This window comes from Talpa europaea, assembly GCF_964194135.1.
Source record: "Talpa europaea genome assembly, chromosome: 2".
Classification (NCBI taxonomy): domain Eukaryota; kingdom Metazoa; phylum Chordata; class Mammalia; order Eulipotyphla; family Talpidae; genus Talpa; species Talpa europaea.
The window spans coordinates 138,626,615-138,748,510 of record NC_140068.1 but is presented as its reverse complement, the minus strand read 5'-3'; the positions used below and the strand labels follow the sequence as shown (position 1 = coordinate 138,748,510).

The 121,896-nt window shown below is 48.3% G+C and overlaps 4 protein-coding genes across 9 annotated transcripts; 1 reads left to right on the top strand and 3 right to left on the bottom strand.

Moving 5' to 3' along the window:
- Positions 1–4,017: 4,017 nt before the first annotated feature.
- Positions 4,018–7,632, top strand: TUBB2A (tubulin beta 2A class IIa; the record flags this gene model as incomplete). Of its 6 annotated transcripts, none has more annotated exons than XM_084228264.1 (4): positions 4,018–4,074; positions 5,336–5,381; positions 5,763–5,873; positions 6,521–7,632. In XM_084228264.1, 4 exons carry the CDS (start codon positions 4,018–4,020, stop codon positions 7,579–7,581), a joined length of 1,275 nt encoding a protein of 424 aa, XP_084084390.1. In that variant the 3' UTR covers positions 7,582–7,632. The 6 variants fall into 6 exon arrangements, with proteins under 6 accessions (XP_084084390.1, XP_084084389.1, XP_084084388.1 ...); XM_084228263.1 differs by having other exon boundaries at positions 5,336–5,444; XM_084228262.1 differs by having other exon boundaries at positions 5,336–5,448; positions 5,710–5,873.
- Positions 7,633–8,718: 1,086 nt separating this feature from the next.
- Positions 8,719–41,295, bottom strand: BPHL (biphenyl hydrolase like; the record flags this gene model as incomplete). The annotated part of the gene is made up of 7 exons (XM_084259463.1): positions 8,719–8,806; positions 15,443–15,566; positions 19,984–20,115; positions 30,100–30,253; positions 32,772–32,938; positions 34,599–34,702; positions 41,189–41,295. The coding sequence occupies 7 exons, from the start codon at positions 41,293–41,295 to the stop codon at positions 8,719–8,721; spliced, it is 876 nt and encodes a 291-aa protein (XP_084115589.1).
- A 7,834-nt stretch (positions 41,296–49,129) lies between these two features.
- Positions 49,130–78,809, bottom strand: RIPK1 (receptor interacting serine/threonine kinase 1; the record flags this gene model as incomplete). Its single annotated transcript, XM_084259462.1, has 10 exons — positions 49,130–49,416; positions 53,308–53,460; positions 59,327–59,875; positions 61,243–61,333; positions 67,312–67,388; positions 70,044–70,193; positions 73,429–73,660; positions 75,161–75,298; positions 77,768–77,921; positions 78,658–78,809. The coding sequence occupies 10 exons, from the start codon at positions 78,807–78,809 to the stop codon at positions 49,130–49,132; spliced, it is 1,983 nt and encodes a 660-aa protein (XP_084115588.1).
- A 24,774-nt stretch (positions 78,810–103,583) lies between these two features.
- NQO2 (N-ribosyldihydronicotinamide:quinone dehydrogenase 2) lies at positions 103,584–119,296 on the bottom strand (the record flags this gene model as incomplete). The annotated part of the gene is made up of 7 exons (XM_084229120.1): positions 118,907–119,296; positions 116,274–116,390; positions 110,296–110,460; positions 108,650–108,780; positions 106,852–106,968; positions 105,714–105,815; positions 103,584–103,760 (listed from the first exon to the last, which is right to left on the bottom strand). The coding sequence occupies exons 2-7, from the start codon at positions 116,278–116,280 to the stop codon at positions 103,584–103,586; spliced, it is 699 nt and encodes a 232-aa protein (XP_084085246.1). The 5' UTR covers positions 116,281–116,390; positions 118,907–119,296.
- Positions 119,297–121,896: the final 2,600 nt, after the last annotated feature.

The following is a 121,896-nucleotide window of genomic DNA, read 5'->3' as shown; positions in this document are numbered from 1 at the left end:
GGTGAATTGGGGGGGTTCTGAGTTCATTCCATCTTGTGAAGAAGAGTTTGCTCAGAGAACGTGGGATGACCCAGATAACCTAGATTACAGGGAGAATGGGTTCCTAACCATATATGGGCAAGGTTTCCATATATTTGAGAATTTGTGAGGCTGTCTGCTTTAAGTCATGACCTAAGAAAATACGGTACTTCTTCACTCTTAACACCAAAGATAAAAGTTGTTAAAAAGGAGCAAAGAACAAAAATGTGTCAACAACCCACAAAAGAAAAAAAAGGATAACACATCGCACACAAACACTGACAGTAGAAAGACATACTCGTATTCTTTAGTGCTTTCGAACTTTTCGAATTTTGTAATCAGAATATATATAGTGTGTGTTCCTATCATAATAAAAATATTTAGGTATATATAACATATCATACACACAGATTTCAATTTGGAAAAGTCTAGATTGACAATCTTGTCAAGATGACACATCTTGGGACCATGAAGTGTCCCAGAAGGTGGCTGAAAACATCACCATCAGAATGGATGAAACTGGGGCTCAGACTGTGCATATTTCAGGGACTCTTGTGAAAAAGGGAGCACCATAAATGTTGCTGTAAGCAAAGTCCTCTGTTTTCATAAAGAGACTCTTTCAGCGAAAGCTGAGTTTGCAGTTAAGAGGCAGGCGGGGTTGTTGGGTGAGCTTCCCGGGAAGTAGCAAATGGCTGCCAGGTGCCCTGGGCTCCTCTGGGCGCAAGCAAGTAGGATACTGTTCCAGGATCATTGAGACAATTTACTGTTAATGTGGGTCTTCGGTTTTCCTTATTCAACAGAGGACACTGATGTTCTCGATATTTCAGGACCCGGATGAAGTGCATTTCAGCTAAATCACAGCTCTCGCTGTGGGGAGGCCTCAGCTAACGGTGGTTATGGGCATCATCCCAGGCACACCAGGGGCACTTTCTCCAGACCCCACCTGCTGCAGGCAGAGGAAAGGAAGACCCCATCTTAGGCACAGCCAGGCACAGCTCAGCCTTGACCTGTTCCCTTTCCACTCCAGCCAGAATCTGGTTGTCCTCACCCAAAGTGCCTTCAGGGCAGGGGGGTGGCTGAGCCCAAAGACCATGGGTGACATCAGGTCCAAGGCAGGAAATGACATGGGGCAAGAGGCTGTCTGCTCCCCTCCCCCAACCACCGCCCAGCAGCAGCCAGAAGAGCAGCTCCTCTTTTAGACTCAAAAAAAAAAAAAAAAAAATAGAGAAAGGGGTGCAGGGGATGGGGGCGGGGTGGGGGCAAAACCCACCTTCTCCGAGGCTCACTTGTCAAGAGTCTGTTCCTGGGGCTAGGAGGCTGCTGGAAGCTATAGGGGGCTGGTGACAGGCTGGGTGGAGAGCAGGAACTCACAGCCCCATGAGTCACCAGAGGCTGGGCAGGCATTACTTAAAAATCCGCCTGTGTGCTTCTCTGATTATACACTACCCGACATCCGGGAGGGGCAGGCGGGCCAGAATGCAGGCTGGTGGGTGCTGCTGGCAGGAGGCGGCGGCCTTGGGAAGAACATTTGCTGCTGTCATCCACAGAGCAGGTGGCCCCGGCGCCAGGGCCCATGGCAACAAATGCTGTCACTTATCATCAACGGTCACTAAACATTGTGCTTCCCCTTCCAAGTGCCCCAGCCCCATTTCCAGGGCCAGACATGGTAAAAGGCACACAGGAGGCGGGTGACTTGCTGAGTTGCCCAGCCAGGACATAGCCAGGCGGGCACACTCTGCAAGGGTGAGCTAGTCACCACAGGTAGGGGAATGCCCACCTGTTAGGGTCCCCAGGCCCTCAAACACTCCCTTCCAGACTCATCCTCTGAGTCTACCAGCTGCAAATTCCCACCTTGAATGGAACAGAGGCCAGGAGGCAAGTCTCCCCAGAAGGACATTGTGGCTGTGTCACCAGAGAAATTACTGGGTGCAGGGCCATTCTCTGGAGAGGTTCTAGAAGGTTCCAGCTGGTTGTGAAGAGTCAAAGATGTAAACATATGGCGCGGAGGTAGGAAAAAGGGGTTCCAGGGGTAGAGGGAGGAGGAAAAGCTTGGGAAAGACCTCACACCCTGGGAGGAGGCAGCAGAGGCCTGCATTCTGGGAGACCCCCAAGGGACCAGCTTCCAGCCTGGGGGGGGGGGGGGCTGACCATGACCTTGTCCATCTCTGACACAGGCCCATGATGAACATGGCCTTCATCCTTGTAACCACAGCATCGTCAGGCTTTATGGGGGCTTTTCTGCTCCATAGGAACAGACACAGCCACAATGTCCTTCTGGGGAGACTTGCCTCCTGGCCTCTGTTCCATTCAAGGTGGGAATTTGCAGCTGATAGACTCAGAGGATGAGTCTGGAAGGGAGGGTTTGAGGGCCTGGGGACCCTAACAGGTGGGCATTCCCCTACCTGTGGTGGCTAGCTCACCCTTGCAGAGTGTGCCCGCCTGGCTGTGTCCTGGCTGGGCAACTCAGCAAGTCACCCGCCTCCTAAAGCACTTTCATAGATGGCTTCTCATTTCCTACTCACAAAACTGGTGCTGGGGCACCTGTAATTATCATTTTGAGGCCGGAGGAACAGGTCCCAGACAGGAAAGGGAGGCCCGGGGTCCCTGCTGGTCCACACCATTCAGAACCATCTTCAAAAATAATTAAGGCTGGGTCTTGCCGCACAACGAACAAGCCTTTGAAACTCTGGGTTTTCTCTTTGTAGAAAGAATGTAGATGCCTTAGTTACTAGCTTCGTGGCTTGTTAACTCTTTGAGCTGTGTTTTGCCAGCTGTGAAGTCAGGGTCCTTCCCCGCCAATTACGCAGGGCAGCCGGATCCAAGCCAGAGGTGACCCATCTAGGGCATTTAGATTTTTCTGCAAGTCAAGACTAGTGGAGTAGTCGTTTTTAAAAAGTTAAAAGACCAGTGACATGAATTAAAAATACACATCCAAATTATTACATGTAATCAAATACACAAAATTCTATTTTTGTATATAGTTGCCTTCTGTTCATTCCCTGAATTCATGAAATCCGATGGATATTCTACTCCGGCGGCCCATCTCAGTTCAGCGTGCCCACCTGCCACGTGCTGCAGTCCCCGGGGCTGGTGGCCGAGGGGGCTTCGCCCTCCCTGGGGGCTTAGGGACACCTGCTCGCCGCTCGCTCATGCACATGCCCACGCCCGGGCGCGCGCGGGGTTCTCCACCCTGGGCCTCCGCGAGGACCGACCCGGAGCGCAGACCTCTGACACACCCGGCTCCGAGTCGCTTTTCCACCCTCCCAGCGGGAACCTCCTCCCAGCTCACCCCACCCGCCCGGCCAGCGCTCCCTCCTTGGGGACAGGTGCTCAGAGTTCCCCCGGGACCCCCACCCGCCCCTCGACCCTTCAAGGCGTTCATTCTCGCTGCGAATTCCTACCCCGAGCGAGGCCCGGGGTCCCCGGCCCTGCCCAGACTCTGGGAAACCTCAGCCAACAGCTGCAGACCCCACCGAAAATCGTGGGTCCCCCCCACAAGGCTGCGCGCCTCCTCTGCCCCGGCCCCCCAAGACGCAAGGACTGGCCGGCAGGGCGCCCTCGCCCGGCGCTGGCCTGGGCGCCGTCCCCGCCCCGGGACCCCGCGTGGTGTTGGGGTGCGGGGCCACCGCGGGACCCGGCGCCGGTGGGCGGCGCGCACGGGGCGGGGAGGGCGGCCGGGGGGGGCCGGGCCCGGGCTGGGCAGCTCCGCACGGGGCCGACGCCCACCCCAGGCTTCGGGGCCACTCTCGCAGCCCCCGGCCCGGGCGCCCCGCACCTCGCACCGCGCCCCGGCTCCCCCTCGCGGTGCCGCAGTCCCCGCGGCGCCGCCCTCGGGCCCCGCCCCATTACGTCACCGCGGGCGGGCGGGAGGGGCGGCCCCGGTATAAGAGGGGCAGCTGGGGGTGCGCGGCGCCAGGTCCCAGCGCTCGCCAGTCGCCCGGTCCGAGCCGCGCGCACTTCCCCGAGCGCCAGCGCCTCTCCCGCTCCGCAGCCGGCACCATGCGCGAGATCGTGCACATCCAGGCGGGCCAGTGCGGCAACCAGATCGGCGCCAAGGTGGGCGCGCGGCCGGGGGGGGCGGGGGGCGGCGGGTCCCCAGGCTGCGGCCGCCGGATCCCCAGGGCGCGGCCGGAGAGCGGCGGCGGGTGCCCAAGGGGCGCACCGCAGAGCGGGTGGCGGACCCCGACGGTGCCACCCGGTCGGGCCGGGGTTTGGGGAGGTGGCGGCGGCTCGTCCAGGTGGCACTCTCGGTGCGGCCGCCGGGCGGGGCGCGGGCGGCTCCACCACCTGCCGCGATGCGCGTGGCGACGCAGCGCAGGGTGCCTTTCATCAGCGCCCCCCGAATGCCTCCCTCGTGGCCCTTCTGGAGACCGTAGGTGGCGTTTCCCTGGGTGTCTTAGTCTCTGTAAATTGGATTGAGGCCACGGGCGTACGGATTCAGTGGCCTCGTGTGGAATTTGCATATTTTTGTAGTTTGAATGGAAAAATGCAGTGTCATGACGGTGACAGATGTTATGGAGGCTTCTCGCTTGGTTACAGACGAGGATGTGAGATAATTTCCCTAACATGAGCCCCTCCAGACGTGATCTGTAAATGTCTGGCTTCCAGTCTGCGCCGCGGCGGTGACCGCGTGGGGGGCTGTGATTGCCGCCTGCAGAGGCGAGGCTGAGCCGCGCGGTGCAGGGGTGTGGGCGGGCGCGCCGGCAAGGACATGGTCTCTGGCAGAACCGCCATATTGCCCACCCCCAACTCCCCGCCCCTTTCCTGCTGCTAATCCACAATGGAGCCTGCTCCCTCACCCTGGCCAGCTCCATCCAGTGCCCCCAGTCTGCTGCCAAGCTCCTGCCTGCCCTTCCCACCCACCCCTGCTGTGGGCAGTGCCCGGAGGCCAACATGGGCATTGGGGATAGAAAGCTGCGCAACTGCACGCTGATTCCTGGAAGCAGCCTCAGGATGGGGCACCTGAGCCCCAGTCCTGCCAGGATCCACCATGGGCTGCTGACCAGCTGGCACTGCCCAGTGTGACAGCCCCCACAGCAGCCAGGGCTGCTGCCCCTCCATGGGCTCTGCTGTGCCCACCTTCTCCTCGGGGACCCCTCAGCCTCTCAGGGTAGCGCCATAACATGGCGATGCTCTGCGCATGGCCCAGCCCCCCAGCTGCGGCTGCTGCTGCAGGGGTGGGGGCCCAGCCAGGGTGGCCAGGGCATCTGGACTGTCCATTGCAGTGGCTGCTGGGCCAGCACGCGTGAGGAAGGAAGGGCCACCCCTCCTGGCGTTTAGGGTGCCAGCCTTTCACGGACGCCTTTTGCATTTCCAGTTTTGGGAGGTCATCAGCGACGAGCATGGCATCGACCCCACAGGCAGTTACCATGGAGACAGCGACCTGCAGCTGGAGAGGATCAATGTGTACTACAACGAGGCTGCCGGTAAGTCTGAGGACTGGCCGACCAACTGCTCTCCACACGGCCACGCGCGCACCTGGAGCAGAGGGCAGAGAAACTGCCTGCCTACCAGGTGCTCCCCAGCTGGCAGAGCCAGACGCGTCTCTGCAGCCAAAGCGCCTCCAGACTCCGGGCGCCTGCCCTGACCCAGTACGCGCACTGTCTTTTTAAGCAGAAAACGTCCTGTAGGCCTGGGTGCTAGCGTTTCCTCTGTTGCACCCTAATGAGCTCTGCTGTGAGGCACCTAGAGCGGCCCAGGGGGCTCCTCTGGCTGCCTCGGGTCTAACCCTGCTGTGTCCACAGGTAACAAGTACGTCCCTCGGGCCATCCTGGTGGATCTGGAGCCGGGCACCATGGACTCGGTTCGGTCTGGGCCATTCGGCCAGATCTTCAGGCCCGACAACTTCGTGTTCGGTATGTAGCCCAGCTGGGGGGGCCCAAAGAGAGGGGGTCCAAAGGGAGGAGACCCTGAGGGACGGGACCCTGCCTCAGCAAGTCTCCTTGTTAAACACCAGGGTTCCCCTGTTCTTCCTATGGAATGTGGGGTGCAGACTGTGCCCACAGACAGCCTGAGTCCTAGCCTAATTCCACCCAGTCCCGAGCAGCCTCTGAAGGGGAAAGAACAAAGAGCAGTGAAGATGCTTCAAACAGGAGTTAATGGGCGGCTGAGGTTTCAAAGGGAGCCACCTCCAGACGCCACGGCCCAGATTATGACTGGGAGGTTGTGCAGTGCCCAGAGCCCGACTTACCAACTCCCCGCACTACACCACTGCCCGGCCTGTTTCTCTGCACCAAATTTAAATGCTTATAGGATGTTTTCTGATCTTAATTTAAAACCAGTTGGGTACTGGTATGTTCTCGCTCAGTTAACAACCTTCTATGAACTTGCTTTGTACTTTATTATGATCCTCAGTGTTTTTGAGGGTGACCAATACATGGAAAATCCTCTTTGTAGGCAAAAAGGGGTGTCTGAAAGAGCTAACCTGCAAAGCTCAGTTAAAATGGCAGGATTTGGAATTCCTTATGTCTTAGTGTCAAACATTCTTCTTTCCCTCCGGCAGGCCAGAGCGGCGCCGGCAACAACTGGGCCAAGGGCCACTACACAGAGGGCGCCGAGCTGGTGGACTCGGTCCTGGACGTGGTGCGCAAGGAGTCCGAGAGCTGTGACTGCCTGCAGGGCTTCCAGCTGACCCACTCGCTGGGCGGCGGCACGGGCTCCGGCATGGGCACGCTGCTCATCAGCAAGATCCGCGAGGAGTACCCCGACCGCATCATGAACACCTTCAGCGTCATGCCCTCGCCCAAGGTGTCCGACACGGTGGTGGAGCCCTACAACGCCACCCTGTCCGTGCACCAGCTGGTGGAGAACACCGACGAGACCTACTCCATCGACAACGAGGCCCTGTATGACATCTGCTTCCGCACCCTGAAACTCACCACCCCCACCTACGGGGACCTCAACCACCTGGTGTCGGCCACCATGAGCGGGGTGACCACCTGCCTGCGCTTCCCGGGCCAGCTGAACGCGGACCTGCGCAAGCTGGCCGTGAACATGGTGCCCTTCCCGCGCCTGCACTTCTTCATGCCCGGCTTCGCGCCCCTCACCAGCCGGGGCAGCCAGCAGTACCGCGCGCTGACCGTGCCCGAGCTCACGCAGCAGATGTTTGACTCCAAGAACATGATGGCCGCCTGCGACCCGCGCCACGGCCGCTACCTGACCGTGGCCGCCATCTTCCGCGGCCGCATGTCCATGAAGGAGGTGGACGAGCAGATGCTCAACGTGCAGAACAAGAATAGCAGCTACTTCGTGGAGTGGATCCCCAACAACGTCAAGACGGCCGTGTGCGACATCCCGCCGCGCGGCCTCAAGATGTCGGCCACCTTCATCGGCAACAGCACGGCCATCCAGGAGCTGTTCAAGCGCATCTCCGAGCAGTTCACGGCCATGTTCCGGCGCAAGGCCTTCCTGCACTGGTACACGGGCGAGGGCATGGACGAGATGGAGTTCACCGAGGCCGAGAGCAACATGAACGACCTGGTGTCCGAGTACCAGCAGTACCAGGACGCCACGGCCGACGAACAGGGCGAGTTCGAGGAGGAGGAGGGCGAGGACGAGGCGTAGGAACTTCTCAGACAAATCCTGCATCCTTAGTGAACTGTTGTCCTCAATCAAGCATGGTCTTTCTACTTGTACACTATGGTGCTGCGTTTTGCCTCTGTCAGAAATTCACACTGTTCTAACGTGGAAGTCCTCTCAAAGTTACAGTGTTGTCTGTTAGGTATAAAATATCTACACTAATAAAAAAAAAAGCATGTGTCCTAAAGCTCGTGTCCTCTTTATTCCCCCTTCAAATAATTTTGTTCTTTTATGCTTAAATGCTTTGTGAATATGCTTATGGATTTTGTGATTTTAATAGAGCAGAAATCCTGATTTCACAGCCCTTCTGCTCTCTTCATGGATGAAAATTGTTTTCATATTCACTCAGTTATATTAAAGGGATCTAGTCATGTCTGGAAGTGAATAGATTTGGAGATACAGCAGAACTTCCTGGAGCTCCAACAACTTCGTGAAAATGTAAAATCGAGGCCCCTAGGCAAGGACTTTCTCCTCCTTTTCTGCCTTTCTGTGAGCAATATTGTAAGTACAAATTATAAGACTGAATGCTTGTTCTTTTCACACAAAAGGTAGCATCAATTCAAAATCTCCTAGAGTTATAGTCAGGAACAAATGAATCTCCTGAGCTTTATTTGAAAATACAATCTTTTTTTTTTTTAAGATTTATTTTATTTATACAAGCACTGGGGACAGTCAGAAGCGTGGGAGGGTGAGAGAATTCACCAGAGCCAGAGCGGGGAGCAGAGCAGGCAGAAGGACCGAAGTACACTGCTGAGGGGAGCAGCGGGCGGCAGGAGAGGTCTGCGCGCCACGTGGGACCCTCCTCTGGTGGCCGGGGAGCAGCCCGGGATCAAATCAGCGCTGCAGAGGCTGCAGGCAGCTTCGCAACCCAGCGCTCAACCGCTGCGCTACCAGGGAGGCCCTGAAAATATAATCTTAATAGGAATTTATTTTTTAAGGCAATGGTAGACATTAACTTAATGGTAAAAATCAGATCTAGTTTCGCAGCTACTGAAGCTAGTACGCCATCATGAATGTGGATTGGGATAGGCTTGTGAGAGGAGCAGCAGTCTGGGGGGGCAGCTGAAGTGAGGTGGGTGTGACGGCTAAGGGGTCCCCAGTGGCATTTGTCCCAGAACATTTTCACTTTAAGAAATCTTCCACTAGTTTGTTGAATTCATCTGCAAAACGTAAATGCAGGTTGTGCTTGCCTTCTGGTATCAGATGCAACCTAAAAAAAGAAAGCATTTGATCAAGTGGCATACCATTGAGGAATCTCTTAGCTGCCCTAATATTTCGTGATATCTAGAGTGAGAAGCTGCCAGTTTTTCCATGACTCCTATTGAGGAGAAAATGAAGTTTCTTCCTGAGTATACTATAAACGTTCCCCGAAAACAGCCCTCAGGAGCACAAGTCTCCCGGAGTCTGTGACAGCCTGGAGGGGGATCAGCAGCGCAGCCCACCCACGGGGACGGTGACGTGCCCTCGAAGGCCAAGCCCCACCGCAGGTGTATGGGGTGTGATTTGGTGGTTAGCTGAAAAAAGTTTTAAGTTGATTTTCAGAGAGAAGGTTGAAAAGATGATAAAAATATGAATTGTCCCAAATCCACTGGCTTGGAGGTGAGCTTCTGGGGGTGTCTATGCCGCAGGCAAGTCGAAATCTAAATCCACAGCCCTCCCCACCACCAGCCTGTGGCTCAAGCTCTTCCAGTGGCCCTGTCCTTTTGGGTGGTCTGACACTGAAGGCAATGAGTGTCCTCGGGGCTCTGAGGGTTGCAGCAGCAGTGGCAGCGTGGGGACCTCTTTGTTCTGCAGCTGACACAAGTGTCTTAGCGCCATCCCCTCCTACCGTCCTCAGAAGGCCTCTTCCTTTCATTAGGGTTTTGGTCAAACATGGCTGGTCCGCATTTCCTGTAGTAAAGCCAGCCTATTTACCAGCTGTGAAAGCAGAGACGTAATGCAAGTGTTGCAGCAACAACACAAGTGCAACTCGAAGCTGTCCTGTCTGCGATGACAACTGGACATGAGAGGACTGCAATGAGGTCAGTGCCAGTTACCACAGCGCCTGCCTCTACAATTTTTTGAAAGGGGGAGTCTAAGAACTCAGCACTCGGGAGGACTTATGGACAGAGGTGTCCTTGCATGATGGTCTGCAACGCAACCTTGTGTGGGGAGGGAAGTCCCGAGACACTGATGATAACCGACTTGAAAGGAGGAGACAGTGCTGGCGTCTTTCCGGGGCTCTCAGGAAAGCTAACAATGCCATGAATAAGACATCGGACCTCGGCTGTCCTGCTCAGAGCAGGCCTCGCCAGGATGCATAGGCATCCGCTAGCCGAGAGAAGAGAACCACCACTAAGAGTGCTGAAGGGCCACAGACGTGTCTAGGCCAAACTGCACCCCCTAACATGCTAAAATGGATTCTGTAGTAGGGACCCGACCTGCCAGCCTGGAAGCTGAGCTGGCTCTCACGTGCCGTGCCCTATCACCCAACTTCCTCAGACACCCAGGAAGGAAGGACCCTAGCCCAGCCTTCTCAGCCTCAGCGCTACCTGCACCCACCTACAGTGATCTCTAGGTCTCAGGGAAGTGAACACTAGGTTCCGTTTATTAGAAAATATGGGTGACTGCTCCCAGGGCCTCTGCTCAGAACCACACGGGACTCTGGATGGGCAGACAGATGGAAGGAATGAGAGTATAAAGAAAATTGCTCTTTGATGCAATTGGTGCTTTTGGTGCTCTGTGCTCCTCCTCCTCAGCATTCTCACGCTCAAACCCACTCCTGCTCCTTTTTGGGGCAGACCCCATCAGACAGCTTGGGCAGAGCCGTCCACACCACACCGCTGCGCAGCCGCCACCCGGGACCTCAGCTGAGCATGCAGGCGCTAAAGAACAGGCTCTGCAGAGAGCGGTCTGCAGCGCCGTGTCCTCCAGCACACGAGTGGGAGCCCCCACTAGCAAATACCCGCTCGGCAGGAAACCACCAGCCGCAGGTGGCAAATCAAGTTCCTATGGTATTTGGCACCTTTAGAAATAAAAAGATGTGATTCTACATCTTGGGGGAAACAAGGCCTGTCCTGGTCACCCGGGATAAATTCAATCTCTTCACTCTGCGTGACTCGGTGCTCCCAGGACGTTCTGTCTGGACGAGGTGGTGAAGGAGACGCCCCTGTGGGCCGCTCCTTCTCAGGCTGACCTTCCACAGCTTTCAGGTTCAGCTCTGAGAGCTACAGCTAAGCCAAGGCCATAAGTAACATGCTATAGTGTTTTTTAAAACTCTAAATTATTTATGAACCCTTAAAATTGAATTGAAAGCCTGGTTCTCTGTACCAGGATCTCGTCCACTATGAAAACCAAGAGGGATGGGCTCACTGGGAGGCCTTGCCTCTGGCCTCCTGTGAAGCGATACCTGCTGGTCTCCTGACCCGGTGCAGGCACCCCCCGCCCCGGCACTCCATTCCCCATGGGATCAGCTAGCATGTGGGGCTCTCCTAAGCCTTCCGTGCACGATTGTTCCCACACTCAGGCCTCAAAAGAACATTCTGAGATCAGAGGCATTATCACCCCATTTCATAACAAGGAAGCACTCATATACTGTGTGGGGCCCACAGTCAGTGTCAGAGCCAGCAGGGGACCCCAGTCCGGTGCGTGCCTGCCAGCACCCCTCACCACCTCCACCATGAACGCTCAGGTCCCAGGGAGTCTCCAGTCCCACCTCGCCCCTTCCGCTGACTCTGAGCCCAGCTCCGAGGGCATGTGCGCTCAGCTCCTGCCCTCTCTGCTCTTCCCCCGCCCCCACCCCAGAACGAGCAGGCCTGAGTCGCCTAGGCCCTGCCCAGCACCATTGGGCTCCCGGCCTCTCATATTCTTCCTTTCCACATGTACCGAGCTCTTGGAGATGCAGTAGGCTGCATCCTGCTTAAGTGGACGAAAATCACACTCGTGCTCGCGGCTGTCAGAGGCATAAACAAGCAGCTGCTGGCTCACAAACAAGAGTGGCTGAGGAGGAGGAGAAGGAAGCAGACATCTGAGTCGAAACCCAATGCCACAGTCGCAGCCCACCCGGCCAGGCAAAGGAAGGGGCCCCGGATCAGGAGTCTAGGCAGGCCCTGTCTAGGTACAGCTGGGTCTGCAAGGTGGCCCTGCTCCTGCTCCCATTCCTGAGATCCCAGCTCCTTGTCAGTGACCTAGTCACACCTCTCAAATTCACACTCTGAGATCCCAACCCCAGCATAGCAGCATGTCCCTGTATCAGGAGGCAGGTCTGCAGGCTGAGGGCAAGGAGCGGGCCCTCCACCAGAACTGGTGTCCTTATATGGGGATCGGGACACAGGACTGGGGCGTGGGAGAACCCAACCTGCCAACACCTTGTTCTCAGACTTCCAGGCCCCAGGACTGTGAGGCAGCCATCCCTGCAGGAAGCTGCCCAGCCGTGGCCTACAGCAGGCACAGCTCCAGCAGACTCGCACACCACTAGTACCCTGCTGAGCAGGGTGTACTTCAGGCGGGCCGCAGACATCACAGGGCTTTTCTTTTCAATAACAATCTGAGCATATACAGCGACCCTGCAAGTCTGTCAGCACCAGCTCTGACGCAGGTGCCTGTGCCCGTCTCGGCGGCGCGTGTAGCTGAGGTGCGTGCGTTGTTGCTGGAGACAGCAGGCCGCCACACCCCTGCAGACTACAGTCACTCCAAACTAAAAGGCTTTTCTACAGCAAGAGAAACCACCACCAAAACCAAAAGGCAGCCAACAGACCAGGAGGAGATATCTGCCCTCCACATGTCAACAAAGGGCTCATTTCCAAAACATAGAGAACTCACACGACTCAACCAACAACCACCACCCAATTAAATAATGAGTCAAAGATCTAAACGGACACTTCTCCCGAGAAGACAGACAGATGGTTCACAGGCACATGAAAAAATGCTCCACATCACTTGTTATCACAGAGAATCTCACCTCACCCCGTGTGAATGGGCCACATCCACAGGCGGGACCAGGCCGGTGGAGACCAGGGCATGGGGAGGAAAGAGACTCCACTGCAGGGGATGGAAGCTGGTGGAGCCTCTATGGAGAACTGGATGGCAATTGCTTCAACACTAAAGATGGGCATACTCTGTGACTCGGCAACAGTGCTTCTAGATATTTACCTAAAGAATGTGAAAACACGAGTATGAAAAGGCTTAGGCATGCCCGTGTTCACAGCAGCACAGTGACAGCCAGGCCTGGGCCCGAGTGCCCATCAAGGGGCGGCTGAACAAAGAAACTGCGAATTCACACTTGAGGAGATATTACTCAGATACTAAAAAGATGAAACCGTGGCTTTTGGGACCATATGGGTGGGTCTTGAGGTGACAATGCTCAGAGATGTAAGTCAGAAAGGGAACAGAGGTTATGATGGTTTCTCTCACTTATGGACTATGAATAACCAAAGAAAGCAAAATGGAAATCGCAAGGGCAGTAGCACAGAAAACAAAGTAAAAGTAACTCCTAGACTGAAAACCACCACAGTGATGGGAGAGGGGTGGTCCACTGGTGCTGCCTGGAGGTGGGGGACAAAGCACGTGCATGCGTCAAGGCGTGAAGCTGCGACCACAAAATATGTACATTTGTAAACGAATAGTCAATCAACAAACATGATCTTACTACAGCGGTTCTAAATCCGGCACTTGAATGATCTCTCGGGCCCCGTGGCATCCAGAGACTCTATTGTTCTTCCACAAAGAAAGAAAAGAGACAATGAAAGTAAGCAGGAAGCAGGCCTGCTCTGAGAAGAGGAAGGACTTGTGTCACCCGTGATGTCTATTTGCTGGTACAGTATTTGAAGGGAGAGACTGTCTTTAATGTCTAATCAGAAGTGGACCTGGGGAGGAAACGGAACACAGCCTTCACTGGCAGTGGCTATGGTCTGGCTGCGGTCCTGCCGTCAGATGGCCAGGCAGACTCAGGACCACTTTGGCACCTCCCACCCCACCCTATGGGCCCAAAAGAAACCAACCCTGTTCAGAGGACGCTGGTGCCCAGCGTGGAGGGCTGCTGGAGCAGAGCGGGCAGCAGGTGTGATGCGTGAGCCAGCTAGTCAATCACGGCTGGTAACACTTTACCTTCAACTCATCTGTGCCAAAGAATATGCTCTAAGGAAACTATCTTCCACATGATAGTCTACTGAAACAATTAACATCTGAATGTTAAGGGATTATTTATCTCCGGTGTTGATGTATTTTGTTGCTAGGAGATGGGTCTGGAGCAGAATCCCTAAATTAAACTTTCTCTAAAGTGGGTGTTCTCAGGATACTGAGGGTCAGCATGCAAAGCCCGCCATTTCTAAAGCCACAAGACAATGACCCAGTCAGCAAATGGTTGATCCAGGCATCTTACCACCATGTTAAAATGATAGTGTGCTTATGGGAGGCAGCGGTGCTGTAGGGAAAAGTACTATATTATAACAGAAAAAAAAAATCAAGGGTTTGTCAGGTACTAGTTCTGTTAGCTTGTAAGGCTATTCAATGTCGCTCAGCCTCGATTTTCTCATCTGTAAAATGGAAACGATATTTTTTAATAAGTTTGTTGTGAAGTATAATTAGTTTGTGATTACCAAAATCGCAGTAATCACAGTCTACTGCAGAATATGCAGCATGTCCCCACATTTAAAATTCCCCTGAGAAATCCATCTAGGAAACTGTCATGCCCTCTTCGGATGGGGCAGCAGCAGCACTGCTCTCAGCCTGCTTTCCTCTGGACTGCGGGAGCTCACAGGACCCGTCCCTGCCAACCGTGCCAGGCAGTGCTGACCAAAAGCCGGCAGCAGAAATTGGCTCATGGAGGGAAAAGGGAAGGACAGAGAGGAAGGAATTTCTTAGGTCACTAATAAAGTCATTCCAAAAGAATTCCACTGAATGCCAAAGGCATCCTGCGTAAGTGACAGCAATTCTGGAATTAACATGTAGCTTCTGTGGAGGGGGCCAAGCCTCACTTGACCTTCTAGTATGTAAGTTGAAAAAAGGAAAAAAAGTCCACTACCTCCCAGGCACTTATTTTCTGCTTCAGGGTATGTATCCGTTGCCTATGAAGGGAATACTGAACCTATTCAGCTTTGAATTTTCATCTTGGCATAAGTACCAGCAAAAGCTGGCTCCTGTGCCATCCAAAGTATTTAAATATAAATTTCTATCCCACACAAAAGTGTATGGGATTGAAGAGCAGACGCTCTGTCGACACGTCTTGTGGGGCACAGAACAAGTAACACGTGGCTGCTACTGATCATGAGCGCTGCCCACACAGGCAGACGTGTGTGGGTACCGTGTGGTTCTGAGTGACAGGCTTCTCATCCACATGCACCTACTTAGGCTGAAATAACCTGAAAATCTACAACATAAAGTGTAAAAAAAAAAAAAAAAAAGCAGGATTCAGGGTTGAATAAAGAATAAGCTTATATCTATATTAAAAAATACTTGCCAGGAGAAGCACAGAAAATGCTAGCAAGTATTTAACTGAGTGCCAAGAAGCTTCTCCTCAGGTTGCGTTTTCTTTGGCCTACAGAGACTGTCCCCAATGGGCAGACAGTGCTTCCATGATGATGGGCCCCATGGAAAACGCCCAGTTACGTGATACTGCCGGCCATCCCAGCAGCCACCCGTGTTACGGGACGCAGCATCCACTCACACATTCGCCTCCACGGCAGTCAGAGGAGCTCATCTGGGAACGCCTTGCTGTGGGGTTACAGGCCACGCACACATCAGAGCCTCTGTGCTCCCTATTTCTCTGTACCCGAAACACAGTGGTGCTATTTATTGACATGGCAACCCTCCTCCCTGTTCCTCTTCCTCCTGAGGCCCAGAGGCTGAAGCGAGGAGGAGGTGGACTCACCGGGACCCACGCACATGCTTGTGAATGAAGTCCGCGTGGAAACGGGGGACCAGTGGGTCTTTTTCTCCATGTACAATCAAGGTGGGGCACTGGACCAGGGGCAGCAAGTGCCGGCATATGTTCCCTGAAAGACAAACAGCAAGAGATTCAGCTTTACTGGGCCCATCCACAGAAGGGGGATGCAGAGGGCCCTGTCTGTAGGAGGAGCGGCTGGATGATGGGGTGTGGGTACCTTCCAGCTCTGACATTCTTCTGCTTCTCTGCTTTGTATTTTGTAAGGCTCTACTTGTAATCAAGCAGTTTTGTCTGATTTATACTCCAACTCACAAACTAGTAGGAAAAACAAACGAAAACCCCACAACTCCTAATACTACAGAGGGACCGTTCCCAGCTTGCAAAATTATGGAAGAGGCTTGGCGCCGGAGACGTCTTTACCGTGAAATAATGTCTCTTGGTAAAGCTTACATGCCTCATCAGGTAAATAAGTTGTTCTTGGTCCCTCCTGTCTCCACCACACTCACCTTTTTTTTTTAAATTTATAATATTTTACATCATTGTTCATTTTTGTCTAATGTATGCTTGTATGCTTTCTCCTCTCAGGTGTAGTCCCCGTAAAATTCCCACCACCAATTCACCACAAACCATCACCATAGTCCCTTGTGCTCTTTCCTCCCCAGCTTTTATCCCTCTCCCTCTCTTGCAGAATGTCTGTGATTTACAGTTGCCTATAGTTTTGTTTTTATATGTTTTTTTCTTGATCCCTTATTTGGCTCCCTATATTCCTCTTATAAGTGAAACCATCTGATACTTTTCTTTTTCCTTCTGACTTATTTCACTGAGCATGACCCCTTCTAGCTTCATCCATGTTGCTGCGAATGGCATGAGTTTATCTTCTTTGATCGCTGAATAGTATTCCATTGTGTAAACAGACCACATCATCTTGATCCTGTCATCTATTTTTGGGAGTCTTGGTTGTTTCCATAGCTTACCTATTGCGGGTATCTTTTCGAATTAATGCTTTTGTGTCCTTTGGGTAGACTCCTAGTTGAATTGCTGGGTCATATGGAAGCTCCATTTTTAGTAGTTTGAGGAACCTTCACACAGCTTTCCATAGTGGTTGGACCAGGCTGCACTCCCACCAGCAGTGCAGGAGAGTTCCTTTTACTCCACATCCTCGCCAATATTTGCTGCTGCCTGTTTTTTTTTTTAATATGTGCCATTCTCACTGGTGTCTCATTGTGCTTTTGATTTGCATTTCCCTGACTGTATGTGATGTTGAGCACTTTTTCATATACCTGTTGACCATTTGCATCTACTCTTTAGAGAAGTGTCTTTTTAGCACTTCTGCCCCCCCCCTTTTTTTTTTTGAGGATTTATTTATTTATTTATTTATACAAGAACCAGGGTCCAGGTCAGACGTGCGGGAGGGTGAGAGGATTCACCAGAGACAGAGCGGGGAGCAGAACAGGCAGACTTATGAAATACACTGCGGAGGGGAGCAGCAGGCGCGACAGGAGAGGTCTGCTATGCCATGTGGGACCCTGACCGGCCGGCTGGGATCAAACCGGCACTGCAGAGGCTGCAGACAGCTTCACAGTGTGGCACTCAGCCGCCTGCACCACCAGGGGAGGCCCGCTACTGCCCATTTTTTGACTGTTTACTTTGTTATTGTTTGGATTGTTTACTTTGTTATTGGATTGTTTACTTTGTTATTGTTGAGTCCTGTGAGCTCTTTTAAAACACTATATGACATACATCTCAGTAACATCTTTAAAGACTCATCAACCAAAGCAAAGAAAGTTAAGGAAAAGATAAACACTTGGGATTACATCAAACTAAAAGCTTCTGTAGAGCAAAAGAGACATTAACCAAAACAAAGAGACACCCCACTGATTGGGAGAAAATTTCTGCACATAATACAACCACTAAGGGACTAATCAATCACAAAGATCTACAGACTGACTCACTTTTTCGAGGCTCCAAGGCCCTCACCCACTTACAGCAACACTTGTAAGGCAAATATGGCGCAACCTGGGACCCGGCTCCTGCCCTCCCCTGCCTGTGAACCTGGTGGCATCTGGGGCGCTCTCAGCTTTTGCCTCCGCCTCAGCCAAAGGGGTAAGCAGAGTCCCTGTGGAGGGCGCCAGGCTGAGAAGAGACACCATAGCTGTGGACCTGGTGTCCAAAAGGCCAGCAGTTGCAGCTACAGCCATGGCAGTTCCCCCACCCCCACAGCCTTCTGCCTGTGTTAGGAAGAAACCTTGGCAGCTCTGGAAAGCTGGGAGGCAGCCACGGGTGCTGTCCAGGCAATGGTTTCTCCCTTCCTCTTCAGGTGGGGCTGCTGCCTGCTGAAGAGGAGGCCAAGCCGGGACACACACCTGCCAACTGGGTCATCGGGAGGTAACGCTAGGACTCCCAGGCGCCCACTCTGGGTCAAGAGCTGTTCAAAGGACTGGAGCCCTGTGGAGTCTTAGAGTGGGAACATGGTTTGACCCACTCAGAATGGGCACTGACCTGTGAATCAAGGACTTTTATAACAGTAACAACAGCCTAATAATGCTACTAATTGGTACTAATACTACTAATCAAGAACCACATTTTATCAGTGACTATTGCTTGCTCTGTACCTGGTACCGGGCTGGGGCTGAACACACGTAACCTTGCTTACTCCACACAACTGTGGGAGGCAGTTTGAGCACCTCCAGTGCATAGACAGGAAGCGGCAGCTCTGAGAAGCCAAGCACCCGCCATAGGGCTGGGCCAAGACTCATCCAGGCCCACCTGACACCAAAGAGGTACCACAAGCCCCAGGGCTGCACTAAGCACTGGAGCCGAGTGTGTGGCCAGGAAAGAAAGGGCCCCGGTGCGTGTGGCAGTCCCAGCAGGAGGACACCAACTCACCAGCAGGCCTGCTGCGCCGCACCGGGTCACTCCGGCCCCTTCACTGTCTCTTTCTAAAATACATTTTTAAACGAGTTTTGGGTTTACAGAAAAACTGAGAGGAAAGAGTGATTTCCCACGTACCCCCCTGCACCCACAAACACAGCCTCAATGTTCCCCCAAAGGTGGTACATTTTTACAACTGGTGAACCCACAAGGACACCGGAGCCCACAGCTACCACTGGGCTCACCCTCAGGGTAGGCGTCCTCACTCCTTTGACTGGGTAGGCAGAGGTGTAATGAGGCACGTCCACCATTCGAGGATCACAGCTTCCCTGCTTGGGATTCCTGTTTCGGCCATTGGAAGGGTGCAGAGTGGGGTGTTGTTATCTGGCCCATTTTAATTAGTTTGCTTTCTCATTGTCCAGTTTTGAGAGTTCTTCCTGTATTTGGACCACGATCCTTTATCAGATATGGTTTTGCAGTATTTCCTCCAGGTCTGTGACTTTCTATTTTCCTGACAGTATCTCACAATGCAGAAGTTTTGAATTTTAATAAACACAGGACATATTTATGAACTGCTGGGTTAATTCTGCTTCTACCTTTGAATCTTTCTACCTTTTTAACTCTGCAAAAAAGATGAAGGGTTACAGGCTACACATTTGCCTTATTCAGTGGAGAACCATCTCAGATCTGGTTTTATAGCATGTTTGTTTGTTGTTTTTTTTTTTTTTTTTGGGTATTAAGAGCTGAGGGAAACACACTTCAAGAACCTGTTTCTTTGGGTGGGTGCTGCATTTGAACAGGATATATTTTCGGTTTTGAACTTAAACCAAAATAGTAACATTTCCAAATGTCCTTTCCATTGTGAAAGTTTTGACAGATGACTCACTCCAGAAACGATCACTGAATAGATCAAGCCGGTCCTTCAATCACAACCATTTCATAATTGAAGGTGCTATAAGATTAGATCGTAAATATTATCCATGCTTTTGGAAATTAAAAAAAAAAAAACTATTGTAAATATAAAATTGCAATAAAAGTAGACTTTAACTCAGAATTTCTCTTCAAGATGCCAATTCTTCTTGTTATTGGAAATTGGATTAATGTTTCAGGTAAATATAAGGAGGTTATCTGCTATGGCTGAGGCCACAGGACACAGCCCTGAGGGCGGGAAGGCACCTCACAGGAGCAACACCCCTTCCATGAGTTATCCTACTGGGCCTGGAGGTCCCAACAAAGAGCCCCTTCTTTCTGTCCTAATAACAGGAGGTGCCAGAGTAACACCACTGCATTGGAAAAGGGAAGTATGTGGTATTATGTTGCAGGTCGTTTTCTCCTAATTTCCATTTTCTCCCTGATTTCCCATTCTGGCAGCCTCTTTGAGGCTTCAGGAGAATTATTTTGTCATGACATACACAAAGGGTTAGACAAAAAGGAAACAGTCAGCTGTGATAGACACGACGACGAAGCCTCCACACGTCAGTCTGCAGGTTAAGGCATATCCATTCCACAACTCCGCGTGACATGAGCACCCGGGCCCACACCGCAGCGTGAGGGCAGTGGGTGAGCGCACTAACACCAAGGGCTCTGCAGCATCAGGGGAACTCAAGCACCCCCTCTAACAGCCAAGGACGCATCTGACTGTTCCTGAGACCTACCATCTGGGAGGTGCTTAAACTGTCCTATGCCATCCACCCACTTCTCACAGGTTTTGGCCAAGTAGTCAAACCCATATAGGGCTTCCAGCGGCTTTCTTGTTTTCTCACTCCACTTGGAAACATCTCGGATACCTGAAAGATAGAAGTGGGCAGGAGTAAGTTTTATCTCATAAGGTTTATCTTTACATAGCTTCCGAGCGCAGTGCGGCAGAGGCATCATGGCCACGGCCTCTGTCCTGTCAGGCTCCTGGGTCTCCACTAGGTGTGCTCCTCCCTTCATCCAGGCCCAAAAGCCTTCCCTCACCAACCCCGTTTCCTCTACATAGCACTCACCTCTACTTCTCAATGACTTCGGTGTCCATGGCTAAGCAGCTGTGTCCCCACTAGGACGTAAACCCCCATATAAGGGACTTTGCTCTATTTGGTTTTCCACTATATCCCCAAGATCCAGAACATGCCTGGCATGTAATAAATTCTTACCAAGGGGATAAAACTAGTTCTGTAGCTAATCATTCTGCTAAAGGGATCAAAGACAAGACGATATTCCTCTAGCTAGGACCAGCTGAGTGAGAGTGACATTTTTTTTTTTAAAGATTTATTTATTTATACATGCACTGGGTACAGTCAGAAGCGTGGGAGGGTGAGAGAATTCACCAGAGCCAGAGCGGGGAGCAGAGCAGGCAGAAGGACCGAAGTACACTGCTGAGGGGAGCAGCGGGCGGCAGGAGAGGTCTGTCGCGCCATGTAGGACCCTCACCTGGTGGCCGGGAATTGAACCGGCGCTGCAGAGGCTGTGGGCAGCTTCGCAACCCAGCGTTCAACTGCTGCGCCACTGGGGAGGCCCGAGTGACATTATTTATAAAAGTGGAGTCTTTTCTGAATGGCATCTCCATTGAGAGATGCACACAAATTATTCATTCTAATATCTGCTAATGAAGAAATATGTGTGTTAAAGACTAACTACTAACTTCAAACTATATTATAGATGCTTCAGGATTAGGAAAGGAAATCACTGCAAAATATCACCTTTAAAATGCATAAACAAGGGCCTCACTAATGGTGCAGGGGTTAAAGTCTCAGCACTATCAAGCTATTGCCAGCCACTGCAGCATGAGTTTGCTCCCTGGCCAGGGAGTTGACCCACATGGCACAGGAGACATCTCCTGTCTCCCTGCTGCTCCCCTCAGCAGTGTATTTCAGTCAATCTGCCTATTCTGCTCCCCACTCTGTCTCTGGTGAATCCTCTCACCCCCAGCTCTGGCCTACACCCCAGTTCTTGTATGCAAAAAATGCATAAACAAACGTAACTGCTTGACCCAATGTTTTCCATATTTCTTTAAGCACTTGGATCATTTAAAGACTCCAGGGCTCCTGTGCACATTAAGTATGGCTTGTGGAGAGCTTCTACTGCTGAGTCACTTTATAGGAAAGGGGACACAGGAGATAGGAACTCACATCAAACAACAACCTATACATACGGCGCTGGGATGGCACAAGGCACTGGCGGGCACCCAACACAGGCTTAGTGAGTGGAAGCGACTAAATGGAGAAAAAATGCTATTCACAGCGGCAACTGCCTTCCAGGGAGGCAGATCCCATTCTGACTGTGCCTGCCTTTCCTCCTGCGGGTTGGCCCAGGCCTGCAGAGGAAGCCCAGCCCCGAGGTAAACACTGAGGCTGAGGAGGGCAGAGCCTCTCTGCACAGGAATGAGAGAAGCCGGCCAAGTGATTTGGGAAGAAGTAAAGCGGTGGGGGAGGGAGGGAGAAGTCAGCAAGATGGCACGAAGATGACCAGTAGAAAATCCTCTGGAGATATTTCTACCTGGTGGATAGTAGACCCCACCCACTAAAAGGTCCTCTTGCAGCAGAAGAACTAGAGCTTTCTTAATTGTGTGTGTGTGTGTGTGTGTGTGTGTGTAAGAGAAAGAGAATCCTGAAAATAGAGCAGAGTGGTAAGACTACTCAAAAGGAAGGGCTGTGCTGGGAGGGAAATGAAGCTACCAGTTGGTGGGGTAGGGTTGAACCTGAGATTGATGGGTCAAGTAGAAATAAAAATGGCTCCAACCTCAGGTGAGTCTGCAGTTCCCAAGAGAAGCCAATGTAAACCCGCTGTGAAGGCGAACATTCTCAGTTTATGCTCACTGTCCTGTTTGTTTTCAGATTTAGAGTAAGCAAGTAATCACTCCTGATCAAAGGTCACAAAACAGTCAGAATCTTAATACAGCTAGTAAAAAAAAACAAACAGAAAATTAGTAGAGAAAGCTTAAGAAATTACGCAGCATGCCACACAGATACACAAGATGAACGAACAGTGGGAACAGCGGAAAGACAAGCCTCTAAACTCAATCAGCACCACAAGAAGGAGCGTGGCGCAGGCGTCAGTAGTGTTTGAAGAAATCAACAGGCAAGGATGCTCCCCAGGACTGAGAAAAGATCCTCAGACAAAATCAAGAGGAATCCAAACAGGATTAAGTAAAAAGAAAACTGCACTTAGACACAGAATAAGAAGATAGCAATCGATTAGAAGGAGAAACTCTGAAAGACAGGAAGAGGTAAATGTATCACCCCAAAGAAAGAACGTGAGGCTGACGGACCTTGTCAGGGCAATCGTGGAGGGCAGAAGACAGTGGCTACTCAAGAAAATAATTTTCCACTTATATTTCTGTTCTTAGCTGATAATCTTTCAAGAGTGAGGGTGAAACAAAGTCATTTTTAAGTAAAAACTGAGTTGACCACTGACAGAGCTGCCCTGAAAGAATCTGTCAGGAATGACTTCAGGAAAAAGATGTGATCTCAGAAGGAGCATCTGAGATGAAAGAAAAAGGTGAGTAAGGAAACTGACAAACTTGCTGGTAAATGTAAAACCGAACAAAATTCACCAGGCTAATGAGGGGGGGAAAAAAAAACCACTGCAACCTTTCCTTAAACAAAAATCAAAAGTTCTGTCCTTAGAAAAAGATAACCAGGGCCTCCCTGGTGGCGCAGGCGGTTGAGCGCAGCACTGTGAAGCTGTCCGCAGCCTCTGCCATGCGGGTTCAATCCCTGCCAGCCGCAGAGCAACCCACACTGTGAGCAGACCTCTCCTGTCTCTCCCGCTGCTCCCCTCAGCAGTGTGTTTCAGTCAGTCTGCCTGTTCTGTTCTCCACTCTCTCTGGTGAGTCCTCTCACCCTCCCGCACATCCGGCCTGTACCCTGGTTCTTGTATAAATGAATAGATCTTAAAAAATAACTAACTAAATAAATAAATTTTAAAATTTTAAAAAAGCCCTGCACCTCACTAACGCTGCAATAACACTGATGTGTTCTAGTCTGGAGTTGGGTGCAGAGACCCTGGCTGTGCGTTCTGTGGTGACACTTTATAAGGCGCTGTTAAACACCCTGTATAACACGCATCAAATATTAGATAATAAAAATTTTAAATGAATAAACAGAAACGAAAAGACATAAAATGAGGATAATACAGAAGAAATGCCAGTGGCGCATAGACACATATAAAGACTCTCAACACTGTAGTAGAAAAATGTAAACTAAGACACCCCCCCAATAAGATCTCAACTCACACCCATCTGACTGACTAGGATTAAGAAGTCCGACGCTGGCAGTTTGGACCCAGGGAGCTCTCAGCCGCTCCAGGACGTGCACATCTGTCCTGCGGGCAGCGGCGTTCACCGTGGGGCCCGGAAAGCACTTGCTCACCCGCCCCAGAGGGAGGACCCGCACTGCACAAGAACGTTCACAGCTGCACTGGAAACACAGCTACTGCCTACTGGTAAAAGAAAGGGAAGAGAAAACCTGATGGATTTGCCCGAGGGAATGTGACTTGGCGGGGTCACAGCGGAAGCCAGAGACGCACCGCTCGGGGAGAATAGCACGTTGGAAAGGCTGACCTGCAGAGTGAAGTCTCCTCATAGCCCAAAGCCAAAGCCACATTGTCCATCGTTTAGGACCATGACCTTGTGAGACTGAAGTGTTCTCCAAGAGGCACAGGGAAAACCTAGGACACAGACTGGAGGGAGGAAGCCCTAGGCAGGAAGCAGGACAAAGCCAGGGTGTTCACAGTGATCGCCCTGTTCTGGATGGTTCCTGGCATTGCGATTTGTACCGGTCCCATGAGTCACATCATAGGTCTCAAATACTATATAATTTAATAAAAGTTTAAGTATAACATAATAAATTGAAAAAAAAATGAATTATAAACAAGTCAAAACTATAACGTCATAAACTATATAACATATAATATAAATACAACATACTTAAAGTCAACTTGTATATTTATGACATATTTATGTTTGTATTTAATATAGACATGTTTAGCTAATAGATTTAACATATATAATGTAAATATTTGAATTTATGTATTTATAAAATTATATACATTTGTATGAAATTTTAAGAGTCTCTGACAGGAAGATGAACTTTCAAAAAATAAGTTGGCTGATGTTAGTGATATTTTTCTTGCTAAAATATAAATGCCTCCTCTCGGGACAGCATGAGAACTACGGCACAAATTAACACAGTAGAAGCAGCCATGTGGAGAGATGTGCATGGGGATGGGAGTGTAAATTCTGGAGTGAAACCGTAGGATCCCGCAGGCAGTCTTAGCTGAGCCTCAAGGGGCAGCCACACTCCACACCTAGCACTGTGACTGAGGACGACGGGGGCAGCCAGGGGGTCTGACCCCAATGAGCCTGCTCACTCTGTGACCCTGAGCGGGCTCCTTAGTCGCTCTGTATCCACACTGAGAATTGAGTTATAATAACACTCTGAGAGAAGTAGAGAGTAACCTGAGAGGTGCTAACACAAATCGCAATGCCAGGAACCATCCAGAACAGGGCGATCACTGTGAACACTCCGGCTTTGTCCTCCTGCTTCCTGCCCAGGGCTCCCTCCCTCCAGTCTGGGTCCTAGGTCTTCCCTGAAAACATTTACGTATTTATGTACTTCCTTCTGTTAATTATTATCAAAAGGAAGCCAGTTTTACCCCAAAGCATAATTTCCACTAAAAAATAAGTAGTAATCAGGTTCCATAGTTAAGTTCTTCAAATAAGCATTTGAACCAAACTGCTGATCCAAAACGGAATGAATTTCTATGCGACAAGAAACTGACACATTTGTTTTTTTGAGTATATAACTTTTGCTAAGCACTGGAACCAGAGTGAAGAAAATTCATTCACTCATCATTAATGAATGAATGAATGACTAATTTGAAGAGCCCATGAGTTAGTCACAGCATGCACAAACTGGAATGAGCTGTCTTGGTCCTCGGGGCCTCATCAATGACCGCAGCGGCCGAGGGCAGCAGTGCCCTGGGAGAGGCTGAGGGAGGGCTGAGGAGCGGCCGTGAGCTCCAGGGATGCAGGGGTGCGGGGCTTCCTAGAGGACATGCCCCTGGCCCATGGTGGGGAGGACAGACGCCAGCAGGCCAACACGAGCAGGAACAGGAGGCGAGGAGGGGCCCAAAGGCAGTGAACAGCCACTGTGTGCCAGAACTGCGGGGTTCTCAGGTGGCTGAAGTACGGGATGGTCTGTGGGGGTAGGCCAAAGTGCTGGGGGGTGTCCTGGGAAGGCAGATGGCCCTGGTCACTCAGACTCTGTGCAGAATGGAGGAGTTTGAGCTTTTCTTATCTGGAAAACTATGGGAGACCTGAAGGATTTTTAAATAAGATCTAAGGTGACTTGCATCTACCAGAGCAGAGGGAAGCTGACTGGCAGAAGGGCGAGACAGGGAGCCGGCTAGGAGGTGCCAAGCCCTCTGAGTGGCTCTAGCAGGAGTGGCAAGGAAGCTGGGGGCCGGCTCACTGCAGAGTGGAGTCACACGGGGCACGCCCCCTCCCTGCTGTGCCACTGTGACAGGCTCTTTGAGCCCTAGTTTCATCATCTGAAAAACAGGCTGAGTAATGGTGACCTTACAGGGACGTGTTATAGGTAAAAACATTAGCCACTGCAGGCACTCGATGAATAGTTGTTAGAAATATTACTTTGTGGGAAAAGTAGTCTCTTCACCATGGTAAAAAACTGATCTAGAGGGAAGAACATGAGTTCGTGTAGATATACTAGACGTAAGGTGGTGGGGGGACAGTCTGTAAGAAAGCCAAATAGGGCCTCCCTGGTGGCGCAGGGGGTTGAACTCAGTGCTGTGAAGCTGTCCGCAGCCTCCACAGCACGGGTTCTATGCCGGCCGGCCAGGAGATACCCACTTGGCACAGCAGACCTCTCCTGTCTCGCCCGCTGCTCCCCTCAGCAGTGTATTTCAGCAAGTCTGCCTGTTCTGGTCCCTGCTCTGTCTCTGGCAAATCCTTTCACCCTCCCACACATCTGCCCTGTACCTGGTTATGGTATGCATAAATAAATCTTAAAAAAAAAAAAAAAAGAAAGCCAAATAAAAAGTGGGATATCTGGGACTTGGGAGTTAGGGAAGCCAAGGCATGACTACAGGCAAGAGGGAGCAGAATGCCGGCGGCATCTGGGAGCTCACATCTCAGAGCCCGGCAGGGACCAGTGGGTACACCCCAGACAAGACCAAAATAAGAGAGGAAAATTGAAAGATGGTGCCGAGAACTTCATGACAGGGGCTGTCTTCAAGGAGAGGGTAGGAGTGATGTCACCGCTCCTGCACCCTCAAAGACACAGCATGACCCCGAGCAAACAGGCAGCAGGGGTACGATGGCCTGGGTAACAGACAGGAACCATCTCCACGGGACGGGCGGTGGGAAGCTACGTCGGCTTGCAGGGATAGTGACTGGGGCATGAGGAGGCAGGAATGGAGGGGCTGGCAGGAAAGCAGAGCGTGCCCAGTCAGTAAACGGTGAGGGTATGAAGCTAAGAGCTGTTGGCATAGAGGAGGAAGTGAGTCCCAGCCTCTGGCAAGCTCACAAGGCAGGACTGGGGAAAGGACGCATCTCCAGTACGAAGGTGACAGTGACCCATGGCGCAGAAAGCAGAAGAGAAAGACACTGACACAGAAAAAACACCGGATGGAATAACGGCTACAAACCCCCACTGGGGCTCCAAACACCACAAAGCACACACTGACAGGACAGAGACAAATCGAGGATCTGTTCAGAAACTTTAATATTTTCTATCTCAGTTACTAAAAAAAACTAGTTGACAGGGCCTTCCTGGGGGCTCAAGGGGTTAAGTCTCAGCATTATGAAACTATCCGCAGCCACTGCAGCACGAGTTCAATCCCCAGCCAGGGAGCTACCTGCATGGCGCAGCAGACCTCTCCTGTCTTGCCCGCTGCTCCCCTCAGCAGTGTGTTTCAGTAGATCTGCCTGTTCTGTTCCCCACTCTGTCTCTGGTGGGTCTTCTCACTCCCTACACCTCTGGCCTGTACCCCAGCTCTTGTATGCATAAATAAATCTTCAAAAAAATAATAAAAAACAAGTTGGCAAAAACCAGAAGGTACACCAAAGGCCTGAGGAGTCCACTGCACCTAGCACATTCCCAAACAGCCGACAGCAGCATTCTACTCAGTATTCACACGCACCGACAGCAGCATCCTACACAGCGTGCACACGCACATGAGACATTTTCCAGGGAGACTGTTCCGGAGCACAGAGCAAACTGGAAAGAACTGAAGTCACACAAAGTGTGTTTCCTGAACATTACGAATTAAATTAGAAACCACTTAACAGAAAGGTATTTGGGAAATCTCAAATATTTGGCAATTAAGTAATATACTTCTAAATAACCATGGGCAAAAGAAGAAGGGACATTAGAAAATATCTGAAAGAAAATACAACATCAAAATTTGCAAGACACAGCCAAAGCGTGCTTAGGGGTATTTACAACACTGAATGCTTGTATTAGAAAAGAAGACATGTGTAAATCAAAAATCTAAGCTTCTATTTAATAGATTAAGGGCTTAATAAAGCAACCAAAACCCAGAGAGAGCAGAAGGAAAAAAACATTAAAGAAGAGAAACAATGAAATTAAAAATAAAAAAAAAAAAAATTCAATGAAACCAAAAGCTAGTTCTTTGAAAAGATCACTGAATTGCCCCTCCTCTGGCTAGGCAGGCCAGGAGAAAGAGCAGACACCAAGGACACACTCCAGGGGAGGAGTGTGTCAGTCTCTACAAACTTACAGTCTTCTAGAATAACAAGGGGACACCACCAGCGCTGAAGGAATCACTGGCCGTGCCCACAGGAGCTTACGGTTATCTCAGCGAGAGCAGCGTCTCAGAGCAGATGGAGGCCCCAGCGAGAAGTGATGGGAATGGATGCAGGAGCACAAAAGGTACAGCACAGAGCAGAAGCTCAGGAAGCATGAGGAAGGACAGAGACAGGTGAGGCAGTCATGACAGATGAGAGGCGCAGCTGTTCAGAGGAGGAAGCACAGAAGCCCTCGCAGGCTGAGGCAATGAAGCCAGGGAGGGAGGGCAGGCCACAGGGAGGGCGGGCGGGCATCAGGTCCCGGAGGCCACAGGAGGGAGGGCTCACGCCGCATGGGACAGACACGTCCTCTGAGCCAGGGAGGCGTGTGAAAGGACAGGCAGGAGCAGCAACCGGGACTGGTAACTGTATCAGACATATTTAAACTTTCATAGCTCTTTACCAATCAGAAAGGCTGCAAAAACTAAGATTCTACAACAAAATTTCCATTCCATACTTCAGTCATGCAAATGGCAAAAGTGCTAGATATATGGTATCAGGCCTCGTATGTAGATTTGCGAACGAATTTCCTGTAAAAGGCCAGAGTGTAAACAGTTTAGGCCAAGAAGGAAAATCAAAGACACTATACTGTCTCGCCCACTGCTCCCTTCAGTCCCCTCAGTGTTTCAGTCAATCTGCCTGTTCTGTTCCCTACTGTCTCTGGTGAATCCTCTCACCCCCGACACCTCTGACCTGAACCATATTTTATGCATACATAAATAAATAAATCTTTAAAAAAAAAAAAAGACACTATGTAGATTAGACAGCGATGTCCCTCCTACCTGGTCCTAGCTGCCTTGGGAGGGTCATCTGGGCTCCAATAGAAAAACACTCATAACAAAAAGCCACCAGCCTGAGGGCATCCCTGGTGGCGTAAGGGCCTAAGACGCAGTACTCTGAAGCTATCCGCAGCCACTCCAGCATGAGTTTGATCCCTGGCCAGGGAGCTACCCACATGGTGCAGCAGACCTCTCCTGACTAGCCCGCTGCTCCCCTCAGCAGTGTATTTCAGTCAGTCTGCCTGTTCTGTTCCCCAGTCTCTCTCTGGTGAATCTTCTCACTCCCACCACCCCTGCGTCCCTGGCCTGCACCTCAGCTCTTGTATGCATAAATAAATAAATCTTTAAAAAAAAAACAAAACAAAAAGCCACCAGCTTGATGGGGTACGGGAACTGTCCTGGTGGGCAAGGGTCGGGGGAACAGCCAGGGTCAGAGACCCAGATCTGAGGCACCCTTTTCCCCTGCCAAGAGCCCCGCAGTCTCAGTGTGGACAGCCTGCTGGAAGCTAAAGAAACTCTCCAGTTGCCAACTGAGATTCCGTGCCTGGTAATTGCTAATAGTCCCCACTGTGCAGGGGCCACCGGTACCGGCCGTGGCGGCCCTGGGCAGCAACAGCGGAGAAGGTGGGGACGGGATGGGCACTCTCAGAGCTAGTCTCAACTTGGGCCAGTTCTTAAAGCACGGATGGCAGGTTTGATTTTGTCCACAGCTGCGGTCTGGGCTCCAGTTCTTACCTCTCTAAAAACCTCAAAGATGAGCTTAAAGGACAACCTTCAAAAATGTGACAAGCACAACAGTCCTCTGAATAGAAATTCAAGGTTTCCTACTTGAATGCAATGTTCCCTCAGACACACCCGATGCTTTAAAGGAGGGTATGAGTAACACCTCACAGCTACCCCCTCCTTACTTGAAGTTCACTATCAGTCGTAGGAAACGTAAACACTGATTTTACTTAGGCTTTTCCTGAGTCATGAAAGTGTCACTTCTGGAAATAGAAAGCTTCAAAACAGCCTGCTGAGCTGCGCAGCTCCTCTAAGCACTCATTACTCTCCCCAACTGGGGGCTGGGCCCAGAAGCGGGTGCGCTCCGGCTTGTCAGAGCACATCACAACAGCACACGCCAGCCAGGGAAGGAAGCGGGTGGCACTCGCGGCAGCACTGCCGGGGGCAGAGGGGCCTACCCTGGTAGATCCTATGGTCTTCATCCGTCACGTAGGCGTTGGCGCCCCAGATCACCATCTTGCTGATGTGGGCCGGGAACCGGGCTGCTGCAATGAGCGCAGTGATGCCGCCGTCGCTCCAGCCCAACAGGGAGATCTTGTCAAACTTCAGCGTCTGTGATGAGCACACGCTGGTGTCAGGGCCCCTCCAGACAAGACCCAGACAACTAGTAACCACCTCAATCAACACAGCTGTGGGGTTGGGAGGAGGGACTGACTTAAAAAATTTTTAAAGCCCAGAGTCTATCATTTGATGACATCAATGCTTTCTCCCAATGAATGTTGGTGTAAATATAACTGTTATTGAAACCTGAGTATGTGTGCTCTTGTGAATTAACAGGGAACAACACCTGGTTGGATAAAATCTCAAGAAACTGGAAACAACGGAGAGGAGCTGAATCTGGACACAGGCCTTCCTAATTTGCACAACACAACATCCTGCAGATTAGAACAGGAAACCTGAGACTGCTGGGAGAATTAAGTCACTGTATCTGTAAAGCCAGGGCTGCGGGAAGAACTGGGAAGAGGCAGCAAGAGAGTAGTGTCTCGGGCTGGGGTGGGTGGGTAGTATTAGCCCCAGGGGAAAGCACCTAGGCTTTGATGGGAAAAATGAACAGATTACCTGTGAGACAAAGAAGACAGTGACTGGGGGAAGCAAAGTAAAAGAAAGAGTGGGTGTCTAGGTGACCTACTGACTGAGCACGGTGGGCACAGTCTTGTAAATGAACATCTGTGTGTTCTGCAGCCCAGCCCTGCCCTCCACATGGATGTACTCTCACTATTGGACACCAAGAGACACACCTGGGACATCCACAGCAGCATTGTTTATAATGGCAAGAAGGGGAGAACTAAAATAAAATGCTCTGGTCTCCCTGGTGGCACAGGGGTTAAAGTCTCAGCACTATCAAGCTATCGCCAACCACTGCAGCTTGAGTTCATTCCCCAGCCAGAGAGCTGACCCACATGGCGCAGCAGACCTCTCTTGTCTCCCTGCTGCTCCCCTCAGCAGTGTATTTCAGTCAGTCTGCCTTTTCTGCTCCCCACTCTGTCTCTGGTGAATCCTCTCACTCCCCAAACCTCTTGCCTGTATCCCAGTTCTTGTGTGCATAAATAAAAATAAATCTTTAAAAATAAAATGCAGACAACAGAAGGCTCACTGTAGTGCTATTTATAATCACACACACAGAAGTCGACTTAAAAATTGAGTTTTTCTGCCATTAGATGACAGGTGATTAAACAGTGCATCTATAGAATGGAATCCTCTGTATGAGGGTGGGCCCCAGGAAAATGGGAGGTTCCAGGTTCCCTGCCCCACCCAAGGTAGGGGGGAGCTGAGCAGGGAGAAGAAGCTGCAGAGGAGACTAGGGAGGAAGGAAGCAGGATGGAGAGCCAGTAGGAGACCTGGAGGAGGCGCATGGAGCAGAGACACACGAAGAAACTGCGCTTGCCTTTTGGTTGTGGACTGGGTGACACAAACGTGGGTGAGAGACCTATGGGGAGGTTAACAACGGCAGCTTTTATCTTGATTTTCATTTTGCTCTTTTCCTCCCAAACTTGCCTGGCTGCTTCTGACTTCTTTCTGTGGGTCCCCGCCGGAAGGTGTTTAGACTTGTGGCAGGCTTTCGGGCCTTGCTTTAGGCCAATCCTGTTTGGCTGGACTTTCACCCAAAAGGGGATGGGTAACTGGATGCTTGATTTGAAAACTTATTCTTTGTCTTTTCTGTATTACATACTAATTGTATTAAAGTTCCTTTCCATTAAAGGTCTTATATGTTTTATCTTGATGAGGTAGATGGCAGAACCTATTTAAAGTGGGCAGGTTTGAGGGTTCTGGGATGCCCCACTCTCTGCCCTGCAACACTACATGCCCATTAAAGACCGATAAACACAAATTTACTGACTTGGAAGCATCCCCTTGGCAAACTGCTCGTGAAACAGTAAGTTGGAAAAAAATTTACATTATAAACAATATTACATACTTCTGAGTATCTTTACTCCTTTTAAAAAATACTTGTTATAAATAAAAGAGTTCTAATATCTTTAGACAAATTTATGACATTTGGTCCAAGTTAGTCAAAGTAGAATTCTAAAATCCCAGATGCCATCAATACACAACTATATACTTATATATGTAATGAAACTGGCCAGAAAAGGCAGCCTCAAAGGCCTGGTAGCAGTATCTCGAAATCATTTGGGGGTTATTTCTACTTTCTTCTTTATGACTATCTGAACTCTGAATTTTGCATACGAATCTCATGGCATTACTATTGTAGAAATAAAAAACAAAATAAGGGCCTCCCCGGTGGCGCAAGGGGTTAAGACACAACCTATGAAGCAATCCGTAGCCTCTGCAGCATGAGTTTGATCCCTGGCCAGGGCGCAACCCACATGGCGCAGCAGACCTCTCCTGTCTCGCCAGCTGCTCCCCTCAGCAGTGTGTTTCAGTAGATCTGCCTGTTCTGCTCCCCACTCTGTCTCTGGTGCATCCTCTCACCGCCCCCCCCCCATCTCTGGCCTGTAGCCCAGTTCTTGTATGCATAAATAAATAAATCATTTAAAATAAATAAATAAATAAATTCAGTCAGGGCCAGCCTCCACCCTCCCGGGGTTCTTTCCCTGGGAGACCCACCCACCTTCATCAAGTCAACAGCATCTTTTGCATCCCTTTCAAAAAAGTCCAGTGGGAAGTTCCGGTCGGGGGGTCTGGAGTGGCCATATCCTCGAGGATCCCAGGCCACCACTGTGAAGAGCTTCTTATTTAGGTTCTTAATCTGAGGCCCAAAGTCAGTCTCTCCACAACCTAAAAACAGTCATTTGGTTATCCTCAAGTGAATGCTTCCACTGTTTCAAACACATTTTATGGTAAAAATAGAAACAGTTACCATTTCAAAACAAAATAACTTTCTATCCAGTGCCTGGACCTCAGACTGTAACCCCAGTTACAGGGCTGGAATCCTTGCCCACTGGAGGGGAGACCTGTCTCTTGGCTCCCTCTAGTGGCTATTTTGAGAAGGACAGAGGGCTGATTCTTCACTGGGTCTGGGATTATTTCAGTACTTTTGGTACTTCCTCAGTTTAATCTTCGTTTTGTAAATACAAGAATTTTTGGAACTGAGTAGAAGTACACTTACTAGTACTACACACTTTTCGGTTATTATTTTTGTATTTTATAAATGACTGTTACAAATGACAGTGACCCCAATACCTGTAGACAAATTTATGAGATTTGGTCTGAGTTATTCAAGTAGAATTCTAAAATCCCAGATGTTTTCTTATTAAGCTAATGTGCATAGCTCTGATGACTTCATTTTCTGATTATAATCAGACAACAGAAAATTAAACTAAAAACCAAAACGAGGGGGGGGGTGTAGAGGGAAAAAATCAAACTAGTCTGTTTCAACAAACAGTAAAACACAGGGTATGTTAACAAACCCAACTATGCTCTCGGGCCGGTGGACATGAGTGGCGGAGCCCAGCCCACCCACGAGGTCACGGCCACTGCTTGCACGTTTGAAGACTGGTGCCAAGAACATGGGAACCTTTAACAAAATTATTTTAGGTAACAGTCACCAGTATGCGATCCCTAAGAGTGGAAGTGGGTGCGGGGGTGGGGCGCAGGAAGTTGGGAGCAGGAGCACTTCAATAATTCAATACAGAAATAATGGAAATCTAAGCTGGTAAACTGTTCACTGCTTCTTAGGGTGACGTTAGCTCCACATCAGCCTTTAGAGTGAATGTCGTGCTTCATTACAATAGCTTAAGAAGATGCTCCACGCTCTCTAACAAAGATGCCTCCGCAGCTACAGGGGTGCGACCAGCGAGCACAGGCTCACTCCCGTGGAACCAGGACGTGATCACAGATCTTAGCTTTTTACTTTTAAAACAAACCAACAAAAAAAATCGCAAGCCAACATGTACACATTGGGATTACTGAAATTAAAAACAGAGCCAAATTGGGAATGTGCTGTGATCACGGGCAACTCCCCCCTGAACTTCCTACACATAACCTCGCTGTCGGACGGAGGGGCTGCAGACCCTGCTGCTTCCAAGCCAGTCGTGCCACTCTGCTTCTGATTTTCAAGAAGTCTTTAAATTAAGTCTTGTTCCTGGCTCTTATTTTAATTGGACATATAATCCATTACAACAGGGCCACCAGTCCAGCCTCTACCTCTGAAAGACCCCTCCATTCCAAGTAAGTGGGGTGGCTCCATCACCGACCCCTTCCTACCTGCCATCCTCCCAAACTGTGGCAACTCCCAGGTGTATTTGCGTGGGCAAAACTGGGTATTTGAAGGAACAAAGAATACACACTGAGGGTGATCTAAATCATCAAAATTTGATGGTAGCAAATATTAGAGCATTTCAGCGAAGCACCAAGGTGATCCTCCACATTGGCATCTACTACTGTGTCCGCACCAAGTCATACACAAGCATGAGTGTTTCATCAAAAACCTGCAGACCCAGCATCCCAGGAAGCAACAGGACCGCATGCTCGCCCTCTCCAGTCCGCTGATAGTGCAGGTGGACGCCATTCACGGCCACTTTGGCGGAGGTTACTGAGGTGCTGGAAGAGAAAAACCCATCCCCCAGGGAATCGTTAGCAGTAAGGGGAGGCGACCAAACCGCCTTCTTCATGCGAGTCCATACGGGCCCTCCTCGGGCGTCTTGGATTATCCTCACTTGTACTTCACTTTTCTAAATCTAAAAGGGACGTGGGTTTGTCATTTCCTTCCTAGACGGCAGATTGGCCTCGTTCTGTTTGGAGGTGCTGCAGCTCTAGCTCAAGGCTCACCCTGCAAAAGTGCCAGGGGACTTGCTAAAATCAAGGGCCACACACCCTGCACTTTGGCACCCTGGGCCTGAGCCTGTGGCTTGTGTGGCCATTGCTTTTAGCAAGTCCCCTGGCCCCTTTGCAGGATAGGCCCTGAGCCGTGCAGCAGCACCTCCAAACAGAAGGAGGCCAGATCTGCGGTCTAGGAAGGAAGTGACAAATTTACAGGCCCTGGAGCTGCTGGATGATGCTCGGCAGGTCCAGAGGGGCAGACCTGGCAACATTCCCAAAGATGAGGATAGTGCCGAGGTCCCCGGGGAGGCCTGGACCCCAGGGCTGACCATCAGTCGTATGGCTTCTTATGTTCTCCAGTCAGCTGCACCGGGCTCCAGACAGGAATGCCTTGCTGGTTTTTACAATGCTGACATACCTCTGCTGGCTGTTAGAGTCAGCTCCCTAACTGAAGTGCCCCGCCCCTCTGTGCCCCACAGCCTCCTACAATGCAGCATCTAAGTGGTCAGCTGGGATCGAGAGGGTCTCAGCGGAGCTCCTGCTGGGGTCTGTCCTGACTGAAAGGTGTGGGTGTCCTGCTCTGAGTAACTTCTGCTCTGCGACTCTTCCAGAAGTTCCACCACAACCGTGCGGGCTACACAGCAATAGAGCACATGTAAGGGCCCCACTTCAAGCTCCGACAGCCTCCCCAGCAGTTCCCGGATGGCTGGGAGCCATGCACAAAGAACACTGTGGCCTGCCAAGGCACAAGCAAAATGGCAATGAATTCCAAACAAATACTGTTTGTTTTTGTCCTCTTTTCTTTTGTCCTCCCTACCCTTATTCTCTGTACTTAGTCAATTTTGGGGAAAAAATGAGGTCATTTCCTCTTTTGGTTTTATCTTACCCACCAATTTTGAGGAAAGTAGAATGCAGAAAGAAAGGGTAAGGAGAGGAAATCAAACCTTTCTGGGAAAAAAGTGACTCCGGTGGGGAGCAGTGGGAGAGACAACCCAAAGCTTGTTATGTACAAAACACGAGGAGCAGGGCAGCCACCCAGCACTGGAGTAGTGTGACACAGCCAGGGTCACACTATTAGTGTCTCAGTCCTTGGAATTTCATGCTTACTGTTAAGATGGCTCCAGGAGCAAGATAAGACCAAAAATATGAATCAAGATACCTCTCAGCAAATGTTTGTTTTCTAACATCTCTGCTTTGCTCACAATCTAGCAGAAGATGAAGCCACAGGTTCGCACTGTAGCCCCGGGACAGAGTACACAACTGGAACAAAGTTAGGGAGACTTCCTGTGTTGGCTGCATGAGAATGAGGCAGCTCCCTGGAAGAGATGACTCACACTTGCTGGGCTCACATTATCAAGTTTTTGAGGGACTCCCTTGCAGCACCCTGGACATGCTTGGAGAAGTTATTCTGTGCAGTGAGGATGTCTGTCCCATGAGGATCCTCCCCCTCAATCTCTTCAGTGCCCGAGTCCATAGGCATTCCAGGGAGTGCGCAATGCTGCTGTCTGCATCTCTCCAGAGCCCCAAGCTCCCACGACTTCCTGTTATAATCATTCCAAAATGTGTCCTGTACAAAAACTCCACGTTCCCTCTGCACTTTGCTGCATCTGGGTTTTGGTTCCCCACTCCAAATATCTTTTTAATTTGGTGCAATGGGAGCACAATGTCAGGGAGAGCTGCTAAGACCAAAGATTATCAAGACTGGGCAGAGAAATCTGGGAGCAGTGAAAAAGTTTGAGATGAATTCCAAAATGGAGAAAGTTCTGACAGAAGACTGTAGTAGAGAAGGTGTGTCTAGCATGATCAAAGGCCTGGGAGCCAGGGACGTATGTGCGAACAAAGCAGCAAGGCAGCATTCAGTATAGTTGGAGCCTGGGGCAGAAAGGGAGAAGGTTGAGGCGGATGGTGCCGGAGTCTGCAGCGAGGCTAAGGAGAAAGATGTCCCTGGTGCTTTACCATCAATGTCCTATGTCATTACACCACATCCTCACATCAGCCTACCCATTGGGGTTATTAATAAAGGCTGCCAAACGCCTTTCCTCAACCTCCAGATTGGGGAAACAGGACAGAGGACTATTGAGGAGCACTACTCATGCAGAAATAACAAACAATATAGATTCAGTCAGGCTTAGCCTAGCTGATTTTTGAAGTAAATCAAAAGCAAATCAATTTCAAAGATGAAAAAGTTTTATTAAAAAAAAAATCAAGTTATGGAAACAACCTAAATGCCCAAGGACAAAGCAGGGATTAAGAACATGTGGTATGTATATCCCATGGAATACTACTCAGCTACAAAAAAGATAAACACTTGCCATTTGTGACAACATGTCTGGAGCTGGAGGGGGATAGGCTCAGTGATGTTTGAGCAGGACGAAGATAAAACTGGATGGCTGTGCTCAGATGTGGAATAAACGAACATACAATAAGGGAACTTACAAAACTAAACCAAAATAAAGCCTAGAAATACAACTGCAGAACTGAGGTTACTAGATGGGGAGGCAGGGCTGGACAGGAGTGGCACTGGTAAAGGGCTGTGAATGCACGGGGAATGAGGTGACACACATCAGAACAGGTGTGACCCGATTTCCCTGTATCATACAAAGCCTTGTAAACCAGTACCACCTCGATAAATTAAAAATAATTGTTGTTGAGCGATTTATCAGCACATAAATATAAGGTCATTGAGATGAACAAAGCGGTTTTGCTCCAACTTATTAAGGAGTTTTGAGAGGAAAGTCAGACCTCAGCATATATGACAGAAAATCAGGTGCAGAGGCCTGACCCAAGCCTCGCCAGCAGCCACAGGCTCCAATGCCCCTTTCCCTGAGGGCGTTTCCTGACTTCCGCTTTATCAGAGGGCCTCAAACTTAGATATAGGTCATCTGGTAAACTTCCAAGTCTTTAGATGCCCAGACTCCATTAAATCAAAATGTCTGGGGTGGAATCCAGACATCTGGGTTTTTGTTGTTGGTTTTTAATTCCCCAAGAGATTCTAATAGATAACCAAGGTGGAAAACAACTACAATGAGAAAGTTTCTTGGAGGGAAAGGGGAAATATCTCATTCCTCTTTTAAAAATAGTCTGTAAGAAGAAGGCTTGTGCAGCTGAAGAGTCTCCGCCTCACCTCAGATGTGGCCCTGCCACCTTTGTTCTGGGAGGCTACACAGGCAAGTCTGTGGAAGGGAAGGTGGTCAGGACACTGCAATGGCAATCAGTTCGTGACTGAGGGGGCTGAGCTACTCCCCTCAAAAAAGGAGGATTTTACTGTGGAGGAAGGTAAAAATTTAACAGCTCAGGGCAAATAACTAAACCACAAAACGGAAGTTAATTATTAAACTATGCACAATTATTAAACTATTAAATAATGTGCTCTGTTGAGCGCTCAATTCTCACCTTGCCACATGACACCCTCCACACTTGACCTCCCTGTGCCCCCAAGAAACCGCCCCCAAGGAACCGGAGGAGGTCGGGAGGTCGAGGGTTCTGGTAATTGACTCCAGTCACATTGCCAGTATTTGCAAGGTCAGGATGAGCACCCAGTGTCCTAGCCAGTGCCTTGGGCGCTTTGGCCCTTTGCCAAGAAATACAATGGGGGTCGCTTCAGGAGATACATGTTCACTTTCAAAGTCCAACATAATTTCTGTATCTTGTGTGCTCAGGTCTTTCTTTTGTACAGTCCTTCCAAAGAAACCATTAGCTACTGTAAAGTATTAGCTGCCCCCAGGCTTGGAGCTGCATGAATGCTGGTGACTTTTTATGTCCTTTATGCATTGTTATTTAGTGGATATTCATGTTTGTATCATTACTAATTATATCTACTAGTTACGTGCCAAACCTTTTACACTTACTGTTCCAAATCCTCAGGACAATTCTGTAGGACATGAGTCCCAGAAAGACCATTTGAATGCCAGAGGCCATGCTTTTTTCTGTAAATTCAAGGCTGAACAGAGGCCCTAACAGGTTCCTGGTGCTATGGCCACAGTCACCCTGACGGCCAGACAGAAGCTGTGGCAGGCAGGGGGGGTCTCTTGATTCTCTGCAGAGCATGCCAAGGTTGACCTCGGAAAACTGTTTTCTCCAGGGGTTATTAGGGTCTGCAAATTAATAACTATATACAACAAACAACTGCAGGTAGGAAAGGCTTTTTTGATATGGTTTTGGGGCAAACCACTCAATAGATTATGGAGCAAGATGAGGCAAGAGATCCTCCTTGGTGGTGCAAGGGATTAAGTCTCAGCACTATGAAGTTATTGCCAGCCAAAGAGTTCGATCCTTGTCTGGCCAGGGAGCTGACCCCACATGGCACAGTAAACATCTCCTGTCTCTCCTACTGCTCCCCTCAGCAGTGTATTTCAGTAGATCTGCCTGTTCTGCTCCCCACTCTGTCTCTAGTGCATACTCTCACCCCCGCACATCTCTGGCCTGTACCCCAGTTCTTGCATGCATAAATAAATAAATCTTTAAAAAAATAAAAGGCAAGTTCCAAGCAAACTTACAAACAAGTTTTTAGAAGTCGGACACTGGGTAATCTAAAGCACTGAGTCTGCAGGAGTGCTTGTGTGTGTTCAGGCTGGGCTGCAGCCTGGCTAACCAAAGCCACTACTTGGTTACAGTCCTATCAAATTACAACTAAACAACAGCTCAAAATCCCTGGAGAAACCTGTTTTTCAGAGGTATTAGGAAGCACCATATGCACTGCTAAGTGGATGGTGCCCACCATCATTACATAATCTATCATATCGTTGTTTTGACATTGGTACAGTCACAGTAACCTTATTTCTCATCTTTCTCCAGATAGGAAACTGGATAAATGCTTTTTTCGAATGCTGAACTAAATAGTTGTGGACAGACTCATTTTTCTATCTGTACAAGGTAGTGCTGAAAATCTCCAACAATTTCTAAAATAATAAAGAACATCAATCAAATATGAAACTCAAGAACTAGCCAACTACACTATATACAGCTGGTTATTTTTTTCCTTTGTCCTTCCGAATTAAGTTTTTTTTTTTTTTTTAATTTTCTAGAGGCATGTCTTATTTATTTATTTATTTGTTTGGTTGGTTGGTTTATACATGCACTGGGTACAGTCAGAAGCACGGGAGGGTGAGAGAATTCACCAGAGCCAGAGCGGGGAGCAGAGCAGGCAGAAGGACCGAAGTACACTGCTGAGGGGAGCAGCGGGCGGCAGGAGAGGTCTGCGCGCCATGTGGGACCCTCCTGCGGTGGCCGGGGAGCAGCCGGGGAGCAGCCGGGGATCGAACCGGCACCGCAGTGGCCGCGGGCAGCTTCGCAACCCAGCGCTCAACCGCTGCGCCACCGGGGAGGCCCTCGAATTAAGTTTTCAAATGAGAAGTTTCACTTTAAATGAAGTGCAGGGGGCCTCCCTGGTGGCACAAGGGATTAGATCTCAGCACTATGAAGCTATAGGAGTTCTATCCCCCTCGAAGGAGCTTACCCACATGGCGCAGCAGACCTCTACTGTGGTGCCCCCTGCTCCTCTCAGAGTGTATTTCAGTCAGTCTGCCTGTTCTGCTCCCCATTCTGTCTCTGGTGAATCCTCTCACCCCCACATCTCTGGCCTGTACCCCAATTCTTGTACGCATGAATAAACCTTTTGTAAAAAATTAAGCGCAATTCCAAATGTAGGTGTCTATGTAGCACTGGACTCCTCTCCCTGATCACGAATGAAGTGACCTGGCAACAGGTCTCTGTGCACAAGCTCGCAGCGTTTGTGTATTATGTCAGCGCTTGGAAGCACAAAGCAAATAGTGTCAGGCAAGCTCCCTGCTGCTCTGTCCACATTTACTGCAGGCCCCGGGCACCCAACCATTTTCAAGTAAGTGGGTGAGAGATCTATGCCGGGTTTGTTGTTGTTCCATGTCTAAGTGCGTGCGATACCGTGAGAAAGGAAAAAAGGTTCTTGGGCTTCTTCACAGACTTAAAAACATCTGAATCTCTGGGCGTTCTGGTTTGGGGTTTTCCTAGGTTCCCCAGGAGACTCTTCAGCACCTTAAACCACCGAACAAACAGAAGGCTCGGGGGCTCGGGACCCATGACTATAAGGGGTAACGGGCCACAGCCATTCTCGGGTAGGTCTGAGGCACGAGGAACGCGCGCCCGCGACTGCTCCCCCGAGGGCGCGGAGAGACCGGACGGGGCGCCCCCCACCCGCTGCCGTCAGGCCCGCGGCCGGCGCTCGCCCTCCCGCCGCCCCCCAAGCGCGCGGACTTGGACGCGGGGCTCCCAAAGGGGAGTGGGCGCCATTACCCGAACGCGGCCCAGGGCTCGGGCCGGGGGACGTGAATCCCCGGCTTCAGCGCCGAAAGGAGAAGCCGCAGCCGAACACCTGGCCGACAGCCCAGCATCGCCGCCATGTTCCCGAGTCGCGCCACAGCTCGCAGGGCGCATGCGCAGAGCCCTACCTGCGCCCTGGGCGCTCTCGCCCGCGAGCGCGCATGCGCCGAGCCCTAGCTGCCGCCCCGGGCCCCCAAGCCCCGCCTCGCGAGCGCACTTGCGCGGCTCCTAATCTGCGCCCCTGTACCCGCCCACCGCGCTCCCCCGGAGCCAGGCTCCCCAGGGACTGGGGCAGGATTCTCTCCCCTTTCTAGGTGCCCTGTCGCCTCGGCCTTGTGGAGACCTGGGCGGCACCGGCCCGCCCGCCCCTGGCCCGGGCCTGGACGACCCTCCCGCCCTCACCCGGTCGGCTGCCAGGGTGGGGGGGGTGGTCCCACTCCCAAGGGTGGGATGAAATGCGTGTGCACGAAGGGGTTTTATTGTTCTGATCCTCATACCGTCGCGTATGCATTAGGATGTGTGTTTTCAAAAAAACTAGAAATGAATGTGTCCACAGGCATGGGGAGGAATTGGAAGGCTGTACACTGTTGTGGGGGTGGGAAATAGTATGATGGTTCTGTAACAGGGTGGTCCCCAGGAAAGGGGGAGGTTCCCTGCCCCACCCAAGGGAGGGTGGAGCTGAGCAGGAAGAAGAGAAGCTGCAGAGGAGACGGAGGAAGGAAGGAAGCAGGATGGAGCCAGGAGACTTGGAGGAGGCGCATGGAGCCTAGAGACACGTGAAGAAACTGCTCTTGTCTTTTGGTCGTGGACTGGGTGACACAGATGTGGGTGAGACCCGTGGGGAGGTGACCATGGCAGCTTTTATCTTGATGTTGATTTTGTTTTTTTGCCTTCCGGGCTTGTCCGGTTGTTTGTGACCCTTTTCTATGGGTCCCCACTGGAAAATGCTTTAGACTTGTGGCAGGCTTTGGGGCCTTGCTCTGGGCCAATCCCATTTGGATGGACTTTTACCCACGAGGGGATGGGTAACTTTGGGTGCTTGATTTAGAAACTAGATTCTTTGCCTTACCTGTATTGTTTCCTAGTTTTATTAAAGTTCCTTTCCATTAAAGTGTCATGTGTTTTGTGTTGATGCGGCGGATGGCAGAACCCATTTAGAATAGGCAGGTTTGCGGGGTTTGGGCTGCCCCTCTCCCTGTCCTATAACAGTTCCCCAAAAAATTAAATGTGGAGGGACCGTAAGAGCCAGCAATTCCCCTCCTGGGCATATGCCCCAAAGAACTGAAACCAGGGTCTTAGAGGTACTTGCACACCCACATGCATAGCTGCATTCTTCTCAATAGCCAAAAGGGGGGAGTAACCCCCAAATGTCCATAAGAGGAGGACTGTATAAATAAACATATACACATACAAAGTATAAATGTATGTATGTAACCATACCGTGGAATAGTATTCAGCCTTTAAAAAGAGAAATTTTGATACAGGCTACAACATGGAGGATCCTTGAGGATATTATGCTCAGTGATATACACCAGACACAAAAGGTCAAATACTGCATGATCCTGCTTCTATCCAGTTCCTAAAGGAGTCAAAATCATGAAATAGTGGTTGACAAGGTCTGGAGGGAAAGGGGATGAGAAATGAGTGTTGAATGGGTGTTGCGAGCCAGCCACAGCATTCTGGGTGTCAGGGGTTCCTGAAGAATGGGAAGGCGTCAGCGCAATTGTAGGGGACGGGGGAATGAGGAGACGCAGACACTTGATCAGGGTGCTGACCTCATCCTACTGAGGGTCTCAGCAGTCCTTTATTTATACTAAGCAAATCGTGAGTGCACAAGCATAAGGTAGAAAGGTAATAATCATCACATGTTCTTTTTCAGGAGCAGCCAAGGGTCTGTTTGCCTTCTGGCAGAGGTGTAACATTTATTATTCTTTGTCTTAAAGAAGGCACTGTTGATAAACAAATGTTTTCAAAGTAGTTATTTACAATCCAACAGTTATTGTATTACTAGCAAAAAAGCCTATGTGTCTGCAACTAACATTTCTAAGTTTGTGATGGTGAACAATTAACTAAGGGCTGAGGGAAACAAAGGGCAGGAGGTTACCTGGGGGAAGGGAGACAAAGAGATTATTTCTAATTAACCTATAAAGTTTAGACTAACATATAACTAATTGATTAAAGTGAAAAACAGAAGGCTTTTATATAGAAATCATCATCTATAGTATATTGTTTTAATATTGATTCGAATAACCAAGGGCCTGGAGGGCGTTAATGCCAGGCAAGCCACACTGACTCTTCCCTAGCCCCCAACTCTCAATCAAGGGAGGAAGTCTCCTAATCTAAACAAAGAGTTTTCTACCTATCACTCCTCTACTATCTAGCCAGCCTAGTTTCCGTATTTAACTTTAAGATCAAGGGGCAATTTCCTCTTCCATAAGGTTGCTGGTGGTTGTTTTAAGAAACTACAAATATTTCATCAGGGGTAGGGGCGGAGATGGTTATAGCCTTTGATTCTCAAAAAATGGTCAATATGTGACATATCAGTAGTTGTAACATTGACCATTTCGAGTGCGTTGTGCTGCCGAGATTACTAGCTCAACCATTCACAAATTGTTGACTTATTCTTGAATGTATACTCTAACAGCTATCATACCAAATGTCACATCCAAGGGAATTAGCCCTAAACAAACAGGAAGAATTTAGCAGGAGTCAACTATGGCATCTCCTGGTTTATCAGGAATCTTATACTTGGAGCATGGCTCGCCTCTGCCACCCAACTGTTATCTTATCTTTAACTTTAAAGTAAAGTAATTTCTTTCTCCAGTTAGCTCTTGCCTCAAGAGACCACATCTCTATATCAAAGACTTGGCCGATAGATGTTTACAACCTTTTGTTTCCAGAAGTTTTTTCACTGGTTAATGTAAAGCTAAATGTTGAATTGCTGCCTTTTTGGCAGAGGACTACCAATTTTATGAAAAATGTAATACTTGTATCATGCAGTGCCATTTGTCATCAACTTGGTTATTCAGTGATTGATCAGTATTTGCAGTTTTACTTTTAAATGCGTATTTTAGCAATGGTAGAAACTAGCCATAAGCAAATGAGGAGAATCTTGGAGTCAGCTAACAAGATTCCTGATTTTTCAGAAATCTGCCCCATGCCCGGACTTTTGTCAGACGACATGAGTAGCATGGCTCCCCATAAATGGGGACAGAGTTTCAGTTTTACAAGATGAAAGGAGTTCTGGAGACAGATGATGGCGATGGATGCCCAGACCTGTGAATGTACTGCCTCGGCTGAACTGTACTCGTAGTGATGATTGAGATGGTAAATTTTACATGTTTTACCTCTATTATTATTTTCTTTCTTTAGACCACATAAGTTTTATAAAGTTTATCAGCTGCAGCTCTTCATCTGCAGTTGAAGATATGGAGAAAAAGCCCTTTTAAGTCTGGCTACCATTCTGCCTCATCTTAACTGCATATAAGCAGTAGGTTCATGGCTGCTGTTTTGCCTTGGCTTGAATTATTGGAGATAACAGCTTCCTTGTGTATTGTACTATTTCTCCTCTAAGAGACCCTTCCAGTATTAATATCCCCCAAAACACAGTGCTTTTAAGTGTTAGGGCCATGGGGCCTCCCTGGTGGCACAGGGGTTAAAGACAGCGCTATCAAGCTATTAGCAGCCAATGCAGCATGAGTTCCATCCCTGGCCGGCCACGGAGGTGACCCACATGGTGTAGCAGACCTCTCCTGACTTGCCCTCTGCTCCCTTCAGCAGTGTATTTCAGTCAGTCTGCCTGTTCTGTTCCCCACTCTCTCTGGTGAATCCTCACACACACACCCCCTCCACGCCTCTGGCTTACACCCCAGTTCTTGTAAGCATAAATACATAAATCTTTTTTTAAAAAAAGTGTTAGGGGGCCTCCCCGGTGGCGCAGAGGTTGAGCGCTGGGTTGCAAAGCTGCCCGCAGCCTCTGCAGCACCGGTTCGATCCCCGGCTGCTCCCCGGCCACCGGAGGAAGGTCCCACATGGTGCTCAGACCTCTCCTGCCGCCCGCTGCTCCCCTCAGCAGTGTCCTTCGGTCCTTCTGCCTGCTCTGCTCCCCGCTCTGGCTCTGGTGAATTCTCTCACCCTCCCGTGCTTCTGACTGTATCCAGTGCTTGTATAAATAAAATAAATAAATCTTTAAAAAAAGTGTTAGGGACATGGAAAGTCCTTGTACTGCACTGTTCTCATTGGGGATTGGGATTTCCTGTCAGAGAGGATGAGGGTTAAAGTTCCTGGTCTGTATCATTTCAGCTCTAGCTGGTAAGCAAAAACGGCAGCGCTGGGAGATTTTCGGTTCTTACTGTCATAATTTAAGTACACACTTGACAACTAGTTCTTCATGCCTGACAGTGCTGTGTAATTAAAAACAATAATTACTATTTTTGCACCAGGCACATAATACCTTATTTTAATCCAAACATCAACGTTATGTACTACTGCCCCCTATCGGTAGGTGAGGAAACTGAGGCTGAGAGGTGTTAGCAAGCAGGCCAGGAAAGACCCCAAAAGTTAGATTGGAGGGCTGAAGTTAAACCTGCTCAATTTCAGATTTCTACATTTGGATTAGTACCTACTACAGAATTCACTTTAGTGGCATCAGCCCTTCAGCAATCCCCTTGTAGTCAGATGCTGCTAAAACCTTAACCCTATAAACGCCTACTTTCATTAACATTAGTATAATTAGAGAAACTTTTCAATAGCACACAAAATACTATTTCAGACATTTTGTGGGGCCTCCCTGGTGGTGCAGGCATTAAAGACAGCGCTATCAAGCTATCGCCAGCCACTGCAGCACGGGTTTGATCCCTGGCCGGCCAGGGAGCTGCCCCACATGGTGCTGCAGACCTCTCCTGTCTCACCTCAGCTGTGCATTTCAGTCAATCTGCCTGTTCTGCTCCCTACTCTGTCTCTGGTGAATCCTCTCACCCACCACACTTCTGGCTTACATCCCAGCTCTTGTATGCATAAATAAATCTTTTCTTTAAAAAAGACATTTTATGAGGAACACTTCCTTTTTTTGGCTCCTGAGGACCTAACTTCACTCTAGGGACCCAAAGCAGGATATGTGACCATAGCAAGAAGCAGGGCATCTGCCAAGCAAGGCTGGGAGCCCTGTGTGGGCCTCACTTACCTGGGAAGTGACCCTGGCATCTGGGTATCTTCTTTGGAACCAAGTGTGATCACTTTCCTGTGTATGTAGTCTGTGTCATCTTATTAATTGGTTTCAGTTTAAGACTAGGGTTTTTATGGTGCTTGGCCTTTTATTGAAATGCCTCAGTTTCAATGTGCCTACTTTTTAGCCTATTTTTTTTTGGGGGGGATCGGGGTGGGAGGGAATCAAGGGATGAAGGAAAAGCATCTGACCTGTTTGAAGGACCCCAGCACTGCGGGTTCTCAGGACAGTGAGTTCTTATCCCAAGAGCCAAAAGGCACTGTCCAAAAGCTCCTTTTCTTTCCATCAGCTTCTCTTCTGCCAACAGCAAGATGGCGAGAAGGGAGTAGGAACAGCAAATGCTCACCCACGCGATAAAGACACAGTGGAGAATGGGGCCTCCCCAGTGGTGCAACAGGTTGAGCACAGTGCTGTAATGCTGTCTAAAGCTTCTGCAGCACGGGTTCAATTCCCGGCGGGCCAGGGAAATACCCACATGGCGCAGCAGACCTCTCCTGTCTCACCTGCTGCTCCCCTCAGCAGTGTTTCGGTTGTCTGCCTGTTCTCCCTGCTCTGTCTCTGGTGAATCCTCTCACCCTCCCGTGCCTCTGGCCTGTACCCAAGTTCTTGTATAAATAAATCAATCTTAAAAAAAAAAAAGACAAAGTGGAGAAGCCCAAACTGATTGGTTTCTACAAACACACCATTTCCATGGCTTATTTTTGAAGTACAAAATTTTATTTTCAAAGGTCCTTTGGTAACATGTTTCATTTTTATCTTTTAGCAGCACACAATCTCTGGAATTTAGAACAACTGTTAGAACAGAGGGGCAAATTATACATCTAGAAACCATCCCACTCCTTCTGGCAAAGTCTTGGGGGCCCTCAGCCCCTCCAATTTTCCCTTTAGTCTAAGTGGTCTCGGGCTGCCTGGCACCTGAGCGGTGAGCCCAGGTCAGTGTGGATATGAGAACTTGGGTTCACTACTTTAAAGCAGTGTTCTTCTCCATTCTGACCTTCCAGGGAACACCCGGCAAGATCTGCAGTTTTGTCACAGCTGGACAGGAGTCGAGAGGAGTAACAGTGCTATTGGTATCGACTGATGTAGCACCAGGGCTGTGTCCAAACATCCTACGATACCTGGGACAGCTTCCCACGAGAGAAAATTACCCAGTCCAATACTCCAATAGGGCCACGGTTGAGAAATTCTGCTTTACAGCCCTGTTTTGCGTGTGTGTGTGTGTGTGTGTGTGTGTGTGTGTGTGTGTCTGCTGGAGGAGATTTAGAATCAGAAACAACTGTTGCCAGCCACAAGATTGTTCCTACATCCAGGTTGAACCTGAGGTCCCCTGCCTCCCACTCTGGGGGACTGAGCGGACCGCTGCACTCTCTGGCCAGCAAAGATCTGGCTGCCTGCCAACAGCCCCGCCGACTCCATGTTCCAGCCTTCTTAGTCCTTCCTTCACTCCTGGGTCACAGATGGGCTTTGAAAGGTCGGGTGCTAAGCACCATTACTAGCTTCTGAAGCTGTCTTTTTTTCCTTTTTTCACACCATAGCACCCAGAAGAAAGAAAGTTTCTACAGTGCCCTGGTGTAAACTGAGGAAGCAACCCACGGTGATCAGCACCCAGGCTCCCATCACAGTGCGGGGTTGGGGGGAAAGACATCAATCTTCCCCTGCATCCCTGCTCCCTCTTCAAAGTGCACGGGTTGGAAAGTGCATAAAGTACACTAGGGAAAATCCCAAACATCACCAGGAATTTTGGGAGTTGTCATAACTAGTAGCAATTCTTTGTGTCGGTTCCTTCCAACATTTTTGCTCTCCCGTTTTTCCCCCTTCTTAGTGCTCCTTAAAGTCCCTTCAATTTATTTATGGAGCTGAGACTGCATGCAATTCCTGAAGCCTGTAGCAACTGACAGAGCATTTGATACTGAAGTCACCCTTTTGGGGTGACCGGGGGCTGTGACTCCAAAAATACCACTTGAAGAGAACAGAGAATTTGACTCTTCTATGTTCCGAACATACTTTCTTACTGCAATGTAAGAAAGTAGACTTGAAATTCTCAGAATTTTTTTTTCCCCCTCACTCAGACAAAAAGTCTGAGAAACAGTGAATAATACAAGTGAGGTTATGGAATGAATGGAAAGAAACTGGTCTTCTTCAAATCTCTCTGCTTTCCCTTTCCAAATCCAATTGGGTTTCTTTTTTGACTGGGTCTCAGGCCTTCAAGAACAGGTTGTCCTCGGCCTCCCTGGTGGCGCAAGGGGTTAAGATGCAACCTGTGAAGCTATCTGCAGTCACTGCAGCATGAGTTTGATGCCTGGCCAAGGAACAACCCACATGGCGCAGCAGACCTCTCCTGGCTCTCCCGCAGCTCCCCTCAGCAGTGTGTTTCAGTCAGTCCACCTGTTCTGCTCCCCAATGTGTCTCTGGTGGATCCTCTCACCCACCATGCATATGGCCTGTGCACCAGTTCTTGTATGCATGGGTAAGAAAATCTTTAAAAAAAAAAGAAAGAATAGGTTGTCCTGTTTTGTAGGTGGTTTCCTATAGATTTCTTTCCCCATTCTCCATTGAGGAATGCAAGAAATGATGTTTATGCAGACAGAAAACCCGTATTAGTGTAGAAAGAATTCCTGATGATTGAGGCATGGTCTCAGTGGGCTGTTGAGTGAGGACACTGTCTCACACAGCTGAAGCCCGTCCTGGAGTTAGCGCTGGCTGATGCTTATCAACTGGTCCAGAAGGTCCATTCTGGAAGACTGGAAGAGCGCAAAGGCCAGCTTTCCCACGGTGGCGCCCTTATTACCTTCCCTCATGAGCCACCTTTGGAGCATCTGGTAAACCTTTTCCCTCAGTCCGTCTCGCTCATAGTCGTGGTCGATTTCATCGATCTGAGATTCAGTGAAGCCCAGCTTACGAGCACACTTTTTCCATTGCCTTCCCAGCTTGTCCCTGACGGGGTCCAGGTGTTTATCAGTCACACTAGTGGTATTATCTGTCAAAGAGAAAAGAGAAGATAGCATCCAGCTATAACCCAATGGAACATTCTAGCATCAAAGACCCCCTGGAAAGCGAAGAGCACCAAGAGGCAGTGAAAACGTTAACTTCTTAATTCTATAGTTGTTGACTAGACTATATATTTTGTAGGTCTTCTCACCCATGAAGAGTCTGTGTGCACAAACAATAAATCTGAAGAAGAAGAAATCAAAAAAACCATCCCTTTTATTATCGAAACAAAAAAAATCAAATTACTTGGGAATAAATCTAACAAAAGAGGTAAAGGACCTATACAAATATAACTATAAAACACTGTTAAAAGAAATAGAAGAAGACACAAAGAAATGGAAAGACATCCCCTGCTCATGGATTGGAAGAATAAACATTATTAAAATGGCCATCCTACCAAAAGCAATATACAGATTCAATGCTATTCCAATCAAAATTTCAATGTCATTCTTCAAAGAAATAGAACAATTATTGATGAAATTCATATGGAATCACCGAAAACCCCGAATAGCCAAAGCTCTCCTGAAAAAAAAAAGAAGGGAATGGAGGCATCACACTCCCAGACTTCAAACTATACTACAAAGCCATAATCATCAAAACTGCATGGTATTGGAACAAGAACAGACATACAGACCAATAGAATCGAATAGAAAATCCAGAAATAAACCCACAGATTTATGGTCAACTAATCTTTGACAAAGGAGCAAAGACTATGCATTGGAGCAAAGAAAGTTTGTTCAATAAATGGTGCTGGGAAAATTGGGTCGCTACATGCAAAAGAATGAAGCTTGACCACTACCTCACACCATACACAAAAATCAACTCAAAATGGATTAAAGAACTAGACATAAGACCTGAAACCATAAAATACATAGAAGGAAATATAGGCGAAACACTACAGGATATGCACATCAAAGACCTCTTTATAGACACATCACCCAAAGCAGTGATAGTGAAGGCAAAGATAAACAGCTGGGACTACATCAAATTAAAGAGCTTCTGCACAGCAAAGGAGACAATAACCAAAACAAAGAGAAACCCCACCAACTGGGAGAACATTTTTACACACAACACTAATGATAAAGGACTGATCACAAAAATCTGCAAAGAGCTGATGAGACTCAACAACAACAAAGAAAATAATTCAGTCAAAAAATGGGCAGAAGAGCTAAAAAGAAACTTCTCTGAAGAGGAAATGCAAATGGCCAACAGGCATATGAAAAAATGTTCAACATCACTTGTAATCAGGGAAATGCAAATCAAAACTACCACGAGATACCATCTTACACCAGTGAGAATGGCACATATTAAAAAAACTAGCAACAACAAATGTTGGCGAGGGTGTGGAGAAAAAGGAACTCTTCTGCACTGTTGGTGGGAGTGCAAACTGGTCCCACCACTATGGAGAGCTGTGTGGAGATTTCTGGACCTACTAAACATAGAGCTTCCATATGATCCAGCAATTGCACTCCTAGGTATTTACCCAAAGGACACAGAAACATCAATTCCAAAGAGCACCTGCACCCCTATGTTTATAGCAGCACTATTTACAATAGCTAAGCTTTGGAAACAACCCAAATGCCCAAAAATAGATGACTGGATCAAGAAGATGTGGTACATATATACCATGGAATATTACTCAGCATTCAAAAAAGATAAACACATGCAATTTGCAGCAACATGGATGGCGCTGGAAGGGATCATGCTCAGCGAAATAAGCCAGAAAGAAAAATAAAAATACCAGATGGTCTCACTCATAGCAGGAATCTAGAAAACTTAAATAAGGGACCAGGAAAATGAATAACTATAAGAAAGTGAAAATCAAAATCAACTATGAACTATGGACTATGAACCAGAGACACTCTGGGGGTAGGGAACAGGAGGGGAGGGATTGGGGTCAAAATAAGGGGGTTGCAATTGTATGGGGAATATAAAAATAAAATTTATTATTAAAAAAAAAAGAGTCTGTCTGTAAATTATAACAGGAACTCTCTTCCCCCAACAGATGTGTGTCTGAGCTATAGGTGGTCGTTTTGGGAACGAATCCCCGGCTTATGTGCGAGGCAGTTCGACACAACTTCAGCCTGTGGCCCTATTTATAGCATGTTTATAATACCAGTTTTTGCCCTTTGTGGGGCAAATGTGCCCTTAAATAAGTGGCACATTTTCCACTTATTTAAACATCACCAGAATTAAACTTGTACCACTCATGATCCCCTTCAACCAACTGTTCATGTTCCACTTACTTATTCAAGGAAACAGGCCATCCAGTCTGTGTATGCATTCAGGTACAGCGAAAGCTCAGTGTTCCTGATCAATGAGTGCTTAAGAAGCATTTTTTTTTAAAGATTTTTTTATTTATGCATACAAGAACTGGGGTATGGCCAGTGAGAATGGCACATATTAAAAAAACTAGCAACAACAAATGTTGGCGAGGATGTGGAGAAAAAGGAACTCTCCTGCACTGCTGGTGAGAGTGCAAACTGGTCCAACCACTATGGAAAGCTGTGTGGAGGTTCCTCAGTCTGCTAAAAATGTAGCTTCCATATGACCCAGCAATTCCACTCCTAGGGATCCACCCAAAGGACACAAAGACATTAATTCAAAAGGGCACCTGCACCCCATGCTTTTTGCAGCACTATTTACAATAGGTAAGCTATCAAAACAACCCAAATGCCCAAAAACAGATGTCTGGATGAAGAAGATGTGGTATATATACACAATGGACTATTACTCAGCAATTAAAAAAAATAAACTCATGCCATTCGCAGCAACAAGGATGGAGCGGGAAGGGATCATGCTCAGTGAAATAAGCCAGAAAGAAAAAGAAAAATACTGGAATATCTTACTTATAGCAGGATAGAGGATCTAAATAAGGGATCAGGGAAAAAAAAAAAACAAATTATAATAAGTAAAAATCAAAATCAACAGGCAGCTGTAAATCAGAGACACACTATGGGGGGGAGAAGGGAGTAGAACCAAAACAATGGCGGGAAGAGCATAAGGGACCATAGTGAGAGTTCATGGGTGAATGGGTGGTGGGAATCTTACGGGGACTATAACCAAGATGAAAATGCATACATTGTACAAAAATGAAAAATGATGTAAAAAATACATAAAATAATTAAAAAAAATAAATTAAAAAAAAAAAAAAACTGGGGTATGGTTCTGCTAAACTTAAGTGGCCTGTTTGGCCACCATTATTGTTACCTGCATTCCTATACAAGGTCAGAACTGCCCTTCAGAACCAGTCAATCAGTCATAGGAGCCAAACTTTATAAGATGCCTTTCAAATCAATCAAGAGCAGAAAGCTTGATCACCCTGGGAAGGGTATGCATCATGAGGTATGATCGGGAACGCCCAGGGGATCAAGGACCGATGGATGACAAGGGATCCCAGAAGCTGATCAATGGAATGCCTTGTTGATAAGATTAGGGCCATGGCCAGGGGTCTGGGGTCTGGTTTCAATTACAACACTTGGTCATCAAGCAGATAAAGAGTTGTCTGGTCAACAGACTCATGTCCCTCCCAAAGCCCTTGATGACATTGCCTAGTTTCGCCCATCCTTTTCTCCTTGTCCTCCTAACCCATGTAACTGATGCTGTATGATTATTCTATCAGTAAAAACAGCCAGGATCTTGCTCTTCAGCAGTATCTTACATTATGTAGCCTGCTCCATGACTCCTGGTTCTTTATCAGTGTGTTGCCCAAAGTAACACTGGGGTGTAGGCAGGAGGTGTAGGGGGTGAGAGGATTCACCAGAGACAGAATGGGGAACAGAACAGGCAGACTAACTGAAACACACTGCTGAGAGGAGCAGCGGGTGAGACAGGAGAGGTCTGCTGCACCATGTGGGTCAGCTTCCAAGAGGCATCTTACCAAAGATATCTTGGTACATGGAAGCTGACTCAGTGTTCAAGTTCATGCACATGTTGTCCGGGAATGAAGTGCTCACGCCAGAAACCTCCATGTAATTATGGTCTCCGATCTGAATGCCACTGCTGTTGTAGATGGAACATTTGGGAGTCTCATCTGCATGGAAAGAAACACGCAGCTGTAAGCAGGTCTAATGTGAAAGCTAGAGGATAAAAAATACTGTGGTAAGGGGGTAGGGACTTCAAATGTTTCAGTTATATTATTTATCCTGTGCTATGCTTTGATAATTTCCTTAAAATATGACTGACTGAACCACCTCATATCCATTAGGATGACTACTATAAAAACAAAACAGAAAATGACAAGTGTCAGCAAGGATGTGGAGATACTGTACCCCAGTTCTTGTATGCATAAATAAATAAATCTTTAAGTGAAATAAGTCAGAAGGAAAAAGAAAAATATCGTATGGTTTCACTTATAGGAGGAATATAGGGGAATCAAATAAGACATCAGTGTAAAAAAATAATAACAATACAAAACACAACAAAGCAAAAACAGACAATTATAAACAAGAGACATCCTGTGGGGAGGGGAGGAGGGGAGGAGGGACAAGAATAAGAGGGAGGGAGTCCCAGCAGAGGGGACTGAGGTGATGGTGCATGGGGGCACTGGTGAAGGAAATTCTATGGGGACTACACCTGAGGGGTGAAGCAAATATTGATTTTTTTTTAAAGATTTATTTATTTTTATATAAGAGCTGGGGTACAGGCCAGAGGTGAGGGAGGGTGAGAGGATTCACCAGAGACAGAGTGGGGAGCAAAACCGGCAGACGACCAAAATACATGGCTGAGGGGAGCAGTGGGTGAGACAGGAGAGGTCTGCCGCACCATGTGGGATTCTCACCAGCTGGCCGGGATCAAACCCGCACTGCAGAGGTTGCAGACAGCTTCACAGCACTGCACTCAACCTGCTGTGCCACCAGGAGGCCCTGATTTGTTTTTCTTGAGATTTATTTATTCATTCATACAAGAACCGGGCACAGGCCAGAGGTGCGGGAGGGTGAGAGGATTCACCAGAGACAGAGTGGGGAACAGAACAGGCAGTCTGACTGAAAGGCTGAGGGGAGCAGCAGGCGAGACAGGAGAGGTCTGCCACGCCATGTGGGTATCTCCCCAGCTGGCTGGGATTGAACTTGTGCTGCAGAGGCTGCGGACAGCTTCACAGCACTATGCTCAACTGCCTGAGCCACCAGGGAGGTCCAAAAACATTGTTTAAAAATGAACAATGGAGGGCCTCCCCTGGTGGTGCAGGCGGTTGAGCGCCGCACTGTGAAGCTGTCCGCAGCCTCTGCAGTACCAGTTTGATGCCGGCTGGCCAGTGAGGGTCCCAAATGGCGCGGCAGACCTTTCCTGTCGCGCCAGACCTCTCCTGAATGACCTGCTGCTCCCCTCAGCAGTGTATTTCGTCAGTCTGCCTGTTCTGTTCCCCGCTTTGTCTCTGGTGAATCCTCTCACCCTCCCGTGATTCTGGCCTGCACCCAGTTCTTGTGTAAATAAATAATCTTAAAAAAAAAAAAAAAACAACGGAAGCTTCGCTGGTGGCGCAAGGGGTTAAGACGCAACCTATGAAGCTATTCACAACCACTGCAGCGCGAGTTCAATCCCCAAGCAGCCAGGGAGGTGACCCACATAGCACAGCTGACCTCTCCTGAATGGCCCGCTACTCCCCTCAGCAGTGTATTTTAGTAGAACCACTTGTTTTGCTCCCCACTCTGTCTCTGGTGAATCCTCTTACCACGATCACCCTTGACACCGCTAGCCTGTACCCCAGTTCTTGTATGCATAAATAAATCAATCTTACAATGATGTAAAAAATAAAAAATAATAAATAAATATTAAAAAAAAAGCCTCTTAAGGACTCATTGATCAGAAATGCTGAGCTTTCACTTGAGCTTTACACAGCTGGTAGGAAAGTAAAATGGTACCACCATTGTGGTGAACAGTACAGGGATTCCTCAAAAAATTAAAAACAGAATTATGGTATGATCCAGTAATTCCACCTCTCTCGCTTTATACTCCACCCTGAAAGTAGCATCTCGAAGATATCCATACGCATCTGTGCACAGCTGCATTATTCACAATAGCCAAAAAATGAAAGCGACCCAAGTGTCCACCAACAAATGAATAGATAAGCTAGATGTGGTCTATATACATCAGAGTATTATTCAGCCATTAAAAACAAAATCCTGACACACACTACTATTGAGGCCATTGTTCTAAGTGAAATAAGTGGTCACAAATGGACAAATACTGTATGGCTCCATTTGTATGGGGTACCCAGATGAACCAAATACACAGTCACAGAACACAGGAGGTTGGTGACAGAGGCTGAAAGGTGGGGGGACAGTGGAGAGGTAGCATCTGATGAATTTCAGGTAGAGAGATGACCAAGTTCTGGAGATGGACGGTGGGGATAGTCACCCAGCAACTTAATGCTGCTGAATGGTTAAGAAGGTAAATTTTGGTATTTTCTCACCATTGAGAAAAAACAACAAACACATGGTCACCATCAAATCAGAGAATGGAGGTAGATGAAGAAAACAACAAGGCTTGGTCACATTTCCCAGTGGCATCTTGACAGCCAAGCACCTGATAAGGATCTTTCCCTAAATATGGTCAAACCGGACCTCTCAGCTCAGTGCCTGAGGCCAGCCAGAGCTTCAGCCTAACTAACCTCTCCCTCATCTTTCTTTCACCACCTGTTCCTTCTCTCCAATCTAGACTCCAGTCACACCAGGCTTCCCACTGACTCATGAATATAACCTTTGTGTCTTTTGCAAGCTATTCCTGTCTCTTCATGGGTTATTAACACAGCCCAGGTTGAAATCTGTCTTCTTCCATGACCCTCCACTGTAGCCTTCTTAGCCACAGCGGCTCTGTCCTAGGCTGCTTTGTACCCAGGAAGGTTAGTGTGACTTGTCTCTATCGGACGAGTCCTTAGAGAGCAGGGATTGCATTCGTTCCTTCCTGTATTCTGCATGATCCTAACCCCAGGACACTGTCTGTGGTACAAGTTTGGTTATATTCATGCTGAATTGAATTTGTTGAGTCCTACTGCAGTCACTAAAGGACACAGAGTGCACATCTGTAGGGGAGAGTGAGCTGAAGATAAGACAGGGCTGTGGAGGGAGGTGATGGGTGTGGTTCTCAGCACCTCCACAGTCTCCTGGGCCCCACACCACACACACTTCCCGGCATGTTCTTCAAGCAGGACAAGGAAAACAGGGGCCTTCTCTACCAGAAGGTGTAAGAAATGTACATGTGCACACACAGAAATAATGTGTATTTTAGGTGGTTCATGAGGCTACCCCAACTGAGGTTCCCGAATCCCAGTGAAGAACCCCTGGGTAAGGATGGGCTCTAAGGCTTAGCTTTTGCTTCTAAAGGCTTTTCTTGCCTACATGTTCTTTGTCAATAATGACTGTCATGGTAACCAGCACAGCAGCCGCCGCTGACTGTGCATTTATTCCCTGAGTATCAGACCAGAGCTGAGCCTATGCAGTCTTCCCAGCCCCCACCTCTCTGCCTGATGCTCCATCACCCAATAGTCTTTGCGCAGACAGAGGGGAAGTCAACCAGCATGTGACCCAGCTAGGGTTCCACCCGGCAGCTCTGCACCCCGCCTGTGTTTCTCACTCAGTGCTTTTTGGCTGGCTGCCTGCTCAAATCTGGCCACTAGGAAAAACCGTAATAGTTGTGAAATGGAGAAATGGGGGCAGTACTAGGAGCACCAGGGACCTGGCAATGCGCCGCCTTCCAGCTCTAGCATTTTCCTTCCTCAGCTGAGGACAATGGACGCCAGAGAGGAGACGTGACCTGCACAGAGTCGGGCAGTGGGTGGCACCATGGGGACCAGCGCAGGAGTCAGCCAACTTGCTCCCAGGAGCTTTCCGTTTCTGGCCTCACTTAAAATCATCGCTCTGAATGCAAAGGAAGGGGCCTGGGAGCTGTTTCATCAGGAAGAAATGCTTCTTCTCTTGGGCCTCCCTGGTGGTGCAAGGGGTTAAGATGCAACCTATGAAGCTGTCCGCAACCTCTGCAGTGTAAGTTCGATACTTAGCCACCCAGGGAGCTACCCACATGGCGCAGCAGACCTCTCCTGTCTCGCCCGCTGCTCCCCTCAGCAGCGTATTTCAGTCATTCCTCCTGTTCTGCTCCCCACTCTGTCTCTGGTGAATCCTCTCACCCCCTCCCCCCTCCCTGCACCTTGGGTCTGTACCACAGCTCTTGTATGCATAAATAAATAAATCTTTTTTTTTTTTTTTTAAAGAAATGCTTCTTCTCTCTATGCCATTTCTGGTAGAGACACACACTCCTCCACAGCTTGGCAAATTAGAAAACCACATTAGATGCAGAGTTAGGATAAAGCGATAACAGAAGGGGAAGAATCAGTTAAATGTGCAAAATCAGTTAAATTTGCAAATTGAGAAACTCTACTTGTTTATTTACCGTGTGGCTATGGCCATTTGGTGCTCTGTAGGCTTGTCTTTAGGGGTAGAAACACAGATAATTCCATTATTTATCAGAGATTCAAGTCTCTTCCTCCCCTGAAGTGGACACCTTCACTTACAACTCGGAGTAATTCACAGATCCCAGTATTATTTGTCACTGGCGAAAGCAGCTACTGGAAGGGGACACAGGGAGATTTCTAGTGTGGTTGGGTTTTGCATATAGTGACAGTATAAAAAATGACCAATCTCTTCACGCTTTATGGTCTGCCTTCCATGCCCTAGGATTTATTTAAAAATGCTCCACAAGGGCAGGGACTCAGGGTGTTTGTCCTTTGTTGTCTTCCCAGTGCCTGGAAAACTTTGTGGCATCATGCAGTATATTTGCCTCAGATTTTTTTTTTAGTAATCATGAACAAATAAAATGATGTGATGGCAACACTAAAAAAAATTTCATTCCTAGACACAAAGGAAATAAAAGAGCCTTTCACCCGTATGATTCTATATGACTTAAATTCTGTTTAATGCTTGACCCAATATATCTTACGATAATACCTCTTAGTGGGGGAGCGGGGAGGGATCCAGAATGTTCCCATTGAAGTTTTTGGAAACTTTGGCCTTTTGAAAGACATTATGATTGAGTACTATGTTCTCAAAGCTTCCTCTACCTGAGCTGATCTCAAGATTCTCAGGGCACACAGGGGAGACCATTAATAGACGCCACTCATGTGGATAAAGTGGTATTATAAGAAGTATTCGACTAGGTTTCAGGATGCTAAATCAAATCCCTTCTACTGTTGACTACCAGTAACCACTATTAACTATTTTTCACTTGAACCTGAAAGAGATGAGAATTGAAAGAAAACTTTTCATTGCAAATGGTAGCCTTTGGCCTATGTAAGAAACAAAAATAACCAAAACTTGGGGCCTCGCTGGTGGCGCAAGGGGTTAAAACACAACCTATGAAGCTGTCCGCAGCCACTGCAGCATAAGTTCAATCTCCGGCCAGGAAGCTACCCACATGGCGCAGCAGACCTCTCCTGTCTCGCCCGCTGCTCCCCTCAGCAGTGTATTTCAGTCAGTCTGTTCTGTTCTCCACTCTGTCTCTGGCGAGTCCTCTCACCCCCTGCACCTCTGCCTGTACCCCAGTTCTTGTATGCATAAATAAATAAATCATTAAAAAAACAACCAAGACTTACTTCTTACCTTCTGAAAACAGGAAGGAATTGCAAGAATGTAAGGGGACACCTTCATTGACATCAGAGCTCAGGTCTAATGGGACCACTGTGACTCAGGTTAGAGAGGAAGATCCTGCCGTTGGCAAGGACTGTGGTGAACCCTCCCCAGCCTGAGACGGGCCCAGGCCACAGAAGCCAGTGTTGCGGGCAGCTGCGGAATCCAAACAACTGGCCTGTTGTCCCCACCACACCTTATCATCAACCACAAAGCTAGCGGCTGCTCTACTTGCAGAAGAATTTTGAAAAGGTAAGAAGGAGACTGGTAAAGATCCATTACCTCTCCATGGCAGGGAGCTGAAGGGCATGGTGGGCGTGTTCCCAAATGTGCTGGTCTCAGGTACTGCGGGTTTATGCTGGCTTAACATGTAGTTAAAATTTGGCCCTTGCCAAACTCCTGAACTCGCTGCAAACGGATCCAGTGGTCTTGCTCCAAAACCAGGCTGGGTGGACAGTCCATTGCTCCAGTAACATGATGGGAGCTGGCTGGTCAGCCCTGCCCGGCCGGCTGCACTGGGGTAGGTAGGCCCCATCATCCCTGGGCTCTGAGCGTTCTCATGAGGTTTCTGCTGTGCAAAAGGGTCATGGGAAACCCTTCGTCTTCTTTCCTCCTCTCTATTATAAGCCACATTCTGTCTGGGCTGCTGTTTTGTCTGCCTGTCCATGCGGCTGCCGTAAAGGTGGTAGTTGGCTTCTTCCTGGAGTTTACTCTGCAGGCTGAGCTCATTCTCCTCCGGCTGCTGGTCTGGGTAGGGTGCAAACCAGGACTCCTCCACGGGGCCCGTCCCAAGCCCTTGTGAGCTGTGCAGCGAATTGGGCTGTTCTGTGGCTGGGAACAAATGGTCAACATTGAGTTTCACAAAATAAGAAAAAGGAAAATAAAAACTGACCCCTACTATAAGTCTCCACCTCAGAGTGACATACTGGAAACCTGAAGAACAAAGGGAACATTGTTGAGGAGAACCCTCTTCCCATGGCAACACAGGTAGAGTGGGAGCCAGGCCTCCCTGGTGGTACAAAGGGTTAAGACACAGCACTATGAAGCAATCCACTGCCACTGCAGCACAAGTTCGATCCCCGGCCAGGGAGCTGAACCACATGGTGCAGCAGACCTCTCCTGACTCACCGCTACTCCCCTCAGCAGTGTATTTCATTACATCTGCCTGCTCTGTTCCCTACTCTGTCTCTGGTGAATCCTCTCACCCCCACACCTCTGGCCTATACCCCAATTGTTGTATGCATAAATAAATAAATCTCTTAAAAAAAAGAGTTGGGGGTCGCTGCCAAGCAGTGAGTGCACTAGGGGGTGCTAACAAGCAGCAGGAAAGGTCACCTGCAGAATTACCAAGAACAGAAGGGTCTTGTGCTGGAACAGAGAAGGTGGTTGTCTCCTAGATGTGAGTCACGGTTGGAAAATGGGATTCTCATGGGTTCTTTTCTTTATTTATTTTTAATTTTTGCATAGAACTGAAGTGTAGGCCAGAGGTGCGATGGGTGAGAGGATTCACTAGAGACAGAGGAGGGAGCAGAACAGGTAGATGTACTGAAATATACTGCTGAAGGGAGCAGCAGGCGAGACAGGAGAGGTCTGCTGCACCACGTGGGTCAGCTCCCTGGCCGGGGATTGAACTCAGGCCTTAGAGATCATAGCATTGAAACTTAACCCCTACACTACCACGAGGCCCAGTTCTTTTATTCTTTAAAAGTGCTGTCAAAGTGGGAGCAGTTATTAGGTTTACAAGTGGTTAAGTTACTTACTCCAGAACAGACAGCTAACATTGGTGTCAGTATTCTATATCCTTACCTCTGCTCATGATGTAATGAAAAAAGTGTCCTTGCTTGGTCCAGGACCCCTCTTTGCTTAAACTCTGGATCTAGCTACCCTCACATCCTCAAAGACTTTGTTTTCATATACTTCCCCTTCCTTTTCCTGACCTGTTCACTTTCTCCCCATCAGATATATACGGCCTCTTAAATTCAGGATACTTTATGATTTTGTTGAATATCTGGTTACTTAATATTTCGAATATTGTTTCTTGACTCCTGAATAGGTAACAAATTCCATTAAGGCAAGTGTTAACTTTTATAGTGTCTTCTATTTCTCATATGGTCGTGAAAAGTGTTTTAGAGAGAAGAGTGAATGGATGAGCAAATAAATAAATGAAGAAATAAATTTTTGATCAGAGTGTAAGTTACCTGAATTTGACCTGCTGGGAGGTATGGCTACACTGTCCAGCTGGAGAGACTGCATTCTCTTCACAATGGTATTTTCACATGGATACTTCTTCTATAATTAAGAGCATAAATACACAATTGTCAGTTTCATAAAATTATTACAAGATAAATGAATCATTTCATAAAGTAGAAATTATACATAGCTCTACAAGCAGTAAATCTCTAAAAATAAATAAATGTGTTTCCCAAATAGCTTGAACAATCTGTAAAATTAAGAGCAAAGGTAAAGGGCTCACACTTTGATTTCAAAACTCACCACAAAGTGACAGTAATTAAAACAGTATGGTATTGCCCTAAGGTCAGACATACAGACCAATGAAGAACCCAGAAATAATTCCGTGTATATATGGCTGATTAATTTTGACAAGAGTGAGAAGACTGTAAAAGAATGTCAGATCCTTCCTTTACAACATAAAGTTAACCCAAAATGAATCAAACACCTAAGCTTAAGAGATAAAACCATATAACTATTACAAGAAAACAGGGGGAAAAACCTTCATGGCATAGGCAACAAAGTGGAGATAAAATAGACAACATCAAAATTAAAATCTGCACAACAAAGGACACCATCAAGAGAGTGAAAAGATAACCCACACAGAATAGATTTTTTTTTGCAAATCTTATATACCTAATATGGGCTAAATGTCCAGAGTATATAAAGAATCCCTATAACTCAATATCAACAAACGAACACCCTAATTCCAAAATGATGGAAAGATAGACATTCCTCCAAAGATACACAAATGGCCAATAAGCACACGGAAAGAAACAATGTCAATCATTAGGGAAATGCAAACCCAAACCACTAACGGGATGCATCATGATCATTAGAATGGGTATTCTTTAAAAAAACAAAAACCAGGAAATGAAAGGTTGGTGAGAACACTGAGAATTTAGAGCCCTTTTGTGTTTCTGGTAGGATTGTAAATTGTTGCAGCTATGTGGAAATAGTTTGATGGTTCCTCAAAATGTCAGACATAAAATGACCACATACTCCAGCAATTCCACTCCAATTCCACACTCCAAAGAACTGACAGCAGGGACTCAAAAAGATAATGTTGCTGACAGCATTGTTCATTACAGATAAAAGGAGGAGACAATCTTGGGATCCATCAACAATGAATGAACAAATAAAATGTTGTAATACTCCCTTCAAGCAAGTGTTGCATTTTATGGCTTCCTTTTCTCATAAGGTTGGAATATTATCCAGCCCTAAAGGGGAAGTGAAATTCTGGCACAAGCTACCAAATGATAAACCTTGAAACCATTAAGTTAAGTGAAGCACGTGAGACACAGAAGGACACCAATCGTCCCATGCCTATCGGTACTGAGGATAGGCAAATTCATCAAACAGTTTGGGGGTGGGCAGGGGGAGGACAGGGGAATGGCCATTCCCGGGTACAGAGTTTCCATCTGGGAAGATAAAAATATCTTGGAGATAGTGGTGCCGGTGGTGGTTGCACAACATCATGAATGTCCTTAATTGGACCCTTAAAAATGGGTAAGATGGAGAATTTTGTGTTATGTATATTTTACCCCAATAAAAGGTAATCATTTTTTTCCCTGTGAACGTAATAACACTTATGATGGAAATGTGGAGAATTGTATCTAAAAAGAGAAACCTATGCAGAGTGCTTTTACTCAAAGGCAAAACTTAACATTCTGGCATTTCCTTCCATTTGTTCATCCTAGTCCTACATGCATTTTACTCTTAAGAGTGCCAACTACATGAGTAGGTGGTCAAAAATATTCACTGTGGCCTCCCTGGAGGCACAAGGGGTTAAGTCTCAGCACTATGGAGCTATCGGCAGCCACGGCAGCACAAGTTCAATACCCGGCCAGGGAGCTACCCACATGGTGCAGCAGACCTCTCCTGTCTCTCCCGCTGCTCCCCTCAGCAGTGTATTTCAGTGGATCTGCCTGATTTGCTCCCTGCTCTGTCTCTGGTGAGTCTGCTCACACCTGCACCTCTGGCCTGTACCCCAGCTCCTGTATGTATAAATAAATAAATCATTAGATAAATTAAAAAAGCCTGCAATTTAATTTAAAAAAATTCACTGGATGAACATATGCCTGACTGTGGGAGAATAGCGGGGGTCATGATACTTCCATTCTTTGCAATCTGCTAGATACTGCTTTTTATTTCCCGTAACAGACATCTTTGTGTCATTTTTTATGAAAGCAACTCTTTTGACGCTTAGTTTTTACTGTATAAAATACATAAGTACAAATTCCTTATCAAAGACTCAAATTATGCAGAATCACACAATCACACTTTATTTACATCAAAATTGGGTGTATTCTTAGGAGTCAGCATTCATACTGTTATGACATAAAAACATTGTTCACATTTGGGTCATTCATTTATCATTCATTTATCATCATTTATCTCTTTACTGTATAGCCTTTTGCTTTCCTATTGCTTAGATTTTTTATGAATCTATGACAAATTCCTCCCGAAACTTCTCACAGATTGGGCATGACTCCTAGCAGGATATTTGCATCTGCTGTAGTAGTGGATTTCAGTTTAAGGAAACATTAAGACCTAGAAGTGTTCCTAGAGTTTTCAGGGAGTATACAGGCTTGTGATAAACAAAAGCAAAAAAACCACCACCCTTCTATTATGGTAATTTGTAACCACATACACAAGCAGGATGTACTCATCACGGGACATTAAGAGCTATTAATATATGGCCAATCTTGTTTCAGGTATACTTATTTTAAAGCAAATACCAGATACTTATTCTATCATTTCATTTACAACTGAAATAGGCAACACTTCCCAAATTTGCGTGTCCTCCTTGGGGGGGTGCAGGGCAACCCCACACCTAGTCCAGCTCTTCAAGACCATGGGTTATTCCTACTCCCTTCTTTACCTTTTCACAGGAATTTCAGAGTCACTGTGTCAGGCTCCATTCTCCCCATGTACCTGCTCCCCAGAATTCATAGCTACAAGTTAGGATTTGGTTGGGAATGAATTACTGGCAAAGAACTGACATCTTTTTTTTAAAGATTTATTTTTCTACAAGAATCGGGGTACAGGCCAAATGTGTGGGAGAATTCACCAGAGACAGCGGGGAACAGAACAGGCAGACTGACGAAATACACTGTTGAGGGCGAGACAGGAGAGGTCTGCCATGTGGGATTCTCACTGGCCGGCTGGGATCAAACCCGCACTGCAGAGGCTGTAGCCAACTTCACAGTGCGGCGCTCAACCACCTGTGCCATCAGGGAGGCCCCAGAACTGACATCTTTATGATACTGTGTCTCCCAAAACATCAAGTAAGTGTTGTAGCCCCTCATTTATTAAGATCTTATTTAATGTCTCTCCATAAAAGGGTCTGCTTCTCCCCATGGGGTACTCCTTTGATAGATGTATTCCTAGTAATAGATTATTTTATACTATTGTAAATGGCATCTTTAAAAAAGTATATTTTCCACTCAGAGATAGAACTGATTTTCTGTATAGTAATTTTATAATCAGATAAGTTCCATTATGGGTTCTCTGGCATTTTCTTTTTTTTTTTTTCTTTTAAGATTTTTGTATTTATTTATGCATACAAGAACTAGGGTACAAGCCAGAGATGCAGGGGTTGAGAGGGTTCACCAGAGACAGAATGGGGAGCAGAATAGGCGGAATGACTGAAATACACTGCTGAGGGGAGTAGCGGGGAGACAGCAGAGGTCTGCTGCACCACGTGGGCAGCTCCCTGGCCAGGGATCAAACTAGTGCTGCAGGGGCTGCAGATAGCTTCACAGGCTGCATCTTAACCCCATGCACCACCAGGGAGGCCTCTCTCACATTTTCTATGTATATATATATCCTATCACCTGTGGAGAATGAGTTTTGTTCCTTCCTTTCTAAGTCTTCTTCCTTTCTCTTGCTCTGCTGCAGCAGCTCAGGCCCCCTCCTTTATGCAGACCAGCAGTGGGGAATGGGGCGTCCTTGCTTTTCACATGATCTCAAGGAAAATTTATAACATTTCATTGATAACTCTGACACATGCTCTGTTGCTGTTTCAAGAAACTTTTATCAAGTAAGAACTCTTCATCTTGTCCAAACTTGATAGCATTTTTTTATCTAGAATAAATATTGTATTTAATCTGCTGTTTTTTCTGCATCTGCTAAAAAAATATAATTTAACAAGATAATGAATTACAGTGGCCCACTTTCTCCAAGCTAAGCTACCTCTGTATTTTTGGAATAAACCCAACTTGGTTATGATGTAGTAGCCTCTGTCCTTCACCGAAGGATTCCGGTGGTCTATAATTTATTCAGAGTTTTCGCATCTTTACTGTTCAATGAGAATGGTTTGATATTTTCCTTTTATCTTCCTTTTCTGGCTGGTTATAAGGGTTTCATAAAATGAGTTTGGGAGCGTGTCCTAGTCTGTTACCAGATAAATGTGTCTAAGATTGGAATAATTGCTTCACTGAGTATTTAGCAGAAATTGCTGATGAAGCTATAAGGTCATGAAATATTTTGTTGGAAGGTTTTTAATCACTGATTTAAACTATATTAATGTTGACTACCAAGTTCTTCAAATTTACTATGAATTTACTGATAATCTTTTGTCTATGGTTAATTAAAGAGAAATCTGTGTTAAAATCTCCAACTATAACTGTGGATTTGGTCCTTTCTCATTGAAGTCTTGTCAGTTTTTGTTAGGTGTATTTTTTTTAAAGATTTATTTATTTATGCATACAAGAACTGAGGTACAGGTCAGAGGTGCTGGGGTGGGGCGGGGGGTTGAGAGGATTCACCAGAGTGGGGAACAGAACAGGCAAATGAACTGAAAAACACTGCTGAGGGGAAAAGGGGCTCCACAGGAGAGGTCTACTATGCCATGTGGGTCAGCTCCCTGGCTGACTGGGGATTGAACTTATGCTGCAGAGGCTGGGGATAGGTTCATAGTGCTGTGCTTAACCCCTGTGCCACCGGGGAGGCCCTTGAGGTCAGGTTATTAAGGGCATGAACATATTGAAAGTTATCATTATCTCCTGCTGACTGAACCTTTCAGCTTACGAAACATTCCTGATTGCTGTCATGGTTTTTTTTTGTATCAGTGACTATCTTTCCCCACACCCTGTTACTACTTCCGTGGTTTGCATTAAAGACCACTTTTACAGTATAGGTACCCCTCAAAAGCCTGGTAATTCTCGATTGCATGTATCTTTTTTGATTTTAAAATCTTCATTTGCTACCTGTTTTATCTACTGTGGCCTCCCAGCCAGTTGCTGTAATACTGACGTCAGCAGCCTGTTTCCTGAGTGCCTATTTAGGGGAAGTCTTGGTTCCTCCTATTCCGCTGGTTGATAATTGGTCTTTGACAGGCTGCTCTGAGCTCACCCACCAAACTCACTGCTTCAGGCCAGGCAGATGCTGCTCCCATCTGTTGCTTAGCATAGGGAAGGAGGGGAAGGATCCAGCTTTTATAACTGGCACAAACGTGGTTCCCAAATGACAGTCCATATCAGTGTCCATGTGACTGAGCTGTTTCTTTGACACACTGCCCGAAGATTAGATCCTCTAGCACTTCCTCCATAGTAGGAGGCTGGTATTTTCTTTCCTTTTTTTTAAAGATTTATTTTATTTATTTATGCATACAAAAACTGGGGTCCAGGCCAGAGGTGCAAGGGGTGAGAGGATTCACCTGAGACAGAGTGGGGAACAGAACAGGTGGATCTACTGAAATACACTGCTGAGGGGAGCAGCAGGTGAGACAGGAGAGGTCTACTATGCCATATGGGCAGCTCCTTGGCCGGGGATCGAACTCATGCTGCAGTGGCTGACAATAGCTTGATAGCACTGAAAAAACTAGGGAGGTCCAGTATTTTCTTTATGAAAAGTAGAATGGGTCCAGCTGGCCAACTTGATGATGTCTGTATAAAACTGCTAACTTTGTTTCATGTGACTACCAAACTAGCTTATCTCAAGTCTCAGCCACAAATAAACAGCTTCGATTTTCATGACTGATGATACCCTGCTTTGGTATGTTCAGATTTTGAGCATCTGTTTTAATCACCTACCTTTAAACTCTTCACATCCTCTTCTACCAATCCTTCTAATTGCTCTAGGTAAAAAGGTTTAAATACTTCTTCAATGCCTAGATGAAGAAAACAGTACTTCAGATTTCTTAAATATTTTCTTAAATGAAAGCAAGATATAAATTTATTATGTCTGATAATATATTTACCTTACTCTGTAGACAAAACAGTAACAGGAAAATTTAAATATTAAGTCACTGGCATTCAAGAAGACACTAACAAGAGGCCTGCAGCCCGGGACAGGGAAACACTGGAAGCCCTGGGCCTGAGCGTGCACGTTCAGCCGCAGCATGGAGCACACTTGCTCTCAGGGAAGAAGCTGGGTAAACTGCTTGTTGAGGTCCCCCCAGCATCAGATTTACTACAGGACAGGCTACTCACAGTAAGTGTGAAGAGTTAGAATTGCCCGGCAGAAAAGAAAAAGGCAACTTCCACTTTTCAAGATGGATCATGGTATTTTCCCAATAGGATAGAAACTAAATTGACTGCAAGAAAGATAACCAAATATGTAGTTCTATGTTATCATTCTTCTGTTTGAATGTCTATCAACTTCATAGGAGGGAAAAGAAAGGAACTTAACAGACTAATACAGATCTAAATGTAAAACTAAGAATTCTAGAGCAAAACATTGAAGACGATTTTTAGTGTCTTAACACTGACAGTGTCCTTAGAGCTGATGTGAACAAGATAATCCATAAAAGGAAAAATTAATAAGCTAGATTTCATCAAAATAAAACTTTGACTCTATGAAATATCCTGCTAAGAGGATGAAAAACCAAGCTACAGGTTGGGAGAAAATATTTACAAACCACAATTGCAACAAAGGAGTAGTTGATAGAGTATCTAAAGAACACGCAAAATTTGACAGTCAAAAAAGAAGCGATCTGATTAGAAAATGGGCAAAATACATAAAGAGACACAGAAAGATAGTCAACATCATTAGTCATTACAGAATGCAAATTAAAACCACAATGAGATATCACTACCTACGTATCAGAATGGCTAAAATAAAAAATAGCAACACCAAATGGTGACAAGGATGCAGAGAAATAGGATTACTCATATACTGGTGGTGGGCACATAAAATAGTACAGTCATACTGGAAGTAAATGAACTACAATATGACCTACCTATTCTACTACTGGGTATTTACTCCAGAGAAATAAGGACTTATTTCTGTATATGAATATGTACAGTGGCTTTATTAGCCAAAAAAACTAGGAACCTACCAGATGTCCTTTGAGAAGTGAATAAACCAACTGTGGTTCCACCATACCATGGAATACTACTCAGCGATGAAAAAGAATAACTATTGATATACCCAATCTGGATGAATACCAGGGTTATGCTGAGTGACAAAGAGTCAATCCCAAAAGTTATTTTATGATTCCACTTATGTAACATTCTTGGTGTGACATTATAGAGAACAGATTAGTGGTTGCCAGAGATGGAGGAGGTGGGGTTAGGCAAGGAGTGGATGTGGCTATTAAAGGGCAAGAGGAGGTCTTCTTCAGGGGGAAAGAGGTATCTGTACCAGTCAGGATCCCGGCTATGAAGCTGTACTGTAGTTGAGCCGGATATCATCACTGAGGGAAATAAAGAGCACCTGGAATATGTCTGCGTTACTTCTTACAACTGCAGGTGACTCTCCTATCATCTCATAATCAGGACTTTCATTAAAGAAAGTGAAAAGGGTATCAGAGACCCAGTGGAGAGAAGATTCTGGGTGACGAGCAAGTGAGAAGATAGGCAGCTAAAGGAGCTACGCCTTTGGCAGCAGCAGTGGGCCTTCTGTTCTGTTTTCCCATGATGGAAATATGAGGGCAAAATGCCCCATGGGCTCCTTCATGCTTTCCTACTGTTTATTTTTTCCACCTGATTTTCTTTTTTCCTGTTTCTAGAATCTTACTAAGAGCCTGGATGACACCAAGGAGTAGGCAGCAGTGCCAGGATGTGATAAACACCCACGTCTCTTTCCTCCTTCCTCTATTACAGACTCAATTGAGAGGACAAAGTACATTCCTGACAGACCATGGGAGAGAAATGAAGGAAGTTAAGATGCTTGGAGGCAACCCCAGTGTCCACGGGCAGATGACTATATAAGTCTGTGCCTCTGCGGACACTAGCCAGCAATACACGGAGGAGATTCTGACAGGCAACAACATGGCTGATCCTCCAGGATACTCTGCTGAGTGAAATGAGCCAGTCACATGAGGAGAAATATGGGTGCTTGCTCTTCTGTGAGGTACCCAGGGCAGTCGCATCCACAGGCAGAAAGCAGGTAGGGCGGCTGCGAGGCTGGGCGAAGGGAGGGTGGGGTTAGTGTTCATAGGGCCAGACAGAGCTTCAGTTTGGGAAGATGAAGAAATTTTAGAGGCAGGGGGTGACGAAGGCGGTGCCACGCTGTGAGCGGACTTAATGCCACTGCACTGTCCACGGGGCAACAGGGAACATGGGCAATCGTGTATTACGTGTGTTTTACACAGTTTGAAAAGTTCATTAGGAATGAAAGATAGAAGAGGGTCTTGTGTGCCTCCATGCTTTGGGAAGGGGGCTGGAGCCTTTCAACGAAATGTTTGCAATTTAGAAAATGAGTGTGAAATTGCAGTGGAGTGGGGCTCAGCTTTCTAGAGACTCAAGGCAAATTCCTGACAATATCGTTCTGGACAATCACCACGTGGGATGCAGCCGGCGCAGCTGAGGGACGCCCTTACCCACAAAGGTAGGCCGCAGCGCCGGGTCCGTGTCCCAGCACTGCTTCATGAGGTTGATGACCTCCTGGGGGCAGAACTCCAGGACGACTGCCACGTCAGGCCTGTTCCCAGACTTGATGCAGATTATCAGCTGCTGCTCGCTGATGGCATCTGCCAAGAAAATGAGGTGCTTGAGTTAGGTGGAGCCTCGCGCTCAGGTTGGGAGGCAGGAAGGGAAAGCCTCGCCCACCGCCACGATCTCTTTCTGCCTGGGGTGTGCTGTGAAAATAAACCTACGTTTGACAAAGACATTAAGAGAGCTTTTTTTTTTTTAAGATGGCAGCATTAACTGCGGGGCCAAAAATAAGTATCATGAATGGCTAGCTCTGCAGTAGAGCGGACAATTCAATCAAATAATCTGACTATTTGAGCATTTTAAAAGGAACACCTTGTGGGCCTTCCCGGTGGCACAGCGGGTTGAGCACAGCGCTATGAAGCTGTCCACAGCCTTGATGCCCAGCCGGCCAGGGAGATACACACATGGTGCAACAGACTTCTCCTGTCTCACCCGCTGCTCCCCTTAGCAGTGTATTTTATCAGTCTGCCTGTTCTGTTCCCTGCTCTGCCTCTGGTGAATCCTCTCACCCTCCCACGCCTCTGGCCTGTACCCCAGTTCTTGTATAAATAATCTTAAAAAAAAAAAAAAAAAAGGAACACCTTGTGCTAAAATCAAGGGTATCTAGCAACTCCTTCAATCTATGTGTAAAATATCTCTCTTACAAGACATGTAGAGCCCAACATGTTTGGTGTATTTTGCTGTCTCATTTAGAACATTGTATTTATTTTTCTTTTTTGTTTATGCAGAAACAAAAATAACAGCCAGGGCAACAATAAATATTCTTAGGTTTTTTCCATCAACATAATCCATAAGTACATAATTCATAGCATATTCTGTTGTGATTAATCAAAATACTACAATTTTGCAGTATAGCTAGCATTTAATGGAACCTGCAAAAAACAAAATATACCATCACTCCTTGTTCATGCATTCTGTTAACATGATGGCATATGACATGATGGCATATGACATGATGGCTTACACAGGTGAGTGAGATGGTCATGGTGGATGGTGGAGGAGCTGGAGCAGAGAGATGGAGGGGCCAGGATAGGTGGACACTGTACAACTTTCCAGTTGTACAGTTGCTTAAACTAGCTTTCTAAGTTGTCCTGAGAAGGACAGCTGCCTCCACCCAACCCCCACCACAGCGGTGGCAGGCAGCCAGTAGCTGGCATCTTCCATGGCTGAGAAGATCTAACTACATTTCTGTTTCTGCAGATGAAAGATGGAATTCACCACAAAGCTGTCCCCTAGCAGAGGCAGTGGGATGTGCAGGGGAAGCTAATGGCAGGTTCCAGTTTGACACAAAGACAAGAGGAGCACAGGTCTTGCCCAGCTGAACGAGAGTGACCTTAAATATGCAGTGAGAACTGCTATTCAGGAAGAAAGTACAGGTGACACCAGAAGCGTAAACCACTTATAGAAGATCAGAGGTGGCTTTGTTGAGTCCAGAAAAATAAGCAGGAGCTATCCAGGTAAAGAACAGGGAAGGCAGACTCAGAGAGGACTCCTGGTTGAACAGATCACAGGATCTAGAATCATGGTGGCATCCCAGAAATTCTAAGTGGTTCAGTACCACTGGCCTATTAACTAAGGTAAAAAGTGAAGGAATAAGGCAAGAGAGAGAAAAGGAAAAGCCACTAAAGGGCCAGAATGAGGAACCTGAATTTTCTCCTAAAGGCCGCAGGAGGTCTTGGGAGGATCTTACACAGGTGAGCGAGACGGTCATGGTGGATGGCGGAGGAGCTGGAGCAGAGAGATGGAGGGGCCAGGACAGGTGGACACAGAAGACAGCGGGTGGGTTCAGGGTCATCTTGAATCACGTATACACATGGCTGGAACTCACAGGTGTTGATGTCTGACTGGATGTGGGAGATGAGGGGCAAGGGCGAGTCTGGGGTGACTCAGCAGGTGAATGGAGTACCGGTTTTCGCACAGCAGATGAAAAGCAGAGGAGAATGAGCTACAAGGAGAGCACTGAGAGGATGAGCTTGTCTGGTGACTGTTGCCTTGGCGGTTCCCCGGGCACACACGACAGACCTACTGGGGAAGTGGGCATCTAGGCCAAGGTGGGCCCAGGCCACTGAACAGCAGCGGCAAGGAGAGGAGCACTGCACCTCGGGGAGTGTTTGAAACTCGCCAGGAGGAACGGATAAGAAAAAGTCCATTAATTTGGGCATGTAAGAAACTGAAGGACGACATAGGCACCACCATGCTGTGTGAGCCCTGCCGCTCTCCAGTTTAGAGTCTCCAATCCGGTGAAAAGTGGCTGTGGTGGTAATTATTTATTTATCTTAAAGATTTATTTTTATTTATTTATGCATCCAAAAACTGGGGTACAGGCCAGAGGTGTGGGGGAGTGAGAGGATTCACCAGAGAGAGTGGGGAACAGTACAGGCAGATTGACTGAAATACACTGCTGCAGGGAACAGTGCGTGAGACAGGAGGGGTCTGCTGCGCCAAGTGGGTCACCTCCCTGGCTGGGGATCGAACTCGTGCTGCAATGGTTGGCAACACTGAGACAGGCCCTTCCGTGGAAATTATGAAAGAGAAGCTGTTCTTGAAAGGAGTAAGGGGGGCTTCCCCGGTGGTGCAGCGGTTGAGCGCTGGGTTGCGAAGCTGCCTGCGGCCTCCGCGGCGCCGGTTCGATCCCCGGCTGCTCCCCGGCCACCAGAGGAGGCTCCCACATGGCGCGCAAACCTCTCCTGCCGCCCACTGCTCCCCTCAGCAGTGTACTTCGGTCCTTCTGCCTGCTCTGCTCCTCTGGCTCTGGTGAATTCTCTCACCTTCCCGCGCTTCTGACTATACCCAGTGCATGTATAAACAAAAACAAACAAACAAACAAATAAATAAATAAAACATGCCTCTATTAAAAAAAAAAGAAAAAGAAAGGAGTAAGGGAGTGAAAGCAGAAAGCCGAAGTGCACGTCTTGCAGTGGGAGTGGGTAAGTCCTCTTAAGCAGAAGCATTTTTCCTTGTCCAGGGAGGATCCTGGAATGTGACAGGCCTCCCCCAATCTCCCAAGCTCAGAGGTCTTATCTGGGTTCCTTTATGTCCCAGGATCCCTGATTACTAAAAGGGGAACCATACCGAGCACCCTGTGGTCGGGTACTGTGGGTGGCTGCTGGGAAGCAGCAGGGAGTAAGTCAGACATGGGCCCCGCCCCGTGGCACTCACTGCCTAGTGGCTGAGGCAGACAGTATGGGAACAAACACTGGCCAATCTTCACCGATTTCACTGCACAGTTTTGACTCATACCCAGTTTCCACACTTAGGTCAGTGTCTTACTTTCATATGGCGCCTTGTTGGCAAAAATCGCCCACAGCACAATGGCAAAACTGTACACATCGGACTTCTCTGAGGGCTTGGCGTTGACGTCGTTGAGGTGCTCGGGGGCCATGTAGCAGAGGGTGCCCCCGGTCGTCTTAGAGGCACTCTGGTTCAGTTTCTTCTGCTCGTTGTGCTCCTCTTTGGTCAGTTTGCTCCAGGTCTTAAAGGAGGCGACGCCAAGATCAGCAATCTACAATAAAATCCAACCAGCAGGATTGGTTCGTGATGTCAACAAGCTTTCAATTTGGGGCTCATCCAGTAGATGTGAGGTGGAGTGAATTTTCCAGAAATGGTTGCATGGGGTAAACTTAAAACAGCTACTTCTCAACAGACTCACAGAGACTTGGTGTTTCCCCAACCACCCGGAAAATGTCCCCTAAGAAATGTCCATGTGAACTTCAGGGATCTCAATTCTTAGGCAATAAAACCAGGGAATTTGCTGGCAGGGAGGGAAGACATTTCTTTCTTTCTTTCTTTTAAGATTTATTTATGCATTCAAGAACTGGGGTACAGGCCAGAGGTGTAGGGGGTGAGAGGACTCACCAGAGACAGAGTGAGGAGTAGAACAGGCAGACTGACTGAAATACACTGCTGAGGGGAGCAGCGGGCGAGTCAGGATAGGTCTGCTGTGCCATGTGGGTAGCTCCCTGGATCAAACTCATGCTGTAGTGGCTGTGGACAGCTTCACAGTGCTGTGCTTAACCCCTTGCACCACCAGAGAGGCCCAGGGAAGACATTTCTAATATGAACAACAGATCATGTTTGCTTACTCTGCATTTATGTTTTCCTGCTACCTTTCGGGCTGGAGGTGGGGGAAGATACTTTCCTGTCAGCAGATCTGTAAGGCAGAGGGGATGAGATACTACACCTTCTGTTTTCCCAAATGATGTCCAGAAGTCCATGGATGCAAGTTCCCAAGGATTCGACAGAAATACTGAGGACAAGGACTGTGGAGCTATCTAGGAGCCTGAACCTAAGAGAAGACAGGAGGAGGAGGAGGAGACAAAGCAACAAGAAAGCAGAGAGAAAAATACCAAAGTCGGACACAGAGCAAAGCAGCAGCTGGCAAGGCAAAGTGAGAGAACAATATAGTTCAGGAGAAATCAAAGTTGATGGTTGCACTTTTGTCTCTGAGACTCCACAACTGTGGGGATAAATACTGGCAGGTGATTATCTAATACCCGCAGAGTCTAACCCAGAATGTAAGAGATCAGTTATTAGTGTAAAGGAAAACCTTCCTTTAAAGACCTGGGAGGAAAAATCCATCCCAGACAAAATCAGTGCAGGCAGGAGAACCTTCGAACACAGATGGATGCAGTGGCTGCGCCGCTGCCCTTCAGAGCCTCGTGCTGGGACCCTGCTGTCAGAGCCCTCTAGACTGGATGCTTGGCTCAGGTAAATCTTGCTCTTAAGTAAGGAGAAGGAAAATCCGTTGTCCTTTCCTTCACCACAATGAAAGAGTTAAAAGCTTTCAAAAGGGAACTGATTTAAAAAGAAAAATGCAGATGAGAGCAGAGGAACCAGTAAAAGACATCAACCCCATCAAGTCAGCCTCTTTTCAATCCTTCAAGCCTTTTGCTGGGACAAGCGCTAGGTCTTCCTTTACCATCCGCAAGTACAACCACGAACTTTGCTGGAGACCTGCACGAAAGTGCCCCGGTCCCCTGGAAGCCTCCAGATTTTGGTTTACCTTGATGTGGAAGTTATTGTCCACGAGGATGTTTTCCGGCTTGAGGTCCTTGTGTATCACCCCCTCGCTGTGCAAGTAGCACATCCCCTGGATGGTCTCCATGATGACCCTCCCCTTAACAGAAAGGGGGATGCTAATCTGAAACAGAGAGAGGCAGCCTGTGAGGTCAGCAGATCGACAGGGAACCCACCAGGCCACACGGTCTCTTCACTAACAGTGGCGTGGTCTGAAGCCACCAGCACTGCTCTCTCTGTAAAGTTGGTTCCCCTTTCAAGAGTTCATCCCAGGATCCCTGATTTCTAAGGACAGGGGCTAAGGACAACTTTATAAATGAAGAATGCTGTGTGATCTCAGTGTAAAAATAAAACTTCCATGCCAATATGGTACCATATAAAAATGCTACAGAATTAAGCTCCTAGAGAATAAAGTCATATAGTTTCATTTTTATCATTATTGTTATGATGGTGATATTATTATTTAGCATATTATTATTATTCCATTGTACCTGGAATGTGTGTTGAATAACTGGATAAGTGCCTATAGAACCTAATATTCTTCATGATATTATATATGCGCTACTATATGTTAAATATGTGAATACTATGAAATAATATTTAGGGAAAAAAATACAGGGAATGGGCTCACACTCATTACAAACATATAAAAGTTAATCTATGAAGGCCTCCCTGGTGGCCTAGGGGTTAAGTCTCAGCGCTATCACTGCTGCAGCCTGAGTTCAATCCCCAGGCGGGGAGCTGACCCACATAGCGCAGCAGAACTCTCCTGAGCAGTGTATTTCAGCCAATCTGCCTCTTCTACTCCCCAGTCTGTCTCTGGTGAATCCTCTCACCTGCTGTACATTTGGCCTACATCCCAATTCCCCTAAGGGAAAAAAAAAAAAAAATCTGTGAGCTAACAAGATATTGTTAACACAATGGTGAAGTGAATTTACTATATCTTTGGTGATTTGCTGTCAGATTCTTTAATCTACCAGATTCCTGGTAGATTTCCAGGTCATTCTTACTTTAAATTGCATTCTAGTTAGATGAACATCGATGTTAACATAGACAATTCCAGTTTCTGTTACAGTGGTTAAGTATTAGTTTTAATAGTGAATAACATAAACTCCTGTGTGTGTATAGTCCCTACAAACTGTTTCCTAAAATTTATATATATATATATATATATATACACACACATATATATATATATGTATATATCTATCTATCAGTAGCTAGCTAGTAGACAGGAAAAAGATTTAAATGATGGGGGCTGGAGTCCCACGCCCACCCAAGCCACATAGTCCCAAGCCACATCTTGCTCATGACGTAGTCGAACCACAGCCTGGCAGGCCTGGTCAGCAGCGGACAGAAATGCAGGAGATTCCCTTCTTCCTTGGTGTTCCCTTCCGATGCAGGAAACATTTCTGAGTGAGTCAAGTAGACCCCTCTTTCTGCTTCTCCCCATCCATCCTCCTGACTTTCTTCCTGAGCCCCAACTAATGTCCCAAACGATGTACCCCAACCAAAATGCCTTCTTACTTCACGCATCTGACCTTGTCTAGTTTTGGGGAGGGGAGCACGCTGAGCAGATCACAGCCCCTCATGTGCCAGTGGTGACTTTTACCCCCCACAGGGACCTGTGGGAAATGTCTGACAGAAAAGAACTGACGCGGCTTGGGCCAGCTGTCGGGAAACACAGGACAAGGTGGTATGTTTGCCACAAAGGCAGGCATATCTCACCTTTGCTTTGGCCAAAACCCCCGCATCTGTAGCCCCCATAGTGCCACGCTCTCCTTCTTCTGCACAGACCAGCCTCTGTCCCAACACTTACGCCCCGGTTCTCTGCCTCAGAACCTCTACCTTTCCCACAGACTTTGGCTCAAGCACCCTCCTTACAAAAGCCCTTCCATTCACCCCCACGGGGGAGGCCTGTCTCTCCTCGTGTTCCCATAGCAACCAGACACACCCATCAAAACACCACCATGTCACACCGGTCCTTTACTGCGATCTCTGTCCTAGTTCCTATTGCTTCCTGAGCTACAGCACCAGGCCTCGCTCTTCATGGGTAAGCAGACTTAAAAAAGGCTTTAAAGTCACTTGGTTTAGGCCAATGTTTTATACTGTCCCATTGCAGGTCTTACCTGGGGCTGCCACCACTTGTGTTCCACTGTGAGCCTCCAATTTGCCTACATGATATCCAAGTGCAACCCGCACAGCCCTCACCCGTCAGCCAAGATGGGCATGCCCCTCGGCCATGACCTCTGCACAAGGCCAAGTGCCTCACGAGGACAGCACCGCTGTCTGGTTGGTGGGCCTTGAGAGGCTGACAAGAGCCAAGCACAACTCTAAGACCTGGAGGGGACCTTGCAAGTGGTGGAGAACAGACAGCTGACCACAGGGACTGACCGGGGGGCGAGTCCACCCTACGGTGAGGGCAAGTCAAGGAAGCCTGAATGGGGCCTGACTCTGGAAAGTCCAACGTGTCCAGTCATCCACAAAGGCGTTCTTTCACACTGTCCCGCTCACAAAGAACCTGGGGGTGACCTACGTGGCCAACAAGGGCTAGAGCCAGTACAGGTGACACGGGGAGGGGCAGGCAGCCTACCGCCTGGAGCACGTGCATCAGGTTGCCCTTTTCCATGAACTCCATGACCAGGCAGTAGTTTCCCTCCTCCATGATGACGCCCAGGAGCTCCACCACCCGGCTGTGCCTCAGCCTGCGCATCATTTTGCCCTCCTCCAGCAGGGCCTCGTTGTACCTGTGAGAGAGATGCATGTGTAGATGGGCCATCAGGCCTCTCCCCATCTGTGCCACACCCCGCACCCCCAAGAATCGCGGCACACCCTTCGAGGTGGCCACAGGGCACAAAGATCTTTGCTGCTTGGTGCAGACAGGTGCCCGGCACACGGCGCACTTTAGAGGGCTTCTCTGTGTGTCCCCCCTCCAGGGGCAGGCAGGGCGCGCTCAGAAATGCTGAGTCACAAGGAGTGAGTGGTAAGAGTAAAGGGCAGCACAGCCCCAACAAGATGGAGCTACAGGGCAGAATAAAAAAATGCAGCCCCTTTCATAGCCATATAGCCAAGGTGGAAAGGGGCGAGAGAAGAGAAACAGCTCCACCAACTGCCTTAAAGAGTGGGATCCTTTGATTCATTCACAAAACCATACCCCCTCCCTGGCAGGGGAGCTGATCCTGACCAAGAATGGAAGCAAGTAGTTGTGTCTCCCTGACCCCCCCCCACCCCATTTTCTTCTCATCATCCGTTAGCTCCTCTAGCTCTTCTCTTTCTCGTTTTCCTTCCCCTCATTCCTAGCTCTGGGCTTTGCATTAACCAGCCTCACAATCTCCAGGGACATCGGGATAATAATAACCACTTGCAGGGTTAGCTGATGTGAAGCTGCCATGAGAGTGAATATCTGCTTCAAAGACCTGTGTCACCTCACTGGCTGCCTGGCCCCCTGAGTCTCATGTTGCTCTGCCCCTGCTTCCAACTCACTCAGCACAGTTGGGCCCGGTGTACACCTTTTTCAGTATTACATATCCATGGGATCTATGCAGGCACAGAGACACCTTTCCGAAGCCCCCGCTGTCCAGATGTTCTTGCTCCAGCAAGTCGCTGGATTTCATCTTAATGTCATTCAAAGACATGTCTGGTTTCCTTCTAAATGCTCACAATGCCCAGAAATACACACTCGGAGCTGCGTCCTGTAATACAGAAAACAAGGGGACAACTCAGTGCAAAAAATTCATCATTCAATAGCATTTTACCCAAAACAACTTATAGACTCAGTGCAAACCCCATCAAAATCCCCAAGGCATTCTTCACAGATAAACAGATTCGTAGACAGAGGGGAGAACAGGGGACATTTGACAAGGTCTTTTGACCTTGCACTTGTAAATTTTTCTCATTAAAATGCTGGGGGGCAGGGAGTTTTTGGAAAGAGTAGCTGCAAGGGTTTCTGCAGATGCCTAAGCTGCAGGCAGCCTGTTGCAGATGAGAAACTTCCAGACCTTCCAGGCCTTCTGCGGAGGCTGCGGGCCCTGCACCCAGGGGTGCTGACGTTTCAGCACAGTAAACCACACGAGGACCCTTTTCCTATAACAGGAGGCAGCTGCCCAGTAAGAGGAAGTAGCCTGAGGAAAGTCACATGTCTGTGGGGCAGCATAGGAGACAGACAGCAGGAGACTGATATGTTGGGAAGGTCACCCCTTTGGGAGGCTGACATGTTCAGGGCTTGAAGGCTGGAGGGTGCAGGGTCGAGGTGATGCTGAAGGTGAGGTGGTAGGAGCTAAGCCCGTGGAGAGCACAGGCCCCTGTCCTGAGTCTCACTCCAGCTCAGTAAGCCACTAGCCCTGTGACTCGGGGAACTTCGAGAAGCCTCCATTTCCTGTCTGTGAAAGGAAACAGGTTGCCTCATAGGACTGTGGGATTTTATGAGAAAAAAAGTGTGTGAAAGAACATTCCTCACAGGCTGGATGGTTCTGGAAGTGGCGGCCCAGCACCCACATCTAGCCACACTCACCCCTTTGGGAAGGTCATTGTGCAGCTGGGACCCTGATGGAGCCTTGTGAGAATGGAGAGGGCAGACAGAGAAGGCCCAGGTGATAAATTTTTGTCTGACGCCTCCTTTACCAATTTGCCATAGATCCTTGTAGCACAAAGAAGTCATCTGGGGTGTCTCACTCAACGCCGAGGGCACATTCTTCTCCTGGCTATAGGCTAATGGCTTTTAGGTCTCAGGGCAATGTCATTCCTTGGGGAAGCCATCCTAAATCTTCCCCTTCAACACCTTCACAGCGTCCTGGCTTCTCCTTTGAAAAGCTAAGACAGGGCCTCCTTGGTGGTGCAAGGGGTTAAGTCTCAGCACTATGAAGCTACTGGCAACCACTGCAGCTGTTCAATCCCCAGCCTCAGCAGCATAATTCAGTCAATCTGCATGTTCTGCTCCCCACTCTGTCTCTGGTGAATCCTCTCACCCCCTACACCTCTGGCCTAGACCCCAGTTCTCATATGCATAAATAAATAAATCCTTTTTAAAAAAGCTAAGGCAGCTGAGATTTGAGAATTATTTCTAGGACCTCCCTGATGGCCTAGGGCTTAAGTCTCAGTGCTATCACTGCTATGGCCTGCATTCAATCCACCGCCAGGGACCTGACCCACATATAGCACAGCAGACCTCTCCTGTCTCGCCAGCTGCTCCCCTCAGCAGTGTATTTCAGTCAGTCCACCTACTCTGCTCTGTACCCTGTCTCTGGTGAATTCTCTCACCCCCCACCAAAACCTCTGGCCTACACCCTAGTTCTTCTACACAAAGATGAAAAAAAAAAAAAAAAAGAATTAGTTCTAGTTGTTCTCTAAATGCCCTACACCCATTTCCTGTCCTTGGCACAGAACCTGGCTATGGCAGTTGATCATGGCCAATTTGTTATTTTTTTTAGGATAAACTATTGAACTAGCCAAAAGTAAAGGATACAATAAAAATGAATTATAATACAACCATAAGATGGAATATTACAAGCATTCAAAATTGTAGTCTGTAAAAGTAATATATATACATACATATACAAGATAGATGATGGACAGAGAAAGAGACATAATGAAAAACACCAAAGTTAGCAAGGGTACTATTTGCCTGTAGGGTGATTTTTACATTCTTCCTTATACTCTCGTTACAATTCCAAATCTTATACAATATACATGAATTACATGCATAGTAAAAAAAAAATTTTTAGGACTAATTCCTTCACTCAGTGGCTCTTTATCTAGGAATCAAAGAAATGCAAATAGATATTCCTGGTAACAGGACTCAGAAAAAAGCACATAAAGCAATTGACATTTACAAAGAGAATCAGTTGGGGCCCAACCATCCTCTGAAATACACCAGCAGGTTTCACAAATAAGGTGGTAGATGAATGATGAATAACGTCTAAAAAATGCTCACAGAATCAAGATACAGGAGGAATTATAACCACGCCCTGAAATAAGCCCACTTGGGAGTAAGCTTTCAGCTTGATGAGCATTCTGTTTAGTGTCTCTCCTTCAGTCCTCAAATTTTCCAAGACCAACTAAGATTTTTGTGCCTCGAGCATGGAGAGGGGGGTCAGCTGCCCTTGGTGAGGCTGGCTCCTGACCCACATCACTTTTTAGTCTTGCAGTTTGCTGGTTTAGTCTAATCGTCCTGAATCTCCTGCCTCTTCTGCACGTTTTCTAGCAATTACTTATTTGCACTGCTTCCTCCCTCTCTTCCCTATGAACAACTCAACTTTATAATAAGCAAGATCTTGGGGAACAGGTGTGTGTGCAGTTTAGATTCTCAAGAGATACAAATATGTAATTAGGTAGGGAGTCTCCCTAGTTGTGCAGGGGTTAAAGTCTCAGTGTTATCGAGCTATAACCAGCTACTGTGGAAAGAGTTAGATCCTGGCCAGGGAGCAATCCACCTGCAGAGCAAACCTCTCCTGTCTCCCCGCTGCTCCCCTCAGCAGTGTATTTCAGTAGATCTGCCTGTTCTGCTCCCCATTTTGTCTCTGGTGAATCCTCTCAGCCCCACACCTCTGGCCTGCACCCCAGTTCTTGTATATAAAAATAAAACTTTAAAAAAAAAGTAAGGAGGTAGGAAAGCCTTATTTCAAAGTCATGTTACAGAATAACAAATGAAGGCTCACTGGTCTGTTATATTATGTAACTATTTTCAACTAACAATGTAACTGTCCTTTTTAATGGGAGGACTTAATGGTTGTGCATGATGATATTAATTCAGGGACTTAGGGAAGCATTTTTTCCCCTCTAAAATTAACTGAAAATGCCAAGAAATTTCACAAATGACTTTCTAAGGCAGGGCAAAACTACATATTAAAGTACTCATATCTATATTCAGTCTTGGTTATCAATTAACCTCAATAAAGTTGGGGAAAATACAAACAAGTTAAATATTAATATAAAAAAAGCAGGGAGAACTAATTTATGGTAATAATCAGGACAGCAAGGGTTACTAAGTGGGAGAGAGGAGTACAGGGTGTATCAGAAAAGGCAATGACATTCTATTTCTTAGCCTCAGTAACAATCACTTTGCTATAGTTTCTAAAGCAGTGCAGTTATGACCTGTTTATAGTATATTTTATAAGTTATTTTATGTCAAAGTTTTTTTTTAAAGCTTCAAAATATAGCCATATTGACTTTTCAGCATTAGCAGACTTTTCCAATTTTTCAATGATCACCATACATAATGTATCAAGCAGAAAATATTGGTTAGGGGCCTCCATGGTGGTACAAGGGGTTAAGATGCAACCTATGAAGCAGTCCACAGCCACTGCAGCACGCATTAGATCCCTGGCCAGGGAGCTACCCACATGGCACAGCAGAACTCTTAGGTCTCGCCCGCTGCTTCCCTCAGCAGTGTATTTCAGTCAGTCTGCCTGTTCTACTCCCCACTCTGTCTCTGGTGAATCCTCTCACCCCCCACACCTCTGGCCTGTACCCCAGTTCTTGTATGCATAAATAAATAAATCTTAAAAAAAAAAAGAAAATGTTGGTTAATTACCTATCATTGCCCCCCTTTTTCCCTGATACTATCACTCTAATTTTACTCGATTCCTAGCTGGAGTTGCCTAATTTCTTCAATTACAATAGTTTGATAAGATGGCCTGGATAAACAAGAGCTCTGGGCAAGGGAGAGGCAACCGATGGAGAAGAGATTGGAAGACTGTAGCCAAGCATTCTCTCTTCTTTAGCACTTTATGAGCGTGTGAAGTGTTTTATGTTCACCATTTCAATTTATAAATAAATAAACTAAAGTCTGGAGTTCAATGATTCATCTCAAGTATGGGATGGTGGACATGAAATTTTGTCTCTTCACTACAACTTCCACTATCAATTTACTAAGTCACGCTACTTCTCTAGAAGCAAACAATCACGCATCTTTGTTAAACCAAGATGTAAAGACCTCTTACAACCCTGTCCCTGTTTTAAGCTTTTTAAGCTTGGTCAGCAACATGGGGAATGTGCAGATGAAATTTTAAAAACCTTTGAAAAGGTGGTTCCAAATCCCTATCCTACAGATTAATCAGCCATTTTTGCCAATGTGAACATCCAGACATGGTTTTTCATCGCCTCAGATCACATTGGTATTGTTAGCATGTTATGATTTAATAAGCACCAAATAGTTTGCCATTTTGGAAGTTAGTATTTTAGGAATTTTTCTTCACTTTCAACAATAGTCACAATTCCTGAAAGTGCAACATATCTCTGGTACTCAATACAGCGCAGAGAGAGAAAAGGAAATTAATGAAAATCGCTACTGTCTTACCAGTAATAATGTTGATACACCCCACATTTTATTTTAAACAAGTTGAGTCTCCTTCACTTGCCATGTTTAGAAGAGCAGCAGTTTTCCGAATTTCTAACGGATCACAACTTCCTCCTTATTCATTGCATCTACATGGTGGTTACAAAACACAAATCAAGGACTAAGTCACTGCACATTCCAAAGTTCACTCGTGCCTTGATTTCTTCAAATGCCCATCAGGGAAGAACCCCGGATCAGGAAAGCGGTGAAAAGACCAAAGGACGCCTGCAAACTTAGTTCTTGGTGACAGGCTCAGGTTCCGTACAAGGTAAACAAGACCTCTGAGACAGGAAGAGCCGAAAGATAAGCAAGAGTCTCAAGAAACGAGTCATCCATGGCTCTCGGCCGGGTTGTAACAAATGTTAGAGGGAAGAGATTCTGAGATTCCGCAGCCCTTCACGGAAGCCTGTGCCCCCCCCACAGAGAGGCCTCGTGGGGTCGACGTCCATCCCCTCAGTCGTCGTCGCTGTCGACGCTTTCTCCCCACTTGCCAGCTCGCGTTTGGGACGTCGCGGGGCTGCTGGCGATCACCTTCGCCACCGGCCGCGGCCCCAAGTGCAACGGCGAAAGCCCCTTCGGGGTCGGCGAGAGGTCGCGGCCCGGGACCGCCCAGTCCCCGCAAGATCACGCAGCAGCGCCTGTCAGCGCCACCGCAGAACCACCCATCACGCCCGCCCACACAAGGACCGAGCAACGGGGAAGCGGCAACGCCAGCGTCACACGGTACCGAGGCCCGAGGGCCGGTCTCCGCTTCCCGCGCGGCTCCACGACCGAACCTCCCGCGGCGGGGCGCAGCTCCGCCCCCGCCTTCCGGGACAGGCCCGCTCGCCGGCCCGACTTCCGGGAACACGGCGGGCCCCGCCCACCTCCCCACCCAGCCCGCTCGAGCCCGACTTCCGGCAACGCCGCGGCCCCGCCCACCCCCACCCCCCCATCCGGCACGCTCGAGCCCGACTACGGGGACCGCCCCCGCCCCGCCCACCGCCCAACCTGCACACTCGAGCCCGACTTCCGGCAACGCCGCGGCCCCGCCCACCGCCCAACCAGCACACTCGAGCCCGACTTTCCGGCAACGCCGCGGCCCCGCCCACCGCCCAACCAGCACACTCGAGCCCGACTTCCGGGAACGCCCCCGCCCCGCTCCTGCCCAACCAACGCGTTCGAGCCCGACTTCCGGCAACGCCACCGCCCCGCTCCCGCCCGGAAGCCGGTCCCGAAGAAGCTGGCGGTGGCCAGCTTCTTAGTTACTTTCGTTTCCGCGGCAAGTCTCCCTGGGCCCGGAGGACGGGAGCCGCCGAGGCGGGGGTCGGCAGTGGCCCCGACGCCCTGGCAGCCCCGAGGGGCGCTCCGGGGCACGGCCCGGGCCTGACGCGGGGTCTCCGGCTCAGGGGCCCCCGCCCGCGCTCACCGCGTCCGGCTCCGTGCGCCCCGCCGTCCAGCGCGTCCCTCACTCCGTCCCCGCTGTCCCGTGGGCCGGGCGCCTTGCGTTGGGGCCCCGCCGGCACCGCCGCGCTCCGGGAGGCCGGCCGCCGTCTACACCCGCAGTCCGCGTCGGCGGGCGGGCGAGCGGTCTGAGAGTGAGCTACGGGGAGCCGCGGCTGGGGGCCGTGCTCGACGGCGTACTCTGCCTCCGCTGCCTTTGGGGGGCGGGGACAGTGGACGGGCCCGCCCCGATTCCGGAGCTTAGCGGGCGGGGATGGGGGCGTGGGCTGCGCACCCCGACTGCGCGCCCTTAGCGGGCGAGGATCGCCTTCCCCTGGCGCGCAAGGGCTGGAGCCCAGAGTAAGATCCCGAGACTCCCCAGCCCGAGGGCCGCAGTTTTACTGTCTTAGAGGGAGTGGGGAAGCCGGAAAAAGAGGAACTGTCACCTCCCCGGGTTAGCCGCAGGCTGGCCTCGCAAACGGCACTGGGTGGATTCCCCGGGGAATTCTAGCGGAGCACCCACCTTGGGCGAATCGCCGGCCTCTTCGTTCCTTCCACCTGTCAAACGGGGTAATAAACGTCCATGGGCGGCGAGGCTGTGGAGGAAGAAACGATGAGAATGAGATGCCGCTGAGGGAAAATACCTGTAACAGATACGTGATGAAGGGCTTATCTTAAAACGCAACAAGAAGAGAAATAACCAATTAGAAAATGGGCAAAAGAACTAAATAGACATACGCCACACATGTGTAAAATAAGCGTATACATAGATGCTCAACACCATAGGTCACGGGGGAATTGCAAATTGGAAGAGTTCTAAGAGGTCCCACCCACTTTGGACTTTGTAGCTGACTCAAGTCAGCTGACAGTACCAGATGTTGGTAAGGATGTGGAACAACAGGATTTCTCATTCATTGTTGGTGTGAGTACAAAACGGTATATGACCACTTTGGAACAAAGACAGTTTCTAACAAGCTAAGACCAGTCTTGCCACATCATCCAGCAAGCACAGGCCTTGGTATTTACCCAGATAAGTAAAAAACCTGAATATGAATGTTTGTAGCACCTTTATTCATAATTGGCCACAACTTGAAAATGACAAAGATGCCCTTCATAGGTGAGTGGACAAGCCATTCATGTAATGGAATGTTATTCAGTACTAAAAAATGAGCTATCAGACCACAAAAAGATATGCAGGAATTTTAAGTTCTTACACCCAAGGGAAAGGAGCCAATTTGAAAAAAGTATACAATGTGTGATTCCAGGGGCCTCCCTGGTGGCACAAGGGGTTAAGACACAACCTATGAAAAAAAAAAAAAAGACACAACCTATGAAGCTGTCCGCAGCCACTGCAGCATAAATTTGATCCCCAGCTAGGGAGCTACCCACATGGTGCAGCAGACCTTGCCTGTCTCCCCTGCTACTCCCCTTGGCAGTGTATTTCACTCAGTCCACCTATTCTGTCCCCTACTCTGTCTCTGATGAATCCTCTCACCCCCCTCCACACCTCTGGCCTGTACCCCAGTTTTTGTATGCATAAATAAATCTTAAAAAAAAAAAAACAATGTGTGATTCCAATTATATGACAGTCTGGAGAAGACAAAATAGTGAAGATAGTTAAAACAGTGGCTACCAGGCTTGAGGGGAGGGGTGGTGGATAGGCAGAGCACAGGGGCTTTGTAGGACAGTGAAACTATTCTGTATGATACTATCATGATGGATAAGTTTCACCTCTTGTCAAAACCCCTAACTGCAACAGGAACAGGAAAACCTAATGTCAGCCATGTATCCTGGCTGACAGCAAAATGCAGTGTGGGCTCACTCTTCCTCACAAATGTATCCCACCTGCAGGATGTTGGTACAGGGAAGCTGTTGGGTGGGGGGCAAATAGAAGGGAACTCTGTTGTTTCTGCTAATGTTTTTTAAAAGATATACACATATTAAAGAAATACTTGTCATTCAACAAACATCTCTGAAAATTGGCTGCCAGGCAGGTATTGATTATATGTGATGGTAGGTACTAGTGATACAAAAAAAATCCATTCAAATATTTGCAAAGCACCTGTTCTTACACTAAAGTCTCAGTTGTGAGTAAATTGAACAAAAATATCTGTCTTGTAGAAGTTAACACTATAGTAGAGAAGATAAATAAATGAGGGACTCCCTGGTGGCCCTAGGAGTTAAGTCTCAGTGCTCTCACCCCTGTGGCCTCAGTTCAATCCCTGGCCAGGGAGCTAAACCACATACGGTTGCCACAGACCTTTTCTGTCTCACCAGCTGCTCCCCTTAACAGTGTATTTCAATCACTCTGCTGTTCTGCTCCCCACTCTGTGTCTGGTGAATCATCTCACCCTCAGCACCTCTGGCCTACACCTGAGTTCTATGCAAAATAAGTATTTTTAAAAAGAGAGAGAAAGTTGGCCTCCCTGGTGGTGCAAGGCGTTAAGACGCAGCACTATGAAGCTGCCTGCAGCCAACACAGCACGAGTTCCATCCCCAGCCAGGGAGCTACCCACATGGCGCAGCAGACCTCTCCTGTCTCACTTGCTGCTCCCCTCAGCAGTGTATTTCAGTCAGTCTGCTTGTTCTGTTCCCCACTCTGTCTCTGGTGAATCCTCTCACCCCCACACCTCTGGCCTGTACCTCAGTTCTTGTATGCATAAATAAATCTTTAAAAAGAGAGAGAGAAAGAAATGAGCCAGTGAGGTAGTATGTTACTGGTTAGTGCTAAGAGGAAAAATCACCAACTCTGGATAGTAAATGTGCATGTATGTGTGGGGGATATGTTACAATTTTGGAGTGGCCGGAAATGATCTCACTGAAAAGGTGATATTTGAGTTGTAACTAAAATAAGAGGTAGGAAGCCATGAGGATATCTTGAGGACAGCATATTGAGCAGAGTGGGAAGAGCAAGGGCTAAGGCTCAGATGTGGGAGCACAGAAAAGGGGTACTCGTGGAAGGAACAGGATAGGAGTAATGGGATAAGGTCAGATGATGGGAGAGCTCTATGTTGGGGGTACCTATGTGGGCACTCTATTCTTTCTGCCTAGTTTTGCTGTGAAACTCTTGTGGGGGAGATTATGTGTGGCCTTACAGGTGATTTCAAGAAGTCTGCCTTTGACCATGCCTGGTTCCAGGGGCCATTGAGGGTTGTGTGCAGAAGACAAGGGTACTCTGAATTACAACAGGCTCACTCTGGCTGCTGGGTTGGAAACACACCCATAGGAGTAGGTGCAAAGCAGACAGACAGTTTCGCAGGTTGTGAGTCATGCAGCAGGACGGGGACCCGAGAGCCATGGAGACAGCCAGAAGTCAGATTCGGGAGGAAATACGAGGCGGAAGTGGCAGGACTCGTTTACAGATCAGAAACAGAAATGAAGAGATAACGAAAGTATTGTCTCGGGCCTGACTTGAAGGGCAGAGCTGCTGTACACGGAGATGGGCAAGTATAGTGAGAACGCGGGTTTGTGAGAGTCTCAGGGGGTCTGTCTGAACGTGCTAATGCTCACTAAACATCCAGGTAGAGATGTCAAGTAGGGAGGTGTAAACAGGAACTTGGAGTTGAAGGGCAAGGTCCAGGTTGGAAATATATTTTTTTAAGATTTATTTATTTATGCATACAAGAACTGGGGTACAGGCCAGAGGTGTGGGGGTGAGAGGATTCACCAGAGACAGGGTGGGGAACAGAACAGGCAGACTGACTGAAATACACTGCTGAGGGGAACAGCAGGTGAGTCAGGAGAGGTCTGCTGCGCCATGTGGGTAGCTCCCTGGCCGGCCAGGGATTGAACCCATGCTGCAGTGTTGCGGAGAGCTTCATAGGTTGTGTCTTAACCCCTTGCGCCACAAGGGAGGCCCCCAGTTTGGAAATATTAAATGTGACTCCATCAGTGTTGTGCTAGAGGCAGGAGCCATGTGCTGTGTAGGTTCTACTTGACAGGATCATAATTCCACTCAAGATGAAGAGAAACAGGAGTGACTTGGCAGAAGAAGTCACACTCTGCTTGGATCTGAAGACATAAGTAGAAGACTTTCTTGTCTGTTCTTGAAAGAACATCCAGAATGAAACCTTCCATCGAAAGCAATAGTGGGAAATGGACAGAAGGTATAAAATGGCGGAAGGCATTGGAGAAAGGCTAACACAGGGAGGCCTCGAGAGTGCTGTCTTCAAAAAGAAGATAAAACGGGGAGTTCTCCAGTCATTCAGCACAACTTGCTTCCTGAGCACATTTCTAAGTCCATGCAAAGGATGAGAGAGCCAAAGCAGAAAGCAGCAGTATCATTGTTGAGGGGGTCAGAGTTTGGAGCAAAATCTCCAAAAGGTGGAAACTATAGAGAAGTGACCCCAAAATTACTTGACATCACACTCCAGTGATTGGCTGGTGACAAAACTACACACATATGAGCTCACACACCCTAAACCTAAATGCTGAAATGCTAAGCAGGACATTTTTTTTATAGATTTATTTATTTATGCATATAAGAACTGGGATAGAGGCCAGAGGTGCAGGGGATGAGAGGATTCACCAGAGACAGAGTGGGGAACAGAACAGGCAGACTGACTGAAATACACTGCTGAGGGGAGCAGCGGGCTAGATAGGAGAGGTCTGCTGCACCATGTGGGTAGCTCCCTGGCTGGCTAGGGATCAAACTCATGCTGTAGAGGCTGTGGATAGCTTCATAGTGTTGTGCTTAACCCCTTGCACTACCAGGAAGGCCCTGAGCAGGACTTTCAGTAACTTCATGGTACAAGGGAGGTAGAGAATGGAGTTGATGGGTAGTAACCAAAGCTCTGAGGCAAGAGCCCAAGTTGGGTTGGCTTGGGGTGCCGTAGCAAAACTCTATAGCCTGGGTTGTGAAAATGACCCTCATTTATTCTCCTGTTAGAGGCTGGAAGCACAAGATCAAGATGCCAACATGACCACATCTGGTAGGGCCTCTCTTCCTGGCTTGGAAGTGGCCATCACCACACGGTATGCTCATATGGCCTCTTCTTTGTACACACTTGGGAAGAGAAAACAACTTTCAGAATTCCTACCATGAGGGATCCATCCTCATGATCTTACCTAATCCTAATTCTTGCCACAGGCTCCGTATCTAAGTAACATCACATATATAGAAATCAATTACAGAATGTCTGTTCTTTAAAGTGCATGAGAGGGGGGCCTCCCTGGTGGCGCAGCGGTTGAGCACTGGGTTGCGAAGCTGCCCGCAACCTCTGCAGCGCCAGTTCGATTCCCGGCCACCGGGCGAGGGTCCCACATGGCGCGCAGACCTCTCCTGCCGCCCGTTGCTCCCCTCAGCAGTGTACTTCACCACTCTGCCTGTTCTACTCTCCACTCTGGCTCTGGTGAATTCTCTCACCCTCCTGCACCTCTGACTGTACCCAGTGCTTGTATAAACAAACAAACAAATAAATAAATCTTTTTTTAAAAAATAAATAAATAAAGTGCATGAGAGGGCCTCCTCGGTGGTGCAGCGGGTTGAGCACAGCACTGTGAAGCGTCTGTAGTGTGGGTTTGATTCCTGGCCAGCCAGGGAGATACCCACATGGTGTGGCAGACCTCTCCGGTCTCGCCTGCTGCTCTCTTCAGCAGTGTTTTCGGTCTGTCTGCCTGTTCTGCTCCCCACTCTGTCTCTCGTGAATTCTCTCACCCTCCCACACCTCTGGCCTGTACCCCCGTTCTTATATAAATAAATAATAAATCTTAAAAAAAAAATAAAGTGCATGAGAAACATTTGCCAAAGTAGGCAATGTCTTGGGCAATAAAGCAGGTCTCAACAAATTTCCAAGGAGTGAAATCATACAAAATATGTTCTCTGGCTACAATGAAATTAAACTAGTTATCAGTAAAAGAAAGGCAACTAGAAAAATCCCCAAATATTTCAGAAATTAAGCATCGCAATTGTAAATAACCATGGGTCAAGAAAACATAAAAATCACAATCAGGGGCCTCACTGGCAGCACAGGGATTAAAGTCTCAGAGCTATCAAGCTATTGCCAGCCACTGTAGCATGAATTTGATCTCCAGCCAGGGAGCTGACCCACATAGTGCAGCAGACCTCTCCTGATTTGCCCGCTGCTCCCCTCAGCAGTGTGTTTCAGTCTGTCTGCCTGTTCTGCTCCCCACTCTGTCTCTAGTGAATCCTATCAACCCCCATAACTCTAGCCTATACTCCAGTTCGTGTATGCATAAATAAATAAAAAAATCACAATCACAAATGTTTTAAAATAAATAAAAATATATATAAATACATGACAATTTTGTGTGTGTGATTTAGTGTGAACTAAATCAGTTCTTAAAGGGGTCATTCTGGCTGTAAATGTGTGTATTTTAAATTACAAAGGGTTGAAAATCAATTATTTGAGTTTTCATCTCGAAGAACAAATTCAACTTAATAAAAATATACTGAGGTTCTATAAATAGAATAAATCATTGGGATATAAAACATATAACAGAAGAATTCAATAAAAAATAAAGTTGAGTCTTTGAAAAGATTAAAATTGATTGTCCCCTGAAAGATGAAGTCCAGTTGAGAGAGTCCACTGATACCAAAAATGAAAAAAAATCAATATATAACTTAAAAAGAGACAAAGTCATCACATGGTGATGAGAGGGTCCACTAATCAAGAAGATTTAATTATAAAGACATTGAGCAAACAACAGAGTCCCACAACATATAAAGCAATTACTGGCACAATTGAAAGGAGAAATAGGGTATCTACATTAGTAGTTGGAGACTTCAGTATAGCAACCAGACCTAGCAGGTATACACAGAACACTCAGCTAAGTAGAAAATACAGTCTTCTTCAGCACACATGGGCATTCTCCACGACAGGTCATATTTTAAGTCATAAAATAAGTCTCAAAGAAAATGTGATTAGGGTCATTAGTAATTAAAAATATTGAAGTCATACATGGCATCTTTTCTGATCATAATGGAATGAAGCTACTAATCACTAAGAGTGGATTTAATCAATAATAGCTGGACTGCTATTCACAAATAGATGGAATAAATTCACAAATAGATGAAAATTAAACCATATGCTATTCATAAGTGGGTCAAGGATTAAATCATGAGAGAAATTAGAAAATACTTAGAAATAAGTAAAAATTAAAACAAAACATACGAAGACTTACAGGATCTGGTGAAGGCAGTACTCACAGGGAAATTTATAGCTGTAAAGACCTAAATAAAAAAAAGAGAGCTCTGACATTAAAAACCTAACTTTGTACCTTGAGGAACCAAAAAAGAAAAAAAACTAAGCCGAAAGTTAGCAAAAGGAAGGAAAGAATAAAGATGAGAGAAGAGATTAATAAAAATAGAGAAAACAATAATCAATGAAACCATGAGTTGTTTCTTTGAAAAGACCAATATATTGACAAAACTTTAGCTAGACTGAGAGAGAAAGAAAACACACATAACTAAAATAAGAAATGAAAATGGGGACATTACTGTCAACTTCACAGGAATAAAAGGAATTCTAAGAAAATATTATTAATTGTATAACAACAAAGTGCATAAACAAAGATGAAGTGGGCGGATTTCTAGAATCATACAACTTCCCTAAAAGACTCAAAATGAAAAAGAAGATCTCAAGTAATGCATGCTAAGTAAAGCTTGAGTAATTAGAAACCGCCCAACAATGAAAAGTCCAGAACTAACTGGCTTTAACGGTGAAATAAAGAACCAACACCAATTCTGCTCAAACTCTTCCAGGAAACAGAAGATGAGGGAGGCACTTCCTAACTCACCCTATGAAGCCAGAACCATCTTGGTGCCAAGACCAGATAAAAGACATCACAAGAAAACTACACTTCAGTATCATTGTGAATATCGATGCAAAAATCCTGAAGAAAGTATTTGCAGACCTAACTGAGCATGATATTTATAGGATTACACACCATGACCACATGGCATTTCCCCAGGAATGCAAGGTAGCTCGTATCAGGAAACCGGTCAGCAGAACATGCCACACGAATAGAACGTGGATAGGCACATCTGCAGGATAAACCCTGGCAGTTGTTTTTTCTCTTTTGTCAAGCAAGTGCCCAACTTGAGCTCTGATTGCTGAGACGTGTTTCAGAGGCATCCACACGGCCAATGACAGGACTAGACAGTCAAGGCTGGGTCCCTTTATCTCCCAAGCCCCATGCTCTTTTGATTATGAGATCTTGACCATTTGGGTCACTTGGTTTTTCTCTTCCTACACTTTAAATGACCACTTTCATATTGTTTTTTACTTTTTTAATTACATGTACATTTTATTTATGCACACAAGAACTGGGGTGTAGGCCAGAGGTGTGGGGGTGGTGATGAGAGGACTCATCAGAGACAGAGTGGGGAGCAGAACAGGTGGATCCACTGGAAGCCACTGCTGAAGGTAACAGCAGGCAAGACAGGAGCGCCATGTGGGTAGCTCCCTGGCTGGGGACGGAACTCGTGCTACAGTGACTGGCGATAGCTTGTCACTTTAACCCTTGTGCCACCAGGAAAGCCCCACCACTTTGATGTTTGAAGTGCAACAATAAAGAGTGAAACCATGAAACTCTAGGTTCCCTACCCTTGCCAATGAAAGCAGAACCTCAGGTCCCTGCTCTTCCTCTCCCCCTACACACAACGTTGCTGCATCACCAGAAATGTGTTTGTGCTTTCCAGGATCTGTGAGCAGATCCTTGTCTCTTTCAAAATTTACTGAGGGTGACTGCTGAGGGTATCTCAAAATCATAACAAGAACCACAAAGGCAGGTCTAGCTAGAACACTGGTCATTATAGGCTGAGACTGACAGGCTACAAAAAAACACCCCACCACCTACCATTTCAATAGCTGTAGAAAAGGCATTTGAGGGCCTCCCTGGTGGCACAAGGGATTAAGCACAGCACTGTGAAGCTATTTGCAGCCTCTGAAGCACAAGTTCTATCCCTCTGCTGGCCAGGGAGCTACCCACATGGTGCAGCAGACCTCTCCTGCCTCGCCCACTGTTCCCCGCAGCAGGATATTTCAGTCTGCCTGCCTGTTCTGTTCCCCACTCTGTCTCTGGTGAATCCTCTCACCCCCCACACCTCTGGCCTCTACCCCAGTTCTTGTATACATACATAAGTAAATCTTAAAAAAAATGAAAAGGCATTTGACAAAATCCAGCATCGAGGTAGCCAAGTGTACCTGCTATCATGGCCACACCAGCTTAGGATGTACAATCTTTGTTTTCTTCCAGTTAACCCCACCACCCCCAAAATGCCATCACTAGCCTGGCTCTCTCTTTTGACTAAATTACATGAGACCCCTCAGAGTTTTCTCAGCATTATTGCTTCCAAACCTCAGGAGGTGAGAGACTGGGGAAATCTGATCTGCCCCCAAGCACCTGTGCTTCCAAACCTGTGCAGTTTTGGGGGCTTCGAGTTTACACCTGTGTATTCACATGGACATTTTTGTCTGCTGAGAGTCATGCCCTAGTCAAGCGCCTGGATGCCCCACGGGGCTCCCACAGGTGATTCTCTAGCTACATTCGCTTAGCCATTGTCCCCAGTATAGAAGGTCTTTAAAACAATAATTATCCTGATTAATTTGCTCACTATTGCTTTTCTTCATAGCCAATGATTTCACGTCTAGAAAAGTAAATGTTATGAATACGGCAAAAGAGAGTAAAATGAATACAGGATACCCTCCTCCTACTTTAAGGAACAGAACATAAACGATCCTTTAAGGACCCTTGAGGCCCTGCCCATCACAGCACTAGTCTGAACATTTCACGATTGTTCTACCACTTGGATTTGTATCCCCAACTGTATTTTCATTTGCATAATTTAAAAAAAGATTTATTTATATATACAAGAACTGGGGAGTAGGCCAGAGGTGAGGGGGATGAGAGGAGTCCCCAGAGACAGAGTGGGGAGCAGAACAGGCAGATCCACTGAAATGCACTGCTGAGGGGAGCAGCAGGCGAGACAGGAGAGGTCTGCTGTGCCATGTGGGATGTTCCCTGGCCAGCTGGAGATTGAAGCCGTGCTACAGTGGCTGGCAATAGCTTGACAGCAGTCTTTAACCCCTGCGCCACCAGGTAGCCCCCACATTTGGCATGTTTTATACTTAGTTTAGCTAAGATTCTGTGCCTTTTTTTCTGCTCAACTTGATGATCACAAAATGTGTGCAACATGATGTGTGTGCCTGAAGTTATTTTTTTTTACTAGTTGTAAATGATCAATTTTGCACAGCAAAACATGCAGTCTTCATACTAATATTCCCTCCCTTAGTCTATACCTCTTCCAGTCACCCCTGTTAGCACTAACACTTGCTACTATGCAAACTTACAGATTTATACTCAAGGTGCATTGATCTTTAATAGTCATAAGGTCCACACCTTGAGTTCATTGCCAGGATGAATCCTCTCCTGTGAAATGCCTTTAATTTACCACCTCTTGTGTTAGACATTGAGCTTAATAGTCTCAGTCCTTACTCTTTGCTGGTGAGCATTCAATGATACAGAGATCCTTCAAAATATTATTTGAGCACAAGAAGAAGTCCTGAGGCAAGCAGAAGCCTGGCACCTGAGGATAGATTAGATCTGAGTCAGGCTCAGCCCTGGGCGATAGGTTGCAGACAGTATTTCAACTCCTCCAGGGACCACAGGGGAAAAGATGACAAAAGGGCAGGACCAAGGGCCCAGTGGAATCCTGCACATCAGGAGGGGTGCCCATGGAAGGCCAGGTTCCCCTTATTTCATAGATGGGGGAACTAAAGCCCAAAGAGGCTGATCATCTTGCTCAAGGACACCTGGTTTCTGAGAACCAGGACCGACTGCAGGACTCTCTAGCGCCCTCTGCTGCCTCCCCCGGCTCCTTACAGCAGCAGATTCTTCACCTTTGCTCTTTAGACAAGATATAGTTCCCCTTTCATGAGAAAAATAATTGACACAGCACCACAAATTTTGCTCTAATTTTTATACAACTCTTTGTATGTTTTTATATCATTTTGATGACATTGCAGAATTGATGTTTTCTTTGCACTGGAGTTTTCCATATGTGCATATAATACTAGCCATGCTTATTGAATTATTTAGGATTTCACAAGTTGCAATTGATAGGAAACCATATAAGGAAAAAAAAAACTCAGTGTATTGCTTAACGTGATTAAAGGACTGAAGAATCAAATTTCAGCTTCAGGCAAGGATGTATCCAGGTGTTCAAAGGATAGCATCAGCTAGTTGTGGCTTCAAGAAGGTTGGATGAGGTTTTCTCAATATTCACTTCATTTATGCATTTCACTATGTCATGGCCCCAGATCAAATTACATTGTCACAGCCCTAAGTCCAGCAGCAAGAAAGGCTTCTCTTTCCCAGCAGACCCAGTGAATTCAAGTTTAATCTTGTTGCCTGGTGGAACTCCCTGGTGGCGCAAGGGGTTAAGATGCAACCTATGAAGCTATCTGCAGCCACTGCAGCACGAGTTTGATCCCCAGCCAAGGAGCTACCCATATGGCACAGCAGACCTCTCCTGTCTCACCTGCTGTTCCCCTCAGCAGTGTATTTTAGTCAATCTGCCTGTTTTGCTCCCCACTCTGTCTCTGGTGAATCCTCTCACCCCTGCACCTCTTGCCTGCACCCCAGTTCTTGTATACATAAAAAAAAAAAAAAAAAAAAAAAAAAAAAAAAAACTTGTTGCTTGGCTTGGGTTTTCCGAGGCAGGGAACACTGATCTGTCAGGTCTGCCAGGTGCCTCTCCTGGGGCCTGAGGTGTCACCCCTATGAAAACCACAGGACTTGGTGAAAGAGCAGAACTCCCAAGCCCATGGGGAAACCAGGGTGTTACCATTAGGAGAAATGGGTGCAAAGATGACTGTTCACGACCCGGCCACCTTGCAGGCCGGTGGGTGGGTTTCAGCACCGCTTGACTGTGGGCACCAGGTTGCTTCCACGAGGAACCAGCTGCTCTGGGTTCTAATCCCACATCTGCCTCTCTGCAGTGTGTTCCTTGGCAAGTGTCTTAAACTAACTTCACCTCAGTTTCCTCAGCTGTAATTTAAGGTCGACAGCAAAGGTAGCTGTTCTAAGGATTTCACGAGGTAATAAAACATGGAAAGGATTTATATCAGCCCCTGGTACACATTAGGCCTCCAATACGTGCCCTATTATCATTGTTCACTATTCTAGCTAGTGGTAACTGCTCACAAACCAAAGCATGGAATTAAAAAAAATACTTTCGCTTTTATGGATTTCCATGGACTTCATTGCTGTAAGCTCGATTTCCTGATTCAAAGCCCAGCTGTGTGCACAGCTCTTGTTATTTATCACCAGGTGGGTCTCAGAGGGCTGGGCCTTCAGGGTCAGGGGTAGGGCGCCCTCTGCTGGCACAATCCTGGTCTGCAGTAAGCAGAGGAGCAAACAAGATAACTCAGCAGAAGGGTCCTGGGTGGGCAGGGCTGCCCACACCCCAACATTGCCCCCGCTCTGAGCTGCTCCTGTGCCATGCCTCCCACATCCGCTTGCTGTTTCCTGCGGCTCACATCCCCTGCTTGTGCTATTTCTCTCTCATGGTCTCCAGCTGCCAGGAGCGACAGCAGGTCAAAAAACCTTATTTCATTCATTGCCATTTCATTGCAACACTGGTGAGACCACGAAAGAAAAGGGATCTTGGCCAGGGTGACTGTGGCGTTTGCATGTTCTTCCTGTGTCTGTGGGGGTTTTCTCTGGAGCCCCAGGCTTCCTGCCACATCCCAGAGGTTGCAGTGGGGTTCCCTGCATCTCAGAGGCCCCAGGGGAATGTGTCTTGTGATGGCTGAGCTTGGAGGGGAGGATGGAAGGGAAGGGGGAGAGGGGAGGGGGTGCTTTGCACCCTGAGCCACCAGGCAGTCTCCAGTCACCTGGAGCATTCAGTCATTGGGAAGAGAGTGAGTGAGAGAATGAATACAAAGGCTTCTTCTTGCCCATTAAAAGTGTTTGGGGTCTGTTCTTGGAAGTCTGGTGATGCTTTTCTCACCAGAAATAGGCTGTGGGAAATTAAGTTGTTTCTATCAATTAGCCTATGGTCAGACTGGTTTCTTTACATGTTGTCTGGCTTCAAGCAGCAGTTTCCAGTACCTAGGGGCCAATGCTAAAGTGAGGCCTCACTGCACTCCCCAATTCCTGAGTCCTTTCCTCCTGTGAGCAAGAGATGCCTTTTCTCAGGCTTCCCTTGTGGTACAAGGGGTTAAGACCAAACCTGCGAAGCTATCTGTAGCTACTGTTATAGGGAAACCCCGATATAAAATAAAACGGTTGCCTGGCTGTGGGTCCTCACCTGCGTGCTTAATAGGGACTTATTAATACTCCACTACAGGCACACACAAAAGGTTAATAAAAGGTTTATTTACAAGGGAAAAGGAAATGATGAAATGTACAACTCAGGTAGGAAATAGGGAAATAAAGTCTTTAATGCGTCCTACCCAATCCACCGACCTGGAAACCCAAAGTCACTCTCAGAGCTGGCCAAACACTGCGAGCTGGCAGAGAGCCAAAAATGGGGGATTCCCCTCCAAAGCCCACGTGTCTGGCTTTATACCACACCTGGCTGCTTAACCCCACCCTCAGGTCCCAGCCACCTTCACTTTGGTGGTGATGGGGTTTGGAGTTCCCAGTGTCTTTTGGCTTTGGTCTGGAGTGGGGGGTGGAGTCTACAAAGCCTGTATGGAATTAGCTTTAGGACATCCTTTTCCCCCTAACAACTGCAGCACAAGTTTGATCCCCAGCCAGGGAGCTACCCACATGGCGAGCAGACCTCTCCTGTCTCGCCTGCTGCTCCCCTCAGCAGTGTATTTCAGTCAATCTGCCTGTTCTGCTCCTCACTCTGTCTCTGGTGAATCCTCTCACCCCCTGCACCTCTGGCCTGCACTCCACTTTTTGTATGCATAAATAAATCGGTTTTTTTTTTTTTTTTTAAAGGGAAGATTTTTCTCTCTCTCTCCAAACTGAGCTCTGGGACTTAACTGCACAACAGGAGAGAACTGAAGAGAACCTTCTGAACCCGAGTAGCTGCTCTGTGGGTCTGGGAGCCCTGGAGGCCAGTGCCCCCTCCCCTGTCCTCCTTCAGTTCCTGGGGAAAGACCCCGAGGAAGCTCAGACATTGGCCATGGACGGTGGCACATTCCCTCCCAGATTTCTCCTCCACCCAGGCAGAGCCCCTCTCTCTGGCCTGGTCCTTGTCCCCTCGGCTTCCTCGCCAGTCCTCGGTGCTGTCTCTCCTCTTGTCCCCCTGCCCCCAGAGCTGGCGCTTCTCCTGTCATCCCCTCCCCCAGGTTGGCTTCAGTGCCCTCCTCCTGGGCTGCTCCCGGGAGACCCATTGTCCCCACCTCCGTGGGTCATCCCAACCAGTGACTAACCCTTATAAACTGGGGCTTTCCTGAGCGCTCTGAATCCTCACAGTGGGGGTGACAGTGCTTGGCATTAGAAACATGTAGGGACAGGAATGTGCTTGTGCTTCCTGTGTGAATAAGCCACCACCTAGTGTTTGTAAAGCCAGGAGAAGCACAGGGCCCAGGAAGGGCTTCCTTATCATGAACAGAAGGTGTCGTGCAAAGTGGGAGGAAACGGGCCCAACATTGGGGCCGGAGGGAGGAGCCCAGACTGAGGCCCCGGCTCCAGGACAGCCGCGGGTCCTCGGGGTGAGAATGTCAGGTGAGATCTGGGAAGGAGACACAGCAGGAGAAGGGAGGCAGGGCTACATAGCACCTCACAGGCCAGCTCAAGGATTCTGGACAGTTCTAAGAGCATGAGAAACCTCTGAAGAATGAGTAAGAGTGCCAGGAAGGGTATGTGCATACCTGCACACATGTTCTCGCTCAAAGATTATGAATTTTGTAGAAAATGAGCTATAAGGGACAAGGTATCTGAGGAAAAAGGATTTAGGAGGGTGTCCCAATAATCCAGGCCAGAAAAGGTTTGGATGACTGGTCGAACTGTAGATGGCAATAGCAGGCATTTGTGATTAATGATTAATTTTAATCACAAGACAGGAAACTCAACTGGCTATGAGTCCAGGTGCATCCCAGATTTGGGGGCAGAGCATCAAATGAACACTCTGGTCACTGGGGTAGGAGGTAGTGGTGGAGGGGTGGGAAGCCGGAGGATGAGTCCGGTGATGACATGTTGAATCTGAGCTACCTGGATGACACGTGAGGAGAATTCTCGGCGACTTTGAAGGGCTCCAGAGACAGAGTCTGGGGACAGGAACCCAGGGCACATTGGGAAGTACTGCCCCAAAAGAAAGCAGGGTTTTTGTTTAGAAGCCTGGTGCGAGGGGTTACACCTCAGCACTATGAAGCTATTCACAGCCACTGCAGCATGAGTTCCATCCCTGGCCAGGGAGCTACCCACATGGCGCAGCAGACCTCTCCTGACACGCCCGCTGCTCCCCTCAACAGTGTATTTCAGTCAGTCTGCCTGTTCTGCTCCCCACTCTGCCTCTGGTGAATCCTCTCACCCACTGCATCTCTGGCATGCACCCCAGCTCTTGTATGCATAAGTAAATCTTTGAAAAAAAAAAAAAAGAGAAAGCAAGCAGGGCAAAGGGGCAGAAACCAGCCCTGGAGGGAAGGTGGTGTAGAGGCCATCAAATCCTCACTGAGCATGGGGTGGGGCCCAGATTAGGTGAGAAGACCCCATTGAAAAGGGCAGGGTGGGGGTAGGGAGCAGCTGAGAGGAGTTTTCTTTAGTGTCCCCAAAGCCAGTGGAGGTGTTCAGTGTTCAGGTCCCGTGTTTCTTTCAGAGTGGGATCTTCTAAACAAAAGCCTTTCTAAAGCACCCGGTACATCCAGTTGAGCACTCAAGAAGCCATGACTAAGTGCATGTAAAGAACTTGTCCATGATGGACTTTTGGCTCAGAGAAGACCAACGTGTAGCCATTTTGTAGCCCCGAATCTGGGTTCACCCGACACCAGCCCCTCCACCATGTGGTCTAAGTTTGGCCTCAACACAATCATAATTGTAGACCTTGTTGCCAGGAAGGATCGGGGTGAGGCCGGAGGCGTGGGGATAAAAGAATTCACCAGGGATAGAACAGAAAAGGTGCATTTATTGAAATACTCTGCTAGGAGTAGCAGTGGGGGACAGGAGTCTGTGCAGAGAGAGGGTTCCGAGGCTGTTTATGCTCCAGTCATCAGTGATGGTTGGTGTGAGCAGTCTTGGGTGTGTCCTGACTGAGGACCTGGGCCATCAGCTTAACCACCCGGCCCCATGGCTGCCCCATCCTCTCCCTTTATCCATTCAAGCCTCCCAAATGTGCTTGCTGGGCAAGGAGTGAGGTCTTAGTTTTAAAATTTAGTAATGATGATACCACCACATACCTGAGGGGCACTGCTGGGGAAGGTGGTGCCATGTGTGCCTTGGAACAGCCTTGGAACAGAGAGTACCACACCCTGTGGTCTGACCCCCCCCCCCAAAAAAAAAGTTGATGATGATATTTAAGTCAATGGGTAACTGGAAGGGTCTGAGGATGACAGTGAAAGTGACCACTGTGGACAGTCCCAGACTGAGGTGGTCCCTTCAGTCTCTGCCCTCATCATCAAAGGCCTCAAGGAGCTGCCAAGACACAGAAAGAAGCAAAGAACTGAGACACAGGGCAAGCTAGGAATTAGGCAGTTTTAGCCACAGTACAGGAGGGGACCTCTGAAGAATGTAGGGAGGCTTCAGAGATAAGGACAAGCAAGGGAAAGTAACCCATTCCATTAGGAAAAACAAACATGCCAGGACCAAGGACAACATTGTTAATGCTGGTCCTGGTTTCCTTCAGGTGGTAAAGGGAGGCGGAGATTGGAGAAATGGAGAGTGGTTTAATTTATGGACAACTTAGAAGGGCAGCTGTTTAACTTCAATGCAGGGATGCCCATCAAGAGGACTGGGCCATAAATTTAAAGATGCAACAAATGGGGAAAGAGAAAGCTGTTGGATAAGGAATGTGAAGATCCCCACTCAGTAGCAGATTAAGTGAGACAGCCGAGAACTAACCAATCACAAAGAGACTGGTGGAGCTTTAGAATAATGAGGGAAAGAAGGTCTATATTCCCTGAGACATGACTCCACTTTGGCTTCCTTGACCCTCCCAGGCCTGGTTCCCTGGCCTGGGAGTCCCACTTTATTTCTGTTCTTTTTCTCCTCAATAAACTTTTTCTTTCTATAAACGAACCTGCCTCTTCTCGCTTGCTTGCCTGAGCGTCTGCGAAGTTCCTGCTGCGGCTTCGGCTTCGTGAGACACCAACCCGTGGGGGTCTAGTGGCTGGGGCTCAGCGCTGCCCTGCAGCCTGGGATCCGTTCCTGGCTGGGAGACTAGGCCTGACAATTCCGGTATCAGAACCAAAAATATGGAGGAAATATCACTTCTGAGGAGACTGGAAACATAGCCTGACAGATTTGGCACCGACCTTGAGCCAAAGAACTCTCCAGCACCATTAAAGAACTGACCCTAGGGACTGCCCTGCTGATGCTACTCTGCTGAAGGCCACCACCCTCACCATGGCACAGAGGACACCAAGGTGGTCAGCAGAGGCCCAGCCAGTGAAGAACTTCAGAGAAAAGTGAAGGATCACCTGTACACGGAAAACCATTTTGCAAAAAATCATGAAGATGGGGGAGATTTTGAAGAAGATGCTTTTGAAATAATACTCAAGGGCATGGCGCCTGCAAGCTGTGGAGAATGGCCTCGGACGAGAGCCTCACAGAGACTGTGAAGACAGTGGCTTTGAGGAGACACTGAGAAGGAATGGGGAGCAGCCCCTGAGAAGAAAACGGTGTTGAGACTTAGAAAAAAATGCCTCTGAAAAATCAGGATGTGAAGATGGCTGCGAATGAGCAGACATTCAGACAGAAAGGGAGAAGGAACATTCGAACAAAGTATTTGATGAGGAATACTAAGAACATGCAGGTGGAAAAGGGTTGGACACTGCTGATGCAGAGGCCAAGGAAGAAAGATGATGTGGGCACACAGCTCTTGGAAGATGGAGATTCCAGCCCAGTGCCTAAGGACGGGGTCCGGGGAAGAGCTGGGTGATGAGTCTGAAGAGAAGGGGGCCGTGGGCGGCACTGGGGACATTAAGGAAGAAGAGCCCCTGCCCAAGGGCAGCGGCTTGGTCCCGGTGGTGATGTCACTGGTGACCTTAACTTGCTTTTTGGGCCGCACCTCATTGACAGGGGCGTCAGCTTCAAGGCAGTTACTAGCAGCGGTAGGTGCGCACGTGCCGCGTGGGACCAGCCAGGAAGTTTTCTTGGTAATGGTCATTCACTGATTTTAAATAAATGTTAATTTGGCTGTTCACAGAAAACTTTATAACCATCAGGCAAGTTAAAAAAAGCACACGAGAAATAACTGTAAACACAGCCCTCAAACACTGGCTGTGAAAAGATTCAATTTCCCAGGAAAAAGCATGGTGACGCAGGCTGACTCACGAAGTGAAACAAGAAAGCTGAGAAGTGCAGCTCCCCCCAGAGAAAAGGAAGTGAAAACAGCATCGCCCTAAAGGGTGGAAGTGGGGAGCCAGGAGGATGGCAGGAAGAAGGCCTGGGGGCCTGGAGATGGGCAATGGCGCGGGGCAGAACTCAGGCGCCAAGGGTGTCCTCCGCCCTCCCCACGTGCTCGTGCCCTCTCGCGCCCTCCTGTGCCAGGCCTGGGGCAAGCACTGGGCGCCCCTCGTCACTGATCGAAGTAACAGGCGGGACTGCAGTCGATTGGCTCCTCCTCCCAGATGTTTTTCAGCCTCTGGGCCCAGGACGCCACCATGAGCTTCCTTTCTTCCTGTGACACGAACTCCGGCGCGAAGCTGATCTGCGGGGCGAGCACCTTGAACCCACAGAAGCGCAGAACGCCGTGCTATAGCCGCCAGGGGGAAGAGAGCCATCAGGACCGGGCCTTCCCGGCACAAGGGGAACAGGGGTGGGGGGGGGGGAACATGGTGTGAGATACACCTTCAGAGCAAAGGAACAGCCTTGGCACAGCGAGTACCCACACCCCTAGAGCCTCAGAGTGCGAGCTCCGCGAGGGAAGCGGAGGGCCTCGAGCCACGAGAGGGTCCCAGTTCTATCCTGATGACTGGGATGGACCTGCCATCTTTGCTCCTGATTCAGACGCGACTTTTATGGCTTTGGTGGATTGGGTAAGTCACGGCACATTCAGACAATGGATCATCCCTGCGTGAGATTATCCTCCCTGCAGAGCACCTCCGTGGAAGGTTACTCAAGATACACATGAAATGAAAACCACCGCAACAAATTCGAAGCAGTGTAAAAAATTAATGAATAAACCTAATAATATAAGTATGTATGTAAGAATATTTGTGGGCTTTAAGGAAATCCATCAGATTATTAGAAGTGGCTATTCTGCAGTGGGGGGACTAAGAGGACTCTCTATTTTTATATTTCATAGTCTCATTTTTTCCTATAATGTTGACTTTTGCAACTGAAAAAAATTTGTAAACACTGTTGAAAAACAAGGAGAGTTTACACTTAGCTAATGACACAGAAGAGACCCATGCTGTGGGGAAGTAAGTTCAGGTTTGTAAATGGCAATTTTGTTGTTTTTGACAAAATAAACAACTATGCTGAACCAGGCCAAGAGTACTTCTGTCTTCTAAATGGTGGGGTCTCTGCAGTCAGCCTCCCTGCCCCCCAGGCTCATGTGATTTCTACAGGTCTCCACAGTCTCCAGGCTAAAGCCCCAGCACCTAGGACAGCGCCTGGAACAAGGCCTGGTGTGCAGGGTGCAGAGTAAAGGTATGAAAAGACCCTCCGAGCAGCCTCCCCCCCCAAGCTGCACTGGCACTCTGTTTAATGCCCACTCTGGCACTGACAGGAGCTTAGATCCGGAGGGGAGTGATAGGAGCCTTAGCCCACCCCATGCAGTTAGCCCACCCCATGCAGCGCAATACCTTCCCCGGGTAATTCGAGCTTAGACATCCTAAATGGACATTTTCTTCAGCAGACCAATGCTAAATGGAATCAACATGCTGAATCTTCTCAAGGAAGCAACACTTTTTTTCTAGAAAAATACCACTTTCCTCCCTGTGCGTTCCACACCTTGTCCAGGCCCACACGCCTGTCTGCGTTCCTTAGGTCAGACCCTTGGGCCTGCGCCACCTTGCCCCTTGATGGACACCCTCTGCACAGCCGGGAGCTTAGTCCCAAGCTCTGCTGCTGGGGCTCCTATTCCTGATGAGGGGGCGTGACCCAGAGCCAACCCTTCCCTCGGAGCCCCCACACTGTCACCAGGCCTGCCTCACGCGTGACACCGCAGTCTGCCTGCACATGCTTTGCTTACGCTCCACTCCCCACATGGCCATTCTTAGGCACCCCGGGGTACAGGCTGTGCACCCCAGTACATGGGGGCCACTGGGAGAGCAGGCCCTGTGCTCTGAGTGGGTCCTGGGGAGGGGGTCCCTGGGCCCCTGAACTGTGCTGGGTGTGAGCTGTCCTGAATCTGGGGCCAGGGCATCTCTTGCCAAGATTCAAGGACAATGGCGCCCTGCGGACAGGGGCCAGCGTCAGCATGGACAGTTCTTTGCCCCATGCCCAGCACACACTCGGCCTCATCTGTCAGCTCCAGCTTAGCTTCCACCCAAGCAACAGTGTTAACAATACATGTTGGTTACAATACATGTAACAATACATGTTTCCCAATCACCCAACCTTTGTTTTCAGTAAAAAAATTAAAAGGCAAGAGGGTATCATTTCCTGTGTCCAGGTAGGGTGCAAATGGCCTGGGTTTCAGGCTCACCTCCCATTTGTTTTTTACCTAGGGGAGCTGCAGGGGGAGTGGGTGTGAATGTACCTGGAGAGGCCACAGATAGTAGCGGATATCCCCCATGTCTCCGGATTTACTGTACATCTCGGCCGTGCCGCCCGTGGTCAGCGAGAGGAGGGCTAGCTTGTCCTGCAGGGGAGAAGGCAGCTGCATCTGTGTGGCTCCAGAGGTGGCAGCTGCACATCCAGCCTGAAGGCTCAGAATGGTCGGGAGGGGACATCCCAAGTCGGTGCTGTCCGGGGATGCACAAGTGTAATATCCCCGGGGGTGCCAGAGACAGGACAGCTACCTCCAAGGGAAGGCAGGGAGGGAAGTGGGATGGGGAGGGAACAGATGGAGCGGACACAGCTCTGATTCCCCAGACTCTGGTAGAGCTGGCCCCAGGAAATGGTCAAGTGAGGTGCAGACCCCAAGGGTGACCAAAGGGTGAAATGAGGTGGCGAGTGCTACCTGGTGCAGGGGCCAGGCAGCAACGCAGCATCACCCCCATTCCAGTGTGGGGCTTCCTGAGTCACTCTTTCCTCACTTATTTCCTGAGGCTTTTAGAACTCAGGAAGCAATGTACAGTCCTAGTGGTGCTGCCCACCTCCCGGGGCTGTGCTGCCCACCTCCCGGGGCTGTGCTGCCCCGCCCTGGGACCTAGCTATTCGCTTGTCTGTCAGCAGGAATGCGGAGCTCAGAGGGGTAGCCTAAAGAGCGCTCAGGCTCCATGCTGTATCCTGGGGAAGGTGCCACTCTGGGAGCTGACTTGTGCCCCCAGGCCCTCCCCCACCGTGCTCCAGGGAGTGTGGTCATGGCTGCAGCCCTCACTAGACAGAAAGCCCACAACTTCAGAAACCCTGCCGTGGGAACCATATGGCAGTCCCCAGTCAAGACCTGCTGAAATAAAAGCCACCTAGAAAGATATTTTACTAAATACTTCTATGTATTATGGTACCCGATGCATAATGTGATACAATATATCATGTATTTGTATATAATTACATATTATAAGCATATAAATCTATAACTACAAGCCCATGTATGTATTATTTGTAAGTACATATGCACATAAAGTACATATTATATGTAGTTACAATACTTATAATGTACAGGTAGAGCAATTTCTAGAAATAGCGCCACATAGTATCTATAGACCAGACTCCCTGCCCTCCCAGGCACGTACCTTGAAGTAGCCGGTGTCGTAGTAGAAATCAGGGAACCTGAAGGCGAAGCCCTGGCACAGCACCCTGTCCATCCAGCCCTTCAGGATGGCGGGTGTGCTCATCCAGTACAGTGGGAACTGGGGGCCAATACCAGACAGAGGGACGCTGAGGGTGGTGGCTCTCCTGGGCTACCCGCCCGCTCAGAGAACTCCCACTCTCCTCCTCCCCCCAGGCGCTTGGGGTGTCATGGGGGCACGGGGTGGGCCAGCTCAGCACTGAAGCCAAGCTCCTGACCCTACTGCTGTGTGATGCTGGTAAGTGACTTGACCTCTCTGTGCCTTGTTTTCCTGACTGGCAAATGGGGCCATGACTAGTTCTGAGCTCATAGCACCCTGCGAGAACCCCATGGAAGGCTACATTGCCCAGACAGCACCAGTGCTCCATGAGCAGAGTGCTTAGTGTTGAATAATAACACACTTAAAAAATGTAGACCCTCAGGGCGAAGCCTCAGGATAAGAGGGTAGGTGGGGGGGAACAGGTGTGAAATGGGGTAGGAAAAAAGCCATTATAAAAGGAGCAGGCCTGGGCCAGTCCTAGCTGTCCAGTTACACTGGCAGGAGGGGGAGGGGAGAGCTGGGTCCACCTGGTCCACTGACCCCAGGTAGACAGGAAGAGTCGTAGCTGGGCCTCACTATGGGGACTGGGGCCCAGGCTGCCAGCAGGTCTCACTCAGGCCCACTGTCCAGTGTCGCTGCTGGCTTGCAGATGATAAACCGCGTAGCCACCCATGTCCCAGGCACTGCCACCCACCCAGGGCGGTTAGGAGAAAGGACATCCTGCACTGAGCCCAGACAAGACCTCGGAGGGCTGGGGAAGAGTTGGGCTGGCTGGAGGGGACCCAGAGGCCAGTCTGGGAGTGTGCGTGGGGGAGAATGCAGAGAAGGCATGAGGTTCCACCCCGACACATGCAAGTTCACTTAAGGGAGGGTTTGGGAATGTCACTTCTCTGGATGTCTTTTGTCTGGAAACTGGTCCCAGCAGCCCCAGCCCCTGGGTTGCGGTAAGCAACAGGAGTGACCCAGGGTGCGGTGGGGGGGGGGGGGGCAGACGTGTCTTAACAGCCCCCCTCTCCCATGTCCACCTCTTCTGCCTGTGTTTTCAGGAGACCTGACTGAGCAGGGCCAGTAGACTAAATCCTCTCTCTATTCCTTTTTTACTTGCATTTCAACCAGCCAACTCCCTAAAGCCACCTGCAGGTCTGCCTGTGGTGCCGGCTCTGGGCGGAGGGTGGCTCTGATGAGCCGCTGGAGCCGGGTCATGGTCAGCTCTTTCTGTGGTGGATGACTGTCCAGAGGCAGCTTGTGAGTGGACACCTGGGAGGTGGGAGGGTGAGGTGGTGGGGTGGGACTGGGGTGGGATGGGGTAGGGGGGGAAGGGGGCAGGCAGCAACTAAACCCTGCTTGTTACTGGCAGGATATTTAAGGCAGGAGCGTGCTTGGCCTGAATTACCTTGATGGACACCAGTGTAGACAAATCTGGTTTTCATGCAACCCCTGCATATCTGGGTGGAGACTGGAGGGGGATGGATGGGCGAGATTCAGGGGTTTCTCTAGGCTAAGGGGAAAACGCTTCCTACTGCCACAGGGTCAGGATCTTGAGTGACTCCCAGGGAAGGGTCTCGATCCCACCGGACGGAGGTAAACATGCCAGTGTGTTTTCAAAAACATCAGTGCTACTTCGAGGGGCATGGAACTCTGTGTTTGGAGTTTGTACATAGAAAGAATCTAATTCAATATGCTAATTAGCAGGAAAATGGACCTGAAATATCACCAGATCTGCTTCCTGAACCTTCTTCTGTTCGGCGAGTATGTCACTGGTCAGTGATCTCTTCTTGAAGGCCTCATACACTTCCACCCCATAATTGAAATGCTTGGGATTCGACAGATCACCTGTAGAGAAACGGGACCTGATGTTTTAGCCCCCAAGGGAGATCCTCAGGCCCCCAGCCACCCTCATTAGCAATGTATGTTATCTGCACTCTGCCAAGTGAATCACAAGTCATTCCCTGAGGCCTGACCAGGTACAGCTCCCTGGGGGTCAGGCTATGGGAGTGAGAGTTGTAGATGTTACTGTCCTTACTGAGGCAGGACTCAATGCAGTAGGAGAAGTGAATTGGGAGCTAAATGATTAACACACAAGACCTTACTAGTCAGCGAGATCAGCCCAATGCTGTGGCCAGACACACCTAGCAGGATGCATGTGATCTAGCTCTGGGGTGTGAAGCAAGCACAGCGGTGGCCTTAAGGCAGTGCCAGCTCTGCCTGGATGGCTGAGCAAACGTGTTCCTGGAGAGGGGCTTTGTGAATCGGGTTTTGAGGATGGAGCAGGAGTTTACCAGGGAGCCTAGAGCACTGGACATCTTGGGAAAAAGATGCAGAGACAGTGAGGTGTTCCATGACCTGGCCAGCCCTCAACAGGGCCCCTGGGAGCACACCTGAGGAAGGGGGGAAAGGCCGCAAGGCTGCAGGTGATGGGCCTAGAGAGCAGGGTCAGATCTTGAAGTCTCTTGCTAGGGAGCTTAAACTTTCCCTGCACATGTGAAGCCCCAGGGCTTAAGCAAGAGCGGTCTTTCTAAGCACGACAGGACATCCAGAGCCATAAAAGAAATACTAACACAGGGCTCGAGTCAAAGCTGGAGACCATGGAGCTCTAAATCAACAGGGGGATTGGCTTGGGGGGCCTGAAGGCTATGTCACCAGTGAGTCTAAGCGAAGCCGGTGAGTCCCGAGGTGAGGGCCCCATGGACTTCTGCGGCCATGGGGATCCATGGGCAGGTGCTTTTGTGCACATTTGTGTGGAAAGTCAAGCTTGTCTGTCACTGAGGTGTGGAGTGTGAGGGACACATCAAAGAGGTGTCTGCTTTTTACCCTGGTGCCCTCTGCTGACAAGTATTTTTCACAGTAGCTTGTGGTGCTTCCTTCACTTAAAAGTGAGTAGCTCCAGGCCATCATATCCGCCGTTTGCCCAGTCCCTGCTCTGCTGTGCATTAAGTGAAAACAGTTGGTTGATTTATAAAAGGGAAGAAAGGATGCCCCTGTGATGAAAACCCAGAACTCTTGCTGACAGAACTTCAAACAGAAGGACGTGAACGCTACTTGAACAACAGGAGGGTGGAGGCCAGACTCAATACTTGCAGATGGACGTCAAAGAAAGTGACATGACTTGAGGGCCTGCGATATATCTCGATAAAACTGGGGCAGGAAAAAACTTCTCGCATATATGCATGGAGGGTGCAGATCACTTAAGAGGAGAGAAAGCAAACGAGCAGCGGGGGTGTAATGGTGCAACATGTGGGCGGGCAATTTGATGTTACCTTATGAAAATTAAAAAGAAATTAAAAAAAAAAGAAGAAGAAAGTCTTAAAAAAAAACAACAAGCATCCACAGCGTTTACCCCAGACTCACCAACAATATCCTGCCTCGTGGTGCGCGGCTCAAAGCCCATGGCATATAGGTCGGACACGGTGACAGCGCAGCCCTGCCTGCTCAGCTCCTCCACCGCCGTTGTCTTCAGGGAGCCATTGAAAGAGCGGGGTTCTTGGTGGGCGTAGACGATGAGCACTTTCTTATCTACATCAGCAGAGAAACGATTCCTCTGGGTCCAAATTCAAGGAGCATCGGGACAAGGGTGGCAGGGAAGGTGCGCCCCAGGGCTGGCGTGGAGAAGCACCACCCTCTCCATGCATGAGCTGCTTAAAATAACGCGCATTTTTCAACTCTGGCTATATCCTGGCTCACCATCATCAGGCTTACCAGACACACACTGACGGTGGGCCCAGTCACGCCCCCTCAGTATGACCCTGTGAAGTATGACCCTGTGAAGGTCTCTGAAAGCCCCATCTGTCTTGTCTCTGGTGAGGGGTCAGTGGGGCCCCCACATCGTCAGTTTCCCATGCTCTCCCCATGTGGCACAGTCAGCTCCCGACATGTTGCTGCTTCCCTGTCCTCCCGGCCCACGGTCACTGGGTACTTAACCAAAGATGGAGAACTGGACCCGAGTCCCAGGAGGGACGCCAGGGCCCACACAGAGCCCTGGTGTTGGTGGTGAGGCTGAAGACAAGGGGCTCTAAGGCAAGTGGGGCTCAGGGGTTCTGGCCGGCTCATGCAAACCCACAGCTTCTAAGGCGGTTCTTCTGCATTTAGAAGATTCTGTAAGGATTCTGGGGGAAGGTGGGGCTCATCTTCAGAAAGCCGAACTGAGAAGGACATCAGAGGGTTTCCACTCAGACCTGGTGAAGCTGAGGAACAGACAGGTGGGCTAGAAGACGGAGGGCTGGGGTACACACACTCTGAGCAGCAGCCGATGGAGAAATAAGTTGAGAAAAAAAAAAAAAACGAAATTGCCTCATGGGAAATACCAGACAACGTCAAGCAGAACAACGTCTACATTGCACAGTTCCACAAGGAAGAGTGAGAGCAAAGGACAGGCAACCCATCTGAAGAAATAATGACTGAAAACTTCCCCAGCCTTGGGAAGCAAACAGATATCCAGGTCCAAGAACCACAGATAGTTCCTCACGAAATAAACCCAAAGAGACCCTCACCAAGACACAATATAATTAGAATCAAACATTACAGGTAAACAGAGCATATTAAAAACAAGAGAGGGCCTCCTTGGTGGCTCAAGGGGTTGGGATGCAACCTATGAAGCTAACTGCAGCCACTGCGAGCACAAGTTCGATCCCCGGCGGGGGAGAAACCCACATGGTGCAGCAGACCACTCCTGTCTCACCTACTGCTCCCCTCAGCAGTGTATTTCAGTAGATCTGCCTGTTCTGCTCCCCACTCTGTCTCTGGTGAATCCTCTCATCACCCCCTGTCCCCCACCGCTGGCCTTACCCCAGGTCTTGTATGCATAAAATAACTCTTTAAAAATAAACAAACAAACAAACAAATAAATAAATAAATAAAAGCAGCAAGAGAAAAACAGCTTGTTGCCTACAAAGGAACCCCCCCCCCAAAAAAAAAGATAAGGTTAAAGGCAGATTTTTCACAAGAAATTTCACAGATCCAAAGGGATATATTCAAAGTGCTAAAAGATTTTAAAAAACTCAGCCAGGAATACCTTTCCTGGTAAGGTTAACATTCAGAATTGAAGAAGTAAAGAGCTTCCCAGGCCAACACAAGCTAAAGGATATCATCATCAATAAACTGGTCTTATAAGAGATATTAAAAGAGCTTCTATAAACTATAAAGAAGTGACACTAAGAAGTAAGAAAACATAGGAAGGGAAACATCTCATGTACGAAAGTCAATATGTAGTTAAAGTAATGGGTTAGCCATATATAAAGATAACACAAAGAATAAAAAACAAAAGACATAGTATCGATTAAAACCATAATAATCAGTTACAGTAAACATAAAACAAAGAATTCAAAAAATGGCATCAAAAAAAATAAACCAGAGCCTCTCTGGTGGCCTAGGGGTTGAGTCTCAGTGCTATTACTGCAATGACATAAGTTCAATGCCCGGCCAGGGAGCTACCCACACAGCGCAGCAGACCTCTCCTGTTTCATCCATTGCTTCCCTCGGCAGTGTATTTCAGTCCATCTGCCTTTTCTGTTCCCCACTCTGTCTGTAGCGAATCCTCTTACCAGCCCCGTCACCCGCCCCACAGCTCTGGCCTACACCCCAGTTCTTCTATGCAAAAATACTAAAATGTTAAAAAAAAAAAAAGAGTAACTCTAAAAAATATATAAATAAACCATAAGAAGCAGTAGAATAAAAATACAGACTGTTAGAGTGAGCTCAAAATGAACTTGCCATCAATTTAAAATAGAATGTTATATTCACAGGGTGGTATACATGAACCTTTTAAAAACCTCAAAACAAACATCTACACTGGAAACATAAAAGAAGTAAGAAAGGAATCTAAACCTAACACTAAAGAGAGCTATCAAACTACAAGAGAGCAAAAGAAAAAAGAACAGAGAGAAACTATAAAAGCATCCAGAAAACAAGTTCCAAAATGGTAAAGCCAGAGCTATTCAAGAATGACCTTTAATGTAAATACACTAAATCCTCCAATTAAAAAGGAATAGAGTGGCTGGTAAAAAGCCAAAATCCAGCTGTAGGCTGTCTCTAAGAGACACACCTCAGATAAAAGGGCACTGGGGCCCCCCTGTTGGCAGAAGGGGTTAAGTCTCAGCACTATGAAGCCATCTGCAGCCTCTGCAGCATGAGTTTGATCCCTGGCCAGGGAGCTACCCACATGGCGCAGCAGACCTCAACCTGCTGCTCCCCTCAACAGTGTATTTCAGTAGATCCACCTGTTCTGCTCCCCACTCTGTCTCTGGTGAATCCTCTCACCCCCTGCACCTCTGGCCTACACCCCTTGTATGCATAAATAAATAAAATAAATCTTTTTTTAAAAAATAAAAGGACACTGACTGAGAGGGCAAGGCTTGAAAAAGACAGTCCATGTAAATGGAAATAAAAAGAAGGCTGGAGTGGCTATACTCCTATCAGACAGACTGCTTTAAACCAAACTGGTAATAAACACACAGATGGACATTATCTGCGGGGGGTCTTGCTGCCCCAGCCAGATAAGACACTGGCAGGCAGCTAAGAAAAAGGGCCTCACACCGTGGGGCTGAAGAAAAAGGGCCTCACACCGTGGGGCTGGGGCCGAAGATTTCCAAAAAGCCTCACACCATGGGGCTGAAGATTCCTTGTGCCTCGCACCATGAGGCTGAAGATTAATCTATAACCCACAAGCATCCCTTTTTTTTTTTGTTCTTGGTCATATAAGAAAAAACTTCTTGGAAAGTACATTGGGCAATAAATTATACATATAGAACACTGTAAGTAAATGGCACAAAGAAATACCTGCTCAAAAATTAAACACTGTAAATTTGGCCTGCCTGACAATGGGAAAGAGTTTGTTATACATGAACATGCCTGACAAGCAATTCAGCACAATGATTACAGTAAGTCCTTCTTTTGTTTTTAGAAGTTTCTTAGGAAAGTTTTTAAATGAAGCTAATTGTGTTAAGAAGTTTCTAGGTAGAAAACCCTGTTAGCTGATAACCAGAAAGCAGCTGGTCTTCGGCTGAAGGCCATGCGAATAAGAAGAAACTTTTCCTGCGTAAGTGTGCCCATCGCTATCAACTGTCTTAGGTAATTGTCTAAACTGAAATAATGAGTTTTAGTGTAAGCTTTAGTTTTTTATCTATTAACCTTGAAGGTTGCCTTCTCGCTGAGAGCACATAGCAGCCAAAAGTCTATGGGAAAAGAAAGCACTGATTGTTTCTGCTTTGCTTCTTCTATGCATATGATGATGTCATCTCATGCCTGCTAAAAATGAATAAAGACCCACTGAGTTCCTCAGTAGGAGATACTTGCACCTCATCTAGCGTCAGTGTCTTCTCACTACCCCATCCCCTTCCCTTCAGCCCTTAAAGTTTTGCCTAGGCCATCTCATCCTTTCGGGGACCCCTGACACGACATGTTGCCAAGGCTGGTCTTCAACAATTATCTAAGGATAAAGAGATCAGTCCACCCACAGAACGGAACAATCAGGAGCACCAAAATAGAGAAAGCAAAAATTAACTGACCTAAAGAGAGAAACTGACAGATGGAAGATTCTGTGAGATCACGAACTGACTTCTGGGAGGCAGCTGTGCTCATCTAACTCGATGGGCACAGGCAACAGCTAAGATAAAAATGTTTGAACTCCTGATTTGAAATTTTTGGTTTAGGCACTCAAGGAGGAAACATGAACTGTGATAGTTTGAAGCAAACAGTTTCAGAGCATTGAACTGAGTACAAAGGTTGAACTCCATTAATTATTATTAATTAATCATTAAACTTTTTATGTTAACTTCTTAAATGTCTTTGTTATGAAGGAACTCTACTTGGGCAGACTTAGAAGAAGAATGGATACAAATAGAATAATCTTCACCAACTTGCCCACCCCCCCAGGGGACAGTTCACATTGTCATGAGACATTTCTGGCTGTCACGACTGGGAAGGGTGTGAAGGGGGGATATTGTGAAGGGGGGATGCTCAGTGGCATCTTGTCAATAGGACCAGAGATGTTGAGAAACAGCCTATGATGCACAGGTCAGCCCTCCAACAAAGGACAGTCTGGCCCTAAATGTCAGTAGTGCTGAGGTCAAGAAATCCTAATCTACAATATATTGTGTGGAAAGGAGGTTGTTTTTATTTTTTAAAGATTTATTTTTGATTTATTTATGCATACAAGAGCTGGGGTAGAGGCCAGAGATGCGGTGGGTAAGAGGATCCACCAGAGACAGAGTGGGGAACAGAACAGGCAGATCTACTGAAATACACTGCTGAGGGGAAGAGCGGGCAAGACAGGAGAGATCTGCTGCACCATGTGGGTATCTCCCTGGCCGGGGATGGAACTCATGCTGCAGCGGCTGCTGATAGCTTCATAATGCTGCGTCTTAATTCCTTGTGCAACCCAGGGAGGCCCCAGGAGGTTGGTTTTTATGTGCTGAATTCAAAGGATTTTCTTTTCATTCTTTTTTTCCTGAAGATTTATTATTTATGCATACAAGAACTGGGGTATAGACCAGAGGTGTGGGGGGTGAGAGGATTCACCAGAGAGAGTGGGGAACAGATCAGGAAGACTGACTGAAATACACTGCTGAGGGGAACAGCGGGCAAGACAGGAGAGGTCTGCTGTACCATGTGAGTAGCTCCCTGGCCAGTCGGGGATCAAACTTGTGCTGCAGTGGCTGGCGATAGCTTGATAGCGTTATGTGTTTAACCCCTGCACCACCAGGGAGGCCCTGAATTCAAAGGATTTTCATGTTACCCTGAAGAGCCAGAGAAATGGCAGATTTGCGTGTGGTGAGCAGAAGACAGTAATGATGGAGTCACGCTGAATCTTCAACCATGGCTACTCCTGTGCTCATTCACTCAACAGCCATAGGCAGGCAAAGTGAAGGACATTCCAGTCAACAGTGACCCTCATGTTCGGCGGGGCCCCTCTGGCTGTACTGGGTAAGCCTAGGTGTGTAGTTGGCTGCCCCATCTGGGTTTGGCCCAGCTGCAGTTACACTCTGTGACCTTCACACAACAACAAAACTTCCTAACAACATATTTCTCTGAACAGAGCTGGGCCTTAAGCCTGGGTGACTGTATTTATTGAGCACATGCTATGCCCTGGGGCCATTCCAGAGACTGGAGGCAGAGCTAAGCATGGTGGTTACTTTTGAGGGACTTATATCCTGGTGGGGCTGACAATTAGACATGTGAGAAAATGCAAACAAGGTAGTTCCAGCTAGGGGTCCAGGTTATATACAAGTTTTATATATCTCAGTGTTAGCTGGATTTTTTTTAACAATGTACTCAACTCTGATTTAACATTTTCGCATTTTTGAAAATTTAACTCCCCGCCATCCAATAGTCACCTGCCATGGTCTCGGAATTTGGGGTGTCTCTGAGAGGAGGGTCTCCAGTTGATCCTGGAATAGTGGGATTCCGTGTGGCTTTCAGGTGTGGTGGCTGTCCTCAGTGACCCCAGCGATCTGGAAGAGGAAACAACACCTGAGGGAAGTGGGGAGACACCGGGGTGAGGGCCCTGTGCCAACTCTGGGCCTCACAGCTGCTTTGTGAAGGCCGCACAAACATGTGAGAAAAAAGAATTCTCAGGAGAGGCAAGAGGCCCCCTGGAACTCAGGCCTGGAGGACAATCAAACACAGTGTCAAAATCAACACCATTTTTAAACCTTGCACACAGGTAGCCATAGAGAAGAGGCCTTGGGAAACAAGAGAGCAGATAGGAAACGGGGAATCCTGCCTCTTGGTCTTTCCTCTCTCTCCCCAGTTTTCTCCTCCAGGTAACCAAGTTAGCTGAGCAGGCTGAAGGAAATCCATGGCTACAGGTGTAGCCATAGTCTGCAGAGGCCCGGCCGGGCTGAGGTGGGTGAGAGAGGCAGAGTACACCTGCCATGGCCGCCACAGGATATGGCTCTGGAGACAGTAGGGCCTTGTGGACCAGAGAAGGCCTGACTCCTCAGCCCTGGCAGCCGACTCTGAGATAACTAGCTTCATTCTTCAAGAGTCAAGGTTCTGGGCCTCCCTGGTGGCGCAGGGGTTGAAGACACAGCACTATCGGGCTCTCACCAGACACTGCAGCATGAGTTCAATCCCAGCCAGGGAGCTGACCCACATGGTGCTGCAGACCTCTCCTGTCTCACCCACTGCTTCCCTCAGCAGTGTGTTTCAGTGGCTCTACCTGTTCTGCTCCCCATTCTGTCTGGTGAATCCTCTCACCCGCCAGGCCTCTGGTCTATACTCCAGTTCTTGTATGCATAATAAATAAATCTTTTTTTTTTAAAAAAGAGACAAGGTGCCACCAGCAAATCTGCTCCACTAAAGGATTAGAAGCCCATGACCTGGGCCAGTGTGGAGACACTGGGAGATGCAAGCCATGGCCAAACTACCACTGAAAGACGTCAGAGTATCGTGGCAGGATAATGGAAAAAATAAAGGCAGAAATTGAGCTTATCCATGACTGGAATCTGGAGCAGGGTCTCAATTAGCAAGTCTCTGGCTGTCTGTGAGCCCTTGGTAAAGGGTGAGGATATGTAGAATCCCACAAAAAGGGAGAGTAGCGGGGCAGAGGAACGGGCGTCACCCAAGACTGGATGGCCTGGGGACAGAAAGGAAAAAAGGCTGATCTAACCGAGGCTAGAGCTGAGCTGGGCACTTAACAGGCAAAGGGAGTAAAGGGCTCTTGTCAGACAGGGGTGGGGCCTCCAAATACCCCCAGACCCCAAGTGTGTTTGAGTCCTTCCCTACTTGCCTGAATTGACTACTGATGGAATAGTTAGGAACCTACCTCTTTGGTACCCCTGGTATCCTTTCTCTTGGTCTTTAAGATTAGCCCGTGGATTTAGGGAGGTCTCCATGTGCCCAGGCTCTTGACTAGCTGTCCAGGGCTCTTCCCACCCCCTCACCTTCTTTACTACCCCACTCCATAGAAGTCACGTTTCTTCCATTATCAGAAAGTACGCTCTTCCCCAGGTCTATAGGAAGAAAGAAGGCAAGGTCATCAAGCTATTATGTATACCCCCTTCAAATGTGCATCAAATGATCCTCATTATTTTATCCTAATCAGCAGCCAGAGGCTTTTTTGTTTTCACTTTCCTATGCCTCTTTCCATAGTGGGGAGTTCCACATCCGTATTCTAACAGGGGTGAGTGTAGGGGCGGGGCTAGATGGCCAAGAGGCCCACGCCCACGTGGGACCATCTCCCTATTCCTGGGCTCTAATTTTCCTTCCCCCCGGAACTATAAATAGCCCCACTAGAATATATGATGTTTTCAGAGAAGATAAAAGGCTAAAGAAGCAGATTTTTGCTGGACTTCTTACAGACGGCCACAGTATCCTTGACAAACCACAGTGGTCATGCGAGGTCAGTGCAGCCCTGGGAGTCGACTAGGCCTCAGTCTTGGCACCCCCTTCTCAAGCTGTGGTCCGGAGGTCCCTACCTGCTCCCCACAATATGCAGGTAATCACAACACCGATTTCAAAGGGTTGAGGACAGATTAAACAAGACGACTCCGTCAGGCACCTACACTGGCCCCACAGGTGCTAGAGCTCGGGAAGAGGTAAGGACAGTAAGGTCGAGGCCGCGGCAGGGATGGGGCAGAAAAGGGGAACTTGATGCCACCTGCATCCCTGAGATGGGAAGCTGGGCCTGATAAGTAGCAATGAAAGAATAACCAGTTCCGGGCCTCCCTGGTGGCGCTAGGGGTTAAGCACAGCACTATGAAGCAGTCCGCAGCCTCTGCAGCACGAGTTTGATTGCCGGCCAGACAGCAACCCACATAGCCCCCCTCAGCAGTGTCTTTGGTGGGGTTGCCTGTTCTGCTCCCCGCTCTGTCTCTGGTGAATCCTCACACTCACCCCCCTCATCTCTGGCCTGTACCCCAGCTCTTGTATGCATAAATAAATAAATCTTAAAAAAAAAAAAAGAACAACCAGGTCTGAGAGCAACTTCGACTCCACCTCCCGCCAAGGCCAGACCCCGCCCTACCAAAGCTTCCCCTCAAACCCCAATGGGCGCGACTTCTCTGGCCTCCGTAGGGGTCGGTGAACCTCGCCTGGGAGCGCAATAATCTCCTGGTCTGGCTCTCCTCCTTTCCAGCACAATCCCAGTTTTGGAGTGGGCAGCGGGTGGCGGGAGGAACGACGAGGACCGCGCGTTCCCAGCCTGCCCGGGAAGTGAAGGTCAGCAGAGCCCGCCCCGCCCTGAGGCGGCACCGGGAAACGTCCCTGCCAAGCCCCTGGGACCCGGCGGGCGGAGGCACTCACCCTCCGGCCAGCGCAAGCCCCCGGGACCGCCCGCACGACTCGGACCCGGGCCGCCTGAACCGACGACACCCGGCGGCACAGCAGTTTCCGGCGCGCGCGGCTGACGGCGCTGAGGCTGCGCTCTGCGGGTCAGGCCCGCGCCAGACCGCGACCTCTGGGCAGCCGGCCGCCAGCCCGGACCCCGCCCCCGGACAGCCCCGCCCCCTGACCCTCTAGCCCCGCCCCGACACGCCCCGCGACCATCGGGTCCCACCCCGGACACGCCCCTCCCCTATTCTCTAGGCCTCCCCGCCCCGACACGCCCTTCGACCCCGCCCCCGACAAGCCCCGCCTCCGGAAACGCCGCACCCCTGCACGCCCTCTCGGTTATCTAGCCGCGCTCCGGACACGCCCCCTCCCCGCCCCTCTATCCTCGCCCCCGCCTCCGACACGCCCTTCGAGCCCCGCCCCTGATGCCGTCGGGCCCCGCCCCCGGAAACGCCGCGCCCACACCACGCCCCCTCGATTAGCTAGCCGCGCTCCAGACACGCCCCTCCCCGCCCCTCTACCCTCGGCCCCCGCCCCCAACACGCCCTTCGACCCTCGCCCTGACGCCGTCGAGCCCCGCCCCAGAAATGCCACGCCCACACCACGCCTCTCCACGCGCGCCCCTACTCTCGCCCCGCCCACTCCCGGCTCCCAGCGCCCACTCCATCCCGCCCCTCGCCTCGCCCCGCCCATTGCCAGGCCCCGAGGTGACGCTCCGCCCCGCCCCCTGAGCCCCTCCCCCTGTACTCCCCGCTCTCCCGCCCCGCGGCCCTGCGCGCCCCGCCCCCGCCCTGCGCCGGGCTCCGCCCCTGCCCCTGGGGTGCGGTCGGGGTGGACGCAGCGTTGGGAAGGGGGGTGCCCTCCTGCCTAGGCGGGTGTCCGGCATAAAACAATGAAGGTCGCGGCGTGGGCGATGCCGCTCGCGGGGCGGCGCAAGGGCCCGCCAATGCCCAAAGGCTTCGTGCTGTGTGATTCCATTTATGTAACATTCTAGAAACGACAAATAACAGAAACGGAGAACAGAGGGGGGTTGCGGGTTGGGGTGGGGCACAGGGGCCCTTGGGGCATGGTTTAGTGCTGAGTGTCCACATGGCAGTCGTCCGGCCATTTGCCTTGGCGAAAACATGGGCGTGCCCGTGTCGGTTCTTAGAACTGCGTGTCCCTGCATGCGAATCTGCAGTTTTCTCCAAAAAAAAAAAAGTTTAATGTTAAAAAACAAAGTTTCAAGACCAAGGGCCTCCATGCCCTACAAGCCACTCTGTGGGGCTGTTTGGGGGAGTGGTGCTGCTGAGGCATCTGGGCTAATTCTCTTCTTTTTTTCTCCATCATTTTCTGGTTGTGCCCACTCATTTGGTAGCCCACCTACATTTTGACTCCTCAAGGACCCTCCCCAAACCCTTTGCCTTGATTTCTTTCTTCCCGGGGTGGCCCCATTCAAGCAACTAAGCAGGAGGAAGATTCCCCTGTGTTCCTTGTGAAATTATCTGTGGATGTTGTCCGAGACCAGGGTTGGAGGTGGTCTTGTCTGCTGTTGATGTTTTCCTTGTATTGGGGGTGAGAATGTGGCTTGAGATACCCTCCTGTCCACAGGAAACTCATGCCACCTACTCATGAACCAGGAGATCCTAGAAGATCGTCATTGTAGAATGACCTTCATCAGAAGAAAAAGTGCTTGGCATTTCTGAATGGCCCCTCATTTCTGTATAGCCTTTGGAGTCTGGCTCACTTCACTTAGCATAATGTTTTCAAGGTTCATCCATTCCTTTTACATGGCAGAATAATGTTCCATCACACATATATACCACATTTTGTTTATTATCATCTGTTGATAAATTTCTGTTGGAAATTTGGTTTGTTTGTTTGCCTTTTTCAGGTGAAACTCACTCAGGGAAGTCCTCAAATTACCTTTGTGACATAGAAACCAAATGAGTCATCCTAAAAAAGGGAGGTGGAGATGCCCCGGATTAGTTGAAGGTCGATGTCCTTACATGAAGGACACTAGCCTTGTTGTCCAGTGGGAAGGGTATGTTCAGGTCTTTTGTACTTTCTAAAGAAAACCATCCAGACCTCTGGATGGTGTAGAATCTGTGGGGAGGGCAAGGAAACTGTGAAACAGCTGGAACCACCTGATGCCATTTTAGTCCTTGGTGAAAAAGTTAATCTCTAAGAGAGACCAAGTTGGCCTCTTCTCTGAAAACAGCAGGTCCAGCCAGGGAGGCTTGGCAGCTGTGAGCACACATGGCTGCATTGCAACTGCGCCGCCTTGTGGCAATGAAGAAATCACTGTGGCGACTGAGTAAGTTACTCAGAACTGGGGAGCAGAAAAGCAGACCTCATTCCCTTGGGCTTTTGAATGGTGTAAGCTGCCCCAGTGGATTCTCCAAAAGTTCAATAGGAGCCCACTTGTGAAAGGCAATCACTGCTTATTAATCTGGGCTTGGACATTGAGCATTTACTGCACACAAATGAAATGTGACCATATTTGTATCCTGAGTTTAAGGAGATGATGCTACTACAAGAAATAGCACCGACAATAAACATCTCTTTTGGGGTTCCCAGATTCCCACTTTTCATTTCTTCCCTTGTTAGGAAGAAATGCCGGGAGGGAATTAGGCAGAAGAGGCAAGGAGGCAGGTAAGACAGTTTTATACTTCCTCATCTCCCCAACTCCACTTCTGTGTTTTC